This window comes from Euphorbia lathyris, chromosome 6, assembly GCF_963576675.1.
Source record: "Euphorbia lathyris chromosome 6, ddEupLath1.1, whole genome shotgun sequence".
In the NCBI taxonomy this organism is placed as follows: Eukaryota; Viridiplantae; Streptophyta; class Magnoliopsida; order Malpighiales; family Euphorbiaceae; genus Euphorbia; species Euphorbia lathyris.
The window spans coordinates 29,359,604-29,503,782 of NC_088915.1; the positions used below are offsets into that span (position 1 = coordinate 29,359,604).

Below are 144,179 nucleotides of genomic sequence, written 5' to 3' on the forward strand. Positions count from 1 at the left end.
TTACCCATTCATCATCAACAATTGGAGGTAGGGTAGTCAATGTTGGTGTGTGAGGACTAACTTGCTTCTTCAACAAGGAGACATGGAAAATAGGGTGAATTCTACTGGTAGGAGGCAACTCTAGCTTGTAAGCCACCTTACCAATGCGTGCTAGTACACGATAGGGTCCATAATACCTTGTAGTCAGCTTTAGGGAAGTCCTGGCTGTAACTGTTGACTGCTGATAAGGCTGCAGTTTGAGGAAAACTCTATCACCCACTTTAAATTCTCTATCCGTACGTTTGGCATCAACATACTGCTTCATGTTTGAGCTTTAGCCAGACAGTTTTGAAGGATCTTATTCATGCCTTAGCAGTTCTTCTACCGCTGCTACTGAAGATGCAGTGATAGGTAGAATAAGTAATGAAGGATTTAGGCCATACAAGGCTTGGAAGGGCCTCATCTTAATGGAAGTATGGTAGCTAGTATTATACCAATACTCGGCTAAACTAAGCCATGATGACCATTTTTTTGGAGGGAGGAAACACATACAACGGAGGTAATTCTCCAAACATTGGTTGAGTTGTTCAGACTGGCCATCTGATTGTGGATGATATGCACTGGTATAATGCAAGGCAGTGCCTAATAATTTCATGAGCTCCTTCCAAAAATTCCCAGTGAATATTTTGTCCTGGTCAGATACAATGGAGTTAGGGAACACCATACAACTTAAAAATGTTGTCTAAGAAAACCTTTTGCTAATGTAGCTACTGTGAAAGGATGAGATTGGGGAATGAAATGCCCCCCTTTAGAGAACCTGTCCACCACCACTAAAATAGTATCATAACCTTTAGTGTTGGGGTTTAGTGTTCTATAGACAATTGTTCCAGGATATAAACCTAATGTAAATGAATTATTCTTTATGTCATTTGTTTTAATAAGATATGGTTTCATAACTGTATAAAGGCAACCTCTTTTAAAGAACTAAATAAGTCTAATAAAAGGAAATCCCTAAGTTTATTTAAAGTGATTATAAAGTGTTCATACAAGTATGAAGTGGGACGAAACATTATAATAAACTAATAAACTTAAATCCACCCCAAGTCAAGTGATATGTTTTGAATAGGGATTGACATAACACTGTTGAGACTTGCATGTAACAATGTTTTCTGTCGAGATAGAGAGCTGATCTCACAAGCTTCAGATATGCAGATATCTGGACAGTTACATGGATCCAATGAAAAGAGTTCATTAGGATTGGGGACCCGACTTGAGATAACAGGATGGGTAGATTTATCCTTGTCACCTGTTCATCTCAGTGGTATTAATAGGTATAAGTAATCCTAAAACTCAAAGGAATGTTAATTAGTGATTCTGGATTATGGAATGTGATGCTTTGATCCTGTTATAACACGATCCATAACAGGGATGACTCTGGGGGGTGTACGGCAGACGTTGGGTATCACAGGAAGTAATTGCAGGATAGTTATACATTGGATTGAGCATTTGTCACTCCTGATAAAATGGGAGATACGTCCAAGGATCGCTTGTGGAAGACTTAACTCTAAATCCTTGCAAGGTGATAGCTTAAGACTTGAAATGCATATTTCACTTAACCTATCTAATTGGAGTTAACTCGGTCTGTACAAGTAAAATGAACGTCTCGCTATATATGACTTGACATTACTCATAGTCATAAGATTCAGTTCAAGGATGTAGTTGACAAAGGATCGAATTATACTGTAACTAATATGGAAAGGTCACACATTAATCCGAAACATGCACATTAATCCAAGTCTTATGTGTGACCTTTCCGTACTCATTCCATTATACAAAGATTAAATATAATTCTGAGAAAATTAATTTAATAGTTGTATACGGCTAGAAGCAATAAGAACCTAATAGGTCACACATAAGACTTGGAACCCAAAAGAGAAACAGATGTTAATTAATTGACGGAAGCCCAAATGAGTCCACTAAGGCCCAGTAGTATAGGGGGGCGAATTTAGTGTATTAAATACACAAAGGAATTAATTTAATTCAAACAATTATAATTAGATTATGATTATGAATTAAATTAATTATAGGATAAATAAGTTAGGAGGTTTAATGAGATTAAATTGCTTCTATTATTATCCTATCAATAAGTTATTATTATCTTTATATTTAAATATAATTATAGATAATAACAATAAGAATTTTATTCCGAATTAAATTCTTATTCAGTAACCTAATTCTATCTAACTAGGGTTTAGATGGAAGAGGCTATATATACCCCCCTTAACTGTAAATTTTGGCCAGCCCTAGCTATCCCGGAGAGAGTGAATTTCGATCCCCTACTGTAGTGGATCATCGTTCACTGCTTACTTCCGATCAATCGATTTTCATCTCTTTCTTTTATTCCTTGATCTTGTGTTGATTAATTAGAGGAAATCTGCTTTGGTTGCTATTATACGGTTGAGTTCTAATCTTATTTTGAATTGTGTTTTTTTTTGTGCTCGTGAACTCGGAGTAAGAGTTGAGGGCACTTCGATTGCAACAGTAGATAGAACTTCAAAAGGTATTTCCTTCTATCCCTCTTTATATGAAATAACAATTAACGGATCTTGGTTAAAAAATTTATATTTCCGTTGCCAAACGTTTGCCTATTTTCCTTCATTTAGAGCATGGTAATTTCTCCACAAAGTCCATGGCAATATCTTGCCAAGCTCCCTTTGGAATTGGCAAGGGCTACAACAAACCAGGATAGGCCACATGTTCAGACTTGCACCTCTAACATGTTTCACAAGCTGCAACCCATTTGACCATATCTTGCTGCAATCTTAGAGAATAGAAGCTTTGTTGAAGCCTTATTAAAGTTCCTTTTATGCCAAAATGCCCCCTAAGGCAGAGTTATGGCAAGCCTGTAGAAGCTTATTTTTAAGATCAGTTGAATTGCCGATATATAAGCGATGCTTGAACTTAAGCAACCCATTGTGGAGAGTGATCTTTGAATTAGGTTAAGGGTGAACTGCTTGTTGTTGAAGTAGCTGAGTTGCCAGTGGATCCCCATAATAAGAAGCTTGGACCTCTTCAAGCCAAGTAGGAATCACTGTGGAGATTGCCATGAGATCAGATGAGTCGGCTTCATGCTGTTTGGACAGGGCATCTGCAACCTTGTTTTCAACCCCTTTTTTATACTGAATACTGTAGTCTAGACCCAAGAGTTTGGAGATGCCATTATGTTGTAAATAGGTATGTAATTTCTGGTCTAAAAGATGCTTAATACTTTCATGGTCAGTCTTTATCACAAAAGGGGCATTCTCCAAGTAATGTCTCCAAGCTAAGCAGGCTTGTAAGATGGCAAATAACTCCCTCTCATATGCTGACAGACACTGATTTCAATGGTTTAGAGTCTTAGGTAGATAACAAATTGGTTTTCCTTGTTGTATTAGAACGGCCCCTATCCCAGTACCACTTGCATCACACTCTAGGACAAATGGAAGGGTGAAATCTGGTAAGGCCAAAACTGGTGATGTCACCATCAATTGCTTAAGTTTAGTGAAAGAAGCCAAAGCTTCACCATTCCAATAAAATTGATCTTTCCTTAGAAGATCTGTAAGAGGCTTACTAATTGATTCGTATCCCTTTATAAACCTCCGGTAATAACCTGTGAGTCCCAGAAATCCCCTCAAACTCTTAAGTGAAACTGGAAGTGGCCACTTTACCATTGCTGAGACCTTGGCAGGGTCAGTTGCTACCCCTTCACCAGTGATAATATGACCCAAGTAAGATACTGAGTCAACTGCTATGTCACATATAGATGATTTAGCATACAATTGGTGATTCTGTAATAACTGGAACACCATATCAAGATGTTGAATGTGCTTTTCAATCGAAGGGCTGTAAACAAGTATGTCATCGAAGAATACCAACACAAATTGCCTCATGTAAGGTTGAAAAATGGTATTCATAAGGGACTGAAAGGTTGCAGGGGCGTTTGTTAAGCCAAAAGGCATGACTAGGAACTCATAGTGACCTGTGTGAGTCCTAAAGGCAGTTTTGAGGATATCACCGGTTCTCATTCTAATCTAATGGTAACCTGACCTCAAATCAATCTTAGTAAAGACTCTAGCACCTTTTAACTCATCAAGTTGTTCTTGAATTATAGGAATGGGAAACTTATTCTTAACAGTGACCTTGTTAAGTTCCCTATAGTTTACACAAAACCTCCAAGTGCCCTCCTTCTTTTTAACCAACAATACATGAGATGCATAAGAGCTCTGAATTGGTTGTATCACACATGTGGCCAACATTTCTCTTACCAACTTTTCTATCTCATTTTTTTGGTGGTGTGAGTACCTGTAGGGTCTCACATTCATTGGTTCAGTGGAGGGTTTTAAAAGTATGGCATGGTCATGAGTTTTTTTTTTGTGGTAAAGAATTGGGAGTTTGAAAGATAGTCTGGTATTTGTGAATGATTGGCTTGAATAAGGGTGGTGTTTTAGGTAAGTCAATCAAGTTTGTACAAGTGAGTGGTATTTCTGAATCTGGTTGTGTATGAACTGACATCAAGAATGAGCTAGAGGTCACACCTCTCCACCCATTGGCCACCAGTTTATTCACAGACTTAAGGGACATTAATTTAAGGGTTCCAGAGTCAAAAATCCCTTTTAGTTCTACTTGTTTCCCATCCTTAACAAGTAATAGTCTATTAGCAGCAAAATCAAAAGTAATGGGAGAATAAGTCCTCATCCAATCCACACCCAATATCATATCATAATCACCAAGATCAAGCAATCTAAGATTAAAAGAGAAATTGTTGTGGTGCATTGACCAAGTGCATTGATTGCATTTATACCTAACTAATAGCTGACTTCCATCTGCAACTGATACTGTTGCTGGTGGAACTTCTGTTAAGGGTAATTTGGCTTCCTTGGCAAGGTTTTGATCTAGGAAATTATGAGTGCTCCCACTATCAATTAGAATCATGATAGGTTTATGCTTTAAGGTTCCCTTCAGCTGTAGGGTTCCATTAGCAATTCCACCATCTAAGGCATTAATGGATAGAGTAATTGTTGGTCCCTTATAACGTGACAAGTTTAGTTCCAAGGGGGGGGGATAGGAACTATTTAAAATTTTGTCCGTTTAGGCTGACTTCTTTTCTTAAGAAAAGGTTTACACAGCGACGCTAAGTAATTTTAAGACACAAGCTTAGTCAACTTGTGACTAAGTCTGTTTCTTTCCTTGAGTCAAGCGATAGCACTTAGAGTCTATTCCTGAACTCAGCTTCTTAGTGCACTCAACTCAGCGTGAGTTCGTTACTTAGTCAGTTTTATAGCAAGCAATATATAAAGGAGTTTAAGGGTTAGAAATATGTTACTCAGCAGACATATCCTGGTTCGGCCTCTCCGCCTACGTCTAGTCCCCGGAACTCGTCCGAGCTTTTTGAATTCTCTACTGATCTCTTTAAAGGTAGAGCACGAAACCTTTTACAATAGAAGCTGAGTATACAAGAGTACCTTCCTCTATACCTCTACTCACTCCTATATCTACCGCTGAGTACTATAACCGAGTACTCAGCCTCTCCTTTCTATTCTTCTAGAAATGATAAGGTGTTTGTCCTAAACAACAATTGCTAAGACACTTTAGATGATTGAAAATCACTCTAGACTTTTACACAATAATATGGAAATTGGTGTAAGGTTTTTGCTTTGCTTTTCTCACAGAACTTCGTGTATGAATTTGGACAGCGTATCGGCTAATTGAAGATCTGCATCGAATGAAGCAAATGAGAGGCCTATTTATAGTGACACTTGAGGCACCGGTAATTTCGAATTTCGAAATAACCGTTGGAGGGAAAGGACTTCCTGTCGTTTCACTCAGTACGTGCTCAGTGTCGTTGGCCAATGAGATTCTTGCATCTTTTGTCCACGGCAGTGCTCGGTAGCTTTTCATCTGGCAAACAGAATGTTTCGACATTTTTGGCAAATTCTTCCAGACAGCTTCCTGCGCCTTCTGAACTTTTACCCAAAGTAGAAATACTTTGTCTAGAAGTTGGTTCTTGTCTGTCGATGTCTTGTACTTCTTGTCGACACACTCAGCAGCTTCATCTTGAAGCAATTGAGAGAAGGCTTCTCGACCCTTCTTCATGCTGAGCTTGTGCTTTGTACAAAACGACCGCGTTTTGTATCTTGGGCCGTGATGTCTTGATATGTTGACTTGGGCTTGACTTCCACTTATGGGCTTTATATCTTAATGTCTTATATACCAATAAACTCAACATTGAACAAACACATTAGTATGAATAAATCAAAGCATTTAAATTTAATGTGTTAGAATATTTTTTATCAATTACATAAATAATTTTGTCAAATCAAAATCATGTGGAAAGGTGTTTCAACAGTAATCTGCTCTTCTGACTTGTCTCCCACCTTCTTATCCTCCTATTGACTCTCCACATTTTCTTCTTCCGTTTCCTCAAGGTTATCCTCAGCATTAAGAACATTCAATTTCTTGTTGGTGCATTAATGCCCTGGGAAATATTTGTCTCCACATCTGTTACATGCTCCTAGGGTATGTTTGAAAGGTGTGGTGATTGTAGGCTATTTGGATTCAGGTAATTTGGAAGTAGGAGTGGATTGTATGCTTGTAGTAGGGTATTTGGTGAAATTTGGAGAACTGTAATTCCAAGGTTTAGTGGTTACAGGGGATCAGAAATTTGGTTTAGGTTTGAGCAATTATAACAGATCTCTTATGTGGGACTCCTGATACTTTGTCTATTTGATAGCTTCATACATGTTTAGAGGTTCAAGTTTTCTCACTACAGATCTGATTTCTGGCTTGAGCCCAGTGATAAAGCTGGAGACATAGTACGACTCTGTAGTGGTAGGATGTTTCTTTTCCATTCTCAGTTTGATAGATTCAAACTCATCTTGATATGCAGCAACAGTGGTATCCTGTGTGAGCTGCTCAATTTGTTTCACTGCATCTTCCACCTCTGTGTCCCTGAAACGTTTATCTACCTCCTCTACAAACTCATTCCAGGTCACACTTGAATGGCTAAGAATCCAGTTCCTAAACCATTTCTCTGCTCTGCTCTACAAGTAGAGCCCAACCAGTTGAATCCTTCTAGATTCCTCAACTTCGAAAAGTTGAAAATACTTGCTGCATTTGTTAACCCATAGCTCCACCCCAGTTCCATCAAAAGATGGTAAATCACATTTAGAAAGCAACTTGTTAAATGGAAAGGTTCTTAGCTGGTTTCCATCTCCAATTTTAGAACCAGGGCCACTACCCAAGATTCCCCGTTCTGGGTTGGTAAAATGTTTTTCAGTGTTTGAAATGTGATTAGATGAAGATGGGGAGGGAATATTTTGGTTGTATGAGTTTGGCCAATGTGGTAATGGATTTCTGAAACATTTCCTCCAAATGCTGTTGAGAATCAATCTGGTCCTTCCTCATCTGATTCTGCTCCAGAATGATGGATTCAATTTTCCTATGCTGAGCAGTTTGGACATCTTGGAAGCGAGCTTCCATCTTCTCTAGTTTCTCTGTTGTAACTTCAAAGCGATTGTTGAACTGGGTGGCGAGATCCTTAATTTGTTGCTCGAGAGCTTCCATGACTGCTTGATTTCTTTTTGCTGCTCTGGTATCCCTTATCATGCATAAAACTGGCTGGAGGAAGGAAAGTCTCTGATACCAAATTCTGACTTTAGATTTGAGAGTTTCAAGATACAAATAGAAGGGAATTAGAAGAGAGAATAGATAAGAGAGAGAGGAGGAAATTAAAGTTGTATATTCATCATTGATATATTCCCTTGAGGTGACCTTATATCAGCAAAAGTGGCTGAGGTCAGCAATCTGTTACAAAACAGCTGCATAAGTACAGCAGGTCTAACAACTTAGCTAAAAGACAAAGTAGCTAAAGGACAAAATAAAATGATAACAATGCAAAAGGAATACACGTGTAGAAATAGAGAATTACATAACTAACCTGACAGCTAGTAAAATAGAAATTACTGCATAACTTTTAATAGAATAAAAGATAACTAACTTGATATTGGCTAATTCCTTTTAAGATCCTTCTTCTTTCTTGAGTATGTGACATGCCACTTGCCAAGGTTGCAAGTATGAAAATGTTAGTACTCCAGGATTTACCGAAATCCAATGGGAATGACATGATTCTGGTCATAGTAGTCAGGTTGAGCAAATATGCTCATTTTATGAGCTTGCAACATCCCTATACAACTGCATTTGTTGCTAAGACCCTGTTTGATAACAATAAAAATCACTTAAATTAATAGATTAAACACTTATTTAGTTTAAGTGTGTTTGATAATGTTTTTTTATTAGCCACTTAAATTATTCAATTAAGCTACATATCACTTATTTTGTTAAGTCAAAATATTTAACTTACAATTTTAAGTTAAACATTATCAACTAATATTTTAATATTCAGCACTTATTTTTAATATTTATCAAACATTTATATTATTTAATAATTTCAGCACTTATAATATTCAACACTTAAAATTTAGTACTTATTTTTTCAGCACTTAATTTTCAGTTTTATCAAACGACACCTAAGTTGTTTTTGGATAATGTTTTTAGACTACATGGACTATAATGATAGGGACCCAGTCCTCCTAAGCACTTTTTGGTCAGAATTGTTCAAGTTGCAAGCCTACCATCCATATACTGATGAGCAGTCTGAGGTGATGAATAGGTGTCTAGAAAACTACCTGAGGTGTATGACTAAAAGCATCTCCAATAGAGGGTGCCCAAAAGAGTGCCAGCTGATGTAACATCAGGTTTGACAACTTTTAAAGGGTGCCCACTATTGGAGTGATTGTGGGTGCCAAGAAAAGTTGCCAATTTTTAGCAACCTTGTTTATTATTTTTTAATATAAATGTGGTCCCTCTCCTAGAAATAATAAAATCTGGAACCTTTTATTTTTAATATTTATAATAAAATAATAATTTGTAGGATTATAATGGCAAATTTTCAAGCAACTTCTATTGGATCATTTTTTAAGTAAAGGTTGCCAAAAGTGATATGGATGAAAGAGACAATAAAATATTATATTTTGGAATTATGTGTTAAGTTTTGACACTCTTTTAAGCACCCTCTATTGGAGATGCTCTAATGTACACCCCAAGAAATGGGAAGGATAACTTCCATTGGCAGAAGGGTGGTACAACACCAATTTTTGCACTTCCACATTCAGATGGCCCCTTTTGAGATTGTATATGGCACCCATCCTCCTAGAGACTCAGCTATTGAACCAGTTGATCAACTGCTTAAGGATCGTGAGCTAGCATTTCAAGTATTGAAATATCAACACAGGATGAAGAAACAAGCTAAAACTTTCAGCCTGGGAGATTGGATTTTTGTTGAACTCCAGATATTGCTACAAATCCTACTGGTATCACCTTCGCATCTTTATATCCGCAATCAAAGCATTCCACAAAAGCTTTTTAATCACAAACACTAATAATAGTAATAATAATAATAATAATAATTGCGAAACAGACCCTTGCATTTTGAACTTCTTTACAACAAAAGTCTCCATACATAATTTAATGTTATCATACATAAAATGCATGTTTAAATGAAATTATAGAAGAAGCCTCATGAAGAAAAACGAAATTGTAGAGGAAGCTTCGTGGATAAAATATTGAAATTGAAAGATGCAAAACCATATGGACACCCCAAATAAATGACCTGTTTTTTCATGGTTTTCAATCCCAGGAAATTCACTTGTTATTTGTATTTCACCCCAAACACAATATTTTCTTAAACCACACCATACCATCCTTCATGAAATCACCCCCAAAGTCTTAGTTTAAGCCAAAAATGTGTAATACCTACAAATTCATAGATGACCATTGGAGAAATTATATTGATTAGTCTTTGAAATGATTGATTATCACAAACTTAATCGCTTCTCATCCAAGAGAACAAAATCTTTAATGACATCTCAAGTCATCTTAAGTATTTATTAATTTCAAAGTCAATTTTTATAATTATACCTCACAAGTTTTGTCTTCAATCAAAAGCTTTTGAGGCCAACAAATGTGAAGGCTCGGTTCCTTGAGAAGACTTTCCAGGCAGGGTCAACAATTCCACAGGATATAAAAAGTACATTGTAGAACACTAATATGGTTGAAAACCAATATATCTCTCTTTTCTTTTTTGGTGCATTCTTCACTAAATTCTGAATTCACCTGCAGATAGGCATCAGCCTGCCGCTACTTCTCCTCCGCTTTCCTTGGCTGGGATAGGGCAAGAAAAGGGAAGCACATTAGATATTTCAGGGAAAACAGTTGAAGAGAGACCATTGACAATATGTACCAGAAAAGTGTAATTGATGAGTACTTGAGCAGCAACTACTGTAAATCAACTGAACAATTTCCATTTTATTTTTAATTTTTTCATCTCTAAATAGTATGTTGTATTTGATGATCATTAATAATTTACTTCATGTCACAGGATTTTTCTTTCACTATTTCTTTAGTCCTTTCTCAGACGATTGTTCCTTTATTTTTCCAAAAACTGGATGCTTGAGAAATACTAAGCAAAAAACATTTCAACACCATTTGGAGGGGCTTAATTAGCAGCATAATCACAACCAGTAACAAACAACCGCAAGCATAAGAACTAACTGTTGCCTGCCAACACCATAGGTGTTGTTGCACGAACAGAAAAAATGCAAATTTACGGAACACCGTAATGGGATGAGTCACGAACGAGGTACGTTTGCGGAACTGCCTTCAGATAATGCAAGCAGCCATATAATCCGGTCGCCTCCAGGATAAAACAGCCCACTCAAGGAAAATACGAGTGACAATTAGACAATGAGGGATGCTTACACTACCTTTTATCCCTTTGAGGGAAAATCTTGAAGGCTTTTGATAAATTCAAAACTTGGGCCTAGCCCAACAATAGATGATTAAGTGTGTGATAATTAATCAAACATTAAATACAATTTCGAATAGGAATTAAGCACCAACTAACCAAATTTGAAAGCTCTAAGAAAACCTTAAAAGCCACATTTATATATCCAGAGCATGCCAATTGTTCAAATGAAATAACTCGATGAAGAGGTAAGCAACACAAAGATGAATTACGTGCTTTGTAGGTTAAAAGAACCAGTACACTAACCTTGGTGCCAGGAGCTGGCTGATGGAGTTCTTCCTCTGGGATGATAACAGGCCACTTCTCACCAGCTTCACGGAACATCTGCTCAGTCTCAAGATGTTGACCCTTCTCCAAAATCATGTTCCTTATGGTTTGGGCAGAAACAGTAGTGCCATCAAAAACCTCCTGAACTCCATTGACGAAACTGACAGTTATTTGAGGTGGATGATCATCGGTTCGGCGCTTGACCATAACCTGGCAAGAAGGATTGGACTCCTTGGCCTTGGTGGCATTACATTGGGCTAAAAACTCCATGCAAGAGGCTGTGCGTGGGTCTAATGCATTGAATTCAATCTTTACCTTTGATAAGAACTTCAACATCTGATTTGTTAAAGAAATCAACCAGAGAATTCTAACAATCACGAGAAATTTGCTGAGACAAGACCAGAGAATAAGTTTCAATTTCGGGTTAAAACAAATGAAGAACAAATAAAAGACGAGTAAAAATTCCAATCTTAAGTTCATGGATCTGGATTGTCCTTTAAAAATTATTGTCTAGGCTTTGGACCAAGCCAAACTACGCAGACTAACTCTCTGCCGAACCCAACCTAGACTTAAAGTAAAATCCCAAGCCCAACTCGACCCATTCCACCTAAATGAGGTTTTTATTTTTTGATGAAAATAAATATTTTACATGCGTATACTATAATGTAAAATAAACAAACAAAGAACATCAGGATTTGACATCAAATCTGACCTTCAACATTAATTACAAAATTTAAATATAAAATATAGCCATAGTTATTAAAGGCGCATGGCGCACTAAGGCGCAAGGGGTCCTGGAGCCATGGCACATGGCGCATGGCGATGGCGCGCGCCATAGCGAGACAAGGCGCACTTAAAAAAATAAAAATTATAAAAATATAAAACTAACATAAAACTAAATCATGAAAATATCTTAAGCATAAATAAATTTTAAAATGCAAAATAAACCCCATATTAGAAAACTTTAAAGTTGAATACTAATTTCTAAGTTCTACTCCTAATCAAAACTCTCCAAATCCATCACTCCTCATCATCACTATCGCACTCCTCATCTAAGGCATCATCAAACTATTGATCATCAAACTGTTGAAGTTGAATTCCCTTTGGCTTCTTTGTTTCTGTTGTTTGAATCCGTTTGATGTGTTTTCTTTCTACTAAACTTCTTCCTCTTTTAATGACTCTGTCTCTTACTCTTCAAATGACTCTGTCTCTTCCTCTTCAAAGAGTCTCTCCGTCTCCTACTTAGTTTAAAACCTATAATCTCTCACCTTTTTAATACTTTTTGTTAATATGACATGTGTTCCATTCCAGATATATAGAGTAACTACCAAAAAACTGCCCATAACTGCCTCTAACTGCCAAGGCGCGCCTTGGTGCGCCTTTGGCAACTGCCTTTGGCGCAAAATGGCGCACCAGGAGCACGCCATGGCGATTGCGCCTCGCCATGGGGCTGCCATGGCGCTAAGGCCTGCGCCTGGTGCGCCATGCGCCTTAGGCGCGCCTTTAATAACTATGAATATAGCATAAACAAAAACAAAAACTAGCAGGAACTGCTGGTGTTCGAGCAACAGGAGTTTGGTTAGTTGGAGTCTCAGCCATTATGAAAATATAAAAACTGAAACTAAAATCATATTCAGTGAGGTACCGAAACAGAACACAACAAAAGAAGAAGCTGATGCCAATTATGCATGATCATCTAAATCATAATGGTTCTTAAAATTATGTTACATATCAATTCGAATGAAAAGAAAAAAGAGGTATGTGGATGAGATTATTAATTCACAACTTGGTACCAAGTTTCCAAAAGAGCAATTATGATTATTAACAAAAAGAAATCTTAGTAATAGAATTGAAATAAAGATTCCAAAGCAGTGGCGGAACCAGAACCCCGGATGGCCCGGGGCTCAAATATATCGTCAAAAAAAATTCGAAACGTCAAAAAAAATTCGAAATGTCAGTAACTATTATTACATGTCTATTTTTTATAACTGAATCCTACGTTTGTACAATGTTTGATAACGTTGCAGAATAGGTTCATTTTCTATGCTTACAAACATATCCTTCTCGATGTATACCACCATACTGTCATTCAAATATTTATCTCCTATCTTGTTACGCAAATCAGTCTTGATAATGTTCATTGCTGAAAACACTCGCTCAACAGTAGCCGTCGCGACAGGTAATACCAAAGATAGCTCAATAAGTTGATAAACTAACGGATAAACCAATTGTCTATTCGTCGCAACCAATTGTCTATTCATCGCGACAGGTATCATTTGTCGATGTCCTTGGTCTTTTAGTTACGAATTTGTCCATTCTGAAAAGACCAATATGCAAGTGACAGCAATTCAACTAACAACAATTCAACTAACAGCAATTTCAATCCCAATTCAACTAAATACAAACAGTAATTCAACTAACAGCAATTTCAATCCCAACCAATTCAACTAAATACAAACAGTAATTCAACTAACATCAATTCAAATAGCAGCAATTTCAATCCCAATTCAACTAAATACAAACAGCAATTAAATTCATGAAAGACTCAACGTTTTTTCATTTCATGAAATTCATAGTTAAGCAAAGCAAGTTAATCATCAAATATTTACAGATCAAACGTTGAACAAAGGCACAAAAAAGATAAACCAAGCAAGCAGCAAAAGAAAATCAAAAATCATTTTTCCGCTGACCTTGCGTTTTGCGTTTTGCGCAGCGACTGAACTGAACGGTGGCCGGCGGCGGTGGAGACTGACTTGCAAGCAGCGACTGACTGACTGGTGGCCGGCGGTGGAGACTGACTTGTGCGATTCCCCTGAGTTGAGCCGGCGGTGTGCGAGTGCGATATCGTCTAGAAGAATCGTAACTCTCGTTGCTCTCCTCTTCTGGAATTAGGGATTTAGGTATTAATTAGGTGCTGTGCCTTTTAATTTGATTTATTTTCATTAAAATCAAAACGAATTCGTTTTGCTCATGACCAAACGACGTCGTTTTGATATAAAAAATTTTTTTTCCCCAGCCGGCTGCCGGGGCTCGAGCCCCACTCAACCCTCCCTGATTCCGTCCCTGGTCCAAAGACTCTGTTAGCTATATTATGAGCCATTTGTTTTCCATCAAGAAGAATTATTTATGATTTAAGAGGTTTCTCATCGGAATGTTATTACACAAACCAAAAGAGTTGATACAATCATTCTCATATTCATTTTCTTTGTGATAGGGCAAGCTGCCATGTTTAACTTATAATTATAAGTTAAAACCTTTCCTTAACCATAAATTCTCATAATCTAAAATTACGTGTGCCAGTATGCAACTAAAAGTGATCCCACAGGTTTTATAGTCGATAAGAACACGAACATCAACAGTTAATTCTTTTTAGCAATTTCCAACTCAAAATTCAAAGCATTGGGATCCAAATACCTCTAACCCTTAAATTCCATTATTCCCTTTATTAAAGGTAGATGTATAATGTATGTTTTCTTAACTCCTTATTTAGGAGTTCTGTTTTCCAATTTCATGGTATCCTCTTAATTAGCTATTTGATTAATTTTCAGAACATATAACATGTAAGAGTTTGTGTCGATCTGGTCTATCAGAATTTGCAAGATTATCAGGAAAAAATATATAAAATACTCGAGCTGGTGCCAAATACCTTCGATATGGTGTGCTTACGAGCTGCTCTTCTGCAATTGCTCGGTGGAACGACGGAGGAATGAAGCAATCGAGCAGTGCGGTGGATGGGTGAAGTAGTCAAACTCCAGTGGTTCAGCAGAAATCCAGGTTGAGTAGAATCGAAAGAAATGGAGGTTGATGTTAAAATGTGTGCGACAGACAAGTGATGGTCCGGGGAGCCTCAGTCAACTTGAGAATGAGAGTTGCAGTGGTTGAGGGAGGAGTGCGTCGATGTGGTGGCGGAGTAGAGAGTAGGGTGTCCTTTTCGGAAGGGGTTTTATATGTAAAAATTTGCCCAAAATAAATTCAAAATAACGAAAAATCTTTTTTTTATATATAAGCTTTATTAATGGACCTTAAATCTGCAATAGTTCGACATAACAGAGGAAATAAAAATCGGTAATATATATATAAAAAAAATTGGATAAACACAATTAGAAGCTGACCTAGCAAATATATGGGCCAGACTATTTGCTTGTCTCCTAATATAACAGACTGGGAAGCCGTTATTAGTTGATAACAAAGATCTACAGTTGGCGATAATATCTCCGAACTCAGAGTGATCAATAGCATCAGGATGAATTGCATCACGAACAATATTTGAGTCAGTTTTAAAAGTGATTCGTGACAATTCCTTCTCGACGGCCCACCAGATTGCTTGATTAAGTGCAAGTGTCTCACTTCAAACACCTCCTGAGCCACTCGATACCCACTTTTAACCGGAAAACAGTCGTCCAAAGACCCAATTCCAAATTATCTGATCCTCACGACCTGGAATCCACACCGACGACTTACAAACTGCCCGAACATCACAAAGTGATAATATTTCCTGCAATAATTCGATGTCCAAGTCAGTTGAGTGCAGAATGAATAAGTCACATACCCGAAGATTCTCCAAACCTGGAACCACAGGTGAGGTAATCATGTAGGTGTCAATATCTCTGAGCCACAGATCCTTCCAACATTAATAGCTTGTCCATTACCAATCATCCATCGGATACCCTTTTGCAATAAAAGATGTGAGCCCCAAATACTCCGCCAAATGTAACTAGGTGAGTGACCCAAACGTGCACTAAGAAAATCCCCATCCGGATAATATTTAGCTTTAAAAAATTTGTTGACAAGAGAGTCTGGAGATGACGATAATCCCAATCCTTGTTTCCCCATCATTGCAAAGTTGAAGGCAGTGAAATTCTGAAAATTCAATCTGCCTTCAGACAAGGGTATACACAGTTTTTCCCAAACTAACCAGTTGATACCACGAGAACCATCACTTTTATTACCCCACCGAGAAGAATTCAACATCCTCTATAATTACTCAGCAGTAGAGACATATAGCATAAAGATGCTCATAAAATAGATAGAAATGGCCTGACCTGTAGCACGAATGAGAGTGGCTCTACTAGCTTTGAATAATGGCTTGCCCCTCTAGCCCTGCAACTTTCTCAATAGACGATCTTTAAAATGGGCAAAGATCGCCTTCTTCCTTTTGCCAACAAGGGATGGGAGCCCCAAATAACGACTAGTATTGATTGGAGGAAAAACTCCCAAGATACTCAAAATTGCCTCTCCAAAACAGTTTGCCACATTACTACTAAACAAAATGCCTGAATTAGAAAAGTTGATCGTTTGTCCTAATGCCAATTCATAGGCCAATAGCAGATGCTTCATCTCACGGCTCTCTTCGTGACCTGCCTGAAAAAATAAGAAAGCATCATCTGTAAATAACAGGTGGGATATAGAAGGAGCCTGACGGCACGCCCTAGTCCCATGGATTCGATCCTTAGCTTCTGCATCAGAAATTAAAGTCGTGAGGCCCCCGACACAAAGCAAAAATAGATATGGAGATAGGGGGTCCCCTTGCCGAAGTCCCCTATGGGGTAATGGGACCAATGATAGACTGGTTCACCTTAATCGAATAATGTACCATTTCAACGCACATTCTCATATATCTAATTCAAACCTCCGAGAAACCGAGATGAGATAAAATAGCAAATAAGTACTTCCAATGTACACGATCATATGCCTTTTTAATGTCAATTTTAAGGCCACCTCTCCCTTCTTCCTACCAACATTCCTCTTCATGCTATGAATAACTTCAAAAGTAATAAAGATATTATCATGAATAGACCGTCCCTTAATGAAAGCAGATTGATTATCAGAGATGAGATTAGGTAGGAGAATCTTAAGACGATTGACCAAAATTTTGGAAATGATTTTATAAATCACATTACAAAGTGCAATATGCCTTAAATCTTTCATCGTCTAAGGTTCCTCACATTTTGGAATAAGGGTAGCATTTAATTTACTCTCATTCGCAGCACCTGGCGTACCACATAATCCAGGTACAACGAATCTATACATTTTTTTATACATCTTAATTTACTCTTTGTGTGTGACGCTATAGGTTCATATAAAATTGGCAGTAGGACAAATACCATTTTACCTTACAAGTCATAAGCGATCTCTAACAAGACATTATGACTTCCCAATTTATATGAAGGATATGATCCAATGTAACCTATTGTATAGAATATGTCATGATCTTTTATCTCATGATATCTTAGATTGAACATAAAGGCCTGGTTCTTGTCATCCTTATCATATTCAATCATATAGTTTCTTGATCTCGAAGAAGGTTGCAAAACAAATTAATTGATACTTTTATCAATTTATTTAAGCACAGTCATGCATTTCCGAGTCCCACTTATCGATGGGTCTAATTATATTCTTCTCATAATGTGAGGGATAAATCTAATATATGTCACTCATATTCCTCGATATGAATTATATTGTATCCAATCACAACTTTATAGTTTTTCGGTTAAAGACAATGTTTGATTGTGTCAAAGCACACTACTCTTCATATAAGAATATATAATGGTCTCAAGTCTAAGGATTTAATGACACTAATATAATTGAGATCACTTATGACACTAACCTATGTAGTAATCTCATAATGGGTCTGTCTAGTACCATGTTCCCCAACATGTGCCAGTGAATTTGAATTGTATCTCCATAAACTATGTTCATCACATGAACATCAATCAACCCCCACACTAGTCTTAATTTATTATCATTCCCACAATAATAATTGACCGGGAACATTTAGAATAATAAACTATTATTCAACGATATTATTATAAAGCTAACATGCAAACACTTTAATAATCATAATCATAATTTTTATTAGATTAAAATAACCAAAATAACATAATCCATTATTGGCTTATGGCGCAATTTATAACATAACCTGCCACCACCTTCAACTAGTAGTGAGAAATTCGACCCAAATAGTCATTGTAAATGCATATCTAGAGAGGGAAAAAGAGTAGTTGCCCCTCTTGCCGACCTGCCATATGATTGTGCCACTATTAAAAGATCATTTTGCTTCCCTTGTCATATGTCTCGTTAGCTTGAACTTGTTTAAAGTGATTTATTGGTCACCTAAATTTGTTTAAAGTGACATATTGCCGCATAAACTTGCTTATAGTGATCCTTTGTCCCTTTAATTTACTTAAAATGGTATAGTTCTTAATTTTTCCAAATCATCTCTTGTTCTGCCACGTAGATTTGAAGGATTAATCATATCATTTTAAGTAATTTTAGAGACTAACAAGATGCTTTATAAGTTCAGAAAAACAATCGGTTTGTTGCACCAAGTTCAAGAGGTTCCTCATTTACTAAGAATATTATAAATAATGTTATAATTATCTTATTTATACACTAGACTCTCTTAAATTATAAGATTTTTAATCAATAAACCCAAATATCCATGTAGTAAAATAAGTCTTCATTTTTATTTTTCACCCCCGTTAATATTTCACGCCAAGATTGAAAGGAAGGGGAACCTACCCTTCTTTCCACCGTGTTTCCCTCCCTCACAAGCAAATTTTTAAGTTCTCACACTTTTGAACCCTAAATCATAGTAGAAGTAGTTCTCTTTTTGCTCACATCTCTTTTTTTTTTTTTGTTCTTCAACCTGTTTTGAGGGGGAAGAATTAAGCTTGCCTTCCTTCTTCCTCCCCTCATCTCTTTATTTTCTTCCACATTTCAAATGTCTTTTCTTTGTCGATAATTTCATTTTAGTTGGAGTTCATATATTTTATTAGATCTCTTTATCCATCTGAACTACATTTGTTCTCTATAATTCTTTCATTTATATATTTTTTTTGGGCTTAGCAAGAGCGAAAATATTTATCTTGTTCGTATAACTATAGATCCACGTGGTTGCAGTTGAAATTACTTAGATTCGGATGTTCGGAAGGTCCTAAATTATGAAAACCGTGTTGCAACTACTTTTTGCGACCGTGAATGTACGAGAAGTATGTGATTTCTAGGTTTTTTTGTTTTATGTGTTCATTTTTATAACTTTTATTGACTTTTATGGTCCTTTTATTATTCTCTTTGTGAATCTTGTACTGGTTTTACTCATTGTGAGTATGTGAGGTTTTACTCATTATTTTCATATTAAATGTTATTCCTTTAATGGAATAATATATGCTTTTCTATTAAAAAAAATATTTCATCCTAAAATTACCTTCATTATCTTTGAATTTTAAAAAATAAATTTTAAATATTGTCTCTAAAATGTACAAAAATCCCATTTAAAAATAAATCTCTAATTTCCTTTGTTCTCACATGTTTTTTTTAGTTTTTTTTACATGAAAATCATATAAAATTACAGCTAAATTATATTATTATCAAAATTGATTCTAAATATGTCTCTTTTTTTATTTATCGCAAATAAAATATAGTTTTATATTCTAGTTTAAAAATTTTAGACCTCAATTCATAAATCTTAATCCTAAAAATTATATCATAGAGTCATAATTTATAAAGTTTGGTCATTAAAATATATTAAAAATAAGGGAAAAGTAGAAAAATAAACATTGTGGTTTGGACGATTTGCAAAGTCAATCCACGTGGTTTAAAAGTTTGTAACATAGATCTGTACTTTATGAATTTTGCAGTTAAATGATACGTGGGTCAATTTTTTTTCCAAACAATACTTGTGGTTTAGTTAATTTATAAAATTAGACCTTAAATTTTAGATAATTTACAAAATCAATATTTTTAATTGTTCCAAATCGTTCAATTTTTAGGATAAATAGTCATGATAACATTGTTTAAAAAAATAACTGTGTTTGTAAATTACAAACAACACACTCTTATTTACAAACTTTTTATGCTACATGAATTTTTTTTTTTCAAATCCACCAAACTACAATATTTTTTTAAAAAATAATGATTTAATTATTTTGATATAATTCAAGTATTATATAAAATGGTTAGAAAATGAGTTTCAACAATAAATTTTCCTTATTTTTTTTGTTCAACATAATAATAATATTTTCGTTTATTTTTGTTACACCTTAAAATTCACTAGCATCAATCAATCAATCCTTAGAGGGTTTTCTCCTATTAAACGGATAATGTGATAAAAAAAAAAAATTAAGATAACACTTTTTTTTAAAGCAATTTGACCAACCAATTAAAAATTAGAATAAAAATAAAACAAAAAAGAAGTATTAATTGAAATGAAATGAGGACAAAAAGTTTCGATATAATTTCACTTTTTTTTTTTTATATATCTTTCCCACAACTACCTTTTAACTTTTCTACACTCTCTTTTTCCATATTTTTATTCCCTTCTATTTTCATTTTTTTTTAAGTAAATATTGAAATTTTCACAAAACCAAAACTTATGACTAAATATCACTCTAAAAAATTTAGAAAGCTATTGGCCCTGTTTGGGAATTAGTTGTTAGCTGTTAGCTGATTACATTAACTGTTAGCTATTAGCTGATTTGACTAGCTGTTTGTGTAGACATGTTTGATAAAAATTAGTTGATTGATAATAACGGTTTGTGCAAAAAGACGAATAAGGGCATTAATTTTGGCGCAGGAGAAGAGGGAATCTATCTATTAGGGTTAAAGAAGTCCATTAATTTTAATATTGCAAAACGCTAATTGAAAAAGCTCATAAAATGAGCTTTTTCTAAATTAGCGTTTTCATCCCAAAACTCTCTCCACCAAACACTCCAATCAGCGGTTTCGATGGTCAAACCTCTAAAGTTGGTCAAAACCGCTATTTTTATCCCAAAACGCTCTTTACCAAACATGGCCATTGTTGCAAATACATAATCGTAAATTTGTTATTAAGATTTTCATAAAAATATATGTTAGTAACCATGTTTATCCCAACAACATTTACACTTCATACTACCGAAATAATATACAAATATTAATTTATGATGTACTTCAATCTACAAAATAAGTTGGATAGACTGAATTAGAGTCATACGAGGAGAATTAACAAATTGTCAGATAGAGATTAATATACGATGTCTAATGCTTAGGTTGGTGGTTTATTAAAAAGGAAGTAATTTAGATTTGAAAGGATAGTAAAAATAGAATTGATTAGTATTTTATATTTGCTGATGAGTAATTTTTCTAATAAAAATAGAATTGATTAGTATTTTATATCTGCCGATGAGTAATTTTCCACATGTTGACACCTGATTGACTCATAATTTATATGATTTTGTGTTGTCTCTTCTTTACCGTAAATTATAACACTTTTTAGGGACTAAGAGTCTACATTTGGAATCTGATCCTATGATTGAGATAATTGTCCTAACGATTATACTTTTTTTGCATAAGACACTTTATTAGTCCGTGTTCAACGAGTTCTTATATTAAGCACTCGGTTTTCCATGTCACTCGGAAGACCTCAATTCACATTTGGACACGTGTAGTGTGACTCCACGTAATAATTAAAATAGTGAGGTCTCTTATAATATATGTGGGTCCGTGTCACACGTGTCAAAATATGTAGGGGAGGTTTTTCATTTGACATGGAGAACCAATTGCTTCTAATAATTTGCCGTGTCCAATACGTTATTAGGTCTCGATAACGGAATGTGACACATCATTCATATTAATCTGTTAACTTATGTCAATTGTACGTAGAGAGAGAAATCAGAACTTAACGGATTAATATGAATAATGTGAGTTACCTTTATTTTATGTTAATCCTATACTAATAATTCCCTAAAAACCTACGCACATTTTGATACCTTATCCCAAATAAATTAAGATACTAGTTAATAAGGTATTTTTAATAAATTTAGGGATTAAAAACAGTGTTTATTACTTATAAAATAAAAAAGTTAGGATATTTATAGTGTAGGGAGTTCGGACAGAAGTAGTTTTATTCGTCTTCTCCATCTCCATTGTTTATGTTGCTCAGTATCTGATCTGATAAAAAAAAATGGCAGAGGAAGGCGGAGAACAAAAATCAAATCAGGCAGAAGAAGCACAGGGCCACACTTTCTCATCCTATTTAGGCCTTAGTTTTGGTCTCTTCTTGGCTTCCTTACCTACAAACTCCACCTCTTTAATACCAAACCTCCATTCCCAAATTAGAGACCTTTCTTTTCGTCTCTTTCAGGCCGAAGACCAGCTCAAGCTCATGAAATCTAGAAGAAAAGAGGATTCCAAGGCCAATGCCAGAGTTGTTGAGATCTTTGCTAGCCATAGGAATGCTTGGCAAGCTGAGGAGAAGCGCCTACTCCACCAGATCGACGCTGCCACTGAGGAGTTGGCTTCTCTTAGGGCTACACTTGAAGATTTTCACTCTGAGAGGGGAGATTGGAAAGCTAAAATACATGATTTGGAGAGAGAGGTTACGGAACGGGAGGAGATAATTGGGTTTATGTCTAGAAATGCTACTTCTTCTAATGATTTTACGGGGGAGGGGGAGGAGGAGGAGGAAGAAGAAGAAGAAGAAGTTTCTGCCGGTTGTGGAAATAGCGAGTGTTATCATGGTGAAGAAGAAGACGAGAATGTCAATTTTGTTTACGGCCAACATCATCTTCAACAACAGTCAATTGTTGGGGGTTTCAATTCAGATTTCTTGGCTGCTTCTGCTTCTAAATTTTGGTCTGAGAAAGCCAATCTCTGGCAGGTTTGAACTGGTCTTTTTTCCGACTGAATAACTTTTTCAATGATAGATTTTGAAGTAGGCAACCTTTCTTTACCTCTGTCTTATCTCTGCTGCTTGTGCACTATTTCCATCATTAAGTTAGTTCTAGTTTCGAAAATAGAGAACAATTGAAGGATAAAAGTTGTACCTCAATGCCTAACAAGTATCTGATTTTGTTCCTGGTAAAAATGCTTCCTTTATCCCTAAACAGGGTCTTATTCAATAGAATATTGTTTGTAGTTTGTTTGTCTAATTTCCATGTGCAATAATAGTTTCATTTCTTATATCATGATGTTTGGATATGCACAGATGACTGACTTTTGTGTTTAATTTTGGTTGCTTTGGTATCTATGGAATCCTTCTTTAGTGTTAGTTCCCCCCAACTTAAAATGGACCTAGCCAATCTCTTCCTTGACTAAATACTAGCCACATCTTTGAATCAATTGGTGAAGCATATGACCTTGTGATTGTTATGCACATGAGACTTTTTTACCAGAAATATTTTGGTTTGAGTTGTTCTTTCATGTTTTTGTGATTCTTCTTACTGTTTTTGATTCTCAAATTAGTTCATATTTCCAGGATATGCATTATGAGTCTCTGGAGTCACTCTATCATATGAAGCAATTTGTGCCAAGGTAAACTCCACATTCAATGTGCTAACAATACTCATTAACTATGCCTGGAATGTTGGCACTGATGGAAGTTTGATGCTCTTTCCCCTGTTCAGAAGGGAATCTCCATGGAAGGTCGATGGCGAATCAACAGGAATTTCCTCTAAATTAAAATTGCTTGAACAGGAACTCCTGAAATTGGAAAATGTTGGCAAAACTGATCCACCCAAGGTTCTGTCGCAAATGAAGAAGCAGGCCAAGAGGTATCAAGCTCTTGCAGGGAAGATTGATGACCTATGTAGAAGAATGGTAATGCATGGATTCGTTTCTCTCTTTGTTGTTATTGCTTTTTGCTATCACAATCTTTCTGACCTTAAAATCTTCTGTCCTTTTTCATCCTTGGTGCTTAATTTTATTGTACCATATAGTTAAGATCATGAATGGAAATTTTGTTTCTTGCACATACAGAGATTACTGTGTTAAAGCATCTAATAATGATCTAATGAGATGGATATGCATTATAAAATAATAATAATAATAAACCTGTTACTGTATTTTAGATGAGCTGACTTTTATATTGAAATTGAATGACTTTCATTGTCACATAACTTTCTATCTGATGTGTGCACATGTGCTTCCACATGGAAATTTACTAAGAGTCATGGGGGGGGCCTAGAAAAGCAATTGAAAGCTTGGTGTTATTTTCCTACTTTTTTCCAAAGTTTAGTAGCTTCATTATGAGGTATGCTTCTTAATGCTTTTCTCATAACACATTGCAGCAAGCAAGTGATCCCTGTGAGGCCACACTGAGTCCGGAATTCCGCATACAAAGACAAACCGAGTTTTTGCTCGAAGCATTTCGACTTCAACAGCGTGCTTCCGAAACCTCACAAAAGCAAATGACATTGCAAACTGACATGGGGAAGAGTGGCTATGGGGATGAGATGGAGGGGCAAGCGAAAGTTACAACGAGACGTTCGTTTGACACGGTTAGAAATAACATGAAGGAAGTCCAAAGAAACTTGGAAATATGGTTGGCTAGAATAATAGGAGATCTGGAAGGGATTCTGGCGAGGGATGGAGCGTCAAGGGCAAGGGAGTTTTATGGATCTAGATATCCTTTTGTTCAATAGAAAACTGTGTAATTGGTAGGATGAATGAGATTATGATCTAACCTTAGTGTATTAACTATTAATTACAGCTCTCAGAGTAAATAGGCTGATATATCTTTTGTAAACCCTGCTGAAGCAGCATCTGGGTATTTATTCTATGTTCTATCTATGGTTATGTTGCTGTTTGTGAAATAACCCATACAGTTTTTTGATCTGGATTCATAGAATATTTACCATGTCTTAGTAGGCTCAGTTTAAGAATTAAATATTGTATTAATGTTTTGATGCTCTTTCTTCTAGTTGTAGTCAGATAATAAATAAATAAATAAAACTGAAATTGATAGAATATTGACATGCCTCAGTTGAATAAAGAAAGGAAAAAGTGCCAAATAGGAACTTTTCCAAAGAAAATTGGAACTAATAATTTGCAAATCATGCATGTTTCTTTTTTCTTTTAAAACAACAAATAATACTGCACATGTTAGTAGACAGAAACGCTGGAGTGAGTGAAATATTATATAAATGTCATGATGCGATCTCTTCTATTCCTAATAAAAAAACAACTCCTCTCATCTCATGTATTAACAAAGTATCCACTACACTCTTCATTGTTTGTTGGAATAAAGTACCAAAATACGCCTAACGTTTTTGGGAAGTATCAATTTAGGCTCAACGTTCAAAATAGCACCAATATAGACTTAACGTTTACAACATAATACCAATTTAGGCTTAACGTTTACAATATAGCATCAATTTAGGCCTCACGTACAAAATAGCACCAATATAGGCTTAACGTTTACAAACTAATACAAATTTAAGCTTAACGTTTACAAAATATATACAATTTAACCTAAACGTCATAAATTAAATTAATCATATTATATTATTTTCCTATTAACTTTACATGTTATCTTTTTGTTTAGTTTTATATTCTTATTTATTATAATACAATTAATTAGTATTCTTGCTCATTAAGATTTTATATTTGTTTTTCATCAATAATTCCATGACTACTAAATTTCATTGCTCATGTAATATATGCAAACTAAAAGTAATTGAATATCCACAATATTTCGAACACGGATATGTATCCATACTTTTAGTTTGCATATATTACATGAGCCATGAAATTTAGGAGTCATGGAATGGTTGATGAAAAACAAATATAAGGTTTTAATTGGCAAGAATACTAATTAATTGTATTATAATAAATAATAAAATAGAACTAAATAAAAAGATAACATATAAAGTTAATAGGAAAAGAATATAATATGGTTAATTTAATTATGACTTTTAGTTTAAATTGGATATATTTTGTAAACGTTAAGTTTAAATTCGTATTATTTTGTAAACATTGACCCTATATTGGTGCTATTTTGTACGTGAGGCCTAAATTGATACTATATTGTAAACGTTAAGCCTAAATTGATATTATATTGTAAACGTTAAGTTTATGTTGGTGCTATTTTGAACGTTGAACTTAAATTGGTACTTTCCTAAAAACTTAAGCGTATTTTGGTACTTTATTCCTTGTTTTTTTTATAAGGTGTAAGCTCCACTTTAGTAACTAAGAACAATTTTATTCTTATCATTATACACAATGTAATTTTACCTTTATATGTCCATCTCCACTTCGTATATAGAGTTATGTACTAATCAGCAATAGACCAAATATGATATAATTTTTTAATTTTTTTTTCCCAGGTTTATACATGTATCTTTGATTTTTTTTACACAAATGAAGTGAAGATAACGAAATTCATAACTATATAGAGCCCACCGTTAATAATGCCTCAAAATCGGTTCAACTTTCAAACATTATAGATAAAATAGAAAATGCTCCGACATTTGAGAGAACTTCTCTGATGCTTGAAGTAAGACAGAAAAAATTAAAGCGAGTCCGTTGACCAGCGGACCACTCTGATGTCTAAGTTAGTAGAGTATATGATGAGAGTATTAAGCAATTGAGAGTTGTTAGTGATATTTTGCGAATATGCTAATTTTCAACCTTGTCACGTGTGGTTAGGGTGCGGGCGTGCCAGAGAAGACTACCTCTCAATTAAAATGGTTAAGTTTATGGAATTTGCGCGCCAAAACTTGAATTCTAAACGAAACGATTGGCGAGGGACGTAAGGATTGAAAAAGTCCCTCTTGGGTCTCTCGCGCCGTTATAGAAACTTTGCGAGATAAATTGTTTTTATTTAAGCTAAGCGTATAGATTGAAGACGGGAAAAGTAAAGAAATTGAAGGTGCGAAATTAACACGAGATTTGGTGAAAAATCGGTATTTTATTGATGTAAATCAAGGTTTGAATACATGTGTTTGAGGTAAGCATGAAATTGAAAATGAATTACAATTGAAGAACTTCTATACTAAACATATAGCTAATTCAATTGAACTGGAAGAACAAATCAAATACAAGGAATTGAAATGCAATTAAAATAAATTGGAATTCAACAACAAACTCGGAGCCACAATAGCTATCTCGGATTGATGTTGAATTTTGGTGTCGGTGCGAGGTCCTTGGAGAGCTGCAACCGGTCGGGCCCGTACGGTATGTGATCTTGGCAATGGCAAAACGTTGGTAGGCAAATGGGGCAGATTTAACCCTCAATTTCGGGAGGCTCGTTTGGATGCTTAAGAACACGGAATTGGACGAGTAAATAGGCTAAATTTAACTTCAGGAGGTCAGGAACAAACTTCTATAAGGGATCGAAGGCTAAAACAGATGCTAATTAGACGAAATTGGGAGTTGAAAATAACTGGACGAATCTGGAAAATTCTGGAAACAGAATGTCTAAAAGGATTTGGGCTGGACAGATCGGCTTGTAAATAGAGTTTCTGGGCACGGAATTGGGCAAATAAATATACTAGATTGAACTTCAAGACGTCAGGAACAACTTTGTCGAAGGGATTGAAAGCAAAAAATGACTTTAAATAGACGCAATCGGGCTTTGAAAGTAATTGGACGAATCTGGAAAATCGATTTGAAAACAGAGCTCTAGCTAGGAATTGAGCAAATTAAAGACTTGGAATACTAAATTGAATTAGAAAAACTTGGAAAGAGGCTATTGGAACTTTAATTGGAGCTAAAGAAGAGCTAAAAGAGGAATCGAAGCTAAGAAAAAATGAAGAACGAAAGAAAGAACTTGAAGAACTAAGAACAAAGGGACTTAAGAACTAAGAACTAGAACTAAGAACTAGAGAGCATTGGAAGGGACCTTAGGAAGGGGTTTTATTGTGTTAGATTGAGTGATTTTTTATGAAGAGGAGGGGGTCTATTTATAGTTTTTTGAAGTAGCGTTTTGGTAATTATTTAGTGGTATTTTGGTAATTATTGGTCAACTACCCCTTATTTTTCTCTCTAACCTTGCCCACTACCTTGCCACATCATCAACTTCCTCAACTTCTTCCAACTACCACTAACCTCCACTAACTTCCATGCCACATCACTCCACTACCTTGTGGTTTAGAGAAAATCTTAAGGTTTGGGCCTAGATGTGGGGATGGGGCTAAGCTTGTAGGCTAGCCCGTGGCTGTGTCCGGATGCGTTCTGAGAAATCGGTGATCGACAACGGGCTCCGGGCGAGAACTGACCTCTAATTTGCCGAGAGAAAGAACACGCCCCGCGTAAGTCTAGCTACACCCTGCGTAGTGCAGCTTCTGAACCTGATGCGTCTTGTTGATGCGTTTTACGCGTGGCGTAAAGTAAGGTACGCCCCGCGTAGTGGAGCCTTTGAAGTGGAACGTCTTCGGATGGATGGTATACGCTCTGTGTATAGGAAGGCACGCCCCGCGTGTTTGTGCTTCTGATCCTGGAGCGCCTTGTCGATGCGTTTTACGCGTGGCGTAAAGTAAGGTACGCCCCGCGTGGTGGAGTCTCTAAAGTCTAACTTCTCCAGGTGCCTGATCTACGCCTCGCGTATGAGAAGGAACGCCCCGCGTGGTTGAGCTCCCGAGCTGTCCTTCGGAAGTAGCTTCCTCCACGCCTCGCGGGCTGGCCAATACGCTTCGCGTGTTAGAGTTATGCCCCGCGTGGTGCAAGACGTGCTCATCGGTTGGAGGTTAGTTTACATATGTATTTTTATTTTTATTTTACCATTATTATTTTCTAGACAAAATATAAACTATATCCTAAAATCAAAACCCAAGCATTGTATATACATAAAATAAAATTTATTTTATTTTGGGCCAACAATTGCCCCCCTCTTTTGTGTATAAATTGACTAGAATTGAAAATTTGTACACAAAAGAATGTATTTAGGATTTTTTGAACCAATTTTTTTTTTTTATTTTTTTTTTATTTTGCTTCGGTTTTTTTTATAAGAGCCTCGTTTGAGCTCATTGATTTTTTTTGTGAAAATATGAGAAATAAAGCTAGAAAATTACAAAGCAATATGTACGACGAAATTATGGGAGATAATTTGTACAAAAATAAATAAATAATAACAAACTTGACCTCGTGACCGATGAATGGTTTGAGATCAAAACAGTTGTTCAGAACAGTTGTTTGATGGGATTAAATTTGATTCAGATCAAATAAATACCAAAAGCTTGGTTCTGAGATAATTGATACTTTAGAATCAGAGATTGCGTCTGAAAATGATATGGAAATGGATTGAAGGATTCCAGATTAATGAAAAAATAAATTGAAGCTATGATGATGATGGAAATTAATTTGGACACGATTGCCTTAAATTGAGGAGTGTATAATGTTTATCTAAGCTAAATGGACTTCTAGAATAATCAGATTGAAATTTGTTGAATTTGACGTAGAAATTGGATGTGTCAGAATCATTTTAAAATTCGAATACATGAGTTATCCGGTGTAAGAAAAATCAAATGGCAATGGGGTGATTTCGAGTGAGAAGATTGAGGTTATAGGAAATCGTTTTGAACAAAATGAAAGTTGAGAGTTATAATCTGGATATCAACGAAGAAATTGAGATTGGTTTTGAAGGAAAAGGTGGTTTATGGCGGATGAAATCAATTTTGGAAAAAAAAAAGCTAACCAGAACAGTTGTTTGATGGAAATTATGATTTTGAGATCAATAATTACCAAAAGCTTGGTTCTGGGTATTTTAATTAACCGGAATCAACTAATAGATAACAAGTACGATTTAGAAATGGTAATGATTGAGTGTTCTGGTTTGTGAGTTAGAGTTTGAAGCAAATGAAGAAGATGCGAAAACAAAAGTAGAAAATATGAACCAAATGGAAACATGAACATAAATAATTTATTTTGAAAACTAAAATATTTTTTCATTTTCTCTTTTTTTTTTTGTGTGCTGGCAAAAACGCCAACTTATTTTGACCATGAATGGTCTTATGAGCTATGTTGTACGTACAACATTATGTTATAGCCTCATACAATAAAATGCTCAGTAACATCTCTACAAGAGGGATATGAGTTTCCATGTCTAGACTCTTATTTTCATGACTCTCTTTCCGCATAATAAAAAGTATTTGTAAACTAGAGTCTAAATGAATAAACACGGTTAAGAAGTAAAAACCTCGTGACTTGTCTGGATGGTAGGACAACTGAAGTAGACTGATGACAAGTAGAATCATGGATTGCAAACTTGATCTTCTACTCGAGTTAACAAACTTCATGGTGAGCATAGGCTCTGGAAAAACATGAGTTATTGGAGGAATCATTAGAGGTACTTCTAGGGTGGATTCTCAATTAATCTCTTGATATTGACTGCCCCCCAAACCATGATCATAGAAGTTTTCTTCATCATGACTGAGTTGCGACTTACAATCGTAGAAAATATCTTCTTTATTTTCCTGTGTTTCTGAAGCTGCTTCTTCTTCGATATCACAACTTTTGATAAGATCTTCTGATTTTAAAGACTTCACAAGAATGAGAGATTCTTCTAGAATAAATTCTTGCACCTCTTCCATTTGGATGCCCCCCGGGTTGGATACCTCATCCTCTTGACTAGATTCTGAATCATAGCTCCAAGAAACGTCTTCCTCATCTTCTTGAATTTCTACAGGTCCTTCGTGGATTCCCTCCGAGTTAGAAGTGCTTGATGGGTCATCATCCTCCTGGCTGAAATCCGAATTGAGGTCATGAGATATATCTTCCTCCTCTTCCTGGGCTTGTACCACTGTCTTCTTGTTCACGTCAGGACTCCATGGAAATTCCATTGACTTTGGAGGATTTGCATCTATGGGAAATACTTCTAGAGCGGGTTCTTGCTGAATTGCTTCCTCTTTACTGCCCCCCGAATCAAGATCACTAGACACGGCATCATCCACTTCGTTGGACTCTGAGTCATAGCTCTTAGAAACATCTCGTTCTTCTTCTTGAATCTCTATAGGAGTTTCGCGGATGCCCCCCGAGTTCGGAGTATCTGATAGGTCATCATCCTCCTGGCTGAAACCTGAATTGAGGTTATGGGATACATCTTCATCCTCGTCTTTGGTTTGCACAACTTCCTTCTCGTTCATGTTGAGGCTCCATAAACATCCCATTGACCTTTGGGGATTTGCATATATGGGCAGCACTTCTAGAGTGGGTTCTTATTGAGTTGCTTCCTCTATGCTGGCCCCCGAATCAAGATCATTGGAAGCGGCGTCATCCTCTTGCATGGACGTAGAATCATAGTCATAGGGATCGTCTCCATCCTCTTGACTTTCTATCACCGCCTCACTGTTAGGAAGCTTCGTTTCTGAAAGAGTCGGGCGTGTGGAAAATGCTTCTAAGTGATGAAGTACTTCATCTTGGATGGCCCTGATACGGTGTAGACTCTGAGAGAAGCTGCTATATTAGCCCTCTGTTTCTCGAGTTGATCCAAAAATTGTTGATATTCATCGTCCTTTGATTGGTTCTCCTCCATAAGTAATGATTTGATTTCTCCATCATCCTCAACAACTTGGACTGCTTCCACCTCTGCCACACGACTAGAATCGTTGAAAGAATTTTGGTCATAACTCATATTAGAGCACTCAAACTTTTCATAGGTCTTATGCTCGACTGGTGGAATGATCGTACTTCTTTCGAAGCAAGATTGCCGACACGGACGATGGAAATGGAGGTTCTCATCCCTATAATTGCAAATATAATTATTTCGGCAATGAGGATTACTCATCCGTAGATGCTCCCATACTTCAATATAATCAGGACCATGTGGATTTTTATGGGACTCCTGGACTTACTCCACGTAGCAACCATATTGATCATCATAGAATGACGTAGGTTGAACATAAGCACAACATTCACAGTCGATATCACGTTCATCACTATGAATATATTGAATATAGCCATCAGTGTAGCACCTAAAAACAGTGTACCAATGGACCCATGGTACTGTTGTATTTATTGTAAAATGACGATTCTGATTGAAACCACCAAAATACACCGGTATCGTAGCATCCCTTGCATCTTCGTATGCTGTCCTCGTCATGGTTTGATTGCTTTGCACCTATTGATATTCAGAGGCATTCTCCGTGAATAATGGTAAAAAATGATGAAATTGAATTAGTAATTGGAGTTAAGCAAGAACATAAACAAAGATAACTACTTATTAAGGCAATAATAAAGTAAAGCATGAATGACAAGCTAAATTAAAAGGTTTTAAAATTTTTGGCTAAGCTAACAAAACAAAAATGTCCCACTGGGCGTACCAAAAATTGTTAGCGATATTTTGCGAATATGCTAATTTTCAACCTTGTCACGTGTGGTTAGGGTGCGGGCGTGCCAGAGAAGATTACCTCTCAATTAAAATGGTTAAGTTTATGGAATTTGCGCGCCAAAACTTGAATTCTAAACGAAACGATTGGCGAGGGACGCAAAGATTGAAAAAGTCCCTCTTAGGTCTCTCGCGCCGTTATAGAAACTTTGCGAGATAAATTGTTTTTATTTAAGCTAAGCGTATAGATTGAAGATGGGAAAAGTAAAGAAATTGAAGGTGCGAAATTAACACGAGATTTGGTGAAAAATCGGTATTTTATTGATGTAAATCAAGGTTTGAATACATGTGTTTGAGGTAAGCATGAAATTGAAAATGAATTACAATTGAAGAACTTCTATACTAAACATATAGCTAATTCAATTGAACTGGAAGAACAAATCAAATACAAGGAATTGAAATGCAATTAAAATAAATTGGAATTCAACAACAAACTCGGAGCCACAATAGCTATCTCGGATTGATGTTGAATTTTGGTGTCTGTGCGAGGTCCTTGGAGAGCTGCAACCGGTCGGGCCCGTACGGTATGTGATCTTGGCAATGGCAAAACGTTGGTAGGCAAATGGGGCAGATTTAACCCTCAACTTCGGGAGGCTCGTTTGGATGCTTAAGAACACGGAATTGGACGAGTAAATAGGCTAAATTTAACTTCAGGAGGTCAGGAACAAACTTCTATAAGGGATCGAAGGCTAAAACAGATGCTAATTAGACGAAATTGGGAGTTGAAAATAACTGGACGAATCTGGAAAATTCTGGAAACAGAATGTCTAAAAGGATTTGGGCTGGACAGATCGGCTTGTAAATAGAGTTTCTGGGCACGGAATTGGGCAAATAAATATACTAGATTGAACTTCAAGACGTCAGGAACAACTTTGTCGAAGGGATTGAAAGCAAAAAATGACTTTAAATAGACGCAATCGGGCTTTGAAAGTAATTGGACGAATTTGGAAAATCGATTTGAAAACAGAGCTCTAGCTAGGAATTGAGCAAATTAAAGACTTGGAATACTAAATTGAATTAGAAAAACTTGGAAAGAGGCTATTGGAACTTTAATTGGAGCTAAAGAAGAGCTAAAAGAGGAATCGAAGCTAAGAAAAAACGAAGAACGAAAGAAAGAACTTGAAGAACTAAGAACAAAGGGACTTAAGAACTAAGAACTAGAACTAAGAACTAGAGAGCATTGGAAGGGACCTTAGGAAGGGGTTTTGTTGTGTTGGATTGAGTGATTTTTTATAAGGGGAGGGGGTCTATTTATAGTTTTTTGAAGTGGCGTTTTGGTAATTATTTAGTGGTATTTTGGTAATTATTGGTCAACTACCTCTTATTTTTCTCTCTAACCTTGCCCACTACCTTGCCACATCATCAACTTCCTCAACTTCTTCCAACTACCACTAACCTCCACTAACTTCCATGCCACATCACTCCACTACTTTGTGGTTTAGAGAAAATCTTAAGGTTTGGGCCTAGATGTGGGGATAGGGCTAAGCTTGTAGGCTAGCCCGTGGCTGTGTCCGGATGCGTTCTGAGAAATCGGTGATCGACAACTGGCTCCGGGGCGAGAACTGACCTCTAATTTGCCGAGAGAAAGAACACGCCCCGCGTAAGTCTAGCTACGCCCTGCGTAGTGCAGCTTCTGAACCTGATGCGTCTTGTTGATGTGTTTTACGCGTGGCGTAAAGTAAGGTACGCCCCGCATAGTGGAGCCTTTGAAGTGGAACGTCTTCAGATGGATGGTATACGCTCTGCGTATAGGAAGGCACGCCCCGCGTGTTTGTGCTTCTGATCCTGGAGCGCCTTGTCGATGCGTTTTACACGTGGCGTAAAGTAAGGTACGCCCCGCGTGGTGGAGTCTCTGAAGTCTAACTTCTCCAGGTGCCTGATCTACGCCTCGCGTATGAGAAGGAACGCCCCGCGTGGTTGAGCTCTCTAGCTGTCCTTCGGAAGTAGCTTCCTCCACGCCTCGCGGGCTGGCCAATACGCTTCGCGTGTTAGAGTTATGCCCCGCGTGGTGCAAGACGTGCTCATCGGTTGGAGGTTAGTTTACATATGTATTTTTATTTTTATTTTACCATTATTATTTTCTAGACAAAATATAAACTATATCCTAAAATCAAAACCCAAGCATTGTATATACATAAAATAAAATTTATTTTATTTTGGGCCAACAAGAGTAAATTGCAATAGATGTGTATGTGTACCTTAAATATGAAAGTCACATTCTATTTATAGAGAGCCATGAGTCAAACTTGTTTTTAGCGCCAATATTCACCTTATATTCCTTAGAATACATGTATTGGCTTCAACTTCGTGGACGTATTTTAAGTAGTTAGTGATGGGATCCATAATCCTAGGCGCGAATAAGGGGTCATGGTTCGAAGAGGATTCAAAGTGTATCCCATTGGTCCACGTGTCATGAGGAATATTTATTCTTGTTTAGTTTGATCTGACAATCTCTCTTTATTCGGACATCACTGTTAGCTTAAGATGACAACACATGTATCTTGATATATATTCACGTAATAGCATATGTCCCCTTTTGGTTCTCAAAGCTATTTAGGGCTTCAGTTGCTAGATGTTTTGTGGGCCTTACTATAACTTCTAAGAAATGGTTCAACATTCCATAGATACTTAATCACTCGAATGTTCCATTTGGGAGGATATGGGATTCGTTGTGTCACACGTGATCTTTTATCTTCTAGGTAGGTGGGACGTCGCGTTGTCTGGCTTTAGAAAAGCGGCATCCCTAGTAGGCGTGTAATCCTCCTTGTAAGCATCATTTCCACCATTTATTTAACTCATCGGGATGAGTGACATGTACTCCTATGCGCTTAACCTAGACGAAATTAAGCAGAAAGACATTTATGAGTTTCAAGGATGACATTAGAGGTCTTTCATTAAAAGCGAATTTTCACCCATCCTACAGAGAACTATATAAAAGAAGACCCAAAATCTGCAGAGTTCTTTTTCGACTCATGCATTTCTTTCTGACTTGTGAGCTTCCATAATCTTCCTAGAAATTTGTAAGTGTTTCTTCTCTCCTGATTTTTTCTTTTACAAGCTTCATAATAAGAAAGATCATCCTCTTTTATGGAATGAAAAATCCAAGAACCCTTCGAAGGCATTAAAAAGTTGATACTTAACCAACTTCAAAAAAGGAACCGAAAGAGCATAAATATCATCTACATTTTCTCAAGTACACCTCCTTAGTGCGCCAAAAAAGGAGATGTGCTCGAATTTTATTTAATAATGGCAGAGGAACCATAGTACGAGTTGATGGAACATAGATCTTCCCTCTATATTACTTCAGTAGGATATAAAAAGGAGAAGAGCCGCGATATTATGTCATCGAGAAGGCGTTATTGGACATTCTACATGCTACAACACGTTTCCATCCTTACTTTTAGGCACAAAGTCCTTGTGCGAACAAATTTCTCATTTTATTAACAGATACAAAGACCAAACGTCTCTAGATGCATTAATTAATGGACTGTTTGAATGTCCCAATCGACATACGCTTTGAACCTCAGCCATACGTTAAAGCCCAAGTGCTCCCAGAATTCATTGCTGAGTTTCACATCAGGCAGTGTAGAAACCCAAGTCAGTCCCTACTTGTGTTAGAATGAAATATGAGCATAAATGACTCTTTGAGCCAGGAAAATTTAGAGGTTGGTATATCATTAAGGGGTTTGGATCAATTCCACCTTAATTATGCCACCCGATTCAATTTTTCTGCTATAAAAATTCAAACAGATTATGAAGCTTTCCTCGCAGGGCTCAAGTTGGCATGGCGGTGGTAGGAGGGTCATTAACAATATAGTTATCTAGCCCACACTTACTCATAATGTAGTAAGAAATTTCAATAGAAAATATATGGAAAAAATGATGAGCAAGAAGTTGTTCTTAAGGACGAGGTTTTGGAATAGGTTGAACTGGATGTCCGAGAATATATATATCTTCCTTACGTGAGTTTGGCAAAACAATCCTTAGTCGCATTTTCAGAGAGGGATACCCCGACGTTTAGATTAGTTTTCATCTAGACAGAGAAAGTAAGAAAGAAAATAATTTGTACTTAGAGAAGAGAGAAGATTGTCGTACTGTGAAAGTACTTTAGTGAAGAGAGTTATACCTCTTTATATTGAAATTGAGAATGGGAGAAAACTAAATTTTTATCAAATAAGAAAATAATATCAAGAAAGTCGACATTCCTTGAATGGTGGCACTATCTACTTGTGTTGTTTTAGGCTCCTAATCATGAGAGTATTTCTTATTTTGACAGAATATAGATGGAAGCTTTTGGAAGCTTGGAAGCTTGAATATAATATTCGGTTTAGCATGAAAGGAGAATTTGGATCTACCCAACATCGATTCTCCAATATTTACTTATCTTGTCGAGTGATATACATTTCAATTTGTCTAAATTATCTCTTATTCTGAGACATTTCAATTTGTCTAAATTATCTCTTCTTATTCTGAGACATGAACTAAGGAGTAAGGAGTTAATCACGGCACCTTAAACATATTGATATTGGGGAAACTAACAATACACTTGTTTCGCTGTATTAAATTTTCTATAGTTCGACATGTCAAAACTATATTGAAATAACTATTAGAATGTAAGCATACAAGGAATTGATGCTAACATATACTATCCTTCCTAGATGACTAGAATTACATCTATATTTGAGTACATATATAGTTGGCTAGAATTATAACATGTATAGCAAAATATGGACATTTATTATGCTTAGAGAATGCATTAATTTCTATTTGCATAATTAAGGAATGCAGAGAAACGACTAGGAATTGGGAAAAATTCGAGACACAGATCACATTTCCAGCATTAATTTAAAACCATATTGGTACAACTACACAACTAATGCAAACAGATATGAGAACAACATATAACCAAATACAGAAAATTATTATGACTGATTTGATGTTTTCAAAGACAAGCAATCAACAGTAGGCCCTAAAGGATAAGAAGACACAGACACTAAGCAGCAACAGAAGCTTCTTCCAGCAACTGTTGAACCTTAGTAATGTAGTCATTCATGGCTTCCTCCTTAGATTTGCCTGCCAAAAAGAATATTTACATAATTAAAATCAATTACTGATACTGGGTCCATTTTACCACATGATAAAACGAACTATGATGAATCAGAATCAGAATCAGTACCTTCAACAGCCTTCCACGCATCCCACTTTGCTCTGTCTCTCATGTTGAACATTCCAGGACGGGCTGCAAATCAACGAATCCAATTTTAACTAATGCTCTTCTTTTATTTGGTTCAAATGAAATCAAATTTGGTATTTGATGTCAATGTAAAATGCAAGTTAACCAAAACTTAAGTTCATTTTCATCAACAACAAAGATGGAAAACTCGAATCACAATGTTAAGAAATTGAATAAACTAAATGGGGGTAACAGATTCAAACTGGTAAAGACCAAAACAGACCAGAAAGAACTCACCGGTGTTGACTGGTCCAACAGTGGCTTGCTTAAACAGGCCATACAAGATAAGTTTGTTCTCATTTGTAGTGGTTTCTGGAAGTGTCTTAACTTTCTCAGCATGCTCGTCAAAGTCCTCCTGCAGATACCAGCTCCACAATTAACACTCTTGTTTTTCCTCACATAAATCATACATAACAATGGCTCAAATGAACTTATTTTTGCCATTACTTGTAAGAATAATATCCAAAATTCCCTTTATCAATTGCCATTACATTCTATTCCTAAGAACTAAACAAGGTGAAATCAAAGAAAGGAAGAAACAAGTCCTTATCAAGTCCTGTGATCTCTCTAGTTTGATTACTATAGGATTAAGCTAAACAATTGAAGAAGAGTTATAAAGCAGATAAGAAGCAACAGGCTTGTGAAAAACGCATATATCCGAATCAACAGAGCACATAACGAAAGCAAACTAACTATTCCCCTTGCTTAAGTTACTAAATTTCACTCTCACACCTGTAATTTTCTTGAGACTTGTTTCAGAATCAAAATCGAGTTGAACAAAAAACCTTTCGTTCTTTCTCCAGTGAAGAAATACACAAATTTAAAATCAGGAGTTCAAATTGATTAGATCTAAAGACAGCCGGAACAAAATGCAAAATTAATTAGTCCAACGAATCAAATGGCAGATCTGAACAATAACCCATTAAATAATTGTAAACATGAACAGATAATCAAACAGATAAAAATTAATTTCCATCTTTTCATCAATGAAAAAGAGAAAATGAAAGACTGAGTATACAATGTATTGCAGATGAAACTAGAATAATTGAAGAGAGAGAGGGATTATGGCGATACCTTCAAACCCATTTCCCCAATTGAATGTTGTCAACTGAAGGAGAACAAAGATTGAATGAATTGGAAACCGCATAGAGGTTTGGTTACTTATAGAATGAAGGAAACGATTCCGTAAGACACCCACTAATAGAAACGTATTTAAAGCCGTTGGATTTGAATCATCCTAGAGAATTTTATTCTGCACGGTTTAAGATCGGTGATAGTGTGGCCTTGCTTGTACTAGATAAGGTCCCTGGTATAAAAACATTGGAAAGGATCTGTTTGTGTGTAGGTGCTCATACATATGCTGTGGCATATTCTCATAGTAATAGTAGTTACGTGTCATTGTTTGGTCCGTTGATGATACGACTAAGCGAGTAGTTGTAGTTGTAAAGGTTGTACATGTGGATGGTAGAGATGGAGCTTTAATTGCCTCAAATATAGCTTTAGAGAGAAACACCATCTTTTAGTTTTTCCCCAAATTAACCATTTTGAAAGTTTGTTGACAAAACAAAATATCTTATTCTTAGCTTTGGATAAGAAAATACTAGTTTTTTTTTTTTTTCCTTTTAATCTCATATCGGGAGAGTTAATTTCACCTTCACGTAAAATTAGTAAATTTTCAATTTTAATGTTTTAAATAGTATGATTTAAAGATTTTATTAACAGTAAATGACACATAAGATAAATGTGTTATGCATTTAGACATTACTGTCATACTTCCACTCTACAATTTATCTGTGAGTCTCAGGGTTCATAATGTAAGGTTAACAAATATTCATTTGATATGTTAATTTTTATCAATAAAACTTTTAACCGTGTCATCTAATAAATGTTGAAACTGAAATTATACTATTTTATACTTTACATGTAGAAGTTAAATTAGCTTTCCTCCGAATCCAATGAAAATTAGTTATTTAATATACTCAATTTTCTATTATGTATAATTATCAAAACACATCAAGTTAACTGAAAATTAATATTCTACTTCTTATGGATAAATATGATAATACCAATTAGAGTTGATAATTCTAATTAGGTTTGAGTAAAATAATTCTCTTAATTAAAAAATGTATTGAATGTGTTAATATACAGACAAGATTCCTACCAGCTTGTTTGGATGGAGGTATTTTAAAGTAAGTGAGGGTAAGTGATAGTAGCTAATCTTGTTTGTTTTGAGGTGTAATTAAATGTAATAGTAAGTGATGGTAGGTGAGGTGAAATTTGGCTGATTTTCTTTACACCACAAATTGGAGGGTAGGAGGTGACTGATTTTTCTTTTCCAAAATTACCCTCTATATTTTATTTTAAAATAAGACATTGTTTGGATATAAAAGTAATTTTGTACATAACTTACCTTACCTTACTTTACCTTACCATCAAACCAAACACAATTACATTATTGAACCATCACTCATCTTACCTTCTATCCAAACACAACAAATTATTTCATTCACTTCACTTACCTTATCCTACCTTACTTTACTTTAAAATACCCCCATCCAAATAAGACCTAAGTTTGATAACTTTGATAAATACATAAAATAAGAATAATTATCTCTAACTAATAAAGAGATATTTACAAAGTAAATTGTATAATAATTAAGAGATAATTGTTGTGATTATCTCTATCACCCCCTCAAGCGATGAGGGCTTGAATCGTGAGACGTGATCGAAGCAATTGAAAGCGAACACTAACTAGAGGCTTGGTGAGTACATCCATCATTTGATCATTAGTGGGAAATAACGCGAGCATTTAAAAAACCAGAACTAGCCTTTTCACGAATAAAATTGTAGTCAAGTTTAATATGCTTGGTCCGGTCATGAAAGACAAAGTTGCTGGTGAGATAGATGACACCATCATTATCGCACCATAATTGGACCGGATGAGGTATGGGAAAACCAAAGTCACCCATGAGAGATTGTAGCCACATGAGTTCCACCGTAGTATGCGCAACTGCTTTATATTCACTCTTTGTTAATGAGCGTGTGATGGTCGGCTTTTTTTATGTCACGAGATTAAACTATTACCAAGGTAAACACAAAATGCGCCTGTAGATCGACGATTATCGGGGCATCCGCCCCAATCACTACTGGAGTAACAGTGGATGTGTTGAGTTTTGGCAAACGATAGAACTATGCCATGATTTAAGGTGCCCTGAATGTAGTGAAAAACTCTTTTGACACATTTTCAATCCTTATCCGTGGGGGATGAAGAAATTGACACAGTTTATTTATCGCAAACGCAATGTTAGGACGTGTTATTGTGAGATGTTGCAGTACTCCGACTACACTTTTGTATTCATCCCCTTAGATAAGATGTTTGCCAAGTTCTTTGACAGAGTTGGAGTCATGGTCATCAGAATTAAGATCCCAATACAAAACAAACAAGTAAGTTTTCTCAAGTTAAAGGACTATATACACTATTATGACCTAGATAATAATTATGTTGACTATGAGTAAACCTTTTGTGCAATTATTATTTAACGTCACAGTTCGAATCATTCACCTCTTTGAATGTCCATATATTTATTCTGATATCATCAAAATGAGATTATTATGTTCTGATTAGTATCTCGTACTAGTCAAGAAAATAAACAGAGGTAATAATTTAAGAAGAGATGAATGTCCAATTCATTATCCATCGACTATGAATATTTAAGATTATTATTTTACCAAATAAATATATATCATTATTATTAACTCTTAATAATATCGTCTCTTTGTAAATAATCTCTAGACTAATGTATTTAAGTATTCATAACATGAATAACAAATATATATTATTAACTTCCATTTGGATAGGAAATTCACACTTTATACTCTACAACGGGAATGGCCTAGGGCATACAATACTTACGCAATGAATCATTGAGCTTGTTCCATAAAGATTAATTTTGAGAGATTACCGTGGAGAAAGTCATTAGAAATATCAAGTTGATTGATAAACCAACCATGTGAGGCAGCATGTGCACGTATAGTACGGGTTGTTGTTGCTTCGACAATTAGACTGAATGTCTCTTTGTAATTAATGCTAGATTGTTAAGTAAAGCTATAAGCTACCAAACGTGCCTTGTTGAAGCATGTGGGATCTATGTTACCACTAGGATGCGAGGCAATGAGAGACTAAAAAAAACCTCGCAAATGTAATATGGACATCCGAAGCTTCATTTGGTGTGCTCGTGAAGGTGGTGGTGTCAAACTGGTGACTGAGACATTGGTTGTAGGTGCATTCAATGAAATTATACCAGAGTCGGAAGTTGTAGGAGCCATCATCGGGGATAAAGTTCGATGAAAAAATTATGTCGAAACAAAGGTGGCTAGCAAGGGTTAAACTCAATGAAATAGAGGTGACTGACAAGGGGGTAAAACTCGAGCAAACATCCATAGAGGTGGTGTCGTTCGAGGAGGAACCACGCTTGTCGAGAATGTAGAGACTTCAAGTGTTGGTCCCGTGTGATTAGTTCCAAGGGGGGGGGGGGGGGTTAGGAACTAATGTAACTTTTTCGCTTAATTATACTGACTTAATAAATTCCTTAAGTTATTTAACTTTGTTTTGTTCAGCACGGCCGAGAGACGTAAGACATCTTTAGTCAGATGCTGACTAGAACTGTTTTACTTATGAGTTGGGAATTGACACTTGAGGTCAGCTTCCAACTCAGCACCACAATTACTCAGTATCAGCTTTTACAGTTTATATCCTGAGCAATTTAATCAAGCAACACATATATATATATTGAGAGAGAGTTAGAAATTACTCAGCACGACTTATCCCGGTTCGGCCTCTCCGCCTACGTCTAGTCCCCAGAGTCCCTCCGGGCTTTTTCAATCCAATACTGAGCTCTTTAAAGGTAGAGCACAAGCACTTTACAAGGCAGTTGAATATGCAAGATTACATTCCTCTATTCGTCTACTCAACTCCTACTACATGCTATAACCGAACACCTAGATTTCTCTACAGCTGAGTACTTAAAACCGAGTACTCAGCACAACTCTCTCAATTTTACAATTGATACAAACTTGTTCTTTCTAGATGAAGAACACTTTAGATGATTACAAAATCAATCTAGCTTTTACACAGAATTGGAAATATGGTGTAAGATCTTTTTCTTGTTTGAATGTGCTTTTGTATGTTTCTCTTTTGCTCTTTTTTTTTTGTTTCAGCAATCGGCCAAGGATCCAAGAATGAACTTGTCCTTTTATAGTTGAAATCTGAAGACTAAATCATTTGAATCTGGATCTATCCGTTGGATTCAAACGGCTCTTCATGCGACATTGTTCTGGCCAGCTTCAGATTTGCAGGCCAATCCTGTCGTCTGAATTTGGCAGGCGTCAGGCTTGTCTTCTTCTCGCAGGTTCGTCTTCTAGCGCCAGTTTTGTCTTTTAGCTAGAGGACAGTTGAACCATGCGTCTCGAAACTATATCCTTGCATGATTCCAAAGCTTCTGAATTGGCGCAGATCACTGTCGGATCTTGTCTTTTAGCAAACGGATCATTGGTGCTGTCCTGAAGAGCACTCAACTTTACTTTGATAGCCGTTGTCTTTGATCGTTGCTATTTACGATACTGAGTTGCTTTTTACTCAGCTTTCATGGTTAGCTTCGTTGTGCAAGATATTGTTCCAAAGAAGATATTTCTGAGTTACGTTCTCCTCCGCTTCTGTGGTCAGCTTTATCTGCAAGTTTCAGTTCTGAAGAAGACTTTCCTTCTTTCATACTGAGTTATACTTTACTCAGCTCATGCTATGTTATCATGATGACTACGTTCTGTCTTACTTTGATTCCTGTTCTTATATATATATATATATTTATTCTCAACATTGAACAAACATATTAGTACAATTAAATCAAAGCACTTAAATTTAATTGCCCCTTAATCATGGATTAACTTAAATCATTTTGTCAAATCAAAATCATGTGGAAAGGTGTTTCAACATCAAGGACGACTAATAATGGAATGCATGTAGGTTTAGAACTCGTATTTCTATGGGAAGTGTTTGGAGGCTGATAGCACCCAGGGGCTACTGGAGAAACATTCATCTAGTCCATTATATTAGAAGGAAAAGGTACATCAATGCGGTCTGATGTGCACAGACTATTGTTCTTCAAAAGAGATTGTAATGTGTTGGAGGAAGGAGAAATAGGTGTAGAAAAGTAATGAAAATTAGAGGCATTTTCTAGTGGTGGACTGAGAATAGATGGAAGTTGATGTTGTGTGCTTCCAGATGAATATACAGTAGTTGAAGTGTGATCTGAATAAGAGGCTGTCGGGAAGGTGTTCTCTTAATACTCAACGAATTTAAAATATAAATAGGACCAATATCATAATCTAAACTGATATCCCCAAACTGAATGGGATAAGGCCAATATAGATGCATAGTTTTGATCGAAAGTTGTATTTGTGTTGCTTGCGCAGACAGAGATACGGGAAAATGCCACATCTAAAGATTCAAAAGTGGATAACTAGGTTGTTTATTGTATAGTTTCAAATATGGTGATGTACTGTCTTAGGAGCGAGTTGATTAATCTTTGTTTGATTTGTCTTGGTAGAAGATCGAATGTTTCTCCTTGGTGGATTCATGGCCAGAGTAAGAAAATCTCTACTACACACAAGGTCTGCAAAAACACTTTTAGACAAATATGGAAAACAATAATGGACAAGACTAAGAGAGAGAAAAAATACACTCTGGGATTGTACTTAAATAGGACTGCAGAGTTTTAAGGATTAGAATTTGAAAGAACAATGGCTACCTCAATTAACTCATCTTTTTAAATTTGAATTTACTTACATATATCCTTTCCTTAATGAGACAAATGGTAACCGCTTAAAAGCTGCTATGATGTGAGCGGTTAATCAGAGCACGTTTCTCAACGTTCAATGGGAAGTGAGTTCAACTTCTCCACGTGCGATGAAGATTGCACCTGATTTGACAACTCAACACAATCTAAAAGATAAAATTTTCAAAATAACCTCATTATCTATTATTTAGACTTGGTAAAGTAAATCTAAAGTCCTAATCTTCAGGAACTCATTACCCTAAGGTTAAAATTTTAATTCAAGAGGATAAGAGTTATTATCTGCAATGTACTTAATTTTTCAAAAATTCAATCTTTCAATTGGGGACTGTGCATTTATATTATTCCAAGGTTCCAAAAGTGAGTGATGAAAATGTAAGGGCCAAAATACAATTTGTACACTATTCACATAAAATAGTTCTTCAATTTATAGCACATTCCCTTGTTTGATCAAATATACACATTTGAAATAAATTGTCCTCAATTTAGACTTTGATGAAAACGAAATCAATTGATCACTTAGAATTAGGTGAACCTATTGTGTCAAAATAAAACTAAATAAAACTTTGAAATTATTTATGTACAAAACTATTAGTAAGATAAGATAAAATTTTACTCATATTGGTGTTAAAAAACGGACACATTTTCCTGTTTGTGCTCAAGGTAGTTCCAGTGAGCACAATTCCTCAACTGGAACAATGGACATTATTGGATCCAAGAAATTTTTTAATTTCGTTGAGCATTAACTTTGAAAATCTCCTTGTTTGGGTCACTTATTTCCACTGCTCTATGAACATAGACCTTGACTGCTTCAAATAGGTCAGACCACCTTATCTTTAATTTTTCTGGAAATAATCTCAGACGTGAGTTGTAAAGCAATATTTTTTGTTCAGGGAAAACCTCTTTATAGTTTATGCTCTATCATGCACTCATTTAGTTCTTTCTTTGTACAGTTTAGCATTTCTATAAGCGCACATTCTGAATTCTCCTAATTGGCACAACTGAGTTTTCTTATGCTCTCCTATAGCTTTCGAGCAAAGATTTGTTTCACATAGTTTATCACAACTCTAGCATCATTGGTAAGGGGAGCAAACAATTCACATATAAGATTTCCATATTGAGGCATTTCATCCTTCCGAGAGATATTACCGGATTTCTAACATTATGCACACTCAGAAACATATATATGTGCGATGTGATTTTTTCCACCTTATCTATAAAAAAAATATGAACATACTAACGAGAAGTTTTACATTAAGCCAGGTATAATGGATCCGACTAATAAAAAATGAGATGCATATCATTTCATTAAGAAATGATGTGTGTAAAAGAAAGAGTTATACTAGTATTATCATATTTTTATTGGTAAAATTCAATAGTCTAGGACCATAAAAGAAGAAATAAGGTGTAAAAATATTCTCAACATTGGTAGCCGAGAATTATTTTACCTCTAACACCATAAACTATGCAATTTTTACGTTTGTAAGTTGGATCAATTTTACTCCTAACTACAATTATACTTTGGCGCAATCATGAAACTTGTTATTCTACTCCACTTGTGCGTTTGTTATCATTCATCAGCAACAAATCATAGACACGTGTACACCCGTTAAAAAAAATGCCAAAAAATATATTTTGTATGTACACTTGTTTTTTTTCTAGTGCAAACTGCAAGATAAAAAATTTAAATTCTTTTAATTTCATTTCATGTGTATACACGTGTTTTTTTTATGACATATAAATGAAATGAGATAACGAGATTCATAACTTCATATAGTATTTCATTAATAATAATTGAAAATTAATCCAACTTTCAAACGTAAAAAATAGGCAAAAAGCATATTTAAGCCTCTGAACTTTACCTGTTTTAAGGATAAAGCCCCAGATCAATTATTTTTCCACATTGAACCCCCGATCATTGATTTTGTTATGGATTTGGCCCTTATTTAACTTTTCTGTCGAGTTTGGACTGCATACGTCGTTAGGGCGATTCGGCTTGTTGACATGGACAAATAAAAAAAAAAGATTTCTTTGACTAGGAGAGATAAAAATTAAAAATTAAAACGAAATTATAGAAATTAATTTTCAGTATATTCTTCCAAACTCGATTTTCTTCACTCTCATTTTGTGATTTTTAACATTAGAATTGCCAAATCGATCTTCTCATCTCCTAAACTCGACAAAAAAGTTAAATAAGGGCCAAAACCATAACAAAATCAATGTTCAGGGGCTCAATGTGGAAAAATAATTAATCAGGGGCTTGATCCTTAAAACAGATAAAGTTCAGGGACTTAAATATGCTTTTTACCTAAAAAAAATTAACCCAACTTAAAATGACACTATTTTAAATATTAAAAATAAAATTATTCTTAAATTTCAATGTTAAAGTATTTTTTAGCTGATCCGTTCAAAAGGAATTTCTCCATTCTAAAGAGTTAACGCGAAAGAAGATTCGGGAAGCTGAACCGGTTCGTTCCGGTCCGGTTGGGTACCTAACCCATACCCATAGTATGCCTACAATCATCACAATTTACTTCCTCGGCTTTGCGTCTGTGTCCACCACGCGTCCGTTTCCACTTTCTCCAGGTCTTCATTTCTTCCTTTCAGGTAATAATCCTCTTCTTCGTTGCCTTCCTGTTACCTTCAATTTCCCATTTTTCTGTTTTTTATTCTGGGATTTGGAAATTTCACGTTCAATTTTCGTTTTACTTGTTTCTTTGATTTTATTTCCATCTGTTTCGTTTGCATGCTCGTTTTCAATTATATTTCCTTGATTTCTGCTTCTTTTTTCATTTTCATTCCCTTTTACTTGTGTCGATTTGGATTATCATTATTTGATTCATTGTCTTTTTTTATTAATTTTGGAACATTCGGAACTCTTGGATCAATTGGAGGATGGAGAAAAGGGTTTTACCTGTTTCTGCCTATTTGAACAAATTGTAGTCATAATTATTAATTGCTTGATAAATTTTGAATGATTTGTTTTAGTTACTTCTTTTCAACGAACATTGTTTATTTCTCTCCATTGTTTATTTGGACTATTTGATATTCTTATTATTGAATTATTTTTGTTGTTGTTGATGAACTATTATTGATTTTTTTTTTTTTTTTTAATGCATTCTATGTTATACATTACTAGATTGCCTTATAAAACTAAAAGTTAAATTGTTTTTGAAGCTGGTATTGCATTTTCAGAGTGGGAGCGATGGATTTTTTGTTCAAGGGAATGAATGAGGATAAATCTGATTGCCAATTTGATGACAACACAATCCAGAGATGCCCATTTTTGAGGAACATCAACAAGCCGACTAGCTTTTCTTTTTCTACAGTGACTTGCCCAAGTCCTGTAAGTAGTTATTCTTGTCATTACCATCTTTTTTCTACAATGACTTTTTTGTGTGCAATCATTAGAACTACTTACCTGAAGTTAATGCTCTGTTGTTATCCAGGTGAGAGGAGCTAAAGGTCCAATATTTGAAGATGGTTCAAATTTTGATTCAGCATTTAAGCTTTTCCATGGCAAAGATGGTGTTGTTCCACTCTCAAGTAGGTCTAGTGTTCAAAATAATGTATCAGAATCAGACTCTACGCCGATGTTCAATCCCTTGGCTGCAAAAGCTGCTACTATTAGTCTATCTGCATTTGGCCCTGGTGGGCCATTTGGCTTTGGTTTCTTCAATGATAAATTGAAAAATCAGCGGAAGAAATCTGAACCAGACAACAAGAATGAGAAATCTTCTCAGGTAGATATCCATTCATTACAAGTTAACTTATTGCCAAAGAGGTGAGGGTCCCATATGAGTTACAACCAGAAATGCATTGAGCTCAGGGAATCAACCAATTATTGCAAGCTTCTAAGACCTTTGTCGATTCGATTCTCTTTAAGCTTAGTTGCATCTGTTAAAGGTTGTCATTTAGCCAGGAATGGCTTGTTTGGGCTGCTTAGTTCAAGAATGCTCATTCTACAAGGTCATATCTATCATGCATTATTGAATACAATTCTAATTACACTGAGCTCTGTTTTTTCCAGGGAGGAAATACCTCAAAACACGAGGCACTTGGAAATGAGTGGTTAGAAACAGGCAACTGTCCAATTGCAAAGTCGTACAGAGCTGTGAGTAATGTACTTCCACTGGTGGCGTCAACTCTTCAGATACAGCCTGGCGTGAAGTTCAGATGTCCACCAGCTGTAGTTGCTGCAAGGGCAGCCCTAGCTCGGACTGCCCTGGTTAAAAATTTACGTCCGCAGCCACTACCTGCAAAGATGCTTGCCATTGCTTTATTGGGGATGGCAGTGAATGTGCCCTTGGGTGTGTGGAAGGAACATACTAAGAAGTTTTCATTATCTTGGTTTGCAGCAATACATGCAGCTGTGCCCTTTATAGCTATGCTTAGGAAGTCTGTTTTGATGCCGAAAACGGCTATGGCCCTGACTATTGGAGCCTCTATCTTAGGACAGGTGATTGGTTCTAGAGCTGAGAGGCACCGGTTGAAAACGGTGGTCGAGAGGGAAAGGGTGGGAACACAGACAGCCATTGCTGCTACTGCTACCCCTACTGCTGGAGGTTATAGTTTGGGTCAGGTTGGTGGCATCACAGGCACCAACTATCATAATGATGGAAAACCATGGGATCCTCTTGGTATGAAGGTTGTTGGATCAACTTCCTCACCAACTGACGTGTGTTGCTGATATCCCAACCTGTGACTAGTACCAGTTAAATAAGACACTACACTACACTGGTAATCAAGTAATATAATGTAGTCTTCACAGAATTCTAATTTGTCTAGCAATGGGGTCTATTTGTGCCCTTTTGCTGATGGTTGGTTGTAATAGCATATCCGTGTAGACTTTAATATATAATATAATATAATTATTATTATTTTAATGTCTTCCAATTTGCATGCATGGTCTTTTTTACTATAATACAGTTGAGCCATCAGCGTATGAAGAAATATGATCACCTAAATTGAGCATCTATAGCATCTACAGTGGTATGGTAAGTAACAATCTTTGTTACTTATCATTTTCATCTAAGCAAAAGTAACACCCTCAAATAACGTATTATGCATTCACTCAATTAACATATAGTTAATAATATTTTACCCAATAACAAAAGGTCAACGGGAGTGGTAGTAGTTTGGTCTCGCTTGATAATTTTTCAGTATATTTATATACGAGTGAGGGAATTCGGGAGTGAAAGAGGGGTTTGGGGATAATGCATATATGGATCATAAAAGAATCGTGGAGTTGGTCTAATAGAAGACCTTTCAGAACTTGACATATTTAGAGAGAAAATGCAAACTTTGTGAAATGATAATTGTGAATTTTGCATTTCGAGAAATTGCAAACTTCCAATTAGGCGCCTCCATGCGCTATTCCTGTAGCCGTGAGACTGTAGCTAACGGAGAAATGAATGAGAGAAAGGGTTATTACTTTCTAAGTTCTAAAATAGGAATGGTATGTCTAATGATTTAAATAATCAGATTCTGTATCTTTACCCCCTACAGTTCATTGTTGTTCTTGTCATTTTTGTGTATCTAGTTTACACAAGCAGCAGTAAACTGGGAAGTCCAAGTGTAGTATATAACCGTTTGGTGGAGATAACAAGCAAGTCAAGAGTATGTGAAGAACCAATTTCACATCAAGGACAATCCTGTGGTCCTGTCACTGGAAACTACAAAGGGTCTTACCTCACAATGTTAAGTTCTGGCGGATTTGTATTCGGTGTTATAAACATTGTTGGTAATTTTGGGACGGTATGTAAGCTTCGGCATTTGGCAGCTTCATAGTTTTTCGCTAACAGCAGTTGATGTTTTAACTTTTGGAAATTTTAGGGATATTGGGTGAGTGCCATTGCTGCTAGGCCTTCATCAACTCATAAAGGCTACTTGCTCGGGGGTCTAGTGTGGTTCGCAGTTCCATTCTCGTTGGCTACATCCTTAGGTCTTGGTGCACTTGCTCTTTATCTGCCGATAAGTGCGAGTGAGGCAAGTCGCGGACTTGTTCCTCCTGCTACTGCTATAGCTTTGATGGGGAAGGCAGGGTCTATACTTCTTCTTACCATGCTTTTTATGTAAGCCTCAGCTTAAACTAGCTTCAGTTTTCTTTATATTCTTCAGTTGTATCTATTTGACATCCATGTAATATGATCAGGGCTGTTACATCTGAGGTCATTGCTGTTTCGTCGTTATGCACTTATGACATCTACCAAACTTACGTAAATCCAAATGCAAACGGGAAAAAGATCCTCATGATATCCGTGCTGTTGTCTTAGGGTTCGGGTGTTTCATGGGAATGTTAGCAGTAATACTAAATAAGGCTGGAGTATCATTAGGTTGGATGTACTGTATCTTGCAATGGGAGTTCTTGTTGGTTCTGCTGTTCTTCCTATAGCTTTTATGCTCCTATGGAGCAAAGCAAACTCGAAAGGTGCAATACTTGGAACGATCATCGGTTGCCTGCTAGGAATTATAACTTGGTTATCTGTTACAGCCATCGAGTATAGCCATGTAAATCTTGACACAACAGGGCGTAATGCAACAATGCTTGCTGGAAACCTTGTTTCCATACTCACAGGTGGAGCTATCCATGTTGTCTGCAGTCTTCTTCAGCCGCAAAACTATGAGTGGGAGAGCACTAAACAGATCACAGTAGTTGAAAAGGAAAAAGATGAGTTGCCAGCAGAGGAGTTGAAAGAGGAGAGACTTAGCAGAGCAAAAGCCTGGATAGTGAAATGGGGCATTGGTTTCACAGTTGTGATTGTTATACTATGGCCTCTTCTCACTCTTCCAGGAGGTAACAAAATTATGAATTTATTTATCATATAATGCTCTCTACTTAAGGTTAATGGAAGGTGATTAAATGCAGGAAAATTCAGTAAGGGGTACTTCACATTATGGGCTGTGATAGCCATAGCATGGGGCACCATTAGATCAGTAGCAATTATTGCTCTACCACTGATCGAGAGCTGGGAGACCATTCAAAGTGTATTTCTGGGAATATGTTTACAAATGACAGGCTTATGGAGAAAATTATGTAAATAAAGCAAAGCTAAAATACAATTTTTGGCTTTACCTGAAACTCAGTAAACTTGCTTGCTCAAGAAAGAAAAAGCCAAAAAGGAAGAAGCATCAGAGCACTTGGCTTAACAGCCATGGATCAACAATTATTCGACATGTTCATTGTGTAAAGAAAATCTCACTTTGTTCATAAAACACAAAATGTACATTTCAATTGTACAATAAGAAGATTTTTGCTTATAAAATGCTTCCTGGTATGTTGATTACGCTCTAAACCGTAATGGTTTTTTCTCATGGTACATCTGTAGAATGCAAAATTTGATCATATTTAAAGGCTAGAGTTTCACATAATCTTTTTGCCATGACTTGGCAATTATAAAAAACATCATCACAACAAATGCACGAGAAATTATGTAATACAAGCTAAAGGAATTAATGAATGACAAGTCAAAATGAAGTGAACCAGGTAGTTCAAAGATGTGCCCATGGACTGCTCATACAATCTGTCAACGGCTAAAACTGTGTATCATAATCTATACATCTCTTAACTTTAAAATTTAAGCTGTGTGCCATTTATGTGTACTGGTCCTTGAAATACAAACTGAACATGCCTTTTCACTTCAGTTGAATCAGATTGCCAAATTTTCAAATTTCTGAACAATTACTGGATCCCCCTTCTTGTAGCCGTTTGCCTGCAGTTCCTCGAACTCTTGCTTCACCGCAATATGAGAAATGGTTGGTTTGTCCACAGTACCAAGTCAACAGGCTGCACCTAATTTTCTATTTATACCATGATCTTGATTATCAGATGCTATGCTTGGCACAAATATAAACCTGATGTGCTCAACATCTTCCAAGGAATCTGCTATCTCTGCCAGGAATTTAGATTTAACTCAATGATAGGAAGAGCATAACACAAACTTTGTGCCTTGTCTGTAACCAAGTGCATTGAAGCTTATGAGCAAAGTATAAATTGTTCAATGTCTTGCGCCATAGCTCTTCATCTAATCCAACATTAAGTTGTAGCCTAGTTATAAATATGAGTAGTTATTAGCAGGTGTGACTGACATCCAGCATATCCAATTCTGAGAAGAAAAAGACTATGAAGGATGTTTCTGGAATGGAAAACCAGTTTTAGACTTGTCAGTATCAATGACATCCTTCTTTGCAGCTGAATTAGCTGCTGCCCGTTCTTTCAAAGCTTCCTTTTCCAACCTTTTCTTTTCAGCCTCGGCCTGTCTTTGATTCTCATCACGTGCCTTTTTGAACATCTTTAAAAAAAGGACCAAGATCTGAGTCACTGCAAGGTGACGGCACAAGAAAAATATATGAAAGAGCTTAAAATATTCATATTACGATAAGTTGAAAATACTATTGTATCTCTTCCTTAAGACCAATCTAAAGCGTAACAGAAACATTAAACAACACAAAGAACAGAGATCCTTTGGAATTTATCACTTTCATCTTGTTTCAAGAAAATTTCGACCTAAAGCAACATAATAAGACAACCATTACATGATCATGACCTTTGGATTTAGAATTTGAAACATCAAAGCTAATAGAAATTCTAAATCCCTATAATGACTAGCAATTGATCACCTGATTTTGGCATAGGCTTTTATATTTGAAAAAAAAAAACAGTAATAAAAAACTTTACATCAAGATTGGATGGAGGGTTTAGAGGGGTTAATAAGGGAAGGGTTATTAAGGGTTGATAGAAACCTTTGTTTGGAAGGGGAGGGTTAGTAAGGGTTTTAAATCCATGTTTGGAACACACAAAAAAAAAAGAAAAAAAAAGAAGGGTAGGGTAATGGAGGGGTTTTGAAGGATTTTTTTAAAGAAATTCCATCCAATTTTCAACTCACCAATTTGGTGGATTTTGAAAGGTTAGAAATTACCCTTCCTTCCCTTTCTTTACCTTTCCATACCTTTCCCTACCCTTTTCTACCCTTTCTTTATTTACCCTTCCTTACCCTTCATCCAATCAAGCCCTACATCAAAGAGATGATCAAAATAATCAACCCTATTAAAATAGAATGGATATTGCTTAAGAAAAATAGAATGGTTATTAGAGCCCAAAATTAGGTAAATCTAGCGAAATGACAGAAACAGAGCATTTTGTTATGAGACCTTGCTCAAAAGGACAGCATGCTGGATCCTCTCTGAAGTATTGGGACAATGAATCCGCATTTCGACCCTAAAAGATAAGCACCAACACTTGAAAACTAAAAGCAGCACTTAAAGCAAATAGTTGAGCTGCTAAATAAAGGAAGAAAAAAAAAAAAAAACATGGTGAGGCCATTATTTGGTTCATTAAGCTCTTGATCTTTTATTTAGATAATTTTTTTTTTCTTTGTCACATTGAGCCCCTGAAAGGGTTATCACTAACTTTCTAAGTTCTAAAATAGGAATGGCATGTCTAATGATTTAAATAACCAGATTCTGCTAACGTACAGCAATCTGGAGCATAAGTGCAAGTTATATTATTTGTCAAAATCTAGGACCAGGCAAAAGATAAGTAGCAATTGCCAATGTTATTCAACACAAGCACAGTAAATAATTACATATCTCCACTACTCCGGAGAAGACTAAACTGAAAGACATTTTTTCTGCATGCTTTAATTTAGCAAAATGCAAGCTTAAAAACCTAAAAACTAGTAACAACTTGAACAATAATGGTAAAGGGAAGAAAGAAAACAAATTTTAGAGGCCAAAACATCTGCTTCTGAAATTGATAATACAGCTGTCTTCCGTGTTTCATTTGCTGAAGTCCAGAGTAAGACTTCTCCTAACATGTTTCATCATCGTCCCAACATCCTGTACAATCTATAGCTCGGGGTCCCGAACTACAAACACAGACACACCAACGCTACCACATAATCTTCAGAAGCCACCTACCTGTTGCTTTGATACACCCCCAAACCTCCCCGATGACATGTGAGTGCTACCATATGCTGCATTGCCACTACTTGGCCCGGGACAGTCTCTGGACCAGTGGCCCACTTGACCGCATTTGAAGCATTCACCTGTTTTACCACCACTACCAGTTGATCTATTGGCATAAATCCCAGTAGCAGGCTGCTTTGGAGCATTCATGATACTAGGGCAGTTTGAAGAGTTATGATTAGTGGAACCGCAACTGTTACAAGAAAGATTAGGTGTAGAGATTCTACTAGACTGGTTTCCATACTGACCCACTTGATTTGCTGGTACACCAAATTCTCTAGCAGCATAGCTACTATTACCTGCTTGATAATTTCCTAGTGGTCCACCTGCTCTACCTCCAATATTTTCAATTTGAGGCTTAATTCCTACAAGGTCAGACCGGGCAGCTTCAGCAGAAGAAGCAATATTTCCTGATTTAAACTTTTCCATCATGTCCAGAAGAAATCTAGAATGGGATGAATAGTTCATCTTTTCTGCCCTGAACACAGTGGATTTCACACGCTGCTCGTCACTGAAAGTTTCTTCCTTCACTTTCAACTTGAACACAAATCTACTGAACAAAACTTGTCGAAGAATTTTGGAAAAACTGTCATCATCTTGTTTATCATATTTTATGGAGTGCAGCTCTTTTGCAGATATACCCATAATCTCCTCACCACTCTCATCAAATGCAGTTGCCCATGTAATGCCAGTGTGATCCTGTATCTGAAGCTGGAGTATATATCTGTAGGCGCATTCATCCATAGACCTATCACACTTCTCACACCACCATTTACCATCCCCATTATTCGTGACCTTCTTGTTGCATGCCCGATCCCCAGCTATGATGGGGCAAGCTGTATAGCAGAAATTATCAGCCTTTACAAATATGACAGTCCCATTGACTGTGATCCAATCAGGCTTTTCAGAAGTTCCTAACTTCTCATCCTTAATTTGAGAAATAGTCTTTGGAACATCAACTCTGCCAGCACTTAGCATTTCTCTTGATATTGAGACAGAAGGGGCATTCTTACCTTCCCTTTCGAACCATTCTTTTAGGCTGCGAGCCTCTGGAAAATCAGGCTCCAAAAATAGCTGACTTGTAGCAATAGTACCAACTGCCTTCCCATTAAAATCATTGACCCTAGCAGTTTTAACAGCTAGAACAGGAAAAACACCCAAGTCACACATACTCTGCACTCTTTGTCCTTCTGTATTGCACAAATTTCCCCATAGGGTTAACTCAACGCTACGACCTGACATGTCTTTCAACTGGAGGGTTCTCTTCTGAGTTTCCATGCCATTTTTCCTCATTATCGAAGCCGTAGGAGTGATAGAACTTACAATACCAATTATATCCACAATGCTATTATTATCCATGCTCTCAATTTCACTTATGGAACGGAAATGAAATTGTTGCCTTGGGATTGAGTTGTCATCCTCAGAACATGGCTGAATGACTGAAGAGATCTCAAGAAATATTTCTAAATCATTATGTAGATGATTGAAGTTCTTCTGAGCAGGTTTCAAACTTCCCTTGGATATTAAGTAAACTTTCCCAGCTTCAATCTGATCATAAAATTGGTCAGCCACAGCATTGAAGCAAGTTACTCTAATTTCTCCACCATCAGAATCAAGAAGATCAAAAGAGAACACTTTACCATCGCCACGAGTATTATTGTAGTGTCTGAGTTCTCCTTTTGCTGTCACCCTTGCCTTAATCGTCCACCTGCCCTGATATGGATTGAGTGCAGAAATTGGCATTATTCTGGGGGGAGCTTCATTCCTAGCTACTGGTCCTCTATTAGAATACATTGGAGGTGGTTGTTGATAAGCTGACCTATTGGGGTATGAATAAGTGCCAGGAGTCTCACAGACTTCTTGTCTAGGGTTGCGAATGCTGGAAGCTTGTTCGTTGTATGACCTGTTAATTGGAGCTGTTCCATGGAGCCCTGTACCAGGGTCCACTTTCAGATGAGATGGAGGCGCATTTGTTGCACCATACCTTCCTGTTTCATAATTGTTGGAATTTAAACCACTCTGGAACTGATTCATTCTAGGATTTGGCAGAGATGCCCCAGCCAAATTTGGACTTCCAGCCACCCCACCAGCAAGATTGGCACCAAATGACGGAGAGTTTGTTGAATTGCTAACTGGCTGATCAGTGGAGGATTGCAAAGGCACTGAAGGCTTTAGTGTTGACACTGGATTCCCAATGAGACCACAATCATCAAGTATCACAACCAATTCCAGTATGATGATAATCCTGCTTTCAGTGACAAAAAAAGAATCATAATGTTAGAGAACATCAATATAAACAATTAAACAGGTGCAAGAACTAAGCAATGTTATATTGTTACTACTCAGAATCATCCTCTTCCTCCACTTGCATTACTACTACGTGATAATTCAAACTAAAATCTCAAAAGATCTAAAAGAACTGTGGAATAGTAGACTAAGAAGTACAGCATTGGGAATTTCACAAACTGTGAAAGGAAACAAAGAAGGAAAGAAGATATACTAGTTCTTTGGCATTTGTTGTCTAAACTATCACCCAAAGAATCCTTATGCAATGGCATGATAAAGCATCATATAACATATAACTCAGCACAAGATATTTTGCATTTCCCTAAGAACTATATGCAGGCTAATAAGGCATATACAGAAGAGAAAAGAGCCATATTTGCAGAAACCAACACTTGAGAGCAGTTTATCATGCACGAATAAAAGAATCTGATTTGAATGCAACCAAGGCATTGCAATTCCAATCCATGATGAAACAATTCAAGTGTAATATAATTCAAGAAAGGCAGTATATCTACTCATAACAGCTCTCATGCACGAATAAAAGAATCTGATTTGAATGCAGCCAAGGCATTGCAATTCCAATCCATGATGAAACAATTCAAGTGTAATATAATTCAAGAAGGCAGTATATCTACTCATAACAGCAGGAATGAAAAAAAGAAGCCAACAAAATATGGGTATCCTGTAGGAGCTCTTCTATATAAAAACATATTCTTGTGACATTAAACTTCCAAGAATTCCATATAAATCTAATTAAGAACGCCTTGCCTGAAGCAGAAAGCTCATAAAAATTCTCCATGTGATACAAAAATTACTCCGGGAAAAAAAATAAAACTCCCAATTAATTTTCAACTCAGCCCCAATTTTGAAAACTTTATTGTATTCCCTCTTTTAACTGAGATAAAAACAAAAATACTACGGCTAATTCATTGTTCTGTCAACCAATTACATAATAATTCCTAATTTGGGAAAATTAATATTTTGTTTTAATAGGGCACATCAAAATGAAAATGAAGATAGATTGTTACCAATATGTGATAATGATGATCATCCAAAACCAGGCACTTCACATACCCACAATGATAAGATAATCAGCAAATGATAGTAGCACAAGGAGAAAAACCTAATTATTAAACTGAATTATGAACCTATAGAATAAAATCAAAATTCAATCTTTAGAAAAACGAGAACCAATGAAGTAAAGACAGGCCCCAAATATTTCAACCCCAAGTGCTACACTACACTAAAATTATTCTGTCTTTTTAGGGTAAGAAGAAAACAATAGAACTAAATCAAAAAAAGTTTTAAGGGTTTAGTTTGTAATTACACGCGGCTCTGAACACTAGTACAGGTATACTGCAGCAGTTGAACAATAGAACCAGTGCGCAAGTTTCTGTCTTTAACCAAGTGGTTAATCTGAGTACCCAACATGGCTTGCTGCAAGTGAGTCCCATCTGATAGAATCAGGCGGAAGCGGTCACTCTGTTGCGGCTGTTTGGTTTGAACCTGTTTCAACTCCGTAACCTGCAATACCGGCTTCAGTTCCGCCGTTGCTCCGCTCATTATCTTGGCTATGGCTCCCTCCGTGAGATTCACCGTGTCCATTCAGTGCAGTGAAGAACGATAAAGGAGTAATTGGATCGAGAGGAAGTTGGAAAATTGGGAGAATTTCGCAATGAAAGGATGGGAAAGATTTAATTGCGGAATTTAAAACCCTAGAAATTAGAATGCCAGTCGCCAGGATTTTAGAGGGAAATGGAAGCACCTTTTAGCTTTTTGAAACCGCTTATGGACATGGGAGTCTCCGAAATACCCAATATATCCTTAAAAAGAGCAAATTCCAAATATTACACGTGGTTTAATGCGCAGGTGATTGAGATAATCGTGTGGTTGATATATTATAATGTAGAATATATAGCTTTTTATTGTATAAATCACAGTCACGACCGTGTACTAGAAGCTCGATTCAAGTTAATAACCACTTTCGATTCCAAGAATCACGGGTCAAATGGCTTTGAAGGATATCAAGCTCCGATATCTAGGTTCACAATATATCAACATGAGTCATGTGGTGGCCCACCCTACTCCACGATCCATAACCGTCTTCTACAGCTCAACATCATTATAAATAGAGCAAACTCAACTTAAGATAAACAATTTCATGACACATTTACATTCGAGCTTCAAATTACTTATTGTGTCCATCCTTCAGTCTTCTCCACGAACTCACTTAGGCATCGAAGCAGGTTCTTCGTACGAACGATCCTTCTTTGACTTTGCTTCTGTGTAGTTGCAGGTTGACACGTAGACTTACATGATTCAACCACGTCAAATTGGTGCGATGAGCATAGAACTGATACAACGATGACTCGTTTAAGTACACAGTTTATCGAAATCCCTTTCACTAGTGCACGCCCCATAATGGAGATCTAGAGAAACATTGAAGAAGAATAAGTACACCAGAATCATCGAGTCAGTAACAACCCAATCTTGGAAATGGTTGAAGAATATAAGCCTTAAAGCCCTAATAACAAAAGCTCTTGGGTGCAATCTCAAGGCACCTGGAAGAAAATCTTGACTCTATCTAGGAGGTCATTAGCATCACGAGGGAGGAGCATGCCATCCAAATGGCAGAAGTGAAAGAAAAATTAATGATAACATAAGAAACATTCAAGTACGTGAACAAACTTGAAGACACCAATTGCTCAATCGGACACCACACTGTTTGAAGATGATACCGTTGACATGACAGTTCTCTGAAAAGCTGAAAGAAATATTTGGACATCCAATCTAAAGGCAAATGAATCTCTCCCGTATGGTGCCACCGACCCGGACTCCCTATCCGGGAAACATGGGAGAAATGGATCAATCTCTCGTGAAATCAATCAAGATAAGAGAATGAAGATGACCCTCCTCAAATTGGCGGACACCAAACTCCAACCACAGACGGAACCGTCACCGATCGGCGGAATCCTGATCGTTTAAACAAGAAAGAACGACCAAACTCCTCACCCGTGAGCGTTGGACACCGAAAGAAAGGATCTCTCGATCAAATACATGGATGTCGAGGTTGAACTTGAGGCAATACGAAAGAGCTTGATAAGCTCATCAGCACAATTGCCGAGGCAAGGATCGACGCTAAATATCCTGACACCACAAAAGTAAAAATACCTCTATGTAACCGATGCCCCAATGGTTCAAATACCCACTATTGAAGGAGCACGATGGGACAATGGACCCCACTACTCATGTGAAGAATTTTAGGCGAGTCATGACACTACCATGGTAATGGATGCTGTGATGAGCTGCTTATTCCCTACCACTCTAAAAGGCATTGCTTCCTACTAGTATGAGTCCTAAGAGACTAAGACCATGTCTAAGCTCTTTTCTGATCACTTCTTCACATCCATCCTTGAAAAGCAAGAGCATGCAGGATCTCAACTAACTGGTCCAAAATGAGAAGAAAAATCTTAAGGACTATATGGAAAGATTCTAGTAGGAGGCAATCTAGATCATCCAGGCAACGGTATTACAGATGGAGCATAATTCCAAGAGCTTTTTATACTCAAGAAAGACCCATTGCACCAATGAATCAATATCTATCCCACAACTTATTTTGCAATTCTTTATAGATATATTAACATCATAATAAGTGATAAAAAAAACATCATAATAATACGTGTAAAATCAATTTTTACATGCATTTTTAGAGAGAGAAAATAAAGATAGTGAATATATTCAGAGAGAGAATGAAAATAAATTAAAGAAAGATGTGAGAGAATGGGAAGATGGTGAATTTAATATTTTGTTTTTGTTTTGAGGTTTGTTTGTGATAAATAGATAATAAAGGGGCCAATTTATAAAATAAAAGAGAAAAATAAATCTTTACCATTTGACTTTTGATTTTTTTTAACACCGTTAGTCAGTTTGTACTGATATTACTAACGGAATGAATTACAAAGTACGAGTTTGCAAACTTTTAAACCAAATAGTTTATATTTGAAAATCACCCAAACCACATGGTTTATTTTTATACTTTTTTCTGTTTTAAATTTATATGGAGTATGATATAAGACTTTTTTTTTTTTTCCATACACTGTTTATTTTATGTATGTATGATGGATTTGGTTAAAGCTCGATACAAGTTCGGTTTAGTTAACGTTCGGTCAAATTCAATCAAAGCCCACATCGAACAAAGCTCGATTTGAGAGGATCGCCTCGAGATATTAACGAGCCAATACCGAGCCTACCTAAATTCATGCTCTACTCGTTAACACCCCTAAACCCAATCACATATCGTCACCCCTAATTTTTTTTTTGTTAGTAACACCCCTAAACCCAATCACATATCGTCACCCCTAATTTTTTTTGTAAGGGTTAATCTTCGTCAACTTGGTTTAAAAAATGGATAAGTTCCTTGAAGTTATAAAGTGTCTTGTGACGGGCCAATATTGATTTTGGAATAAGGTACTAAAATAGGTCTATGGTTTTTGAGGAAGTATCAATTTAAATTCCACATATAAAATAACACCAATATATGCCTAACGTTTAAAAAATGGTACCAATTTAGGTATCGATAACGGAACGAGACACGTCATTGATATTACTCTGTTAAGTTCTGTCAATTGTACGTGAATGGAGAAATCATAACTTAATGGAGTAATATCAATGACGTGTCCAATCAGTTATCGATGTCTAAATTTGTACCATTTTTTAAAAGTTAGCTATATATTGGTGCTATTTTATAGTGGAGGCTAAATTGATTAATTTTGGATAATGTATAGATCACTTTAAACGGAGTTATTCTAAGCAAGGTGAAAAGCAAACGGTACATTCTATAGATTCAGAAGGCCAATTATGTTTTTTTAAGCCAAATTCATGGATCAAATATGTATTAAGCCTTTCTACAAGGTATTAAAAAAACTGAAAAATCCGAGAATAGAAAAAAAAAGGAACTTCCGTCTGTGCCACATTTTATTTTATTTAGTACTTGACGCGCGCACAGAGATAGTGCTCCTTCCGATCACCGGATAAATGATTCCGGTGGCCGGGCGTTGATGCATAAAAGCATACAGAATTCTGTAGGAGAAACCTTTGGAGTTCTGATTGGTGGTTAGTAATGGATTCTGAAGAAGAAAGAGAAATGGATTTAGAAATCCTACCGGAGAGGAAGAAGGGTTGCCAGTACGTAACATTTCGATTGATTTTAGCCCTTATTTTCTTCACTTTCCTCTTATTTTCTTCATCCATGTTCATAGCTTTTATATCAGTTCTATTTGGCCACTTATCCATCACTTCTCCCATCTATTTTCCATCTCAGTGTAGAATACTCTCCAGCAGTAAGTCTTTCTCTTTTTCTATAATTTACTTCTTTAAGTTTGGTTTATTTCCATTCCCAACTTTGTTTCATCGGGGATAGTGGTTTACGTGTCTGTTCTGTTGCTAAATATTAGTCACTGAATTGCGTGGATTTTAGTTTGAATTCTTATTGAATTGCAAGGAAAAATGAAATCATGACAGATTTTCATTTCTCCTATCCAATGAAACATATATAACAGTTTAAGCTCCAGTTGAACCTCTAATTTCGTGTTCCTCGTAGTTGAAAAGCTTCAGCTCGTATGAATGGTTTGTAAAAGTAAATGGTGACTAGTTCAATTTAGGTTACAATATGTTTTCTTGACTTGCAAAAAGCTAAACATCCATCCTTTCCATATAAATAGAAAATGTAACCAGCTATTGAAGTTTGCACCACCAAGACAAGGCAAATGATTTCAAGCCCATGCTAAGTTGCTCTATGTCTTTCCAACTCGTCCTTTTTTAGCTGTCACCAATCACATAAGGTTTAATGCAATGTCTTGAGTAGAGTAAGATTCTTCTATGCTGCCTTTAATGGACTTCATTGACCTGCAGATGAATTTATGTGTACAGAATCTTTATACGGTTTCCTCCAGTTGGCTCTGTTATTTCTTATTTTGCTTTAGAATTTGAAATTTCAAGCATAATTTAGGCTGCTTTATATTCCTCTAGGTGTGGATCTGAAATCATCTAAGGTTTGCGAACTTGGGTTGCTGAATTTTAAAGCCAAGCGTGTCTTCTACCCTTTTGAAGGAAGTAAATTTCGATGCCGTTATGATTACTATTGGGCATCGGTGTTTGAGGTGATGTACCTTTTACTGAAGACTATTCGTGTTCATATTTGTTCCAAAACCATCACAATAACAGAATCAAGAAATGTATAAAATCCAATGCATCTGGGTTGTTTGATTTTGTTTCTTTACACTTACATGCACGTATGGTACGTTAACTTATCATATTATTTGCACAATGTACATTTGCTTTTAGCATGATGGTTATATTTGGCATTTAATCCTAAACGACAATATGTAATCTGGATTGTATGATTTGATGCTTCAATTAGCATCAATATAGCTCATCAATTTTTTCCAGCATGAGTTCTTGTCATTTAGACAAGTTCAAACAATGCAATGACTAAGAATTTTGTACAGATTTGATCCCTTTACATCACGTCAATATAGGTTTCCAAAGCAATACCTAAGGATGCTTTTCTGTTCCTTTAACCTAAGATTCTCACCTCACTTCAGAACAAATACAACTCTTGATGCATTGTGCATAACACATGGAGTATAAAGATTAATAATATCACTAACAACACTTAATCATATGACCCCTGCTTCAAATTTGGTTTAGGCAAGTTTCGTTGGAACTAATGACCTTGATTAACCTTTTTCACGTGTATCATGAGTAAAAAAGCAGTAGGAACTAGAATGAACAGTGCAGCTGCAATAAATGCAATTGTGCTAACTTCCATAATCTTTGAATTATTCATGTGCTGACTATGTGTTAGTTTCATATTGGGTTCGGTGATATATTATGTTCTTAATGTTCATTTTCCTTATGTAATCATAGGTGGAATATAAAGACTATTCTTTGGGTCAGACACGACTTGCTTTTGCAGAGGCTCCAAATGAAGCCCTTCCTATAAATTGTAGGCCTAATTTTGGTTCTGTATGGTTGACCAAAGATAAATTTAAGGTGGGACTTGCAAAACTTCTAATTTCACTTGTGTTTGAATTTAGGAATCACTGTCTGTCATCACTTGAGTAGTTATACATCTGCTGAAATGATGTACATATTAATAAGCTGTTAGACACATCTAACGTCACATGTGTACATGGTTTAACAGATTTTTGGGGTCAAACTTTTATGAAGACCTGGACTATTATTTTACACTTTCTACTCTTCTTTTCAGGTTAACAAAACATATGACTGTTGGTACACAGTTGGCTTTTCCAAAGTGAGTCTGTATCCTGATGGCTTCTTTCCATGTCAAGCAAAAGATCCATCTATAATTGAGATGATGAGACGCTATATTGTTCTGTGAGTAGAAGGTCCTTTCCCCTTTGAATGATTTTCTTCTGTTTGTTTTGCATCATAAACGCCTGCTATTTACTGGCTCCCTTTTTTCATTATTATTCTTTTGGCGGTTGGAGGGCGAGCCTTGGCGCAACGGTAAACGTTGTTGTCGTGTGACCAAGAGGTCACGGGTTCGAGTCTTAGGAGCGGCCTCTTGCCAAATAAATTGGCAGGGGAAGGCTTGCCCCTAGTACACCCTTGTGGTGGGACCCCTCCCCGGACCCTCGCTCAGCGGGGACGCGTAGTGCGACCGGGCCGCCCTTTTATTCTTTTGGCGGTTGGCGAACCCATGAAAAAAGGAACATGACTTGTGCTTTACTGATAGTGCATGCATCCTTAGAGAAATCAGCGAAAGTTTTCTGTTGGGCTAATTCTCCTGTTTGGGTTAAAAATTGTTTTTACTTGTTTTTTTTTTTTTTTTTTTTTTTTTTTTTGTTGCAAAGCTTGTTGGCTTTAATTTTGAACTTCTATTTATCATCTGACTCTAATATACGAATCAGGATAGACATCTTTTTTCCTTTTTCTTTTTGGTAATTTTTTTTCACATTGTGGTTTTATTGATTAAGCTTAAGTAGAAGAAACACAAGCTGAAAACCTGAGTTACCATTGCTGTTAAAAGTGCCTGAGGTTTTTGCCTAGCCACCTAGGTGAGGCAGGTAGAAGTGCATTATATGCTAGTTCTCAGGTGAAATTAATATAAATTATGCTGTTCAATAGTAAAAAAAAGAAGTGCTGACATAGACCTGGTTTATTTGTGATTTTGAGATGTTAAGGAAGAGGATATCATAATATTTGCACATTGATATTGATGTAAAGTTGGATTGATGATCTTGTCATATTTTTGCGGTAAATTCATATTGCACAGGTGTTTGTACTAGTTGTATGCAATGGTTATGAATCAATATTAAGTCTATACATTTGGATTCACTTTTGTGACCTTTGGAGAAAACTTGCGGTTTCATCTTTTGGTAGATGATATGCATTGTTTCAAGTTGCGTGTGATCAAGTATCTTCTAGGAAAGTGCTGAGGATAGTAAGGGTGGTTTTATAATCCAGAAATAAGATAGGGCTCAGATAAGAACCTTATATTGCATGTATAATTTTATATCTACTGTAGGAAGGGGCATTTGAAATATGTGTTCTGAGAAGCATGAGGCCAAAATGGAACTTTGGCTTGTCACATGAATTCATGAGAATTTTAGTATTACATGAAATCAAGAAGCTAGTTCTGCAAAGCTCTTATTTCTATGGAAATAAAATCCGGATGAAATTTAGTGCATTGGAGTTAGGTTAATTTTCTATAATGCAACTTTGAGAAATTCAAGTTATATATTGGAGTTTTCAAGTTGCCTCCATTCAGTTGAGAAACTTGTGTCTAAAGAGATATTTGAGAAAAATGCCCGTAAAATGTCAAACCTGTTCTTCCTTATTTATAAGTTTATAATAAGTACAAAATTGGATGGTCAAGAAATAAGTACCTATAAAATAACTTAAAAAACTGGGAAATTTGAGTATGAACTTGCAAAACAGGAATTTGTAGGATAGAGAAAGAACTTAGAACAGACCAGACTATGAAGCACCGATACGGGTACGCATACGACGCATACGGGTGCGGGTACGCGTACGGGTACGGCAAACGGCATTTCTAAAAAATATGAGATACGTGTAAAGCGGGGATACGGCAAATTTTATATATAATTAATAATATATATATCATTTATAATGAAAATTCAAAAGATACATAAATATATAAATCACAAATCATATTCATAAAGTCATTATAAAAACACAAATAATACTCTCAAGTCATTGTAAAACCACAAATAACATCTATAATATTAACTAATAAGTCATTAATTCATAAAAAAGCAAACATTTAGTACTTAAAACTACTTGAACTATCGAATTTAAAAAACTATTTTAATGTATCTTCATGTTCTTCATCTATTTCTCCTTCATCTATAAACACCAATGCCTCAAATTCCGGCTCATCAAGAGATAGATTGGCAATCTCAAGGATCCCTGCACCATGTATATACCAGTAATCTTGGATTATTTCATTTTAATCCTTCTATTTACTAAGTTTTTTTAAAAAAAACCCTTATACTTTCAAAGTTTTTTTAGAAAAACCCCTAAAGTATCCCCGACGTGTCCCTGAAGTGTCCCCGGCGTGTCCCCGCGTATCTCCTCATTTAAAAAAGAAAAAGAAAAAAGGGGATACTTCCCAGGCGAATCCCGTACGTATCCCGGCGAATCCCCGCACCCGGAGTATCGGATACGCGTACGGTGACCTCCGGGAAGTATCGGTGCTTCATAGACCAGAGAAAGATATTTTAGTTTGTGATTTGTGAAAGATTACTGCAGCATATTTATATAAATGGAGAAGTTTCAGAGTGAGTTTTGGTATTAGGAGTTGCATCCATTTCCTCTGTCCTTTGGTTATCTCCGACTGCAACTGCTTTGAGTCGCATCATATCCCAATATGTAAATGCCCTCATCTCTGTATTTTGGTTTATCTCAGATGTTATATTTGCTGCACATAAAGATCGAACTACTCCTTTGATTATTCCTACTCCTTTTCCCTTCAAATAAGGATCGGCCATTACTGCAATTGGGCCCTGTTTACCTCTGCTCTTTTTTTTTTTTTCCTGAAATGAAATGCAATCGTTTCTTTTTTTTCTGGGAAACGCATTTCCCAGACAGATTTGCGTATCCAACTTCTGAATATTAGGGAAACGGCCCCGAAACGTATCCCAGCCGTTTCTGTATCCGAACCGTATCAGAAACGTGATACGCAGGCATGTTGACGTTTCCGTGCTCCATAGCTTTAAGGTCTACAGAGCTGAATTATATTTCCGGAAACATGATATAACTACTAGAATATAAGAGATATAGCTTGTTTTTGGAAAAGTATTTATATTTATGTATGTTGTTGTATATGTATTTTAATTTGTAGTCGTCAGATGTATGTGTACCTATTGTTGGTACTGGAAAACACTTATGGAGCCCCCATAGTGGTTGAAATGTTGGTTTTTGAGTTTATACAATCGTACATAAACCAGCTGTGGCATATCTCTGGTGAAATCTGCTCTACTATCTTTGCTTATACCACTGCAAGTTATTCCCATAGAGGCAGCCTGCTAAAGTCTCTTTTTATCAATGAAGATTATAAATTTCATGTTTACATGTGCAATTTTTGTTAGATGATTGGCATTGTAGATACAAGTATAAAAAAAGCTGCTTGATTATTGCATTTTGAAATTTTTGATTGCTCTCTTTTCTTGGAAATGCTCAAAAAATTTCTAATTTACAGAGGTTCTGCTATTTTGAATTGCTGATTTGTTCAGATGGGTGATAGCGTCGTTAGTAATCTGGCCCTGGGTTAGTCTTAAGTTTGATACAAGGGAGTGAGAATTGACTGGCCTGGTTTGATTTGACTTTTGAAGATATAGCCATATATTTAGTGCGATGGAGAAAATGAATCCTCTATTGGCCTCAATGAGTTCCGATGGAGGTCTGATTTAGTTGGGTCGAGCACAGCTGCATATGATGTTTATACGATTTTGCATTTTTGCTAAAATCTGAAGAATCAACCTGCTGGGTTTGAAACCAGTCTGGAAGAATTAATTGTTCATGCTGCTTTCTAGCTTGCCATGTGGCATTTGCTTACCACTTTATATCTTCTAAGTAGCTATTGTTTTGCTGATATACATTTTGTCCTATTTGCTCCTTTGTTATTTGATTAGTACAGTGCAAGAGTTCCCAAATTTAATGTTTGTGGTTGAAAGTAAAGTTGGGTTTGGTTGTTCTTGAAATGATCAATATGCAAATCTTGTGAATAACGAGCATCTGTCTGCCTTTTATCTGTCTGCTCAGGTTCATCAAGTCCTGGTTTGAGCAAAAGAAAGCAAAGACTAATGAGTGGATGTTGGGAGCTGTAGGAGGAATAGTGGCTGGTTTTTTAACTTCCGTGATCTCTGTGAAGCTCATAAGTATCTTACGTCTTATGAAATCACGGTTGGCTCAAACATATATTGCACAGTTGGTTGCAACAACCATTCAAATGATCTTCTTGAGGCGTGCTTGTTTTCTTGTAGCATACTTCTCAGTTGTGGGTTGGTTAGTGATCCAGTATGGAAAAAGGCTTGGCATTCCCGAGATTTACAGAATATATTATTACTAAGTGAGCATTCGGCTCAAGCGGTAATTCTCGCTGTTCCTTCTGTTACTTGGACTCTGCATCCGTGGTTGCAGTAATACACTCGCACTGAAAGGATGTGCAACTAAATGGTTGCTTGTTGTATCATATGTGTGGAACATTAAGGTAGGTGGCTCTGTTATGATTTGTTAGTCCGGCGGCTTAAGCTACTGAAATATCATTCCGGGGATGAAATTTTGTACATCTGAATCTTGAGAAATTGTAATATCCAAATACATGCATATGTGGAGCAAATAATGCATAAAGCAGAGAAAATGAATCTTCAGTGTATAGTAGGATACAAAACAAAACTATGTACCAGCTGAGGAATATAAGTATGTAGAGAAAATGTACATCTTTTCACCAGACTTATTGTGAAATCTTTGCCTGTATTTCTTTCTTGCTATTATTTCTATGAAATGCTTGAATGGCTTGGTAGAATCAGTAGATTTGCAAATTGACACATAGCAAGAAGCACCTTGGATATGCAAAGGTGAGATGAAATCTGCATCTTCAATCTTGGAACAAATAAGTCATTCTTATAAATAGGTATATTTCTTTTCTTACTACACAGAACATCAGTTGTATTGTATGTAAGATGAGCAGGATGAAGATTAAGTTGTCACAATTTGCCCGTCTCTGAGAGGATCCTCTCGATTTCTTCGAGAAGTCTTTCTTTTTCATCTGCTAAATCTTCATTCTTTTGCTGAAGCTCTTCTATCTGCTTAGTCTGTTCAGAATCCTTCCTGAAATTCATTCATTCACAAATGTATAAACCACAGAAACCCAGAATATATAGAAAAAATCCCAGATAATTATTTGTAGCTACCTGTTCATGAAAGACAAATTAAGTTTGAGAGAGCGCACTTCCTTTTCAAGATTTTCACAGCGCTTTAAGACGGATTGCATATCAGATGGTATAGCAGGGGTTGAATTCCTTTCTTTTGCTTCTGCCATTCTGCATTATCAATATATTCATTCAGTTTAACCCAAAAGCATTTAGAAACTCTTCGTGTTCATTTAAAATCTCTGATAAAATCTCATTATAGGAGATGAAAGATTCAAACTGGAACTAACCCTCAGGATAATTTAAACGACCCATAGATTGCAGAATCATACATCTCAACTGGGTTGAAGGAATGATGCAACAGGAATGCCTAAACTACAAGGCAGGGGCATGCTCATATTCACTAGTGTATCAAAAAGATATTCAGAAATATGACACCTAAAAGCAACCTATTTCCTGAAGCAGAAAATAGTAAAAAGATGAATGAAACATTTTTAGCTTACTTTCTCGATCGTTCCACCCTTCGTTTTTTAGTTGGATCTCCCTTCTCCACTGCATAGTTTACATTTGTCAGAAAGCATCCTATAATTTTTTTTTTTCTTTCACTTATAAGCAATTGTAGCGTTTTTACTAGAATGGCAAGGTTTAAGGTTTGATCTGATCTACTTTTTTTCAATCTGTTTCATGGTTTTAAAATAAAATGGAGGACTAGTAAGAAACTAATGTGCAAAAGCTGAAGTTACCTGAACCAGTTGATGTTACAGATCCATACCGGACTAGCCCTCCTCTCTAAACATAGCATCAAGTATATCAGTAAACAAACAATTCAATATCTTTGATTCAACATTTCAGAAACTAGTTTACCTTTCTGTCATCCTTCAAGTTTTCAATTATCCTTTCTCTAAAATCTGCAATTCAATTCGAATAAAGAATATCAAGTTCGCATCTTGTATATTGCGGAAAAGTTGTTTGGGAGCCTTTGAGGTCCTCTCCAGCTATAATTCGGATTCAACCGGATGAATAAGTACCAAAAATAAAATACATGCCTTTGGGTTGAGGGCCTTTTTCTGGAGTTTTGTTGTTTTCAACTGGTTTGTCACTCATGCTTGAAATGCTTGGACCATCACATGCATCAAAACCAGATGAAAGCACTGGTGCAGCAGCAGAAGATTCACTCTGAGACGCTTCTCTCGAAAATGTTGACAGTTGATGAATTGGATTTGACATGGTTGGATTAACAAAACCTACAAGATCCATCATCTCTGCATCATTAACGTGGGTGGAGGATATTTCTTGAGAAGTTTGTGCTTTTTCTTGATCATAGTTGATCACTACTTGTTGAGGTTGAGCTTGATCATGATAAATTGCAGTATTTTGTTGCTCAAATTGGTTGCCAAGCTTCTTCCTTTCCAGTGTTCCCTTTAGCATGCTTACAACAGAAGAAACTCTATCAACATCTCCCATTTGTGGAGCTGGATTCAATATAGACATGAATTCACTGCCTGTTTGATTCCCAATATCATCAATTGGATCAGCAAACCCTTGCCTCAAATTGCTTGGCCCGTTTCCAGAAGATGTCTGAGCACTTTGCATTGCAGCATACCTCTTTCTGCAAACAACATGAATCTCATTGTGAGTTATAAGAAAAGAAAAGAGAAAATACAAAATCCTGATACCATACCTTAGCTCAGAGGATCGGCTTCTTGTCATTGGCTGAGAAGTATGAAACCAGGCCTGCATTTAGCATCAAGAGCCATAAACTAAAATATCAACAGAAACTTGATATCCTGCACATGACAAAATGAACAAAAAAACAAAAACAAAAACAAACCTTGGCAAGATACAAGTTAGTAGCTTGGGCAGTTATTTCAATGGAATTCCTGTGATTGAGGTGAGAAGATGGAGTATCAGCTACTGGATAATCATTTTGTGTATATATTACATCATTGCTTCTTTTCTTTTGCAGGGCTGCTGGTGTATTTGCTAGTTCAGTAGATATCCTGCACTTCACAAAATCTCCATTTTAGCATAGTTCCAACTTCCAACTATGAATCAAATATACTAAAGATTACCTCTTTGATGCTTGTCGGGTTCGGTGTGCTATGCTTGCTGAATTGCAGTCATGATTCTGTAATATAAATTCAATAAACTAGATCAGATCAATTGGGGAAAAGAATCCCAAAAGTTCATAGTTAAAGAAACACAATTTCTGATTCTGAAATGATTATGATCATATGTGTAATTAGCTAATTCAATAACAAAAGAAGTGAAAGAAAAGGGGTTGCCTCTCCATTAGTAAGCCAGGTTTTGAAAAGCTCTTCACTGTCAATGCGAAAGTTATGGTGATGATGAAGAAGATGAGAAGAAATATTCTTGAAGCCTAACATTTCCATAGTAGGAACAGGCATGCTAACTGAATTCTCCATTAATGATTTCAAAAACATATCTTCACTTGTGTTCCTATACATCTCTGAATACCCTTTTCCTCCTCCTCCTGCTTCTCCCATTTTCTCTTCTCCTCCAACTCCAACTCCAACTCCAACTTCAATCATTGACTCTTCTGTTATTCTTTTTGCTTTAATATCTTCTGCTGCCTTTCACTCCTCTTAACCAATTTTATAATCTTCAGATTATTCTAATATTATTTATAAATCAACTATACTATTTCAGAGCTATACAATTTATACATATAACTATGATTTATAATATAGTATATTTATATCTATAATGTGAATGTGAACTTTTTAAAAATTTAGTTAATTGGTTCATATGTAAAACAAGTTGATCATAGAATACGTTAAGAAAAGCTGACTGATTCGGAATCTTTGACCAAACACGATAATCATATGGAACCAAAACCAGCTACGGCCATTTTATTTCTTATTAATAATAAATTTATAAAACTTGCTCAATGGAATGGAGAGGACTATTTACCTTTTTAAGACCCATTTAAATACCAATATATACTCTTTCAATATATTTTTCTAAAAAATATCCTTACTCGCATAAACACATCATCTTCTCATTGCTATTTGATTTTGTGATGATTTAACATGGATTAAAGGTCTTATATTTGGTGAGAATTAGCTAGTTTTAATAGGTATAATGATTCTTTTCGAACTTATATGAGTTGTATTTGTGCTATTTATGCGTTCAGGACTTTTCATGATTTTGCTTCTCATTTTATGATTTGCTTAACATTTTATGATTTTGTGAATTATATTTTATGATTTGTGAAGCTATATCACATATAAATTACGTTCGAATTTGGTGATTTACCAAACTATACCATATATTGGGAAGCCTCTTTTTGTAGACACCTTACTCTCTCTAAAGAAACTGAACTTCCAAAACTTCAACTTCTGGCTTTTTTTTTTTTTTCAATCAATCATTTGGACGGTCAGATTCCAACAAGTCTAAATCAATGTAAAGATCTTACGCTACTCAAATTTGTAAGGAATACACTCACTGAAAGCATACCAACATGGCGTTTGGTATTCTATTGGGATAGAGATAAATGTTGGGATATGGATAAAGATAAATGGTTGGGATAAGGATAAAAATATGATAGTCGAGAATTATTATTCAATGTTTGGTATGTGGGATAAGGATAGTGATAAAATAATACATTTTACTATTTTAACCCTATTTAAACTACATAACATTAATTTGAGGGATAAGATGGATTTTTCCATCCTATTAAAATCGCAGATGATATTGTGTTGGTTGATGAGACGAAAGAAGGAGTGGAGAGGAAGTTGGAACTATGGAGACAAACTCTAGAATCTAAAGGCTTTAAGTTGAGCCGAAGTAAGACAGAATATTTGGAGTGTAAGTTTAGCGGCCATAGGAGTAGGGAGGCAGGGATAATCACCCTAGATGGGAGAGTTGTTCAGGAATCGGATTGCTTCCGATATTTAGGATCTATTATCCAAACGGATGGAGAAGTAGATGGAGATGTTGCTCATAGGATTAAAGCGGGTTGGTCGAAGTGGAAGAGTGCTACGGGTTTCCTTTGTGACCCCGGCATGCCTAATAGATTGAAGAGAAAATTCTACCGGACGGCAATTAGACCAGCATTGTTATATGGTACGGAGTGTTGGGCAGTGAAACACTGCCATATCCATAAGATGTCGGTGGCGGAGATGCGTATGTTGAGATGGATGTGTGGTCATACGAGAAAGGATCGGGTGAGTAATGAAATAATTAGGACAAAAGTAGGGGTCACATCTATTGAGAATAAAATGAGAGAAAACTGACTAAGGTGGTTTGGCCATGTGAGACGTAGAGCGCTTGATGCGCCGGTTAGGAGAACCGAAGAGTGGCAAAGGGATGTAGTGGTGAGGGGTAGGAGAAGACCTAAGCAAACTTGGAGGAGGGTGATCGAGAGTGATATGAGTTTACTGGGAATTGAGGAAAATATGGTAGTGGATAGGACGGAGTGGAGGGCGCGAATTTGTGTCGCTGACACGACTTGATTTCACGGTTTTATATGATGGTTCATGTTAGCCGACCCCGAATCATTTCGGGACTAAGACTTTGTTGTATTAAAATCGCAGGAGCTTATCCCAACTCCTTATATCACCCCCTCCTGGGTATAGGATTTGAGGGATAAGAAGCTTATATTTCCTCCGTCTCACTCTTTTTTATCTTCCAAACACACAGGATAACGTATCTCGTGTTTTTTTATCCCTATCCCACCTCCTATATCCCTTCTAACAAACACCCTGCAAATGACATTAACAATATATCTCAACTTGATTATTTCAATTTGGAGGCAAATAGATTGATGATAGGCCTCGTTCCTTCTTCTTCGGGAATGAAAATGAAGTTGTAGAATTTAATGGATAATGATAGAAGAATTAAAGAATGGAGTTATGAAAATGAATTGGGATAATTTGGTAGGTTGGGGGATAGGAAGTTGAAAAGTTGAAGGGTATTTTGGGTATATGAGTTGGAAATATCTAATTTGATAGTATGTGTTGAAACGAGTCTAGAAATGTAGATGAACTTCTCTAAAAGCCTAGTTTTGTAAATTTCTCTTTATATATTAGGTTTAAACTCATATTTAGCCCCGTGTATCCAAAACTTTATCATTTTCTCTATGTGGTATCATTTGGTAACATTTGTCTCTTGAGTATTTTCATAAGTAACATTTAAACAATTTTGGATGGAAAACTAACCGCTTTGTTAAATTTTTAGAGCATTTCCAAGAGATTCTTAGGGGGTATTGTTTCAACTTTTCGGTGGAGCGTTTAGTGTTTTGCTTCAAACCCAGAAAATATATCGTTTGGTTAAGTTTTATAACCGCATCGTTTCACATTTTTTCTGAAAATTGCAAGGTTTTGAAGCTTTTAATGAACAACCGTTTATTTGTAGTTATTTGTTATTGGCAAAATTATCATTCTTATCTACAAAATATGTTTCTTTTTTAACATTATTTCTATTTCTATAACACAATTACCGAAAGAACAAAGTTTTGTTGCGTTCAATAAATTTTTTATTTTTTTATTTAGATTATTTTGTTAATTTGTATAATACATTTTTTTTATTTTATAATTTTTTTTATTGATTAATTTAAAACATATCCATATTATACATTTTAAATACTAGGTTAATATAATTTTACCATACACTAATAATTAAACAACAAATAATAAACAACTAGCAGCAACAATAACAACAATTTACTGCAACCGCAAACAATTAAGAGCAATAACGACAACTATTAGCTAACACCTGAACCAAACAGACTCTTAGTTCGCTCTCTAAAAATAATATAAACAATTGATTCTTAGTGATTTGAGGAGTGATTAGTACATATCATCTCCAACAATACTTCACATATTCACTCATTTATCATTAAAATTAGGGATAAGGTACAACAATGCCCCTAAGTTTTCAGCCAAGAACAATTTTACCCCTAACGTCTAAAATGATGCAACTTTACCCCCAATGTTGGTAGTGAAGAGCAATTTTACCCATAAAATTGACAAATTAGATCAATTTCACACATTATTATAAAATGCAGATATTTTATTTCTTATTCTGCACCAACTGCATGTGTGTTGATTCTAAAAAAAATTCATATTTTTTTATGATGATTTAATAATAGATTTGAAAATTAAAATTTTTAAATTCGGTGAAATATTTGAATTTTTTGTCCATCTCGTATAAAATGCAGTATATTTTTTAATTTTTTTTCTCGTTTAATCATATGTTTGTGACTTGTTACTAATTAGTGATAAAATGACGCACATGTGAACTGTAGATGACAAGATTCATGACCGAGAAAGACAATTTGATGAATTATTTCTCAAATTGACCTAACTTCCTAACTTGTCAACATTAAGGGTAAAATTGCTCTTGGTTGTCAATGTTAGAGGTAAAATTGCATCATTTTAAACGTTACGGGTAACATTGTTTCTAGCAGTAAACGTTAGAGATATTTTTGCACATTATCCCTTAAAATTATTAGGTATTGTTATATTTACTAATAATGAGAGGAGTCAGAATACTCAATAATAAATTATGAATAAAAGATGAAATAAGGTGTCACTAAGAACTTTTCAATAATAGAGAGAATGAAGAACTTCTTAAAGGGTGTTTGGTACGAGAGATAAATGTGGTGAGATAGGGATAAATTGTTTAGCTTAGTCATATGCGTCGGAAAGTTAATATCGAGTTCTACTCATTTCACATTCTTCCAAGACCTAATTGGCTTTCGATTATAATTAACTGACTCTTTAAACTTCTAAGACTTTTCTTCCCCAAACATTATCATGGTTCTCCGTATACATTGGGATCTCAGCTCCATTGTCTACACCCATCTGATAGCACGCCAACTTCACACTTATTCATGCCTAGAATATTAATTAGAGCAAATATAGTTTGCGCTTCTATAAACGTCTTAAGCACTACAAATAAAAATCACTTGTAGCCGTAAATGTATCTCTCATTCTCAAGTTTTAAGAATTATAAGAATTATATTTCTCTTTATCTTCTTCTAAAACCTCTACTAGCTTAAGTATCAGTTCAGGTAACGATTTCTCGTCCCTTTTGATTTCTTCTTCTCTTTATCTCTCCTCACCTTTCATCCATGTTATTGATGACTTAGATATTAACATATTATACATTTTTAAATATATAAATTTTCATTATTATAAAAAAATGGGAGGCTAAACTAAGAAAAATGATTAACAAACTTTTAAAAAATGTATTGAAATAATATATACCTAATAAATACCTAACCTTAGTGTTAATAAAGTAATAAAAAAGGTTTGACTAATCATCTGTCGGCAGCAGAAATCATTTAATTTAGGGCTTAATAAACTAATAAATTCGTCACTTTCAGAAAAAAAAAAACTAATAAATTCGTATAATTCGGAGGAATCTTGAAGATCCGTCCTATATCTATTTGGTTTAAATCTGTGAACTCATTACCCTCATCTTGTGTACTAAGGTAGACTTTTTTCAATAGTCATATGATTTTACAAGAACATAAAATTTAAAAATAATAATTAAAAGGTTAATACAAGAATCTCTTCAAAAAAAAAAAAAGGTTAATACAAGAATTATAGATTTTAGTTATTAATTTCTCTTTATTTTATGAATTTTTTTTTACAGTTTAGCCTATGTAATGAAGTTTTTTTCAAAAAATAAACTGAGCAAAGAGCTTGTTTCAAAAAAAAAAAAAAAAACTGAGCAAAGAGCTTAAAATGTCTCTTTATACACTAGAAGAAAACGAGGTCAAAAAGTATATATTTATACTTTTATTATTGAATAGTATGTTATTTTTGAAGAACTTTGTTTGTTATTTAAGCAAATATCAGTTTGAATATAAAATTGACAATATTATTTCTTTTGAAAAAATAAAAAACAATCCCAACCATCTTGAGTTTTTTTTAATCCAAAAATCGGAAATCTCATATAACAATAGGATTCACATCGTCAATAATAGTGTTTAACTACCATTCCGGAACTTCAGAAGATACAAAATCGTTAGCATTGGAATAGACCTGCATAGCTATCAAATGTGCAGCTCTATTCGCTAAACGAGGAATAAGTGACAAATTAAAATTGAGATTGGATCCTAGAATAAATCGACAGTCATGAATAAGAGAGCCAAACTCCGAAATGTCTTTTTTGCTCGACAGAATCGCATCCACAACTACTTTCGCATCATACTCAAATTCAACATGTGTGTTATGCAAAGCCATCAACCAAATCATACTTGTTCTTAGTGCTAATGCCTCGACCACTCGAGGCTCATTGGAACCTGCAACACAGCTGCTACTACAAAATAAAAAAGCTCTTGTTGCATCCCTGACCACCGCTCCCATCCCACAACTCCCTTCCTCCATGAACAACGCCCCATCAATATTACATTTAATTGAACCTAACGTTGGGGGCTTCCATTTCGGAGAGGGAACATAATGAGGAATAGAAAAAATGGTCAATACATGCGAAAGTGGACGTGACGGGCCTGCTGAACCTGGACGAACTGCACCTGACGCTTCTTCCTGCTGCTGTCGACGGACTGGTTGCGTTGGGGCGCTGTTTTTCCGGTGTCGCTGCTGCTCCGCAGGACGAAACGTCATGGCAAAGTGCTGATGGCGCTGCTGATCCTTCAGTATCGGTACAGAAATAGTCATTCCATCCGGCTGCCGACGCTGCTGATCCGCGGGTGACGAGTCAGAAGGTTCCGTGCCACGTTGCCACTGCCGATCCGCGGTTCTGGCAGCAGTTCCTCACTGAAACGCCATCCATTCGCGGTACTCTTCAATTCCAAGCCGCCAACTAGTGTTCACCGGCCACCATTCCATATGCCATAAAACCTGGTTCCGGTGATCCCAAATAGTCTTCAAAGCACAACACGTACGGATGAGTTTGTCTTGATTTGATTTACACAATTCACGCAATAGCCAATCTGCAAGAGTTATCCCTCCAAGTTGAGGGATCGGTAAGCCGGCTGTCCTCCATAAATCACCTGCAAAGCTGCAATCAACAAATAAATGGTTAGACGTTTCATCCTGCTCCGAACATACAGGACACTCAATCATGATGGGAACACGTCTTTGAGCCAGTCGGGCTCGCATAGGTAAGCAATCTGAACAAATCCGCCAAATAAACAGTTTAAGCTTAGGGGGAACCTCCAACCTCCAAAGCCTTCCCCAGCCCTCATTTCCCAAGCTCCCTTCCTCCCCCTTCATCCCTTCAGTATAACCTGAACTCACAGTATAGAAACCATCCTTCGACCAGTGCCACACCCTAGTGTCCTTCCTAACATCATAAGGTAGGATAATATCACAAATAGCACTCACCTCTACTTCGTTTAAACACCCATGAAGCCTATCCAAATCTCATCCCCTACCATTTTCAAGTAACAGGTTAGCCACTCTCATATCCTGCATCCCAGGGACCAAAAATGAATTTATACAAAAAGCTTCTAGTTTGGGTACCCATGCATCCTTCCAAACTCTAATAGATTTAGCATCCCCCACCCTCCATCTTAGCCATTTTCTCAGTAAACTCAAGCCATTCCAGATACTTCTCCAAACCATAATAGAGTTATTGCCTAATTTAGAGAAAAGTAAGTCATCCCTTGGAAAATATTTTGCTTTGAAAATTCTACTTACTAGAGTATTTTGGTTCATTCACCAGCTTCCAACCCTGCTTACCTAACAATGCCAAGTTAAACATATGCAGATCTTTAAAACCCATGCCTCCAAAATCCTTTGGTTGACATAATTTAGCCCAATCAAACCAATGGATGCTCCTTTTACCCTCGGGTTTCAAACCCCACTAGAAAGAATTCATCATCTTTTGAAGCTCATCACAAATAGACAAAGGTAAAAGGAACGTACTCATGCAGAAGGTAGATAAAGCCTGAGCAACAGACTTAAGCAACACCTCTTTACCGGCCTGAGATAGGAATCCGAGACCCCAGGCTCCAAACTCCTGACGCAGTCTATCCACCAGAAACTTGAAAATACGCCTTCTAGAACGCCCAATAAGTGATGGGAGGCCTAAGTATCTCCCCGTGTCTAAAGAGTATGGACCTGCAAGATGCATTTGATTTCATTTGCCAGCTCCACGCTCATATTCGAACTGAAAAAAATCCCTGACTTGCTTCGATTTACTGCCTAGCCTGATGCCCTCTCATACTCAGTCAAGATGCTCAAAACGTTTCTTGCTTCACTTCCTGAAGCTCCAAAGAACAGGAAGTTGTCATCGGCAAAGAATAAGTGTGTGACCGACGGAGCTCTATGACAGATGCGACAACCAAATATCAAACTCTCATTCTCGGCTCGCCTAATTAGTTTGGATAGAACTTCCGCGCACAAAATGTAAAGGTAATGTGAAAGCGGGTCTCCTTGCCTAAGGCCCTTGCCCGAGGTGATTTGCTCAGTACATTCTCCATTTACTACCACCCTATACCTAACCGAAGTAACACAGAGCATCATCCAATTGATCCAAGTATCATTAAAGCCCATTCGAGTCATTACAAGCTTCAAGAACTCACAGTCAACCCTATTATAGGCCTTACTAATGTCAATTTTAAGTGCCATCTGCCCATTCCTCCCCTATTCTGCCTTTTCATGAAGTGAATGGTTTCAAAAGCGACTTGTACATTATCAATTATAGACCTTTCAGGAACAAAAGCAGATTGAGTATCCCCAATTATTCTAGGCAGGACCCTCTTCAAGTGATTAGCCAAGGCCTTTGCAATTACTTTGTACATCACATTACACAGGGAAATTGGACGAAAATCTTTCAACAATCTGAGGTTGTCAATCTTGGGGATAAGAACAATTGTAGTATCGTTGAGCTCAGAAGGGAACGCCCCTGCCTTTAGCCAATCTGCACAGGCAATCCCAACTCCTTCCCAATGATGTCCCAGAAAGATTGGAAAAATCTTGAATTTAGGCCATCAGGTCCCGGGGATTTGTTCGGACTCATCGAGAACAGTGCATTCTTGAATTCATCAACCTCAAACGGTGCCGTGAGAAGCTCATTTGTCGACGAATCAATCACAGCTTCAATAATATTAGCGGTCTCATTCTGAACAGTAACAGGACCATCGAACACTTCTTAAAAGTATAGAGACATTATAATGTGTTTTTCAAAATAGAGGACTAAATAATGTATTATGTAAATATATAGGGACTAATAAATTATTTACCAAACTTTAAACCATATAATATAAAAGCCACTCAATTTGACACTTGCTAATTACCACTAAACTTTACCTAACGCCTCAAAATGGAAATGTTCGAGAATTAAAGTTATTTAGAACGATATTTACCATGAAACCATATTGTTTATTTTCTGAAATTATCATTTCTGGATCTTTCTCTCTCTAAAAATTGATTCTCTTTTAACCAAACAACACATAAATAACCTCAAAACTATAATTTTTGCAGAATAAGTTGCTCAAAATATAAATAATTTCTTATTTTTATTTTTATTTTGAGGTTGTCAATGATCATTTTTGAGGTGTTGATTGAAATTTGGTGGCAATAACGTTAGAAAGTGTAATTGAGTGATTTTTATTTTACGCTTTCAAATTTAATAGTCATACCGTGAAAATAAGTAAAGTAAATTTGACCATATATATAATTAAATATTTTTTTTTAAAAGAATAATTAAATATTGTTTGAGATATATTTATAATTATATTTATTTGTTTATATGAAAAGGACCGGATACCTTTCAAAAGGGGACAATTAATTGGCAAAAGTAATTGAAAAGTTTCTATATTTCAAATACAAGTGAGAGACAGAAAGAAGGGAACAAGGAGGCACACTTCTTCTTTTTAATATTTAAGATCATTTGACACTTTTTGTAGTAGACATATTCTTTACTAACATTTAAGATAATTTCTTTTTTCCCGTAAAAAAAAAAAAGACAATTTCTTTTTTCCCAAATAAATATTAGTTGAATAAAATTCCATATATACATATTGTGTAACTCAATGTATTTAATTGAATAAAATTTCATAGACCGAAAAAAAAAATCAACTAAAATTTAAATTTTCATTTTTCGGGTAACTATTAGAGGAATAACATTCTATAGACATTTCGTGCAACCCAAATATGCAATGCAATGCAATACATAATTTCTTTTTAAGGATCCAATCAGGCGGCCTTAAACATTTTGGAGGTCTTACTTTTGTATTAATAAAATATGAAGATAAATGGATGAATCACAAGAGTGTGATTTTTGAATATTTGAATATCTAAAATATATATGTACTCAATTCTTAATGTAGTGAAACAATGGAAATAGATTTTATTACATTATATCAATTTTTTTTCTTTAAAAAATAATGTTAAGTTTTATTAACTTAAATCAGACGAAAAAATATTGCTAAGAAATGATAGCGGATATGCTCACTCACTCCGAACAGACACAGAATTGACCGCTTTTGCTAGAGCATGGACAGCCGAATTCGTTGAACGCTTAATAAAGGAGATAAAGCACAACTCTAAATCTCGTAATAAATGAATACAATCAGAAATAATATTAACTAAATACAAAAGATCTTCTAAACTCATTTGAATTCCCTTGACTATGACAAGACAATCCGACTGAATTTGAATTTTCTCATTGCGGCGATACTTCTTAATCTAACTTAAAGCTTATTTGATAGCCATGATATTGGCTAGCTGAGGACTGTGATTTTCTTGAAAAACTTTCATCTTAGCTAAAATGCATTCTCCAAAATCACTTGATAATGTCATAGATGGAAAAAGAACTTTTGATGCAAGAATTGAAAAGAAAAGAAAAAATTGTCAAAAGACACAACAAAACCAAACTTGTCAAAAGACAAGACAAAAAATAAACTTATCAAATGACAAGACTCATATCCATTGAACAGCAGCGAAGTTAAAAAAAAACTCCAAATTTCCCTTTTAACTAACATTGTTTAACTCATCTTTTTCTCTATTGGGCATTCCGCTGAAATTCAGAGATTTTAATTTTGATAAATTCTTTATAATTCAATTTAGTTAAAACCTATAAGAAAATAATCATAATGAAATTTTAATTGAAATGACTTAAAAACTATAAATTACTTGGAAATAAAAGTGCATGTTAATATATATATACATATTAAAAAGAAACCTCCTAAAGAGACTTGGATGAATACCTAGGAAAATAAATTGATTTATCATTTAAAAAAGAAAAGAGGAAGCAATTGATACATTTAAGTCTGAATGAATAGAATCCACAGAGCAATCTCACATTTTCCTTCAAGTTTGCAATAAAATAGCTTATTGTCAACCAATCAAAATGTTACAGTTGAGAGAGAGGGAGGAGAGGAGGGTTAAAAAAACATAAGAAAAAACCAAATCCTACTTTTAACTTAAGCTATGTTGGGTCGACTCTCATATATCCCTTCTCCTTACACAGCCTAGCCTGTCTTCATAAATATCAAAATTCCACATTTCAACAAACAGAATATCTGTCATTCTTAACTTCCATTGCAAAACAATTCTGCTCAAACAGTATTCATGGGAATGCTGTCAAATCAACTACTTTGACACGGGACTAGAATATTTCCTCATCGGGGATATCTGGTGTCAAGAACTTCATTGGATCCTCCCGCATTTTCTCATAATTTAATGTTGGTTTCACTCTGTCCGGCACTGGAGCCAAAGGAATTATGCTCTCTCTGTCAATAACCCCATCTATTATTCCGTACTCAACAGCTTCTATCGGAGACATATAACGATCCCTATCGATATCCTTTTCAACCTGTTCAACTGCCCGACCACTGAAACCTGAGATTAATTTAATCACGTTATTCTTGTTATGCATTATTTCTCGTGCTTGAATCTCCACATCTATTGCTTGCCCACTAGCACCTCCGAGAGGCTGATGAATCATTATTCGTGTGTTTGGCATTGCAAACCGTTTGCCTTTTGCACCACCACCAAGGATTATGGAAGCTGTTGATGCCGCTATGCCCAGGCCTATTGTAGAAACGTCAGCTCTCACAAGCTGCACTACATCATAGATTGCCATTGTAGCACTGAAATAACAATAGTTGAAACCAAATCAGTACAAATATAAATGAAACTAGTGTAATAAAACAAATTATCCTTTCCCCGTGTCAACCCCAAGTTGCAATTAAAAGAAGAAGAACTAAAGCAACATCATAAAACTTCAACCACTATCTCTGCCTATAGGACTCGGTACGTATTGCAGAAAATGTACCAGTATTTGATACAAATATTTCTCCTTTTAAGTATGTAGAATAAGCAAGTCAAGAACTGAACCCCCAAGAATGTAGCCTTATTTGGTTTATATTAATGTTGCACCTTCCTTGCTAGTAGTATAAAGCCTAAGGGCAAATTTTCCTTTTGAACGCCCAACTCCTTCAATTCCAAGCATATAGCCGAAAAATAGAGGTAACTAAGGTTTTATTTCCTGAATGACACCAGAGAAAGTTTACTAAAGTATTTTTTTATGCGTAGACAGGAAGCAGTCAAGTGAGAACAGAAGAAAAGTACCCACATCATCTTGCTTAGCTCCAAAACTTTTCCAAATGGGAAACAGGACAATTTACCTTTCTTCATCAGGCTCCTATAATATAAAATCAATCACATCAAATGAGGCTGCCAGGAATCGAACTCTTGATCACTTGATCACACTGGCTCTGATACCATGTCATGAAACCAATTGAACTAAAAGCTCAAGCTAATAGTTAAAGGTCCACTCCATATTCATAGCTGACATCTTACAATTACAATTTCCTTTCCTTCAATTATTATTAACAATAACAGTAATTTTCCATCTTTCTGTAAATACCCAATTTTTTTTTTTTTAATTTCCTAGACAATAAAATAAGGATATCATCAGCTTCACTCCCCCATCCTTGTTCTCACTGAGATTGCCTATCAAGGAAGTGAATCTATGCAGGGATTATCAAGGCATTTATATTTTAACTTATAAAAGAATTTGAGATGATGAGGCAACCGTTGTGATGCATGTAGATGTAGCAAATTGTTTCACTTCCCATGTACAAGTGAGTATAAGAGCACAAATGGTGAACTCTCTACAAGTCGCATTACAAGGTAACTTAACATGAAATAGGCAAATAAAAACTAGAGTAAACCTAAAATCAAACAAAAGTTTTCCACTTTACTTAGAAAATTACCCCTTACCAATACTTCAACCTCCCCCCATAACTTTCATTGCTCTAATACGCGAAAATATGACTTCTAACCAAGCATTCCACTTGTCAAGGCCAATAATTCAGCCAAATCAGAAACCCATAAATTGGTTTTACATTAAAAACTCATACGGAATTATTATTCTGCAGTTTGGCACAGTCCTACTCTAGAGTAGTTAAGTCATAAGAATTCGTATGTAACTCAATTACGCTTTCAAGCAAAATAATAACTCCAATTTAATAACCAAGTAGGACTGGTCAACTTCAAAAACAATCCAATTTAATAACCAAGACTATTGCAATAAATATTTTGTGAAGACATTTAATCCTTACCTTGTAATCTCTAACATATCCTAGAAAGCATGTAATAGGTTTTGATGATTGACATCAATATAAAACATCAATATATCTTTCTAATACTGCTCAGCTCATGCCCTTCATAGACTTCTCAGATATATTTCTTAGGAACTTTAAGTTGCTGAATAGTTGGATCCATGACTTCTATGTTTAAAGCACTCTAATTGGGTTAGTAGCTTAGGCAATCACTGTGAAATGTGATGCAGGATCCTAAAACAACATTGTTCAGCTATATGGATTCCTTTTTACCAATCAGTCCAATATGATCCTCTAAGAAATCAAGCACTTCCAGGTGATGTTTGGTAATTGTATCCATGTTGTGCTTCAATCTTCTGCTTTCCTTCTTGGCAGTAGTTACTCTTATTTCCCTGAATACGAATGGGACCAGCGACATGTTGCATTGAACATACCCACACCAGCTTAAACATCCTTCTCTTCTTTTATCCATAACAGGTTTCACACCTAGCTTCTCTTCAATACAAGCATTTCTGATTTTATATATTTTTGCATTCACTTATTCATCTCAAAAACCTCATCTCGGCTACACTAATTTTGCCAATATTCTGTATTGTTACCTTCCAAAACTAACTTCCGTAGAGCATAGCTGATCAAATAGTCTTTCAGTTTTATATGCACATTCTCTCACATAAAAGCCCCATAGCCTTAACATGTCATGCAGATTCAGGACATTAAAGAAAATTTTGATTGCTTATACAAACCAACGGCTTGGGAAAATCGGGATTTCTCTGAACATAAAAAGTTGCTTAGGTTGGATGAAATTGCTAGCCTCGCTCCAACGCAGTTTAGACTTTAGAGTCATTTCTATTAAGAAAATCTACACTTCACAAGAGTAGATTGTTGTTTACAGCTAAAAGTTCACGCGACATAAATCTATATGAACAAGCTGAAGTAATATGCTCTTGAACTTTTGAAGCAGTTTAAAAAGTTCCAGCAACCTACTTATTCAAACCACGATCACTGAAGAACACAAAAATAAGGGTTCCTTTTCCTACACCAAAAATTATAAGCATTCATTCTCCTAGAAACACTCCAATAGAAGCAGGTATGGATTGAGAATCCCGACAATTCAGCTTATATCCCATGCTGATTATGAAGATATTTTGACAAGAAATTGTGCCCCAGAGGCAGCATATTCTGAGCATTCTTAGCCATATACGTAGATTTTTCATGTCAAATTAATTAAATATACAATGACTTTTAAGGCTTCTTGATAGGCATAAGCAAATATGCGAAATTACAAGCCCCTCGAATATTTTATCTAAACTCAGAAGAAAAGAGCTGCTAATCAATTATCCAACTAAAAGGAATCCGGGTTTCTTACTCTTTTATGTAGTAGAAGAATATTTAAAAAAAAAAAAAAGTGCAGAAGATGCGTAGTTGACCTCACCAATATAGTGCACCTTATCTACCAATTCTCAATGTACGAAACCCCAAGATAAGAGAGACAGTATCATCATCAAAACTATAAATTACCAAAGATAAGTTGTGTTCCAATTCAAATTTTCTTCAAAACGTGGTTTCAAATACAATGCGGATGCAATCCCCCAATCAGAAAATGCATGAGATACACCAATATCCGCGAAGCAACCATAAATCATAGCGCTTTTGAGAAAAGAAATCCAACTAATCTGGGTTGGCTAAAGCATTCTAAATAAAATACCTAAAATTACAGTTGAGAAAACAAAATGCATAGTAGTTCAAGAAATAAGAAGTAAGACAGAAAGTTCACCTGAGAGAGCCACCAGGGCAATTGATAAAGAGACGAATATCTTTAGTTGGGTCTTGAGCATCCAAAAGCAACAATTGACTGATAGTAGCATCAGCAACGAAATCATCGATGTTATTTCCCAAGAAAATAATCCTCTCCCTAAGCAACAGCCCCACGGCATCGGTATCCGCTCCTCTCATAGCGGTGGCTGGTGGGGCTGAGAATTGCGGAGACAGGGTTTGGGAGGAAGTAAAGGAGGCTCTGAGAGAGGATAAATTTTTGGTAGGAGAAGAAATAGGTCTGAAATTGAAAGAGAGAGGGGAGAGTTTAGAAAGTGGGAGAGAAGGGTTAAAAGATGAAGATAAGTTAGGGGTTAGTGGAGAGGAGAGCATGAGCATATCCATGGCGTCGATTCTCAGAGCCAGCGAGAGAGAGAGAGGAGAGATTTTTTAGTTTAGCGCTTTCGGGTTTGGGCAATTGTTATCATTCTTAAGGGGAAGTTATGTAAAATCTCTATTTTAGAAAACACATTTGGTTACATAATTGCAGAAAGCTTTTATTTAAAAAAGAATTGTTTTTTTTTTTTTTTTTTACTTTTCACTGTTTTTAGGTTGTTTTTGTCATATTTTTATTTTATTTTATATGTTATTTTCTATTGAATGGTGTTTAATATGTTATTTCCTATTCTTCTTTTTTTTTTCATTTTTGGAGTTAATTTAGAGTTTCTTTATTCATATCAAATATTTTGTTTCTCTTTTGCTGGATTGATTTGTTCCGTCTTTGTTATTTCGATTTGTTTGGATTTTTTAGTTTTTATCAATGGCAAAGCATAGTAAGAAAATTCGTTTCAATTTTCCTTTTAATGACGATGAAGCGTCTACTTCTTTTGGTTCTGAGAATTTCAAAGGAAAAGTTTTGGTTGATGTCATAGAGTATTTGTATATTCTTTTATCTATTTTGGTGTTGAAAGAGGAAAAAGAAAGAGTTGTTGAAGTAGTTAAGAAAGTGAAGAAGGATATTATCCAATTTCAAACTCACCCGATTACTCATTAAATATTCTAGTAAAAGTGATTGCAAACAAATTATGGGAAAGTTGCTTTTTTATTGTTTATTGTTTTGTTTTATTAATTTTAAGTGAGTTTTGCAATAGTTTAAAAGTGTCTGAAATTGCTGAATTTTTGTGAAAGGACTTTAAATTACTAAAACTAATTGAAATTTACTAGAATTATGAGAAATTAGTTTGGTAAAGTTGATTAAATTGAGTGATTATGATTGGGATTAGTTAGATTTGGTTGAATTATGTGAAATGTATTGGGTTTGTGTCATGTGTATCTATATTAAACTATTTCTGAAGTGCCCAAAATGTTATAAAATTGGTCGGAATTGTGTTATTCTGTAATTTATTTTGTGAAATAAGTAGTTAGAATTTGCAGAAATTGATTGAAAGCAAATGAAATTATGTGAAATAGTTTTGAAATTGGATTTTTCCCACGTCTATTTGCAATTATACTTTTAGGGTGTCTAAAATTAGGTGAAATTAATTGAAAGTGACTGATTTTTTTAAGATTGGTCGAAAGTGTGTCTTTTTGTTTGTTGGAATTGTGTGAAATTGATTAGCCTTTAATGTATTTTAAAATTTATTTTTCATTTGTTTTCTTTATTTTGTCAAATTAGGAATCCATATTTTTTATGTCTAGTCAATATTGTAATACAAATGCAGAGATTGATACTGATACATGTGTGTTTGGCAGAATAAAATCAAGATTGAGATATTACCGGCCGAGATGATTTCAGAATGAATGTTTTGGTAATTTTTTAATTTAGCTAATTTGAGTTATCAAAATCAGTTGATACACAATTTTATTACGAGGGGGGTTCATCAGGGGGCAAGTTATAAATGTATATTGATGTAGGGTTGAAGTTTGGCATTGAAGAGTGACGTAGCAGAAGATACAAAAATTCATTGCTAATAGTTGATTCCGTGTCCGAATACTCTACTACTTGTCATCTCTTTCCTTAGACGTGTTGCCCTCCTTGGCTCGACTTCTCATTGATACGGATCGGGTAACAAGTGATAATTTTTAATCGTAAATTATCAAAGATATTCTCAAGCTAAACTTGAAGGAGTCGTGCAACCCCTCAAGATTCACGAGCTAAATTCATAGGAATTAGAAATCCACATTGTTAAGAGGGATTAATCCTAAAAACATTCTCAAAGAGAAATATATTTTAGATTGATAAAAAAATTTGTCTTCTTATAAGAAAGAGATGAATTTATATCATCCTTTAACAGAAAGATGAATTTACAAAAAAAAACTAAATACATATAACTAATTAGATAAAGCTTAAAGGGGTAAAATGAGGTGACTGTAAAAAAAAGTGACAAACTTGTAAATAAACTGACATGAGTTGTAAATAAGAGGTGATAAAATTGTAATTAAGAAAAAGTTGAAGAAGGTAAACTAAGTAAAGCCACACACCATGTGAATTAAAAACTTTAAGAGCTTCATCTTCAGGTCGCACACTTTGTGAGTGTTTTGTTGATATCTTTGTTGCTTCACTTGGGCCACACGTCATGTGGCTGTTTGACACGCCGTGTGAGTCCTGTTTTTCACACAGTTTGTCATCTCTTTTTTTAGGTGTGTGCCTCATTGGTTCGACTTCTCTCACTAATCGTCTCCACACAAATAGTCGATTGGATGCCCACATCACTGGCCCTGGTGGTGTGTAATATTACCGTTCTGTTACATTGTACCATGTATTTTGAAGCTCTGTCTTATGTTTGATTATTCTGATAACTAGTATTTTAAGAAGTTTCAGAATTCCATTTGATTCTGATTATCGGTATTTGAAATTATTTTCTTGTATTTGATACACCAGTTTAGCTATTTTTGAAATGCTTTATGTGATAAGATATTTTCGATGATTGAATAATTATAAGTTTATTTGCATGTTTCCTTTTTGTTTTATGCTATAGTTATTATCCATTGTGAGTTTCGCTCATATAGATAAAAATCTCGTACGATATTGATTTTTATTTTTATTTTTTTTTATTTTTCAGATTAAGAATCCTATTAATGAGGTAACTCTAGAATTTGATGTTGAAGAAGACTGAATTTAGATTGATTATTGTTTTGTTTTTGAGGACTATTAATTCTGGAGGTTTAAATTTGTATAGCTTGGTTCCTTAATATTTTATGATGTAATTGAATTGAGCATGACTCATTTGGTTGTATTTGGATTAGTTACGGTTTGAATTTAAAGCTACCATAGATTAATTTATTTTAATTTATGTGCCGATCATGGTCAAAATTGGATCGTGATCTTTTTAACTTTTCTTGATTAAACTTATGATCTTTAGAAATTTTCTTGATAAACTCCAGACTTTAGTTTTCACACTCATTAAACCCTTCATTAATATTTTCACACTCACTAAATCCTTCACTAATGGTTTAGCTAATAGAACTGAGGGGTCTAATTTATGTAAAAATTAGTTCAACGATTTAATCTGAAAAAATAAATAATCAGAGGTTCAATTTTTAAAACTATAAAAATTAAAAGGCTTAGTTATGTGTTTACCTTTAATATTTATTTATTTTTCAAATTATTGGCTACATTAAAACTGAAAAGAGTATTGACTCTTTCAAACAGCCACTTATAAATATATTTGGGGATAAGATGTAAAAATATCCTCTAATATTTACAGACAAGAGTAATTTTATTCTTAATGTCTAAAATGATGTAATTTTACCTCTAATATTAGCAGCCAAGAACACTTTTACCTCTAATATTGGCCGTCAAGAACACTTTTATCTCTAATATTGGCAAGTTGAATAAATTTCAGATATTATTATAAAACACAGATATTTTGTTCCTTATTCTGTACCAATTGCACGTAAGTTGATTATAAAAAAATTCTATTTTTTATGATTTAATAATAGAATTTAAGATTAATATTTTTAAATTCAGTGAAATATTTGATTTTTTTGTCAAACTCGTACAAAATACATTATATTTTTAAATTATTTTTTTTTTAAAAAATTCACGTTTAATCATATGTTTGTGATCTATTACTCATTACGCATCTGTGAAGTGTAGATGACAAAGATTCATCACCGAGAAGAAAATTTGATTAATAATTCTCCAATTGACCCAACTTGTCAACGGAATGGGTAAAATTGTTCTTGGCTGCCAACATTAAGGGTAAAATTGAACAATTTCAGACGTTGGGGTAAAATTGCTCTAAGTGTAAATATTAGAGCTATTTTTGCACCTTATCCCATATATTTAAGTAAAACAAAATAGAAATGTTTCATCATTTTCTTAAGTTTGGATTAACAAAAATAGATTTTACTAAATTTATAACATTACTTCAAATCCTTCAGTTGTGTGTTCATATTGGTCATCAAACACCTCCTTGGATTTTGGGTCTTCTTGAAAAGCATTTATATTTTCAGTATTGTTATTTGTAGCGATTAAAGACGGGCAGTAAAAATCCTCCAATCGCTCAATATTTTGCTATCTCTTGCAGTTTTTTTTCCTTCTTAATGGAATGAATACTTGTTCACATAAGAAAACACATAAAAGAAAAAGAAAGATTAATACATTGCATTGGTCATAGTTCTGTTCATAACATGGCAAAAGAGCCACATACTACAAGTTTTAATTGTAGAGTTGGTTGGTTTAGTTTAGAAGGATGAATCTTCCATTATAAGTTTTCTTCTTCTTCATTATCATCTGCAGTTAAAAGATGGTTCAGTGTGATTTTACGCTTTTTCTGTTCCGAAGGGGCTTCCTCGGTATCATTGCCTTTTTCACCCTTCCTCTTAACCATTTCATTCTCATCTTCTTCCTTATCCCGCAAACCATTAACTTCATCACAGCTCTCTGGTTTTTCCGGCGATGATGGTTTTGCATTGGATTCTTCAGCTTTCTCTTTTGCATCGGTGCTTCCTTTCTTAGCCGACTGTTCAGATTCAGATTCTTCGAGAAACAACAGGATTTCTTCCCTGTTAGCAAGATCAAGAGGGGTCTTTCCTGCTTTTGTTTTTGCAGTAAGGCTTGCACCTTTCTTTACCAGGTACTTCACCAGTTCAAGATTAGAACCTTGAGCTGCATAGTGCAATGGATTTAGGCCCTTTCGAGTGCACGATTTCACGGAAACTCCAGATGAAACAAGACTCTTGACAATTTCTAAATGACCCTTTTGAGCAGCAAAATGAATTGCGCCCATGTCATCCATAGCAGCAGCACCGACATCCGCTTTATTTTGGCAGAGGTAACTCACCACATCTGCATGTCCTGACCATGCTGCCAGATGCAACCTATTGGGGGGGGGGGGGGGGGGGGGGAATTGCTTTTGTCAAGGCAAAGACACCAAAAGGACAAAATCAAAGGAAAGAACCGGAGTACCAGAACCAGCAATTTTCAGAAATACAAAATGGAGACATGAGAATGCAGACAACTAAATATAAAAGCCCATAAACAACAGCCTGTACAGTTAGTTTTCTAGGTTCCTTCAATTGTTAATTTGTTATAATGGGCAGCAATGTGTTGCCTTTCAAAAGGCATATTTTAGAGTGATGATACAAGAACAGAGCAGTAATAATGTTTTCAAGCGAATGTAGTTACATGTAATGAGTGATAGAGGCATATGATAGTTTGATCATATATGAGCACTACTAATTAGCTTTGCACGTTTAGATGAATTCAGACACGAAGCATACAGAGGAGGTGTAATTTGAGAGATAAATAGTTTAACACCTGGGATGTTAGACAAAAAAGTGGGAGCAGATGTAGAAGAATATCAAATCCGGAGGACATTTCCATGAAAGTATATATAGAAATGCAACATCTGGCAGTTACCCATGCATCCTACCACCAGATAACATCATAGCTGCAGATAAGCTTCACAGTCCACAGAGGATGTTATTTATTCACATTTTGTCGCATCAAATAGAAAATCACCTAATCATGATCATCTCTCTCTCTCTCTCTCACGAACACATATACACATCCTTAGACACGTCATGCCTCGCTCTATAGTTTCTGATAAATATCGTATGTTTACATGTATCTTTTGGAAAGAATTCATGAAATTATAGGGCACAGCTTTGCATTTCAGCAGTGCTTATCACCCTCAATCTGATGGTCAGTCAGAAAGATTGAATCAATGCCTAGAAAACTATAAGGAGTATGTGTTTCCTCACACCTAAGAAATAGTCCAAGTGGCTTAGCCTAGCTGAATACTGGTAAAACCGTACAATTCCTCGTACCGCGGTGCCATTACGATGAGCCCCTTTCAGAATATCCAAGGGGGTAAATGGTTTATAACATGGTGATAAATGGTATACAAGCTTTCTTAAGAATTTGACTTTCTCTTATCCTTTCCTTCTCTTCATTATTTTATGCTCTTTCTTTCTTCTCTTGCACCATAAACTCACCCTTTCAAGATATATATCTAATCCATCTTCATACCATTCTTTGTAACTTCAAACGAACATATTAATAAGTTCTGCTTCAGCTTTTGATCTTTTTCATAATGTTTCAGCAATAATGAAATATAACTAGTAGAAGTCATGTAGACAGAGCATTATTCCTAGGACTACATGGATGAAATTTCCTAAGAACTTTTAATAGTTAAAGCTTATGAACATGCTCTTTGGACATGAAATCAATCTAACTGATATTTTTGAAATTTGAGGATCGTAGCAAAGTCCAAGAGCTCCCAATCCATAATAATCCTTCAAATGGTAGTAGAGCCTAGTAAGATTCAGGGACCTGTTGGTTATGCCTATTATGTTTCCTTCATTACCTGAAATTAGTATTTGCTTTCAATTAATTGTGTTTCTACTTCTAGTAATTAAGCAATTGCATCAACTGTAAGTAACTTTTTCAAATTATAATGAGATCTCATCTAATCTTCCATGTTGTTTCGTGTGCTTAGAAGTAATTGTTTCGGATGGTTAACTGCCATGTAAACTAAAATTTGACCATGTTTTTGTTCAGTTTGTACTTTGAAGTTTACACACTCAAATAAAAATTGCCATAAAGACATAAATGAAGAACAAAAGCAAGCTAGAGCAAATTCCCCAGCTTCAAGCCACAACATCAAGTATTCAAAATTAAAGATGAAAATATGCATATCCGAAATTCAAAACCTAAAAACAACCCTTTAGAAAATCCCAAATCCACATTAAGAATGAAATGGAACTAATTTAATAAATAAAAAGGGAAGCAAATATTCGGAGAAAGCAATTAAAATATGAAGAATTGAATGTTAGCTTACGGAGTCCTGGAGTGCTTATCTCTGGAGTTAACGAGTAAAGGGCTCGAACTGAGAATTGACTGAACGGCGTTTAGGTCACCAGACCTCGCCGCCGCATGAATCTCTTCTTCGCCTCCTTGTTTACCCCTTCTCATTCTCTGTTTCTTCCTTCTCCTTCTCCCTTTTTGTCGCCTTCTTTTGTTTTACCTCCTCCTGTCCTTTCTCTCCTTTTGCAGCAGCCCCAGTTCGAGTTTCTTCTTTCCGCAGCTCTTAAGTTTAGGGATAAGATACAAAATAGACCCTATCATTCTGGGAATTGTAGATTTAGACCAGCAAATATAGTTTTAGATTTTTCTTCCAAAATTACTATTTCTGTTTTATTTGATTTATACAAATGAAAATAAAATGATATTAGAGTAATTTACATTATTAAACTATCACTTAACTTAGCTTCTATCTAAACATAGGAAGTTATTTCATACATATCGCTTATTTTACCTTACATTACCCAGGGCCGTCTCCAGCATTTTGGAGGCCCTAGGCACATTGTGCACTTTTTTTTTTATATCTAAATCTAATACTATTTTAGAAATAATAAATATTAAATAGTAAAACCAATATATTATAACTACAATTCAAGTCATATAATAATAACATAAAACTAAGAAATTATTATTCTTTTTACTTTTGTATATGTAAAATCGAGTTTTCTTTTATATATTTAAAACCAAGTTTCTTCTCACCAGTTATGCGAGAAGCAAGCAGACGACAAAGTATTAATTTCTGGAAATTAATCTTGAACGGCTGAACTCGAACCTAATCGCAAGATTCTATGGAAAGAAAGAGAAGAATTTATCTTCGACATTAAAAATTGGTTGAGTCACGTATTTATTATGAATTACATGCTTAAATCTCTATTTGGACATCGATTGATCCAAGAAATCTTGTCATTTGACGCTTGATCTATCCAAAATTTTATCATTTGGCCACTGAACTATCCCAATTGGTGAAATTTCAATCCAATTTGGATGGAAACTTAATAGAATTATTGACATATGATGATATTTTGATAATTAGACTTGATAAATTTTAGTTTAGAGATTTGTTTTCTTGTTTTAATCTCATTAATTATTTGGGTAAATCAACTTTAAAACGTACGACATGTCAAGCTCATATGTCAAAATATCACCACATATTATAAGAAAATAATTTTATCAAGACTTCATCATAATTAAGTAGAATTTCATCAATTTGAATAGTTTATGGTCCAAATGTAACCAAATAATAAATTAGTGGTCAAATATTAAAATTTTAAATAAATCAGAGTCTAAATAACATTTTATACCAAATTACAAATTGTAATTCATAAGTGAATTTCATCTTGTAATTTATAAAAAAAAAATAAAAAATTTAAAAATAACTATAATAACAAAGTAATAATTTATACATTTGTGTTGTCAAAGACAAACAAAATAAGAGAAAATGTGAAAAAAAATGCTAATCCAAGGAATTGAATTCTCACCCTTGTAAACATCTCCACTATATCTTTACCATTCAAGCTAACACCATCTCTTGTTATATATTTAATTCTATATACCATTTAACCATAACTTTTTTTAATAATTATTAAATTTTAAAAAAATTCCGATCGGAGGCCCCGTAAGTCGGAGGCCCTAGGCCGCCCCTAGGTGGCTTCCCCCTGGAGCCGGCCCTGACATTACCTTACTTTAATTACACAACATCCAAACAATGCCTAATAGTGGTGTACGGTTTGCAATAGCGGATTGAGCTCAACCCGTGGATTTAGAAAAAAGTAGTTTTGGATCATGTTTGGCAAATAAAGTTTTGATGTTTGATGTTAGTTAGTTACATTTTAGTGGTTTGTGTAAAATTGCTTGGTAAAAACTTATACATTGATTTTTTAGTGATTCATGTTCAAACTATGAGTTGGTAATTGAAAAATATAATTTTGTGCAAAATATAAATATTTATGTTTATCAATTAGAATCATAGATAAGTTATTTCAATGAATCAATGTTTAATATGCCAATTTTTTTTATCGTATCCTAAAAAAATATTATATACATATGGTATAATTTAGGTCTTTATTAATACATAAAAAGTTAAAGAAAAAATAGTGGTTTAATATAAATACAGAATTATATTCAATTGAACAAAATAATATTTGAAAACTTAGTAAAATAGAGACTATAAAATATGGTTGAATTGATAAATACTATTCGAATTAAATCTACGAAGAATGTCCGAAAATGGTTTTCGGTAGAACTCAATTCAATTGATTTCAATTTGTAGAAAATTCAAAACCAAAATAACAATAATAATAATAAATTCTTTCATAGTAGATAGGCAATTAAGGGTAGTAATTAAGAATAAATAAAAGTATTTTTATATAAATATTATAATTAGTACTACTCATCTGGACCTGACTTGGTCATTCACCATTAGATATAGGTTTATTAAATCTAAGTCGTATGGTGCTTTGAACTCCACCTTATGATTCTTATAAGCCGAGATCTAACGACGAATGACCAAATTCATTTAGAATCTAGGTGAGTACCACTGATGTTACAATCATCTAATTGAAAAAAGATCATAATTTTTTCTAAATTAGTGGTTTGAGCTCAATCTACCATCTCAAACGGCTTTTCACCAAACACCTATTAGAAGTTTTCACTATAGAGCCTTAAAAAAAATTCAATTAGGGAATTCTAACATTTATAAAGACTTTTTTTATATCTAATTATTACTCTTAATTGTTTTTTTTAAGTAAAAGAAATTTCATTAAACAAGATCAACATACAAAGTTTGATGAATCAAAGAATGAGGATTGTATATCCACTCCATATGTCCTGACAAAGAATTTGGTACCGCTCTAAACTTTTACCTATACAAAATGGAAAATAAACATTTCACATATGACAGTTTTTTTAATAAACATTTTGTAACAAAAGATGTCTTTTACATTCAATTCGAAAAATAAGTAACTTTTTTAGTTTTCAATGGAAGTTCTCATTGTTTTTATCATATGTGTTTTTCGCATATTTTATCGTATTATAATTGTATTATAGAATAAATATGAATAAAGAATTTTTTGTCTACTGAATTAGAAAAATGATACCTTTTTGTTTGTAAAAAAGAAAAGGAAAAAAAAAACTAAATTTCACCATTCTTTTTACTTTTTATTGTTAGGATATTTTATCATTTTCATGATGGGATTAATATTTTTTCCATAGAAAGCTTTGATGCTCCTGTCAGGCGATTCATTCTGTCTGTGCCCTAAGCTCGTCCAAGTGAGAGTCAAATCATCTAGCCGAGGAATCTATCTTATCGTTTCGTACCAAAAACCAAGACTCCAACAACAATTGAAAAAGCTGAGAGCAATGCGCCCGAATTTACATATAGTAATGTCCATCTCTTACCAAAAACAAATCGTTCGAATAACATCTCTCTCATCCCTCTAGCCGGTGGAGCATATTCATGCTTTAGTAGAGAAGTTGCCTTGCTGCCCTATCCAGATCATCTCATACCAAAGTTCCTATCTAAGAGCATCTTCTAACGTTGTGAACTCAAAACTCTCTTTTGACTTTACCGCAACATCTGCTCTTTGAATGAGGCTCTGCAACTGTTTTGCTTAATCGAGCGTCTTTGACCTTTCCTAGCTTTATGGAAGCTTGAAGTTCAATTACTCTCATCTTCATAAGTTTGTTCTTTTCTCTATTTACACCGTTACTATATTTATAGCATTTATAATATTTCAATATAGTTTTTTATACTATTAAAATAAAAATAAAAAGCAGATATACAACTTTTAATTAATAATTAAAAAAACAATAATTGAAAATAATATTAAGTTAAAATAATTGATATTGATTATTTTTTTTTTAAATTATTATTCAAAATCACTATTTCAGAATAAACTATTTCAATTCAAAATCTTACTTTATTGTACCTTTCTTTGTATTATTTAAATTATTTTATTTTTACTTTTATATCTTTAATATAATAATATTATTAGTTTCTTTCTAAGAAATTTTCCTTTCTATATATATTTAATTTCGTTTTTTTATACATTATATCCAATGGATTCTCTTCCTATATCTTATATTTATTAAAAAAAAAAATCCAGTACCTACCAATATCGTAGATAAGGAACTATACTAGCGACTTACCGAACTTTATTATAGAAATTTTCAGGATCAATGATTGAACATGCAAACTCGAAAAAACTTTCTTTGATAAAGGAAAAGATTACATATTCCATTTCCATCTCACTTATGATATGTATAATAACTTGGACGTCCATTTCAAATGCATATCCCATTTTTGCACAGTAGGGTTGTGAAAATCCATGTAAAGCAACTTCCCGTATTGTATGTGCCAATTGTCATTTAGCCAATAAAGGGTACATATAATGATTAATATAATTGACTTTCACATCAGTAAATAAATTTAAGAAGAACTTACAATCATCAATCAAAACATCATAAGAAGACTGGAAACTTGGTTCAGTTAAATAAGGAACAAATTTCATAGCATCCGACTCAACCTCAATTCCATCCAAACTCTTAGCTTTTAACTAGCTCAAGGCCTCTCGAATACTCAGGGCTTCCCCATCACGAGGATGAAACTCCCTAGATAGCCGATGAGAAAATGCCCTAAAAAAACTCACATTTATCATTTCGCACAACAACGTCAATCCTCTAAACCCTAGAATCCGCAATCACCGAAGCATCCACATTCAACTGCAGCTTAAGCAAGGAAGGATGTTGTCAAGAACGAATAGAACCATCAGTAGTTTAGGTTAGGACGATTCTTGAGACATTGGATAAGCACACTGACGGTTGTCGAATCCACTAAAAATAAATATAACTTCACAGCCCTTAGGAGCAGGCTTGCACAAGGATAAGTAAAGGTCGTACCCAAAAGATTAATACTGATTTAATTATAAATATAACTAAGCAAATGACAAAAAAGTAAAAAAAGGGAATTGGAATGGTTGATTACTGAATTAACAAAAGTAATAAAGTCGAATTGAAATTGAATATAATGATTTATTAGGATTTCAACTAAGGGATTCTTAGGCAAGGAATTCAGTTAGTCTTGATTATTGACAGTATTGATATTTCCTCTAAATTGCATATCAGACTAGTTTGGTATGTTCTTCCTAGTTTAAGCTAACTGATTCTCAGCGATATCGATTCAGAAACTTATAAAAGAACCTAGTTTAAGCCAACCGATTCTCAGCAATATTGATTCAGAAACTTAATTACTCATTTACTTGATGTGATAAAATCGAAAAATAGATGTATTAATGTCACATGGAGAGTTCTCAGTTGTCAATGTGATTATCCCCAAATACAATCTAGAGTTCAACTTCATAACATCAGTTGTTACTTACTCAGATTTAACTAAATAATTAATGACTCATTTATTATCTAATTCAATCAGATAGTTGTATGCGAGCTTAATCAAATGAACAATCGACCATTATCATTCAAAAGCAAACTAACAATTGAGATAAAATCCATAAACGCAGTGAATAAGCAAACGATATGAATGAAGAGAAATACTAGAATAAAAATGTGTTGAAACACCTTTCCACGAGATTTTGATTTGACAAAATTATTTAAGTTTAATCCATGATTAAAAGACAATTAAATTTAAGTGCTTTGATTTAATTGTACTAATTCGTTTGTTCAATATTGAGTATAAACATAAATGCAAAAGGAAATAAAATTAAGACAGGACAAAGTCAGAATGAGAACACAACACAAGCTGAGTAAAGAGCAACTCAGCACAAGAGAAGATAAGTCATCTTTAAAACAACAGCTTAAGAATGAAGCTGATCAAAGAAGCTGAGTGGAACGAAGCTCAGCATAAAAGAAGTCTGCTTCAGAACTAGATCTTGCAGAACGAAGCTGACCATGGAAGCTGAGTGAAAAAGAACTCAGTATGAGATTTGGTGACAATCAAAGACAATGACTATCGAAGTGAAGCTGAGTGATCTTCAGGACAGCATGGATGATCCGTTAGCTAAAAGACAAATCCGACAACTGTCTGCACCAATAATTGAAGCCTTGGAATTACGCAAAAGCCAAATTCCGAGATACATGGGTCAACTGTTCGTTGCTATAAGACAAACTGCCGCAAGAAGACAAAGCCTGTAGGAAGAAGACAAGCCTGACATCTGAAGAAATCAGAAAACAAGATTGGCATGCACATCTGAAGCTGACCAGAAGTTTGTCCCCCAAAAGAGTTGTTTTGGATTCAACGGACAAATCAAACTCAAATCATTTGATCCTCAAAATACAACTATAAAAGGACAAGCAATCCTCTTGGATCATTGCCGATTCATATAGAAAATACAAGTGAGAAAGATACAAATTCAAAGCACTCAAAAACAAGAAAGAGATCTTACACCAACTTTCTATTCCTTGTGTAAATGCTAGATTGATTCTCTGTAATCATCTAAAGTGTTCTTTATCTGAAAAAGAACAAGTTTGTTTTCAATTGTAATATTGAGAGTGTTGTGCTGAGTACTCGGTATTACGTACTCAGTGGTAGAGAAATCTAGGTGCTGGGTTGTAGCACTTAGTAGGAGTTGAGTAGACGAATAGAGGAAGGTACTCTTGCATATTCAACTGCCTTGTAACCGGTTTGTGCTATACCTTTAAAGAGCTCAGTATTGGATTCTAAAAGCCCGGAGGAGTCTGGGGACTGGACGTAGGCGGAGAGGCCGAACTAGGATAAGTCATACTGAGTAATTTCTAACTCTCTCAATATATATATGTGCATGTGTTGTTTGTTATACTTACTCAGCATATAAACTGTTTAAAGCTGACACTGAGTAAAATTAGAGTGCTGAGTTGGAAGCTGACCACAAAAGTATCAATTCCCAACTCACAAGTGAAACAATCTTAGTCAACATCTGACTAAAGCTGTCTCGCACTAAGATCGGCCAAGCTGACCAAAGCTGAGTTAATAAACTCACTAAAATTATCAAGTCAGCAAGATTAATTAGCGAAAAAGTTAAATTAGTTCCTAACCCCCCCTTTGAAACTAATCACACGGGACCAACAAGTGGCATCAGAGCCTAAGCTCACTACTCAAAGATATAACTATCTTGAGCTGATCCCGATAAATGGCTGAGAACAGCACTCGTTTCCTTCCCGGGAACCAAACAACACAGATACTCCCTGAGGGACTATCAATTAGTCGGCATCCCCTATTCTTTGGTTCAAATTATACATTCTGGAAGAATAGGATGAAAAACTTTATTCAAGCCACAAACATGAGTGCTTGGCTTGCAATTTTACAAGGCCCTTACGTGCCATATAAAACTGTTGACAATGAGAAAGTTGTCAAGAGTGAAACTGAGTGGTCAGAAGATGACCTTAGAAAATTACAAAATAATGCTTTGGCTATCAATATGCTTCACTGTGCTCTAGATTCTGCAGAGTACAATAAAATATCAGGTTGTGAGTCAGCACAAGAGATCTGGAAAAAGCTTGAAGTAACCTATGAAGGAACAAGCAAGGTTAAGGAATCAAAGGTGAATCAACACATGAGACTGTACGAGCTGTTCGAGATGAATGACAATGAGGACATCTTCGGAATGAACGCTAGATTCACCAACATCATAAACGAGCTAAAGAGGCTCGGCAAGAACTTCACTGAAGAAGAACAAGTGAAGAAAATCTTGAGAAGCTTACCAAAAAGCTGGCAAGCAAAGAAAACGGTTGTGGAGGAAGCTCAAGACTTGACCACATATAAGTATGACGAGCTGATCGGATCTCTGCTGACTCATGAGATCTCAATGAAGAACTTTGAAGCAAAAAGAGAAAGAAAAGTCAGAAGACAAGAAACAAAAATCACTTGTCATGAAAGCTGATTCAACCGAAGCTGACTCATCAGACGATGAGGAAATGGCCATGTTCACAAGGAAAATGAAGAAGCTGTTCAGAAAGAATGAAAAGAACAGCAAGAGGCCATTCAGAAGAAATGACAGGTACAAAGCTGAGTCCAGCGAAAAATACAAAAAGGACAGCTCCAAATTTGTCACGTGCTTTGAGTGCCATCAAACTGGGCACATTAAGTCAAGCTGCCCAAATCTAAAGAAAGAGAAGAAGGGAAGCAAGAAGGCAATGATGGCCACATGGAGTGATAGTGATGAGTCAACCTCATCTGAAGCTGATGCAAATGAAACGGCAAATATATGCTTCATGGCCGATGATGCTGACCGCACTTATTCTGAGCAAGCTGACCTCTCTGATGAAACTGACCAGGAGGAACACAATAATGAGGTAACATCCTTACTTTTGCTTAGAACTGAGATGATTAACGCCCTGAGTGATTTATATGCGCTAACTAAAAAGTGCAATAAGAAAGTAAAGGCACTCAGCAGGCGGTGTGATGAGATTGAAGAGGTCAAGCTGAGTGACCTCCGATATCTTCTCCAAGACAACTCAACTTTGCATAGTAACATAGAACTTATGCATAAGTTTGTCTTGGAGGTCCAATCAGATTCAAAGAAACTGAAAAAGGATGTCACTACCCTACAGAGCCAAATAAAAGGTTCAATCAAGAATAAATCCCATGCTGAGTACTCAGGTACTGATCAGCATAAACAGTTTACTCAATGTGAATATTGCGGGAAAAGAGGACACACAAGAGATGTGTGTTGGTATAACAAGCGGATTGTCCAATGTGACTTCTACGGAAAGAAAGGGCATACCACTAAGGTATGTTGGCATGCTCATCATAATAATGCTGATCACACTCAGCATCACCCTCAAAGGGTAATTCATTGTGACTTCTGTGGTAAAAGTGGCCACACTATAAAAGTATGCCGTCACAAATTAAAATATGATATAGCACCTGTTTACACTAACAAACGAGGACCCAAAAAGAATTGGGTACCTAAAGATGAATGATTCTCAATGCAGGTAAGCCTGAGGTGCGTGGAGAAGTCAAAGCTTTGGTATATTGACAGCGCATGCTCGAGGCACATGACTGGTGATGAAACTCAGTTCATCACACTAGAGCTTAAACAAGGTGGTAATGTAAGCTTTGGAGACAATAAGAAGGGTAAGATAGTAGGGTCAGGTACTATTGGAGGAAACCCCACTATTGAGTCAGTCTCCCTAGTTAAAGGTCTCAAATATAACCTATTAAGCGTATCTCAGCTCTGTGACAGCGGTAGACAGGTTGTATTTGACTCCACTCAGTGTCGGATACTCGAGGGTAAAACAAATAATTTGATTTTAACTGCCCCTCATGTTGACAATGCGTACATGTTGAGTTTGGAAAAACAATTTTCAAAAAATATATGCTTAGTGTCAAAGGAGGATAACTCCTGGCTATGGCATAGGAGACTTGGTCATGTAAGCATGGACCTCCTAGCCAAGTTAGCAAGAAAGCAATTAGTTGAGGGATTGCCCAAGTTAAAATTTGAAAAGGATCAATTGTGTAATGCTTGTCAGCAAGGTAAACAAACTAGAAAGTCATTTCAAAGTAAAAATATTGTCTCAACCAAGAGACCATTGGAATTACTACACTTGGATCTTTTCGGACCTGTCCAGCCACTCAGCTTGGGCGGTAAGAAATTCTCCTTAGTTATTGTAGATGATTTCTCTCGGTACACTTGGATCATCTTGCTAAGTAGCAAGGATGAAACATTTGAGATGTTCACCACATTGATTAAAAAGCTTGAAAATGACAAAGACCTAAGAGTAGCTCATATTAGAAGTGACAATGGTGGAGAATTCAAAAACCAACAGTTTGATGAATTCTGTGAAGCCAGTGGTATTGACCATAATTTCTCTGCTCCTAGAACACCTCAACAAAATGGGGTTGTTGAAAGGAAGAATAGAACAATTATCGAAATAGCTAGGACAATGCTGAGTGAAAATAGGCTTCCAAAGTATTTCTGGGGTGAAGCTGTCCACACGGCATGCTACATTCTCAATAGGGCTTTAGTTAGACCTATTCTTAAGAAAACCCCATATGAACTTTGGAAAGGACGAAAGCCCAACATTGGCTACTTTCATGCCTTTGGGTGTAAATGTTTTATACTCAATATTAAGGATAACCTTGCCAAATTTGATGCTAAAGCTGACGAAGCGATCTTTTTAGGGTACTCAACTAATAGTAAAGCATATAGAGTGTATAATAAACGAACTCAAGTTGTAGAAGAGTCTGTCCATATTGAGTTCGATGAAGCTGACCCTGCAGGAAAGTCAACTCAGCCCGATGAAGATGAACCAAGCTCAACTTCCGCTGATCAAAATGGAGCCTCTGAGTCATCAATACAAGGGCTGACCAAAGGTAAGCAAGAAATTGAAATAACCTTTGCTGACAAATCTATTCCTGCAGAGATTGTAGAAACACATGTTCCAAACAACTCAACGTTGCCCAAAGAAATAAAAATCCCAAGAGGACATTCGAAGAAGTCCATTCTTGATGCTGCTGACAACAAGCTGATGACAAGAGATCAGCTTAGGAAGTATCTCAGCAATGTTGCCTTCGTTTCAATGCATGAGCCAAAGAATTTCGTGTTGGGGTTTAGCGTCCTATAGACAATTGCTGCAGGATACAAACTTAATGTAAATGAATTGTTCTATATATCATTTGTTTTAATGAGATATATGTTTTATAACTATATAAAGGCAATCCCTTTTAAGCACTAAATAAAGTCTAATAAAAGGAAATCCGTAAGTTTGTTTAAAGTGATTATAAAGTGTTCATACAAGCATGAAGTGAGACAAAACTTTATAATAAACTAATAAACTTAAAACTACCCCAAGTCAAGTGATATGTTTAGGATTGATATATCACTGTTGAGACTTGTATGTAACAATGTCTTCTGTCCGACAGAAAGCTGATCTCACAAGCTTCATATATATAGATATCTGGACAGTTACATAGATCCGATGAAACGTCGTTCATTAGGATTGGGGATCCGATTTGAGATAACAGGATGGGTAGATTCATCCTTGTCACCTGTTCATCTCATTGGTATTAATAGGTATAAGTAATCCTCAGACTCAAAGGAATGTTAATTGGTCATCCTGAATTGCTGAATGTGAGACTTTGATCCTGTGGTCCCACGATCCTTAATAGAGATGACTCTGGGGTGTGAACTGCAAAGGTTGGGTGTCACAGGAAGTAATGTCATGGTAGTTATACATTGGATTGAGCATTTGTCACTCCCGATTAATGGGAGATATATCCAAGGATCGCTTGTGGAAGACTCGACTCTAAATCCTTGCAAGGTGATAGCTTAAGACTTGAAATACAGATTTCACTTAACCTATCTATTTGAGTTGACTCGGCCTGAACAAGTAAAATGAATGTCTCGCTATATGTGACTTGACATCACCCATAGTCATAAGATTCAGTTCAAGGATATAGTTGATAAAGGATCGAATTATACTGTAACTAATACGGAAGGGTTAACGACAGAATCAACCTGTCTTCTTAACGGACTCTGGGGGAATGATTACAGACTTGCCAATAACATACTCAGTACATCATTCCGTTATGCAAGGATTAAATATAATTCTTGAAGAAATTAATTTAATAGTTGCATACGGCCAGAAGTAGTAAGAACCTAATGGATCACACATAAGACTTGGAACCAAAAGAGAGATGGATGTCATTAATAGATGGAAGCCCAAATGAGCCCAGTAAAGCCCATTTAATTAGGGGGGCCGAAATTTGTATATAATAAGTTAGGAATTATTTTAATTCCCTTAATCCTAATTTGATTAGGTTTGTGAATTAAATTAATTAAGAGAGATAATTAAATTAGGAGTTTTAATTAGATTAATATACTCCTATTATTATCCAATTAGGTTATTTATTATTATCCCAAATATATTAGATATATTATAAGATAATAATTAGGAATCCTATTCCGAATTGAATTCCTATTAAGTAACCTATTCCTATCTAACTAGGGTTTAGATACAAGTTATTATATATACCCCCCTAATGTGTGAATTTCGACTAAGCCATACTACTCCCCTCTATGTGATTTTCGAAACCTACATTAAGAGAGAGAAAGTGAATTCGCATCCCCAAGTTCGTGGACAAGAATTCATACGGCTTCCGTCAATTGATTAATTTCATTCATCTTCTTTTCTCTTTGATCTTGTGTTGGTTAATTAGAGGCAATCTATTTTGGTTGCATCTCATAAGGGTTGATTCCATCTTAACCTCGCCGTGTTATACTTCGTGGTTGGAATCTCGGAGAAGAATTGTGGGCGCTTCTTTAACAACGGTAGATTGTTCATCAAAAGGTATTCCTTCTTATCCCTCTTTATATGAAATAACGATTAACGGATCCTATGGTTAAAAGGAAGTAGGCTAAATTTTTTATATTTCCGCTGTTATACCTTAGCCTAATTTCCAACAGTAGTATCAGAGCCATCGTTAAATCCGTTATTTCATATATGAAAATTTAGAAGTTTTTCAATAGGATTGAATAAATATTTATGGTTAGGATTAATTAACAAATTGTTTGATTAATTAATTCTAAAGATAAATAAATTTTAGTTAATTGTTAATTAAAATTGATTATGCGTATGTTCCTAATTATTTCGGTTGATAATCATTGTAACAAAATCTATTTGTTTTATAGTTAGGTTAATAAAATTAGTTTTATTAATTCTAAAAGATAAAACGGAAATCTATTGTAGTTTTTCCTATTTCTGAAAATCGTTTTAAATCTGATATATATATATATATTTATATTTAAAAAAAAATACGACAGCGGCTCGGGTCGCGCCTCACGGCGCGACCAGCCGCGGGGCTGCTGCCAAACGGCAGCAGCCCAGTTTCGGGCCCCGGCCCGAATCCCACATGATTTTAATTGTTAAAATCGGCTTGTAAATAATTTTTATATATATATATATGTTTCGGAAATCAATAGTTTCTGTTTTGATTATCGAATGAAAAATTCGTTTAAAAGTTTGTTTTTACCAAGTTGTAAATCAAAATGTTAAATGAATTGAAATCAAAATAATTGGAACATGCATAATCGACGTTTTATATGGTTATATTAATCTAAGGATTAATATAAAGATACGAAACGATAAGATGTAAAATTGGATGAAAGTTAATTTGACGAGTTAATGTGATTAACCTAAATATTACATAAAACGGTTATGTAATCAACCAATTAAATTTATTTAATTGAGTCTTTGCATGTTTGGAGTTATGGACATATTTGGACCATCTTTTAGTCTTTTGGTATTTTTGAAATAGGGCATGCGCGTCCTGCCTTTCTACTATCTATTGTAATTTCTCCTCTCATCTAATTCCCTTCAATTCAGTTGAAGTTTTCTTATAGTAGTATAGAAATTAATATGTAATTTCAAGGCACCATGGAGAAGACGGAGGACCTAAAGAGAAATATGTAATAGTTAGTATTTCCTTAGGTTTGGCCTTTTATTCCGTCTCTGGCTCGACGGAATAATTTAGATGATATGTCCATAACGCCAATATATGTATGTATGTGTGTCTGATGTATGCTAAAGCAAATCACGACTAAGTTAGATTATGAGACTTAAATAAAAATCTCTCATTAAAAAGTTAAGTAAATAAGCAAGTTATTAAAATCAGTTGCCCCTCCCTAATATTATAATTCAGCCGGCAGTACTGGGGGCCTTTGGATTGTTGGGTAAACTCAAGCTCGGGGTCTTATGGTAACACCTGGATTATCGAAAATCGTTCTTTCATGAATATGGGGTAATACTTAAATTAGAGTATGATAATTGGATGGGCAAACTCATGTTGTCATAAACTAATGGGCAAGATGGTTGGGATTAATATGAATGACATATTAGTTACTAATGTGGTTAGTAACCCAATAACCTAGGAATCACATTCGAGATGTGATTGATTGCATGAATCTACCTAACAAATGGGACTAGCTTGTTGGCTAAAGTCAAGGCGAAATCTCAGGAGTTAGGATCCTAGCTCACTAAAGGATTTGTGAAATTCTTCGAATTAATATGGAGGGTTATTAATTTGGCAAAATAGTGGGAGCAATCTGAAATAAATTAAAAGGCCTATAATTTTAGATTGTTATACTTTAAAGCAAATGAATGACATACGTTTACTCTTTCTCACTCTCAGGTTTTGTTTAAACACACACTCTTAAAATCATGACTAAAACCAATCTGCAAAACATTCTTACCGATAACAAACTGAATGGTTCAAACTTCACCGACTGGTTTCGCAACCTCAAAATTGTTTTGAAGTTCGAGAAAATTGGGTATGTACTTGATACATCGATACCCCCTGTCCCTGAAGATGATGCTCCCATCGAGGAAATTGATGCTTATCAGAAGCACAAGGCTGATGACGATCATACCGGATGCATCATACTTGCATCGATGACATCGGAATTACAAAGGCAACATGAGGAGATGAATGCCTATTCCATCATCATGCACCTAAAGGAATTGTTTGGGAAACAAACCAGGTGCGAACGCTACGAGATATCCAAGCTGTTATATCGTTGCAGGATGCAAGAGGGCACATCAGTCATGACACATTGTGTCAAGATGATTGGCTACATTACCAAACTTTCTAGTATTGGATTTGCGATGGATAACGAATTAAGTGTTGACTTAATTCTTCAATCCCTCCCAGAAAGTTATTCAGAGTTCATTATGAACTATCAGATGAATGACTTGCAAACCTCTCTTGAAGAGCTTGCAAACATGCTCAAGTCAGTTGAGCCCAATATGAAGAAAGACAAGACCATACCGGCTCTTGTAATTGAGGGATCGAAGAAAAGGAAAGGGAATTTTCCCAATCCTAAACATCCCAAGAAAGGTAAGAAAGCTGTGTCCAAGGGAAAGGAAGTGAAGAAGCCCAAAGGAGAATGCCACTTCTGTGGTAAAGACAGGCATTGGAAGAGAAACTGCAAGGAGTATCTAACCACCCTCAAGAAGGGAAAAGGTGGTGCTTCTACATCTGGTATGTTTTATATTGAAATAAATACAGTTTCACTGTCTGAATCTTGGGTACTTGATACCGGATGTGGATCTCATATTTGTACAAATATGCAGGAGCTAAAACAGACTAAGGAACTTAAGAAAGGAAGCATAAACTTGCGAGTTGGAAATGGAGCAAGAGTTGCCGCCCTCGCAATTGGAGATTATGTTTTACCTTTGCCCTCTGGGCTTGTAATAGAATTAAGGAATTGTTTATACGTTCCTGAGATGTCTCGTAACATTATTTCTATTAGCCGTCTTGTTGACGACGGTTTTCATATTTCAATAAAGAACAATAGTTGCAATTTTTATAAAGATTCGATCTTTTATTTTTCAGGAATATCACAAAATGGGATTTATGTGTTAGATAATAAAACTCCTGTTTTTGCAATTGATACCAAAAGACATAAGATAGATAATTCAACTTACTTGTGGCATTGTCGTTTAGGCCATATAAACAAGAGACGCATGCTAAAGCTACATTCAGATGGGCTTATAGATCCAATCGATTCCGAATCATTGGAAACATGCGAATCATGTTTAAAAGGTAAAATGACAAAGACACCCTTTAGCAATAAAGGTGAGCGTGTATCAGACACTCTAGGACTCATTCATTCAGATGTATACGGTCCTATATCGGTCCAAGCAAGAGGAGGATTCAGATACTTCATAAGCTTCATAGACGACCATACTCGATATGGTTACATCTACTTGATGAGGCACAAATCAGAAGCTTTTGACAAGTTCAAATGCTTCAAGAATGAAGTGGAAAATCAATTAGGAAAGAAAATAAAGACGCTTCGATCCGATCGAGGTGGCGAATATCTTTCAGATGATTTTCTGAATTATCTAACTGAATGTGGGATATGCTCACAATGGACACCTCCCTATACACCACAACACAATGGTGTATCCGAGAGGAGAAACCGTACCCTATTAGATATGGTACGATCCATGATGAGCATGGCCTTACTTCCAAAGTCGTTCTGGGGCTATGCCTTAGAAACTGCCCTCTTCACCCTAAACCGAGTACCAACTAAATCCGCTAGTTCCACATCATATGAATTGTTCGTTGGTAGGAAACCTGTGTTCTCATTTATGAGAGTATGGGGTTGTTCAGCGTATGTCAAACGCATAGCGTCCGACAAATTAGATTCTAAATCTGATAAATGTTTCTTCATTGGATATCCCAAAGAAACCATGGGGTATTACTTCTATCATCCAGATGATCAGAAAGTAATAGTATCCAGATACGCAACCTTCTTAGAGAAAGAGTTTCTCGAAGAAACACAAAAGGGAAGCATGATTGAACTCGACAAAGTTCAAGAGGAAGAAACACCGACTGAAACAACAGAAGCGGTTGAGGTACCCGAAGAAGTCCCATTAGATGAGACTCCAGTGGCACCTATTCATAGATCACGAAGAGTTCGTGAACTCCCAGTTAGATATGGTTTTCTAGTGGGAGATGATAACGAGGTTCCCATGTTAGACGACGAACCCGAAAACTACGAAGAGGCTCTTACTAGTCCAGATTCTAAAGCATGGCTTGAAGCCATGGATTCTGAAATGGATTCCATGTATACTAACCAAGTTTGGACTTTGGTTGATCCACTCGAAGGGATAATTCCCATTGGGTGCAGGTGGATCTTTAAAAAGAAGACTGACATGGATGGAAAGGTTAGCACCTACAAGGCTAGGTTGGTAGTGAAGGGATATCGTCAGAAACAAGGTGTTGATTATGACGAAACCTTCTCTCCTATTGCTATGTCCAAATCAATCAGAATCATGCTTGCAATTGCCGCTCATTTTGATTATGAGATTTGGCAAATGGATGTGAAAACAGCTTTCCTAAATGGAAACCTGCTTGAGGATGTATACATGATGCAGCCTGAAGGTTTCATATCGAAGGATGCAAACAAAGTTTGCAAACTTCAGAGATCCATTTATGGACTCAAGCAAGCATCGAGAAGCTGGAATAAGCGTTTTGACGAAACCATAAAACAATTTGGTTTCGAACAAAATTGCGAAGAAGCTTGCATTTACAAGAAAGCAAGTGGGAGCTCTATAGCATTTCTCATACTATATGTGGACGATATAATGTTAATGGGAAATGACATTGCTCTATTACAGTCGGTGAAAGTATGGTTATCCGGTAACTTCTCAATGAAAGACCTTGGTGAAGCAGCTTATATACTTGGTATAAAGATCTATAGAGATAGATCGCGAAGACTGCTTGGTCTTTCACAGGCTACATACATTGAAAAGGTGCTAAATCGGTTTAGCATGCTTGAATCGAAACGAGGTAACTTACCCATGGTACATGGAGTAAAGTTAAACAATCATCAATGTCCTAAAACTGATGATGACAAACGACGTATGGCTGTAGTCCCGTACGCCAGCGCGATCGGTTCGATTATGTATGCTATGCTATGCACTAGACCTGACGTAGCGTTCGCGTTATCTATAACGAGTCGTTACCAAGGGAATCCGAGAGACGAGCATTGGATTGCCGTCAAGAACATTCTTAAGTACTTGAGAAGGACTAAAGATATGTTCCTAGTGTACGGAGAAGGAGATCTGAAAATTGAAGGGTTTTCAGATGCTAGTCATCTCACAGATGAGAATGATTTTAAATCCCAATCAGGATACCTGTTTATCTTGAATGGGGGCGCGGTCAGTTGGAAAAGTTCCAAGCAGGGAAGCGTAGCTTTCTCTACGACCGAGTCAGAGTACATCGCTGCTGCGGAAGTAGCAAAGGAAGCAGTTTGGATTAGAAAGTTCATTACAGAACTAGGTGTGGTGCCTGACATTGTCAATCCCATTACTATGTACTGTGATAACAATGGAGCCATTGCGCAAGCAAAGGAACCACGGTCTCATAATGCATCCAAGCACTACCTAAAGCGATACCACATCATTAGAGAGATTGTGGCTAGAGGAGATGTGAGAATAGAAAGAGTACCTACAGAGGACAACGTTGCAGATCCGTTGACAAAGCCTTTAACCCAGAAAGTACATGATCGTCATTTAACTTCTACTGGGATAAGTTTTAGAAACAATTGGCTTTAGTCCAAGTGGGAGTATGTTGGGGTTTAGTGTCCTATAGACAATTGTTGCAGGATACAAACTTAATGTAAATGAATTGTTCTTTATATCATTTGTTTTAATGAGATATATGTTTTATAACTATATAAAGGCAATCCCCTTTAAGCACTAAATAAAGTCTAATAAAAGGAAATCCGTAAGTTTGTTTAAAGTGATTATAAAGTGTTCATACAAGCATGAAGTGAGACAAAACTTTATAATAAACTAATAAACTTAAAACCACCCCAAGTCAAGTGATATGTTTAGGATTGATATATCACTGTTGAGACTTGTATGTAACAATGTCTTCTGTCCGACAGAAAGCTGATCTCACAAGCTTCATATATATAGATATCTGGACAGTTACATAGATCCGATGAAACGTCGTTCATTAGGATTGGGGATCCGATTTGAGATAACAGGATGGGTAGATTCATCCTTGTCACCTGTTCATCTCATTGGTATTAATAGGTATAAGTAATCCTCAGACTCAAAGGAATGTTAATTGGTCATCCTGAATTGCTGAATGTGAGACTTTGATCCTGTGGTCCCACGATCCTTAATAGAGATGACTCTGGGGTGTGAACTGCAAAGGTTGGGTGTCACAGGAAGTAATATCAGGGTAGTTATACATTGGATTGAGCATTTGTCACTCCCGATTAATGGGAGATATATCCAAGGATCGCTTGTGGAAGACTCGACTCTAAATCCTTGCAAGGTGATAGCTTAAGACTTGAAATACAGATTTCACTTAACCTATCTATTTGAGTTGACTCGGCCTGAACAAGTAAAATGAACGTCTCGCTATATGTGACTTGACATCACCCATAGTCATAAGATTCAGTTCAAAGATATAGTTGATAAAGGATCGAATTATACTGTAACTAATACGGAAGGGTTAACGACAGAATCAACCTGTCTTCTTAACGGACTCTGGGGGAATGATTACAGACTTGCCAATAACATACTCAGTACATCATTCCGTTATGCAAGGATTAAATATAATTCTTGAAGAAATTAATTTAATAGTTGCATACTGCCAGAAGTAGTAAGAACCTAATGGATCACACATAAGACTTGGAACCAAAAGAGAGATGGATGTCATTAATAGATGGAAGCCCAAATGAGCCCAGTAAAGCCCATTTAATTAGGGGGGCCGAAATTTGTATATAATAAGTTAGGAATTATTTTAATTCCCTTAATCCTAATTTGATTAGGTTTGTGAATTAAATTAATTAAGAGAGATAATTAAATTAGGAGTTTTAATTAGATTAATATACTCCTATTATTATCCAATTAGGTTATTTATTATTATCCCAAATATATTAGATATATTATAAGATAATAATTAGGAATCCTATTCCGAATTGAATTCCTATTAAGTAACCTATTCCTATCTAACTAGGGTTTAGATACAAGTTATTATATATACCCCCCTAATGTGTGAATTTCGACTAAGCCATACTACTCCCCTCTATGTGATTTTCGAAACCTACATTAAGAGAGAGAAAGTGAATTCGCATCCCCAAGTTCGTGGACAAGAATTCATACGGCTTCCGTCAATTGATTAATTTCATTCATCTTCTTTTCTCTTTGATCTTGTGTTGGTTAATTAGAGGCAATCTATTTTGGTTGCATCTCATAAGGGTTGATTCCATCTTAACCTCACCGTGTTATACTTCGTGGTTGGAATCTCGGAGAAGAATTGTGGGCGCTTCTTTAACAACGGTAGATTGTTCATCAAAAGGTATTCCTTCTTATCCCTCTTTATATGAAATAACGATTAACGGATCCTATGGTTAAAAGGAAGTAGGCTAAAATTTTTATATTTCCGCTGCTATACCTTAGCCTAATTTCCAACATTTCGCTGATGCTGAGCACGATGAATATTGGATCAACGCTATGCAAGAAGAGCTTGATCAATTCACAAGAAATGAGGTATGGGATTTAGTACCTAAACCTAGGAATCAAAAGACCATAGGAACTAGTGGGTCTTTAGAAATAAATTAGATGAGCAAGGCAACATAGTCAGAAATAAAGCCCGACTTGTAGCACAAGGCTATAGTCAGCAAGAGGGCATTGACTACGGTGAAACCTTTGCACCTGTTGCTAGGTTAGAAGCTATACGTATACTGTGTGCCTATGCTAGTTTTATGAACTTTAAATTATATCAAATGGATGTTAAGAGTGCATTTCTTAATGGCTTTATAAACGAAGAGGTATATGTTAGTCAGCCTCTAGGGTTTGAAGATCCAAAATTTCCAAACCACGTTTATAAACTCAAAAAGGCCATATATGGCCTAAAGCAAGCTCCAAAAGCTTGGTATGAGAGGTTGACCAACTTCCTGCTGACCAAGAATTATGTCAAAGGCAAAGCTGACACAACCTTGTTCATTAAGAAAAAGGGTAAAAATACCCTACTTGCACAAATTTACGTAGATGACATAATTTTTGGTGCTACTGCCGATTCTATGTGCAAAGAGTTTAGTAAACAGATGCAAACTGAGTTCGAAATGTCTATGATGGGCGAACTCAACTTCTTCCTTGGACTTCAAATCAAGCAAGGTTAGAATGGCATCTTCATTAGTCAGTCTAAGTACGCCAAAGAAATGCTAAAGAAGTTTGATATGGAAGAATGTAAACCCATATCAACCCCAATGGGTACTGACACTGTCCTTTGTGCTGACAAGAAAGGTAAGTCTGTAGACAGCAAGTTATATCGAGGTATGATAGGATCTCTACTTTATCTTACTGCCAGTAGACCTGACATTCAGTACTCAGTATGTTATTGCGCAAGATACCAAGCTGACCCTATGGAATCTCACTTAATAGCTGTAAAAAGAATTTTCAGATATTTATAGAGCTCAGTTAATGCATGTTTGTGGTATCCAAATACAAGTGACTTCACACTGATGCTGACTATGGACGAGATAAGCTAGAATGAAAAAGCACTTCAGGAGGATGTCATTTCCTAGGAAGCTGTCTGGTTTCGTGGTTTAGTAAGAAGTAGTCATCAGTGGCCTTGTCCACAACTGAAGCTGAGTACATCGCTGCTGGAAGCTGTGTGGCCCAAGTCTTATGGATTAAGCAACAACTTGAGGATTATGGTGTCAAAACCGAAACCATAGAGGTCAAATGTGACAACAAGAGTGCCATTGACTTATCTAAGAATCCAATCCAACACAGCAGGATGAAGCATGTCAGCATAAGGCATCACTTCATCAGAGATCATGTACTCAAGGGTGAGATCAAGCTGACCTACGTATCAACAAATGAACAGCTTGCGGATATCTTTACGAAGCCATTGGCTCATGAGCAATTTAACATGTTAAGGGAAGTTATCGGTATGTCTAATCCTCTTCAATAATTCTATGTGCTTAATTGAATGTTGAGTGATTACCATGCTGAGTGATTTGTGACAAATTAGTAACTATTGCATGCTGAGTTAAAAATGACATGAAATCACCCTATGCTGAGTAGACATACATGCTGAGTGATTATCCTAAGCAAAGTTACTAAGCCCACAAACAACTATCCTACGTAAAACTGACTACTCAGAATCTCAAACGTCTGACATGTTGGTCCCGCGTGATTAGTTCCAAGGGGGGGTTAGGAACTAATGTAACTTTTTCGTGTTTAATTTGATAAGCTGACTTATAAATTTTTATGAGTTGGTGAACTCAGCTTTTGGTCAGCTTGGTGAGATATGTTTCAAGACAGCTTTAGTCAGATGTTGACTAAGGTTGTTTTCTTGTAAGTTAGGAATTGACACTCTTGGAGGTCAGATTCTGACTCAGCACCACTTATTTACTCAGGGTCAGCTTAGGCAATTTATATGCTGAGTAAATAAAACAAACAACACATGCAATTTATATATATATATTAAGAGAGAGTTTAGAGATTACTCAGTATCACTTATCCTGGTTCGGCCTCTCTGCTTACATCTAGTCCCCAGATTCCTCCGGGCTTTTTGAATCCAATACTGAGCTCTTTAACGGTAGAGCACAACCCGATTACAAGGTAGTTGAATATTCAAGAGTACCTTCCTCTATTCGTCTACTCAACTCCTACTAAGTGCTACAACCCAGCACCTAGATTTCTCGACCATTGAATGCTTACAACCAAGCACTCAGCACGACACTCTCAATATTACAATTGATAAACACTTGTTCTCTTTTCAGTAAAGAACACTTTAGAAGATTACAAAGAATCACTCTAGCATTTACACAGGGAATAGAAAGTTTGGTGTAAGATCTTTCTTGTATTTGAGTGCTTTGAAATTGTTTCTTTCTCTCTTGTATTTTTCTTTTTGTTAATCGGCAATGATCCAAGGTTCTTGATTGTCCTTTTATAGATGGAAATCTGCAGATGGATCATTTGAATTGTTTTAGCCGTTAACACCAAAACGGCTCTTTTAGGGAACATCTTCTGGTCAGCTTCAGACTGTTCAGGCCATTCCCTTCCTCTGTTTTCTTCAGGCGTTAGGCTTTGTCTTCTTGCGTCACACTTATCTTTTTGTGCCAGTTGTCTTTTACCAATAATCCATTGACCCATACATCTCAGAATCTGTCTTCTGTATATTTCCAAGATTTCAATTATTGGTACAGAGGGGCGGTAATCATTGTCCTTTAGCAAACGACTCTTTCATGCTGTCCTGAAGATACACTCAACTTTGTTAGACGAACGTTAACGCGGCTTCTTATGCTGAGCTTTATTCTCTTTGTGTTGGGTTGTTATGACTTGGTCTTTTGATGCTAAGGTTAATTTCACTCAGCTTGATATTTTAGGCTTCCATGCTGACCTTCATTTCACTTAGCTTATTCTGTTCATCTCATGCTGACGTTGTCCTGTCCTTATCTTTATATATATATTTGTACTCAATATTGAACAAACAGATTAGTATAATAAAATCAAAGCACTTAAATTTAGTTATCCCTTAATCATGGATGATTTTGTCAAATCAAAATCTTGTGGAAAGGTGTTTCAACATGATATTCTTAATACTGAGTGAAACTCAATTAAACATTAAATGCTAGCACACGTATTAAATAGCCACCTAGGATAACGTAAGCAATAATTAGAAAACCCATGCGCCGAACGTGTCATAAATGCCAGAATCTCTGTCGGTTGATCATCTCGAAGTAAAATGGCTAGTTCAACGAATAAGATCAATCCGAACCTCTATAAATAGTGGAAGAATTCCCACTTAGAACTCCTTACACTCAAAATTCTTGGCATTCAAATTTCTCTCTCTCAAAAACCCAAAATCCTCTCAAAGAATTCGTAATCATGACGGATTCCCAAAATCTCTCCGGTGGTGGTTACAACGACGACCACACCGATGAAAACCCTAAGTCTCCTCCTCAGCAGGAGTATAGCGAGACTCCCACTAAAGAACAGGGTCAACATGACCAAACCCTAAACAAGAACCCTAAAACTGACCTCGCAACCTCTTCAATGAAGAAGAAGAAAAATAAGGACAAGCAGCCCAATGAAAAATTCTTTGTTAAAGTGTACCCGAGCGTAAAGAATCATGGGGTTCTTCGATGTCGATGGTTCTCTCCGAGCTTTCATAACGGATGAGCAACCGTTCTGTGAATGGATTGAGAAAAATGAATGGGCTGGACTCTTTTCACTTCCTGGTAGAACCTACCCTAGGTTAGTACGGGAATTTTACTCCAACCTCTGTGTTGATGGAAAGGATGCTGACCATCTGGTAACCCACGTTAAAGGTAAGAAGCTAACGATCACCCCAACTTATCTCGCAACCTTACTAAATCTGCCAAACACCAGAACAGAATTCAGGACTACTAAGGAAAAGCTTGACCACGTTGCAACGTTCTGTAAACCAGCGAAACACAAAGGAGAAATACCCAGTACATGCATGGGTCAAAATCAAAAGATGGCTCACTATCTCCTGACTAACTTCATCTTCGCAAAAATCAACTCAGCATCATCAGCTTCAAACTTCGAGCAGTGCTTCATTTGGCACATGCTGACCTACAGCCCTCTCAATATGCATGTATTTCTGGTAGGAGCACTTCAACGGAGTACTATCAAGCTCAGGCTGGGTTCTCTTATTACCAGAATCCTCAAAGATTATCAAATCGACTTGATTAATAAAACAGAAACCTGGGGAACTGAAATCACGACTGTCTTGTTGTTTGGATTAGTATATGACCAACCCATCAAGCCCAAGAAGGGAAAATGGGTCGTCGAGGAAATCGAGGAGGAAGTTGATGATGAGTAACCTCAAGAAGAGAACATCGCCATAGCTGAACCTGCTGATCAAACCAAGCGAGAGAAGAAACGCAAAGCAATCCAAACCAGCTCAAAAGATGTTGATGCTGTTCCGAAGAAAATCCGGATTGTCTCAAAGGGGAAGAAAGTTGATGCTGAGCAGGGTAAGTCAGCAGAGAAAAGAAAGAGGCAAGATGAGCCTGAGGAACTAGAAAGTGAGGAAACCCCTCTGAAGAAGAAGAAGAAAACTTCTAATCTGAGTCCAGTTGATGCTGTCCCTCTTGGTTTTGCAGTTCCTGATGATTCCCACTTTATAAGAAGCCAAGAGATTGACCTTGAGCAAATCCCTGCTGATCAAGAAGCAGAAGAACTAATAAACAATGCAGGTCAGCATGATAATGATGAGGATGTTGAGTAACATCAAGAAGCTCATGCTGAGCAAGAACAAACAGGGAATCTTGAGCAAGTTGAAAATTCAGCTGTACAGAGTAAGACAGTTGATGCTGAGCTCACAGAGCAAAAAATAGTCATGGAAGGCCTCAACACTGATCTCGGGGTAGACTCATCTCTTGATTCCATTCCTGCTGACCCTTCTCCTCCAAAGACCAAAAAGTTGAGAAGGCTTAAAAAGAAGGCCTACAAATCTCCAGTCATTGACCTCCTGGATGATTCGCCTCTGAGGGATCAAATCACTGACCTCACGGATCTACAATTTAAGTTCTTCTCAAAGCATACTGAGTCCTCTACACAAGAAAAACAAGCCTCTGTTACTCATACTGAGCAACACGCCAAGACTCCAGAAAATCCAAACCAATCCAAGCAAGAGCTCGAAGTCCTAACTGCTCAAGGAGACAAGCAAGCTAAGGAAAATCCTGCTCAACCTGAGGTGCCTCTTCCTGCACCAACTCAAGTCCATGTTGAGTAGGTAAATATCTCTGCAGATCCACCTCCTTCCCATCACATTTCGCAGAATATTTAGCAGTCAGTTCCTGCTGCTAATCAAAATCAAAGTCCAGCTTCTGACCATACTGGCACTTCCACTCCAGGACATCACTAAACACCTCATCCATCTGGTGCTACTAGAATCCCGGCCACTAAGCTAAATCCTGAGGCACAATTTGCCTATCTTCATGCAACCGAGTCTGGATGTCGCATTATTGACTCCCTCAAACTCTTCTCCAGGACTTACACTCTTCTCATGCCAACCATGCTGGGCCTGCAAATGCTGAATCACAAGAATTCTCGTCTGTCACTCAGCTTCTCAATGAGATCAAAAATCTCAAAGATTTAGTAAGTGTCATGACCACGGTCCAAGCCCAGCAACCCAAGCAAGAATCTATTGTCAAGCTGGCCGAACTGCAATTGATGATGGTGAATCATATGAATTCACTTCAGGGACAAATCAACACTCTACCTGCAGTCAACATGGGCTATGCTACATCTGCTGAGTTAAGTCACTATTTTACCAAGCTGACTGGCACTCGTGAACTTCTGTCCTCAACTTCCCAATGTTCGATGGATGAAATTAGCGAAGCTGTCCGTCTTCTAAACCTGAGTAAAGAGGAAATGGAAAATGACTTGGTCAAAACCAATACTATCCTCCAAACTACTCAAAGCTTATTTAGACATGTGCGTCACACAAACGCTCAGCGTGACATTTACGACAAGGCTGTGCTTAGAATGTACCATCAATCTTATGCCCAGCTAACTGATGCAATATCATGGCTAAGTAAATCACAAGATTACATACTCAGCATGATCAGCGCATCTGTTCGAGTCCCCGGTTCAGTTCTGGATGATGGAGTCCCAGTGCTTGATGGGTTGTTTGAAAGCACAAAACGCCTCAAGGCGTATTCGGTCAAGCTAACTCATGCTGCTCTCAATGAAACCTTCATCCCTCCTCCGCCTGATGGTGGCAAAACGGGGGAGAAAGAACAAGCTGATGGAACTCAGCCAAAGGCAGGAGAAACTTCAGGCAGTCGGCAAAAGAGGAAAGACAAAGGCAAAGGGGTAGCTCAAGTCAATAGAAAATAAATTAGCTTTAAGAACTTGACTTGTGTATTTTGTATGCTGACCATTTATATCATCTTAAGCATCTTTTCATTCACATTGTTTTTCATAAGTGATGCTTACTATTATACTATATGCTGATCTGTCTAAAATTGAACAAACAAATAAATTCAAATTAAAACTATACCCAGTACACATTAACTCTGATACATCCACACATAAACTCTGATACCAAAACTATTCATGTATCAAACTGAGTAAACATTGAACTCTTCTGAAAGTTGACCTAGGCTCATCTGAATTAGATCTTAGAAGGTCTAGAATTGAACTAAGTCAGTATAAACAGGTCTTCCCTTATTACTCAATTAAATCTTAGAAGGTTTAGAGTTAAGTTAAGACAATATATGCAACCCTTACGTGGGAGTAATTTCAGAAGAATAAAAAGTAATTCAATCATGGGAATTTCAATACTGAGTTCCATAAATTAAATATTTTGCCGACATCAAAATGGGGGAGTTTGTTGAAACACCTTTCCACGAGATTTTGATTTGACAAAATCATTTAAGTTTAATCCATGATTAAGAGACAATTAAATTTAAGTGCTTTGATTTAATTGTACTAATTCGTTTGTTCAATATTGAGTATAAACATAAATGCAAAAGGAAATAAAATTAAGACAGGACAAAGTCAGCATGAGAACACAACACAAGCTGAGTGAAGAGCAACTCAGCACAAGAGAAGATAAGTCATCTTCAAAACAACAGCTTAAGAATGAAGCTGATCAAAGAAGCTGAGTGGAACGAAGCTCAGCATAAAAGAAGTCTGCTTCAGAACTAGATCTTGCATAACGAAGCTGACCATGGAGGCTGAGTGAAAAAGAACTCAGTATAAGATTTGGTGACAATCAAAGACAATGACTATCGAAGTGAAGCTGAGTGATCTTCAGGACAGCATGAATGATTCGTTAGCTAAAAGACAAATTCGACAACTATCTGCACAAATAATTTAAGCCTTGGAATTACGCAAAAGCCAAATTCCGAGATGCATGGGTCAACTGTTCGTTGCTATAAGACAAACTGCCGCAAGAAGACAAAGCCTGTAGGAAGAAGACAAGCCTAACATCTGAAGAAATCAGAAAACAAGATTGGCCTGCACATCTGAAGCTGACCAGAAGTTTGTCCCCCAAAAGAGCCGTTTTGGATTCAACGGACAAATCAAATTCAAATCATTTGATCCTCAAAATACAACTATAAAAGGACAAGCAATCCTCTTGGATCATTGCTGATTCATATAGAAAATACAAGTGAGAAAGATACAAATTCAAAGCACTCAAAAACAAGAAAGAGATCTTACACCAACTTTCTATTCCTTGTGTAAATGCTAGATTGATTGTCTGTAATCATCTAAAGTGTTCTTTATCTGAAAAAGAACAAGTTTGTTTTCAATTGTAATATTGAGAGTGTTGTGCTGAGTACTCGGTATTACGTACTCAGTGGTAGAGAAATCTAGGTGCTGGGTTGTAGCACTTAGTAGGAGTTGAGTAGACGAATAGAGGAAGGTACTCTTGCATATTCAACTGCCTTGTAACCGGTTTGTGCTCTACCTTTAAAGAGATCAGTATTGGATTCTAAAAGCCCGGAGGAGTCTAGGGACTGGACGTAGGCGGAGAGGCCGAACCAGGATAAGTCATACTGAGTAATTTCTAACTCTCTCAATATATATATGTGCATGTATTGTTTGTTATACTTACTCAGCATATAAACTGTTTAAAGCTGACACTGAGTAAAATTAGAGTGCTGAGTTGGAAGCTGGCCACAAAAGTGTCAATTCCCAACTCACAAGTGAAACAATCTTAGTCAATATCTGACTAAAGCTATCTCACACTAAGATCGACCAAGCTGACCAAAGCTGAGTTAATAAACTCACTAAAATTATCAAGTCAGCAAGATTAATTAGCGAAAAAGTTACATTAGTTCCTAACCCCCCCCCCTTTGGAACTAATCACACGGGACCAACAAAATGATCTCACAATACTTGAAGATTTCTACCTTTGAATTATCCCTTAATCGAAATAACGGATTCAGCTATGAATAGCCATTAAGAGCAAACTAAGTGTTCATTGTTTTTCAGTCTGAGAAGTACTATCTCTTAAAAGTCTAAAAAAAGAAGGGAATAATCAATTCTAAGATCTAATGTTTTGTAGAAAAGGTATCCCTAAAAGTTAGCTAACAAAAAGAATATTTTCCACGATCAGAAATCTTTTCTAATTTCTTTCCATCCCTCATTTTCTACCTTCTTGTTTGAGTAGGAAAGAACCATGATCAATTTAAACATTAGAAGTTTCGGAGGTCTTAGTCTTGGGCATGACTAACTCCGTTTTTGTTTCAGCTCTCTTGATTTAGCTCCAAATTCCTTTCTAGTCCAAAATTTCTTCAAGTTAAGTCCAATTCTGCTCCTTTTAATCATTTGAGTCATGTGGAGATAAATTATACCAAAACAAACAATAACACCCAAAATAACACTAAATTAATTAAATAACCTAGCACTAATGGACATTTGAATGTTGAGTTGGACACTTATTAGACACCCTTGTGGGCCTCCAGTCCACCAGCAAAGAACAGGCTATCCTAAAAACATCAACATCATTCATTTGAATATCATTCCACAAACGTTGGTTCCTACCACACCAAATACTCCACAAAATACTCGCCCAAAGATAAACCTTAGCACAACTCAATTTTGAACTAAAAAACTCCATCCACTCTATAAATTTGTGAAGTGTTGCCCCAAAGATATTATCCAAAGAATAGAGTTTCCAAACTGTAGAAGTGAAGACGCAATCACAAAAGATGTGCAAAAATGTTTCATTATGACTACCACAAAAGAGATAAGTAAGATTCATATTAACCCACTTTTTAACCAGATTTTCCAAAGATGGAAGGTCATTATTGCATAAACATCAAACAAAATTTCTAACCTTCGATGGAACCTTCAAATTCAACAAGTGCTTCCATATTGAAGAAATAAAACTATTTGGATGTTTGTCAAGCTTCTATAGCAGCTTTTAACCGTAAAACGCCCATGAATCTCGAGACCCATAACCAATCATCACTCACCAAACGATTCTAAAAGGAAGGCATAAATTTGATTCTGATCCTCAATAGAGAACAATTCTCTAACTACATCCTCACCCCACCTACGAGCCCCGACCTGGAATAAAAATGAGGCATTGGCCTCAATAATATACTATGGAAGAGAAGTAGAAGTCCTTCCATTTGTTGCCCTATTTAACCACAGATCCAGACCTGTGCAAATAGTATCACAAATACCCACTTTCCTCCAACACCCTTTTTCAAGACTACAATGAGCTTCCCAAATACTATTCCATACATAGCTAGGGTTGTTACCCCTAGAGGAGTTAAAGAAATCACAATCCTTAAAATAACAAGTCTTGAAAAGCTTAGTAACAAGGAAATTTGGTTTAGTAATAAATTTCCAGCCCTATCTACTAAGCACGTCCAAATTAAACTCCCCCAACTTATTGAAACCCACTTTGCCTACACCTTAGAAATGCTCAAATTATCCCAACACATCCATTTGATCCCTTTACCACCATTGCATCACCAAAAGGAATTACAGAATTTCCCAATCTCCTGACAGAGACTAATCGATAATAAAAACACATCCATAGTGAAGGAAGGAATCACTTGAAGGACAACTTTAACAAGACTTCTTTACCTACAATGGAGAGAAACTTAGAGTGCCAAACTTGAAGTCTATGCCATACCCTATTCTTAATGTAACCTATAACCTTAAGTTTGCTTCGGCCAATCAGTGAAGGCATCCCCAAATAACGCCATTGGTTTGAAGTCTTCCTGGCCCTAAAACAAGGTAGATCTTACTACGATCTTCTTCCACCAAGTTTCAACTAAAAAAGCACAACATACTTATGGAAATTGACCACTTGTCCCGAAGCCAACTTGTACTCATTAAGGATCTCCTACACAATAATACTCTCCTCTTTAGAAGCATGGAAAAAGTGATAACAATCGTTAGCGAAAAATAGATGAGTGACTATAAGGGCACCGCGAGCTATCCTACAACCATGCCACAACCCTTCCCGATCCTTCCACTTAATTAACGAACTTAGTTCTTTTGTACATAGAATGAAAATGTAGGGGGAGAGGGGACCTCTTGCCTAACACCTATAGATGGAATAATTGGACCAAGCTGGTGCTAAATATTTAGAATCCCATATTGAACTAAGGAAATACAAAACACTATGAGATTATCACATTCATCACAGAAACCAAACTTGCTTAAGACAGCTCGAACGTGGCTCCATTCGAGGCGATCATACGCCTTACTTATGTCGATCTTAAGAGCTCCTACCCCTCATTTACCTTGCATTTTTTTAAAAAAGTGAGCCAATTCAAATGCTATTAAGATATTATCAGTAATCATCCTTCCTAGAACGAAAGCACTTTATGTCTCTGAGATCATCCCCCCAAATAAAGGCTTCAATATATTATCCATAAATTTCTCCACAACTTTGTAGAGAACATTGCACAGAGATATTGGACGATATTCCCTCATACATTCCGGGTTGTCCTTCTTTGGAATTAAAAAAATATTGGCATCATTCAACCATGGCGGCAAGTAACCCGTACAAAAAAAATCTAGACAAATCTTGAGCACATCTACACCCATCAAATCCTAGAAAGTTTGAAAGAAAATCGGGTTCATATCGTCCGGACCCGGGGCCTTGTCCGGATGCATACTGAAAACATGTCATTTAACCTCCTCCATTGAAATAGGCTCAATCAAGCAAGAATTATGTTCTTCAGTAATAGCTTGATTAATACAGCCCAACACTTCAACAGAGGAAGAATTAGGCGAATGGAGAATATCACGAAAATAATCCACAATAACAGTGCCAAGTTGGCTATCACAATCTTGCCAACACCCCTCACTATCTTTAGTCTTATAAATTTGATTCATGCTTTTCCTACTATAAGGATAGGAATGAAAAAATTTAGTTTGAATCACCTTCTTTGAGTCAATGAGCCTTTGCTCTCTGCTTCCAGTAAATTTCCATTGAAACTAGAACCTTCAGATACTATGTCTGCTTCTGTCAGAAGTCCTCCATCCTCAGAGAGTCAAGCAAAAATCACCAAAGTTTCCTTAATCTGCTTAAGTTGGCCTTTTAAATCCGATAAATAATCATCCTCCAAACTTGCAAGCACAATACCATACTGAGAAATTTTAGATTGAATATTACTCAAATTAACCATGCTCCATACTGGGGCCACCAACTCCATACATTTTAAATCCCTAAGCAACGCATTCTCAAAAAGGAATTTTCTGACCCAAACCATTTGGCTCAAGGGTTTTAAAGTTAACAACCTACCCAGATCAGAAGAGGAAAAATTTAAAACCATAACTAAAGCATTCGGGAAAAGATCAAGCCAATCTCCATTCGATATTACACGGTAAAGACGCTCCTCAAACCCAACCAGCAGTACCCCTTCCCCGCTCCCACGGATAACCATGAAAGCTCAAATCACAAAGATCACTATCAAAAATAGCTTCCTGAAACCCTTGTTATAATATGTGTATATGACTTTTTTTATGATGTGATGAAGAATATGACATATTAAACACCAATTTATTGTAAGAAAATTGTTTGTAATCACATAAATAAACATAAAAAAAATTATTTTGCACAAAACTATATTTGTCAATTAGGAATTCATTGTTTAAATACAAATTATTAAAAAAGAAAATAATAGTCATAAAAAAAATTAATGTCCTTATTTGTCATTTACACAAATAGCTATTAACAATGAACTAAACTTTACCAAACAGATTTACAAATAATCAGTTAACATCAAATGTAATAAGCTAACAACTAATAACTAACAATTAAACACTATTTGTCAAATAGGGCCTTAACATATAAAATGATATAAATTTACTTTTATGTCTTATGACCCGTTTGGTTTACTTGCTGTTTGCGGTTGGAAAATGCTGTTTTTGTAAAAAGCTACTTTTCAAAGTATAAAAGAGAACTAGAAAGTCTTTAACCAAACACCTAAAACTATCATTTTTAAAGTTAAAATGCAAATAGAATAAGAAAATAAAGTAGCCAAACACCTTCAAGTTTTTAAGTAAAATCAAATTTATTATCTTAAAAGAAAATTTAAACTGATTGGTGAGACCTTCTAAATATTCTATTTACATGTTTTGTATGATTTATATTAAAGATGATTTATTATTTTTTTTTTTGTCTAAGTACAAAATAAGTGATAAAAATCTTAATAAGATACACCTATAAGATGTCACATATATACCAGGACGGATCCTGAGAATATAGAGACTTATGGGCGAAGAACCAAATAAGGACCTTAGTAAATAGTACAAGTAAAATAAAAGTAAAAAAATATATAATTATGTGAAAGAAAAATTACTTATAAATGACAAATTTTTATTACATTTAATAAGGAATCTAATAAAAATATCAAATTTCAAATAAAAACCCATTTTATTTCCCATTAAAAACTCATTTGCTCATACAAAACATTATCTACGCGAATTTTTAAATGAAGAATCACTAAAAATTGTGTCGATATCAATATTCTCTATTGTATTTCTCTCAATACATAAAGTTGCTAAACCATTTAATCTTTCTTAAGACTTTGATGATCTCAAATAGTTTTTTAATAACTTTAACCCTGAACAAATTCTTTCAATAAATACAACGGTCACTCTTATAGTTAAGAGGGTCCAAAACGCAATTGAAATATTTGGATAACAATATGCTGCTTGACAAATTCAAGAATTTCAAATGCTGACATCAACAATTCTAGACAGACATTTACAACACTTTGTTTTCTGAACAAGCATCATCTGCATATGTGAAAATTTATTATAAGAAAATATAGTCATAAATTTAAGTGTTATGACTGTTTAAGCCTATGCATTATATTTATCAATTTTGCATTTTTTTGAAATTTTAATTTCTGTAATTGTTTATAATTTTTTATTTTTGGCCCCTCCTTCCATTGTGTCTAAATGTATATTGCGAATTGTTTAGACTTAAGATTATTTTCGTAATCGCTGCATCTTTAATTTCTGTATTATTAATTTTAAAAAAAATATTATTATTGGGCCCTTCCATCCTTTGGACCCTGGACAGACGCCCCTCCTACCCATGCCCAGGGACGGCCCTGTATATACACACGTACGCATATGTGAAGAATAATAATGAAATTCATAATCGATGAATGTCTTTATTATTGATGTTTCAAGCTTGACGATATTATACCTCAACAGAGTATTTGTTAGAAAGGATATAGGAGGTGGGATAGAAATGAAAAAAAAACACGAGATAAATTATGATGTGTTTGTTTAGGAGATAGAAGAGTGAGACAGATGAGGGATAAACCTCTTATCCCTCAAATCCTATACCCAAGAAGGGGGGTTGTATAAGGAAGTGAGATAATCTCCTACGATTTTAATAGCATGGAAAAGTCAATCCTATCCCTCAAATTAATGTTATGTAGTTTAAATAAGGTTAAAATAGTAAAATCTATTATTTTATCTCTATGCTTATCCCACGTACCAAACATTGAATGATAATTCTCAACTATTATATTTTTATCTTTACCCCAACCATTTATCTTTATTCTTATCCCAACATTTATCCTTATCCCGAGGGAAGTAGGCTTGATTGAAGGAGCGTAAAGCTGCTCGACCAAAGGAAGGCTCTCAGATCTTTTCGAAGGGATAAAGAAAGAGAAAGCAGCATGCTTTTTGGCTCTCCCAATAGAATACCAAACGCCCGTAAATATACAATTTATAGAATTAGAAATAAAATTACGGTTAGACCTAACAACAATATTATTATTTTTAACTTATCTTTTCTTCATATCTTGTATACTGGTAAAATTTCAAAACCATTCCAAATAACTATATTTTTACCTGTAACTTATATATAACATGTCAATTTACATTAACGGGTGTTTGTTAGAAGGGATATAGGAGGTGGGATAGAGATAAAAAATACAAGATAAGTTATCCCGTGTTTGTTCGGAAGACAGAAGAGTGAGACAGATCAGGGATAAGTTTCTTATCCCTCAAATCCTATATACCCAGAAAGCGGGTGGTATAAGGAGGTAGGATAAGCTCCTGCGATTTTAATAGGATGGAAAAGTCCATCTTATCCCTCAAATTAATGTTACGTGATTTAAATAAGGTTAAAATAGTAAAATGTATTATTTTATCTCTATCCCACATACCAAACAATTGAATATAATTCTCGACTATTATATTTTTATCCTTATCCCAACCATTTATCATTGTCCCTATCCCAACCTTTATCCTTATCCCTATCCCAATAGAATACCAAACGTCCCGTAAATGTCTAATTTGTGATTAAAAAAAAAAAAAAACTGAATCAGTCCAATAACAATTGAGTTAAAATTATAACTTTTGACACTTATGCAAGTATGAAGAACAAAAAATCAAATTATCTGCAAAAAAGCTTCAACCCCAGCACAATTATACATAATTACATATTGATATATTATTTTAGTAACCATAAAAACACAGTAATTTCATCTCAAAAAAACAGTATCATTCTATCTAAAAAAACAAGGATGATGACACATTATACAAAGCATTTAAGTTTAACAAAGTGTGGTCATAAACACCTTTCCAAGTACAGAAACTACAGTATACAGAGAAATTTACAGGCTAATTATCACTAACTAAGGAATAATTAGACCCTTGATTCAGCTCATGAATGTCTGGAAGATGTGAACTTACAGAAAACTTGAACCACCTCTTTTTCTCACAATACTTGAGACCTGGCTGCAGCACTAACCCAATTGCCACTGCTACCAGGCTTACTACCATTACTTTTAATGTTGACAAAGCTAACACAACACAAATCAACAACGTTGGAGGAATGCACATTACTATTGCTCCAACCGTTCCCACCGGTATCTTGTAAGGCCGAGGTGCGTCTGGGCATTGTATCCTCAGCCGAATGAACGCTATAAACTCCAGTATCATCCCGAAACAATACAAGAAGTTCTCTGCTGCTACTATCTCTTGAAAGCTTAGCCATGACAACAATATCACACCAGATGCTGAAAACAGAATTCCAACAAGAGGTGTTCCGTACTTGGACCTCTTAGCGAATAACTCCGGCAGCATTCCTCGTTCCGCCATACCTAAAAGCTGGAAAGAGTCACTACTCATTTCAGCTACAAACATTCCCATGTTTGACATTGCTGCTGCTCCTTGGATCCACCATCTTAACCAAACTCCTCCCAGCATTTTAGCAATGTCTGAGAAATACCCATCGGTCCAGGAATCGCGGTCGAGTGGGACAGCCCCGGTTCCGATTAGGAGAGGGAAGAAATAACCGACAATAACCAGTACCAAAGCATAAAAAAGAGCTTTAGGTAGAGTTTTCTTCGGGTTTTCCACCTCTCCTGCAAGTGTACTAATTGAGTCCCAATAATTTAAGTTCCAGAAGAGGGTATTCAAATACAAATTCCAATCCACATTATTTAAATCCATCACAAGCCATCTTGAAGGATCCAACTTTGGAATTGAAATCATCCCCATAACAAAAAAAGGAAGAATTGAAAAGATTCCTAAAAGAACAGCAACCCATCCTACAATTGTCAAACCACGGTAATTCATGAAAGTGAGAACAATTGTCAAAGCTAGAGCTGCTCCAGCTCTTGGGAAGCCACTGGCCACAGAAGGAACTCCAGACTTTAAATAGTCAAGAAAAAGAACTGGGTACAGAGCATTATCAATCACTCCACTTAACCATTTCATCCATCCTTGCTGGAAACCCCAGAAAGGACCTAATGCAGATGAAACCCAAACAACATAACCCCCATTTTCAGGGAACATAGTTCCCATCTCAGCAGTAATAAGTGCCTCAGGGACACTCCATATCAATGGAAACACCAGGAAGCCCAGAAGGGCCAAAAGCGGACCGGCTGCCTGGACACTGTCCTCAACCCCAAAAGGTCCTCCAGAAACCTCATAAAATATCAAAAAAACAAGAGGCAAAACTGATACTTTTTTCAAGTTATGTAACCTAGGAGAAGAAGGCGCTTCATTAACATCCACATAAGTAACTCCATTGAATTCCCCCATTTCAATCGAACCTAGCTTATGTGCAGAGTTCCTCAATTTCTGCAATCAGTATTAAATCCCAAAATTCAATAGCATATCTAGGTCAAAAATTTGGTTGACAGATTAATGAAATAAAAAGGTAAAATTAAAACAAATTATCAAATAGGTATCCTCGAATTAGAAAAATACAACAGAATATACGAACAAACCAATTGAACAGACATAATCCATTATAAGATTCCGCAAGAGAAAATACGAAATAGCGGGTGGAGAATCAATTAACGAATATGAAAGTGAAAACAGAAGAAAGCATACCATGTATAGGAAGGAAACCACATAGCTAGATGGGATTGAAGGGAGGGTATATTTAGGAGTTAGTGAAGGAATGGAGGAATTAGAGTGCTTTGCATATTAATGAGCGAACGAGGGTGGGTGAGTCAGAAAGTAAGACGATTTTCCGATAAGAATGTGGTTCGGATTTCAAGGTTTTCTGGCTTTTCTGCAAACTTTTGATTCCAGTTGTAGGGATGAAACACAACTTAAAACAAAGTAGTGGAAATTGCGTACCCGACTCCCAACAACAACAACACAATTTTAATGCATTAATATTTTATTAACCTTTACTTTTTCATTTTTTCATTTTATTGAATTGGATTTCTATTCAACTTACTAACTTCAAATAAATATATAAATATTAAACAAATAATATATATAAAAATATTTGAAATCATTATTATATACCTTCCAACTTTATCTAGTGGGTAAACTTTTGTTATTTCTTAAAAGACTTTAGTGTTGTCAAATTTAGCTTGTTCATAATAAAAGATCTCTCCCAAGTTTGCCATATATGTCTTTATGTTATTTAATATTGGATTCCTTTAATTTTTTGTTTACTTTTATTAAAAAAGAAAATGACATTGAAAAAATGCAAGCTATCTTTATTTTGTTTTTTTTTTTTTTACAAATAATCATTATTATTTTATGTGATTAATTTTATATATTATGTAAAAATAAATAAAATAATAATTTAAAAATAAAATAATCATAATTTCTACTTAAAAATAAATATATTAATGTATTACAACATAAAAGATACTTGGTATTCAAAATAAATACATATAACCAATTAATACTGGTTTGAGTGATTAAAAGCTTCGGATCGTTTCCTTTCTGAAATTTATTATCTAACGATGACCTAAAACGATAACAATCGTCAAAAAATGGTCGGAGTTCTGGTGAACCCTCTCTGATGCTTAAGTCAGACAAGTACTTGAGGAAGTACAAAGTTAACTTGAAAATAGTTAACTAAGAGGGCGAATGTTTGGGATTATATCATCGTACCTCTGATTTCCAAACTATTTATAAGCAATAAAGTGTGTACCTTTACACCTGGCAATGTCCGACTAGGTTTCAGACCCTATATTTTCGTTTCATGATAAAAGAGAATTAAGGAGTGTGTTTTTGGAATCCAAAATAGTCACTGGTCCACGTGTCCACTTAAGTAGCTCTCAATGAGGCTTTTTTCACCATTAAATATTTGAATAAGCAAGTATTCATGAGCTTTGAAGAACTTAAGCTCGAATGTTAGATTCGGGCCTAAACCGATGTCAGAGCATTTACAACCCATTTATTTATCACCATATCATCACTTCATCTAGATCTTGAGTTCGAGTCTTGACCAGGGCCGGCCTTAGACATAGGCGGGGAGTGCGGCCACCCAAGTCCCAATGTCAAAAGGGGCCCAAAATTTATTTTATTTAATATTTATAGTAACTTTTTTTTTATTAAAAAGAATTAATATGGTGTTTTAGATCTAAAATAGGCTCAAATTTCTATTTTAAATTTTTAAGCTTTTTGGGATAAAGACCAAAGTTAAGCCTAACGTTTTAAGTGAAGTGCATATTTAGTTTTAACGTATGAAATGATGCAAATTTAACCCTAATGTTTACAAGCAAGATCGATTTTAGTTATACGTTATAGAAAATTAGAAAAAACTGGTTTGATTGGTATTTACTATAACTTTAAACTTTCCAAATATCAATTATATCTAAGGTATTTAGAGTTTTACTAACAAAATTATAAAAAATTATGTTAAAATGCTAAAAACTAAATCTGCTACATATAAGTTCACAAATTTTTTTTATCAAACGGTTATTAATATAGTTATAAAAAATAAACCAAAAATGTACAAAAAAAAACTATTTTAATTTATCGACAAACTTGTTTGGAAAGTCTAATGTAATAATTAATAATAGTCAAATCAGCATTTTCAAATTTTCGATAGCAAGGCTAAAATTGATTTTCCTTGGAATGTTAGAGTTAAATTTGCATCATTTCATACGTTAGAACTAAATTTACATTTTAAATTTGGCCTTTATTTGATTTTGTTTTATTAAATGTCTTTTATCTTTTATTTCGTCTAGGGTCCATAAAATGTCAAGACCGGCCATGGTCTTAACTTAATGTAATCTTCTCTATTTTCTACCTTCATTATCTTTGATGCTCATAAAAATGGAAAAAGAAAAAATTTAAATGGAAAAGGAAAAAATATGTGTAATGTAATCTTCTCCAAAGTAGGATGTGGAAAACACACATTCTTACAAGTAGCAACTCTTGCATGTGTTACAAGTACCAATCCTCGTAACCTGGTGAAGGTTCTAGACTATCCTTATGGACAAAGCTACTTCTTGTTTTGTTTTAGCACGCAATATGCAAGCATTATTATATTAGAACGAGGAGAACTAATTATAAACACTAAACTTAGATTAATTATGTTAAACTCAGTTTTTAGGAATACTCAGTGCAAGTGTATATGTATTCAAATTATAATTTCCTTTATTGGATTTGTATAAGAGATAGATTTAAATATACATAGAAGCGATAAGAATATATATATGAAGTGGTTAACTCTAAAATAAACAGTATTTATTATAGGGATAATACTCAATAATTATCTTTAGCACACCTCTGCAAGCCGATAATGGGATTAAACGGTGAGTCACAAACGAAATAGCTGAAATTGAGCACTCGTTCAATAGTTTGGTAAGAACATCAACTGATGCAAGGTAAATTTCTGAACTAGAACCAAAGGAGAAGAAGAAGAGAAAACTAGGAGGAAGAAGATAGAAGCTGCATATTTTCATTCATAACCATTTGAGAACAATTTACAACCCTTTAATAGCTGTTAGACCTAGAAAATTACCCTAACACGTGTCTATCCCAAATAACAGCTTTACCAAATAATAAAAGTAATCAAAATACAATTCATATAGCATAAAATGACAATCCAATATTTTCCACATATCAATCCATCTCCCTTCAAATTGTCCTCAAGGCTCATATCTAGGAACCTCCTCCTCATATCAATGCAAACTTTAAGTGCATTCTTCAATAGTTTAACTAGCCATTGTTTCAGGCCTTTAGTGGCTTCCCATTCCCCCTCTCTTTTAATACATCAAACATAACTTCAAGACTTCGCAAGTTAATCTTGATAGTTCGGATTTCTACATTCTTGAAATCAGTTGTGTAATAAGCATTGATAAATCTATCAGACACCATCTTTCTAACTTCTTCCCAATTTCCATCTTTTATTGAAAATGCTGCTCTAAGCAAAACAACTCTTCCTACAATTCCAACATTAACTCCATCATTTCCAGCTAAACATTGAAGACACTTGAAAATTAGTCTAACCCCTATTGAGAATCCTATGAGCGTTATAGGCCTGCTCCCTTGCAATCCCTTCTGAAGGACCTCAACAAGCAGTTTCTCAGCTTTGTCAGCTCTGTCAAATGCAACTTCCCATTGGCTGTTTATAACATCAGTTGCAGTCAATAATGATCTTGGGAAAGCCAATGCTATTAGAAGAATGCTTAATACAGTCAACAAAGCACCTTCTCTCATCAACTGTAAGGGCATACCTTCTCTTATTGCAGTGCTCAGTGCAGTCAAGTTCTTGGACTCCCACACAAGGGCATACCTTTCCAAATTACTATAAGGGCATTCCCAAGGTGTCATAAAACCTTCACAGTGGTACACAAGTTCAGTAAATGCTTGAATAGATTCATCAGTGTTATACACGGCTAAAACCACTCCCCCAGCACCTGTTAAGTTAGAAATTCGTAACTCTGCCTTCTCCTTCTCGTCCCGTCCTTCAAGTACAAACACCAATTTTAATTTGTCAGCTCCTTTAATAGCAGCATCAGTTGCCCAATTACCCAACACTTGTGGCCACGCCAATCCACAAAAGGAACCACAATCCATGTTTTTGCCTTCCTCAGAAAAAACATGTAAAGCATAGCCACAAACCATATCGTTATTTGGCTCTAAATCTAATTCTTCCATCCTATTGAACACATGCCTTTCATTATCAATATCTCTGTATCCATCACATATAAATCAATGAAGTAACAAATTGAAATTAAATACCTATCAAATTAGGCTTTTCATCCCTAACGCCACTACTTTCCTTATTTTCTTCAAGTAAAGGGCAAAATGCATAATTGGAATTGATGCTCTGTTTCTCCCCTTTGTGTAGATTACTTTGACCCGTATCAAAAACAGGTATATTATCCCAATTGTGTATTATTTCTTTCCACTTCCCTTGAACATTTCCTTCAAAATGCAATTTCTGTTTCTGAGATTCAGAAGAAAGAAAGAACGGCACCTCTGGTTGCCGATTCCTTCCATTTGTAGCAGTTAGTTGTTCTCTGTCCGATGTAAGAGCAGTGGATGAACTTGAATCAATGTTAAGAGTGGGTTTCTTTCCTTGATGCACTATGTCTTTAGCCTTCAAACCTGTTGGTCCCGTGTGATTAGTTCCAAGGGGGGGTTAGGAACTAATATAACTTTTTCTCTAATTTATCTTGCTGACTTAATTATTTTGATGAGTTGATTATCTAACCTTTGGTCAGCTTGGTTGAACTTAGCGTAAGACAGCTTTAGTCAGATGCTGACTAAGACTGTTTTACTTGAGAGTTGGGAATTGACACTAGTGTGGTCAATTTCCAACTCAACACTCTAATTTACTCAGTACTATCTTCTTACAGTTTATATGCTGAGTAAATATAACAATCAACACAAGCACACACACACACACACACACACACATATATATATATATATATATATATATATATATATATTTGAGAGAGTTTAGAAGTTACTCAGTATCACTTATCCTGGTTCGGCCTCTCTGCCTACGTCCAGTCTCCAGAGTCCTCCGGGCTTTTAGAATCCAATACTGAGCTCTTTAAGGGTAGAGCACAAACCGATTACAGGCAGTTGAATATGCAAGAGTACCGTCCTCTATTCCTCTACTCAACTCCTACTAAGCACCACAACCCGGTACTTAGATTTCTCTACCACTGAGTGTTTACAACCAAGCACTCAGCACAACACTCTCAAAATCACGATTGATACAATTTGTTCTTTTTCAAATGAAGAACACTTTAGATGATTACAAATAATCAATCTAGCATTTACACAGGAATAGAAAATGGGTGTAAGATCTCTTTCTTGTTTTTGAGTGCTTTGAACTTGTATTTTTCTCTCTTGTATTTTTCTTTTTGTAATTCGGCAATGATCCAAGGATTTTGATTGTCCTTATATAGACGAAAATCTGGAGGTGGATCATTTGAAATGATTTAGCCGTTAAGTCCAAAACGGCTCTTTTAGGAGACAGCTTCTGGTCAGCTTCATGTTTTGCAGGCCAATCCTGTCCTCTGATTTCTTCAGACGTCAGACTTGTCTTCTTCCTGCAGATGTTGTCTTTTTGTGGCAGTTGTCTTTTAGCAATAATCTATTGACCCATGCATCTCAGAATGTGTCTTTTGCGTAATTCTGAGGATTCAATTATTGGTGCAGAAGGTTTGCAAAATTTGTCTTCTAGTGAACGGATCTCTCATGCTGTCCTGAAGATTACTCAGCTTTATTCGTTGTCTTCGTTTGTTGTTGACTTCTATGCTGAGTTCCCTTTTTGTCAGCTTTGTTTTGCAAGACAATTCTTCAGAAGGCTTCTGATGCTGAGTTCCATTTCACTTAGCTTCGTTGAACTTTAGGCTTCAATTCTTTAATACTGAGTTCGATTCTACTCAACTTGTTCATTGATCTTATGCTGACTTCGTCCTGTCTTACTTTTTATATCTTTTTGTATTTAAGTTTTATACTCAACATTGAACAAACAGATTAGTACAATTAAATCAAAGCACTTAAATTTAATTGTCTCTTAATCATGGATGATTTTGTCAAATCAAAATCTTGTGGAAAGGTGTTTCAACAAACTCCCCCATTTTGATGTTGGCAAAATACATAATTATGGAACTCAGTTTTGAAATTCCCCATGATTGAATTATTTCTGAAATTACTCCCCTGTGAGGGTTGCATCTATTGTTCTAACTTAATTCTAAACTTTTCAAGATTGAATCGAATAGACTTAGACATGCTTATACTGACTTAGTTCAATTCTAGATTATCCAAGATCTAGTTTAGATGAGTCTGGGTCAGTTTTCAGAAATGGTTAAATACTCAGTTTGATTCATGTATTATTTTAGTGTTTTAATGTATACTGAGTATGTTTACTTTTACTTGTTTGTTCAATTTTGATAAATCAGATTTTAGCACATGATATTAAGCACAGTATTCAGACAATTCAGATAGAAGGGTTCTTTAACATAGATTAACCTATTAAGCACACAAAATATGAAGCACAAAGTACATGCTAAGTCCTAAAGTATGACTAAGCTACTTTTTCTTCTTTAAGTTAACTTGATGCTCAGCTTGACACTTGTCTTTTCCTTTTTCTTTACTGCCTGATGCACCACTGCCTGATGCACCACCTGTGTGCTGAGTTCCATCTTGTCTTCTCTCCCCCGTTTTGCCATCATCGGGAGGAGGAGGAATGAAAGTATCATTTCTAGCAGCAGCAGACAAAGCGTTGGAATAACGCTTCAACCTCCTTGTACTCTCACTCAGGCCATCAATAACTGGAACACAATCATCTTGAATAGATCTAGGAACCCGTAGGGAGCCACTCAGCATGCTGATGAGACACTCATGAGATTTGCTGATCCAGGAGATGGACTCAGTTAGCTGGGCATAGGATTGGTGGTACATTTTGAGCACAGCTGAGTCATAGAATTGGCATTGAGCATTGGTGAAACGTACTGATCGAAGGATGGCTTGCGAAAAGCTCAGAAGTGTTTCATTATTGATGGGGTCAACATCCATCTTTTCCTTGTTTACATTGAGTAGACGCACAACTTCACTCAGTTGATCAATGGTACACTGAGAAGTGGAGGAAATCAATTCACGTGTGCAGGTCTGGTCAGAGGTCAACTTTGAGAAGTATTGGTTCAACTCAACAGAAGTGGCATATTCAGAATGAACCGTAGATCCAATGTTGGCCAGGTCCGTGGTCAGCTTAGCAAAGTAGTCTTTAAGCTCAGTAGAAGTAGCATACCCCGGATTTACGTCAGAGAGACTCTGGACTTTGCCTTCAAGTACATTCATGTGGTTGACCATCATGAGCAATAGTTCAGTTACCTTAGAAATTTGGTCTTGCTTGGGTTGCTGTGTCTGGACCGTGGTCATAACACTGATGAGATCTTTGAGGCTCCGAATTTCGTTCAGAAGCTGAGTGATGGATGAAATTTGGGAGGACTCAAGATTTACGGACCCAACAGCATCTGTATGAATAGGATTCAAATCCTAAAGAAGAGACTGAGCAGAGGCAATGATTCTGCGCCCGGACTCAGTAGCACTCAGATAGGCCAATTTACCAGCAGGATTTGACTCAGAGGTAGGAATTGAAGTTGAACTTGATGGTGGTGGAGTTGTCTGCTTGTCAATTTGGTTTGGTTGGTCAATTATTGGACCTTGTGGTAGCTCAGTATGAGGAACTGAGTGCTCAACATTCTGTGTATTCTGAATTTGAGGTGAAGGACTTACAGAAATGTTGATGTAACATCCCTAAAACCCTAACATATACATCTTCCCACATTCATATATGTTTTCATGATTGAATACATACATTTTAGATTCATCGCATTGTCATTAGAAGTTTCATATGCCTAATGCGATTACCGTGCGATTAGTAGACGATTAGTGTATCGTTAAGATGTAACGATTGGTTAATTGAGTTAGGACTTAAATGAATGAATTAATGAATTCATATCTCCTAAATTGATTAAGTTACACTTTAGGAGGGCTGAATTTGAGGTTTGTGAGCAAGCACGAGGTGTCACCCCAATATTAAGACAAAATACACCTCTTCATTTGCCAAATGATGTGCACAACTCATTCTTTATCTATTCCAGCCACAATTTTGACCAAAACTTCAGCAAAACCTTCCTTGTTCATACCATAAACCTCTCCAAAGAAAACTCTTCCAATTTCTTCCATTTTCAAGCCAAACAAGTCAAGTTAGGAAGCATACTAGGTGATAGACACAAGTTGAAGGTTAGTATGCTGTTTTAGCTTGTTTTCTATGAGTTGGAGATTCTGAAAAAACCTAGGTATGATCATAGGATTTGTTGTGGATGAGTTGTGATTGAGCTTGTTGAGTTTTGGTGTTGTTTTCCTTGGTTTTAGGCTGTCCAAATGAAAGATATGTATCAAGTGCCCTAAACAGAAATCTAGGGTACTGCTTTCAGTCATTTTGGAGCCTGTTTTTCATATTGATATTGTTCGAATTTGAAGATACATAAAGAATAACATATGTTCCTATATGTGTTATGAAACCCTCTGTAAAATATGGGACTTTAATTCCATATATAGAGGAAGAAAACCTAGATGGATCATGACTGCCTCGAAATTGAATGTCATGTGAGGCAGCCATGTTGATGTAGCATTTTGAGGATCTTAAAGTCCGAATTGGAGAAAGTTTCTTTATACAAAAGTGTTCCTCAATACTTGAAGTATATGTCTGTAAAAGGATTTGGCAATCCATTATGTTTATTGTGAGCTAGGTTGAGTGAATTATGGTAGATGCAAATCTGAATAGTCTGTTTCTTGGCTGGAAACAGGACCGAATCATTTTGCATGCCATATATTGTGTAGAAGTGATATTAAAGTGAATTTTGGATATGTTCTACCCATATATGTCTAGTTTCAGTAGGTTCAAGAATCAGGGCATTTGGATTCATATACAGAAAGTTATGGCAGAATGTGTGCAAGTAGGTCATGTGATGATCTAAGACAAAAGGATTAGATTGCATGAACTTTGTGGCATTAGTGTCTTGTAAATCATATAGCATTCCTTAGTTTCTATTTTCATTAAGTTTATGTTAAGTCTAATTGTATCAATGTTATGTGACATTAGGAGGGCAAGGTGCAATTGAACGCACACCCGATCGTGTTGAATAGATCGAACCAAGTGCGACGGTAAGCATATTGCTTATATATGTGTATGAATGTATTGTGCCGTGTGACTTGTTGAGTGTGAGATGTGGTTGAATCTGATGTGAATGATGTGGATAATGTTTGAGTGTTTATGATACGTCATGATTGATAAGAAAGTGTTATGATTGAGTATGTTGCAGTGTTATGCGTAAATACGGCATGTTAAGCCTTGTGCACATACTGGAACTGAATAATGGTTGGATTATAAATGAATATGAGCTTGCTTAGATGGATATGTGAAATGGTCCAAGTTGAGAGTGCTATCCGAATATTGTGAGCCGGAAGCACATGTGTTGAGATATATGAGTACGTGAGTGAGTGTAACTCCTCCGTAGCACAGATGATTGTATTCCGAATTTAGTGAGCCGGAATACAGATTGGGCCCAAGGACCATTTTATATATATTGTCTAAGTATAGCAAGGCCTTTCTAAAATCAGTATTACTATTCTAAATGAATAAATTCTAACTTGGTACTGATGACCTATTTTGGTTTGTGCTCTTTACATTACTTGTATATACATATATGTGTAATATGTTTATTGAGTAGGCAGCTCACCCCTTGCCAACAGATTTTACAGGTTAGGTGGAGTTCTTCTTGCTTAAGGTCACACCAGCAGTGTCAGTCCATTCTCATCTAGGCATTTTGGAGTCTTGTGAATGTACTTTTGTTTTGTAAATCCTCTGTGTAGGATAATGACTTAAACGTGTATTGTAAATTATAAATGCTTTCTCTTATGTATAATATGTAAAATTTATATGAGATTGAAGTTTATATGATTGAGAATTGAAAACATGTCTATGACTGATATTGTGTGAGATATCATGTGATCCAAATGAGGGGGTTACATATATTGTGTGAGATATCATGTGATCCAAATGAGGGGGTTACATATAGTGGTATCAGAGCGGGTCTACTTTCCTAGGGATTTGGTTGTGTATGACTTGTTTTGGATTCCTAGGGTAAGACCACATAATCATATTTTCTTATTCTAAAGCATGTTGACATGGTCATGTTTCATGTAGGGTTATGGAGTCTGATGGTGAGAATGGACAATCCGGTCATATGTCTAGTCATGGTTCAGTTGGTCGTGTTCATGAGTCTGGGGGCTCAGAACATATAGGAGCTTCAGAACATGCAGGTTATCCTCAGGGTTACAACCAGTTTGAACAGATGATGGGAATCTATTTGGCTCAAGGTCAGCCTCAGCCACGTGTTCAAGCTCGTCGAGATGCGCCAATCTTTGATAAAAATTTTGAAAGGCTTAAAAAGATGGGTGCAACAGAGTTTGAGGGTAGCACAGATCCTGATATAGCTGATAAATGGTGGGCCAAGATTGAAGATGTACTTGAGAACACAGAGTGTCGTCTGGACTCAATGGTCAAATATGTTTCTAATCTTTTCACTGGTGAAGCTTTAGAATGGTGGAGATCTATAAAAAGGACAAGAATTAGAACTGAAATAACATGGGATATTTTCAAGAAGTTGTTCACTAATAAGTACATGTCAAAGATATACAAAGATAGGAAACAAACAGAGTTTTTGACCCTTATGCAGGAGGATATGTCTGTGGCTGAATACGAGCTTAAGTTTAACACTTTAGCCAAATATGCACCTGCAAATGTGGCTACAGAAGAAGCAAAATGTCGCAGGTTTGAACATGGTCTACACCCAGATGTTAGAATGGGGATTCATGCACATGAAACGAGCTTTAGATTGTTAGTAGAATCTGCACTCAGAGCGGAGGAAATTGTGAAAGATAAAGAACAACTTTTTGTAACTAAAAGGGCTAGATTTGATACAGAAGGCCAGTCTAGCAGGCCATCAAAGAGAGGTGGATTCTCAGTTTCTTCTAGAGGCTATTCTCAACAATTTAGAGGTAGTAGTAGTATCCATCGTGGTGGGACTAGATCACGGGGCGGATTTGGAGATGTTTTGAGTAGTGCTCCATCTGTGGGTAGTAACAGATTTTCAGGTGGTCGATTTAATAGTGGGTATAGAGGAGGAGCGAGAACAACATCTTTTCCAGCTTGTCAGACATGTGGACGGGTACACAGAGGTGAGTGTTGGGGACCTTCCCTGGTTTGTGGCAGATGTGGCCGATCTCACACAGGAGAGTGTTATGGTTCATTTAAGAAGGGTACATGTTTTGAGTGTGGAGAAACAGGCCATTATCGTAATGATTGTCCCTTACTAGTTGATAGAGGAGAGAGAGTTCAACCTCAGTCTAATATAGGAGGTGGTGCAGCTGGAGTGGATAGAGGCAGAGGCAGAGGTCGAGGAGGAGGAGGAGGTAGAGGGGGTAGACATGATGCTCCTATGGGTGGACAGACACAAAATTTACCACGAAATAGAGCCTTCAATATGACGAGAGGTGAAGCTCAAACAGCACCAGAGGTTATATCCGGTACAATTTCTATCCTTGATACCTTAGCTTTTGTTTTGATTGACCCTGGATCCATTCATTCATACATAACACCTGAGTTTATATTGAAAATAAATGGGAAGGTAGAACCATTAGGATATGATGTGGGAGTTATCCTGCCAGTTGGGAATAATGTGATTGTAAATAAGGTTCTGAGAGATTGTCCTATAAAAGTGAGGGGAAGTGAGTTCCCTATAGATTTAGTAGTTATGGGGTTTAGAGAATTTGATATTATTTTGGGGATGGATTGGTTGTGTAAATATGAAGCTAAAGTGGATTGTTGTTCAAAGGAAGTTGTGTTACATTGTAATTCAGAATCAACTGTGTTATTTGTTGGGGAGAGAAAGGTTGTGCCATCTTGTTTAATATCTGCAATTCAAGCAAGTAGATGGATTAGAAATGGGTGTGAGGCATATTTAGCTCATGTTGTGGACACTAGGGAGGATGGAGGCAAATTGGAGAATATTCCAGCGGTGAGAGATTTTGCAGATGTATTCGTAGATGAACTACCAGGATTACCACCTCATAGGGAGATTGATTTTCCTATTGAGACCATGCCAGGAGTATCTCCTATATCAATTGCTCCATATAGAATGGCTCCAATGGAATTACAAGAATTGAAGAAACAAATAGAAGAACTACTTGAAAAGGGGTTTATACGACCCAGTACTTCACCGTGGGGAGCACCTGTATTATTTGTGAAGAAGAAAGATGGAAGTATGCGATTGTGTATTGATTACAGACAATTGAACAGAATGACAGTGAAAAACAAGTATCCATTGCCTCGAATTGATGATTTGCTAGATCAGCTTAGAGGAGCTCGTCATTTTTCAAAGATTGATCTACGATCGGGCTATTAGCAGTTGAGAGTTGCAGAAGCTGACATACCTAAAACTGCTTTTCGTACAAGGTATGGTCATTTTGAGTTTCTTGTGATGCCTTTTGGCTTGACTAACGCTCCTGCAGCTTTCATGGCATTAATGAACAAGAATTTTCAGCCATATCTAGATAAGTTTGTTGTGGTATTCATTGATGATATCCTAGTGTATTCAAGAACTGTGGGTGAGCATGAACAACATTTGAGAATTGTTTTGAAAATTTTAAGAGATAATCAGATGTATGCAAAGCTGAGCAAATGTGAATTTTGGATGGATGAAGTTGTATTCCTTGGTCATGTGGTGTCAGGTGAAGGGGTTCAACCCGACCCTTCCAAAATTAAAGCTATTGATGAATGGGAACAGCCAAAGAACGTTACAGAGCTTAGGAGTTTTCTTGGGTTAGCTGGTTATTACAGGAGATTTGTAGAGGGTTTTTCTCTGATTGCAGGTCCATTAACTAAATTGCTGAGAAAGGGAGTTGTATTCCAGTGGAATGATAAATGTCACCAAAGCTTTGAGGAACTAAAGAAGAGATTGACTTCCGCACCAGTGTTAGTGTTACCTTCTGAAGGTGGTGGCTTTGTTGTTTATACAGATGCCTCGGGACAAGGTTTGGGATGTGTTCTAATGCAAAATGGGAAAGTCATTGCATATGCTTCTAGGCAACTGAGACCTCATGAGATGAATTACCCCACACACGACTTAGAGTTGGCAGCAGTCATCCATGCATTGAAGGTATGGAGACATTACCTATATGGGGAGACATTTCAGATTCTCACTGATCACAAGAGTTTGAAGTACATCTTTACACAGAAGGAGTTGAACCTAAGACAAAGGAGATGGATTGAGCTATTAAAAGATTATGATTGTACAATAGATTACCATCCAGGAAAAGCTAATGTGGTTGCAGATGCTTTGAGTAGAAAGAGTGTTGATATTGTGGCTAGTATGAAGAATTATAGTTTGAATTCACTAGTGGAGATGCGAGCCATGGATGTGCATTTAGAAGTAAATGAAGTAACAGGTTTGATGGCTACACTACGAGTAAAACCAGATTTGAAAGAAAGGATCCAAGAAGCACAATGGCATGATCCTTATTTACAGAAAATGCGAGATCATGTACAACAAGGTAAAAGACCTGATATTTCTGTGGAAGATGATGGAACTATGATGATAGGTAGTCGATTATGTGTTCCAGATGTAGCAAATTTAAGATCAGAAATTCTACAGGAAGCACATAATTCTCCTTATGCTATGCACCCAGGAATGACAAAGATGTACAGAAATTTGAGACCTTTTTACTGGTGGCCTACAATGAAGAAAGATGTATCTGATTTTGTTTCCAAATGTTTGACATGTCAACAGGTTAAAGCTGAGCATCAAGCTCCCGTGGGAAAACTAAAACCTTTAACCATACCAGAGTGGAAATGGGAGAGGATCACT

General features: G+C 35.8%; 10 protein-coding genes and 1 pseudogene across 17 annotated transcripts; 4 read left to right on the forward strand and 7 right to left on the reverse strand.

Annotated features, from left to right (window-relative positions):
• Nucleotides 1-9,023: 9,023 nt before the first annotated feature.
• Nucleotides 9,024-15,012, reverse strand: LOC136232931 (uncharacterized). Of its 2 annotated transcripts, XR_010690652.1 has the most exons (5): nucleotides 14,793-15,012; nucleotides 13,837-14,028; nucleotides 11,126-11,534; nucleotides 9,994-10,236; nucleotides 9,024-9,401 (listed from the first exon to the last, which is right to left on the reverse strand). XR_010690652.1 is itself a non-coding variant. In XM_066022414.1 (4 exons), exons 3-4 carry the CDS (start codon nucleotides 11,480-11,482, stop codon nucleotides 10,213-10,215), a joined length of 381 nt encoding a protein of 126 aa, XP_065878486.1. In that variant the 5' UTR covers nucleotides 11,483-11,534; nucleotides 13,837-14,028; nucleotides 14,793-15,012; the 3' UTR covers nucleotides 9,928-10,212. The 2 variants fall into 2 exon arrangements, 1 of the variants encoding a protein (XP_065878486.1); XM_066022414.1 differs by lacking the exon at nucleotides 9,024-9,401 and having other exon boundaries at nucleotides 9,928-10,236.
• Nucleotides 15,013-22,017: 7,005 nt separating this feature from the next.
• On the forward strand, nucleotides 22,018-24,788 carry LOC136231974 (uncharacterized). The gene is made up of 4 exons (XM_066021010.1): nucleotides 22,018-22,784; nucleotides 23,382-23,437; nucleotides 23,530-23,722; nucleotides 24,193-24,788. The coding sequence occupies exons 1-4, from the start codon at nucleotides 22,089-22,091 to the stop codon at nucleotides 24,544-24,546; spliced, it is 1,299 nt and encodes a 432-aa protein (XP_065877082.1). The 5' UTR covers nucleotides 22,018-22,088; the 3' UTR covers nucleotides 24,547-24,788.
• Nucleotides 24,789-37,028: 12,240 nt separating this feature from the next.
• Nucleotides 37,029-38,689, reverse strand: LOC136234164 (acyl-CoA-binding protein). Its single transcript, XM_066023947.1, has 4 exons — nucleotides 38,533-38,689; nucleotides 37,696-37,813; nucleotides 37,402-37,464; nucleotides 37,029-37,298 (listed from the first exon to the last, which is right to left on the reverse strand). Exons 1-4 carry the CDS (start codon nucleotides 38,542-38,544, stop codon nucleotides 37,219-37,221), a joined length of 273 nt encoding a protein of 90 aa, XP_065880019.1. The 5' UTR covers nucleotides 38,545-38,689; the 3' UTR covers nucleotides 37,029-37,218.
• Nucleotides 38,690-46,755: 8,066 nt separating this feature from the next.
• On the forward strand, nucleotides 46,756-49,192 carry LOC136232809 (uncharacterized). Of its 2 annotated transcripts, none has more exons than XM_066022231.1 (4): nucleotides 46,756-46,913; nucleotides 47,484-47,652; nucleotides 47,756-48,049; nucleotides 48,337-49,192. In XM_066022231.1, exons 2-4 carry the CDS (start codon nucleotides 47,512-47,514, stop codon nucleotides 48,994-48,996), a joined length of 1,095 nt encoding a protein of 364 aa, XP_065878303.1. In that variant the 5' UTR covers nucleotides 46,756-46,913; nucleotides 47,484-47,511; the 3' UTR covers nucleotides 48,997-49,192. The 2 variants fall into 2 exon arrangements, with proteins under 2 accessions (XP_065878303.1, XP_065878304.1); XM_066022232.1 differs by having other exon boundaries at nucleotides 46,760-46,913; nucleotides 47,502-47,652.
• Nucleotides 49,193-49,329: 137 nt separating this feature from the next.
• On the forward strand, nucleotides 49,330-51,577 carry LOC136232808 (urea-proton symporter DUR3-like; annotated as a pseudogene).
• A 2,210-nt stretch (nucleotides 51,578-53,787) lies between these two features.
• On the reverse strand, nucleotides 53,788-58,335 carry LOC136232443 (replication protein A 70 kDa DNA-binding subunit A-like). The gene is made up of 2 exons (XM_066021621.1): nucleotides 57,886-58,335; nucleotides 53,788-56,517 (listed from the first exon to the last, which is right to left on the reverse strand). Exons 1-2 carry the CDS (start codon nucleotides 58,161-58,163, stop codon nucleotides 54,210-54,212), a joined length of 2,586 nt encoding a protein of 861 aa, XP_065877693.1. The 5' UTR covers nucleotides 58,164-58,335; the 3' UTR covers nucleotides 53,788-54,209.
• Nucleotides 58,336-61,492: 3,157 nt separating this feature from the next.
• On the forward strand, nucleotides 61,493-68,582 carry LOC136232635 (uncharacterized). Of its 2 annotated transcripts, XM_066021890.1 has the most exons (5): nucleotides 61,495-61,897; nucleotides 62,586-62,716; nucleotides 63,486-63,611; nucleotides 63,829-63,956; nucleotides 67,869-68,582. In XM_066021890.1, exons 1-5 carry the CDS (start codon nucleotides 61,678-61,680, stop codon nucleotides 68,173-68,175), a joined length of 912 nt encoding a protein of 303 aa, XP_065877962.1. In that variant the 5' UTR covers nucleotides 61,495-61,677; the 3' UTR covers nucleotides 68,176-68,582. The 2 variants fall into 2 exon arrangements, with proteins under 2 accessions (XP_065877963.1, XP_065877962.1); XM_066021891.1 differs by lacking the exon at nucleotides 63,486-63,611 and having other exon boundaries at nucleotides 61,493-61,897.
• On the reverse strand, nucleotides 68,482-71,639 carry LOC136232633 (protein CYCLOPS-like). 5 transcript variants are annotated; one of them, XR_010690562.1, is made up of 11 exons: nucleotides 71,263-71,639; nucleotides 71,050-71,105; nucleotides 70,809-70,977; nucleotides 70,659-70,711; nucleotides 70,024-70,586; nucleotides 69,842-69,885; nucleotides 69,721-69,766; nucleotides 69,481-69,529; nucleotides 69,268-69,347; nucleotides 69,020-69,148; nucleotides 68,482-68,936 (listed from the first exon to the last, which is right to left on the reverse strand). XR_010690562.1 is itself a non-coding variant. In XM_066021887.1 (10 exons), the coding sequence occupies exons 1-10, from the start codon at nucleotides 71,527-71,529 to the stop codon at nucleotides 68,813-68,815; spliced, it is 1,500 nt and encodes a 499-aa protein (XP_065877959.1). In that variant the 5' UTR covers nucleotides 71,530-71,637; the 3' UTR covers nucleotides 68,482-68,812. The 5 variants fall into 5 exon arrangements, 3 of the variants coding, with proteins under 3 accessions (XP_065877959.1, XP_065877960.1, XP_065877961.1); XM_066021887.1 differs by lacking the exon at nucleotides 69,268-69,347 and having other exon boundaries at nucleotides 71,263-71,637; XM_066021888.1 differs by lacking the exon at nucleotides 68,482-68,936 and having other exon boundaries at nucleotides 69,022-69,148; nucleotides 69,268-69,352.
• A 10,486-nt stretch (nucleotides 71,640-82,125) lies between these two features.
• On the reverse strand, nucleotides 82,126-86,742 carry LOC136232935 (ATP-dependent Clp protease proteolytic subunit 4, chloroplastic). Its single transcript, XM_066022418.1, has 2 exons — nucleotides 86,266-86,742; nucleotides 82,126-83,015 (listed from the first exon to the last, which is right to left on the reverse strand). The coding sequence occupies exons 1-2, from the start codon at nucleotides 86,646-86,648 to the stop codon at nucleotides 82,532-82,534; spliced, it is 867 nt and encodes a 288-aa protein (XP_065878490.1). The 5' UTR covers nucleotides 86,649-86,742; the 3' UTR covers nucleotides 82,126-82,531.
• A 4,083-nt stretch (nucleotides 86,743-90,825) lies between these two features.
• LOC136233412 (uncharacterized) lies at nucleotides 90,826-93,802 on the reverse strand. The gene is made up of 2 exons (XM_066023058.1): nucleotides 93,533-93,802; nucleotides 90,826-91,568 (listed from the first exon to the last, which is right to left on the reverse strand). Exons 1-2 carry the CDS (start codon nucleotides 93,664-93,666, stop codon nucleotides 90,953-90,955), a joined length of 750 nt encoding a protein of 249 aa, XP_065879130.1. The 5' UTR covers nucleotides 93,667-93,802; the 3' UTR covers nucleotides 90,826-90,952.
• A 34,688-nt stretch (nucleotides 93,803-128,490) lies between these two features.
• Nucleotides 128,491-130,674, reverse strand: LOC136233189 (probable polyamine transporter At1g31830). Its single transcript, XM_066022794.1, has 2 exons — nucleotides 130,354-130,674; nucleotides 128,491-130,098 (listed from the first exon to the last, which is right to left on the reverse strand). Exons 1-2 carry the CDS (start codon nucleotides 130,354-130,356, stop codon nucleotides 128,632-128,634), a joined length of 1,470 nt encoding a protein of 489 aa, XP_065878866.1. The 5' UTR covers nucleotides 130,357-130,674; the 3' UTR covers nucleotides 128,491-128,631.
• Between the last annotated feature and the right edge of the window lie 13,505 nt (nucleotides 130,675-144,179).

Bases quoted from the DNA above. Each gene is read 5' to 3' on its own strand.
- LOC136233412 (XM_066023058.1), bottom strand. From the start codon at position 93,666: ATGAGAAGGGGTAAACAAGGAGGCGAAGAAGAGATTCATGCGGCGGCG. The intron at 91,569-93,532 runs GTAAGCTAACAT...CCCCCCCAATAG, and splicing joins GATAAGCACTCCAGGACTCC to GTTGCATCTGGCAGCATGGT.
- LOC136232443 (XM_066021621.1), bottom strand. From the start codon at position 58,163: ATGGACACGGTGAATCTCACGGAGGGAGCCATAGCCAAGATAATGAGC. The intron at 56,518-57,885 runs GTAATTACAAAC...CACTGAAAGCAG, and splicing joins ACTAGTGTTCAGAGCCGCGT to GATTATCATCATACTGGAAT.
- LOC136232633 (XM_066021887.1), bottom strand. From the start codon at position 71,529: ATGATTGAAGTTGGAGTTGGAGTTGGAGTTGGAGGAGAAGAGAAAATG. The intron at 70,978-71,049 runs GTAATCTTTAGT...TGTGAAGTGCAG, and splicing joins ACCCGACAAGCATCAAAGAG to GATATCTACTGAACTAGCAA. The intron at 68,937-69,019 runs GTAGCTACAAAT...AATGAATTTCAG, and splicing joins AATTTGTCTTTCATGAACAG to GAAGGATTCTGAACAGACTA.
- LOC136232935 (XM_066022418.1), bottom strand. From the start codon at position 86,648: ATGGATATGCTCATGCTCTCCTCTCCACTAACCCCTAACTTATCTTCA. The intron at 83,016-86,265 runs GTGAACTTTCTG...TTGTTATTTCAG, and splicing joins TGCCCTGGTGGCTCTCTCAG to TGCTACAATGGCAATCTATG.
- LOC136231974 (XM_066021010.1), top strand. From the start codon at position 22,089: ATGGCAGAGGAAGGCGGAGAACAAAAATCAAATCAGGCAGAAGAAGCA. The intron at 22,785-23,381 runs GTTTGAACTGGT...TCATATTTCCAG, and splicing joins AGAAAGCCAATCTCTGGCAG to GATATGCATTATGAGTCTCT. The intron at 23,438-23,529 runs GTAAACTCCACA...TCCCCTGTTCAG, and splicing joins ATGAAGCAATTTGTGCCAAG to AAGGGAATCTCCATGGAAGG.
- LOC136232635 (XM_066021890.1), top strand. From the start codon at position 61,678: ATGGATTCTGAAGAAGAAAGAGAAATGGATTTAGAAATCCTACCGGAG. The intron at 62,717-63,485 runs GTGATGTACCTT...ATGTAATCATAG, and splicing joins ATTGGGCATCGGTGTTTGAG to GTGGAATATAAAGACTATTC. The intron at 63,612-63,828 runs GTGGGACTTGCA...TCTTCTTTTCAG, and splicing joins TGACCAAAGATAAATTTAAG to GTTAACAAAACATATGACTG.
- LOC136232931 (XM_066022414.1), bottom strand. From the start codon at position 11,482: ATGTTGAAGTTCTTATCAAAGGTAAAGATTGAATTCAATGCATTAGAC. The intron at 10,237-11,125 runs GTTAGTGTACTG...GCCCTATCCCAG, and splicing joins AGCCAGCTCCTGGCACCAAG to CCAAGGAAAGCGGAGGAGAA.
- LOC136234164 (XM_066023947.1), bottom strand. The intron at 37,465-37,695 runs GTGAGTTCTTTC...GTTGATTTGCAG, and splicing joins TGTTGGACCAGTCAACACCG to CCCGTCCTGGAATGTTCAAC. The intron at 37,299-37,401 runs GTACTGATTCTG...TCTTTTTGGCAG, and splicing joins TGCGTGGAAGGCTGTTGAAG to GCAAATCTAAGGAGGAAGCC.
- LOC136232809 (XM_066022231.1), top strand. From the start codon at position 47,512: ATGGATTTTTTGTTCAAGGGAATGAATGAGGATAAATCTGATTGCCAA. The intron at 47,653-47,755 runs GTAAGTAGTTAT...GTTGTTATCCAG, and splicing joins CAGTGACTTGCCCAAGTCCT to GTGAGAGGAGCTAAAGGTCC. The intron at 48,050-48,336 runs GTAGATATCCAT...TGTTTTTTCCAG, and splicing joins AGAATGAGAAATCTTCTCAG to GGAGGAAATACCTCAAAACA.